The following is a 144,179-nucleotide window of genomic DNA, read 5'->3' as shown; positions in this document are numbered from 1 at the left end:
CATGTGACAAATAAAGTTTGTCTTGATTTGATATACAGTCCATGTCACCTGTTTCCTCCCCTTCATCTACACTGATTGAAGTGGATTTAACAAGTGACATCAATAAAGGATCATAGCTCTCACCTGAATTCACCTGGTAAGTCTATGTCATGGAAAGAGTTCCTCATGTTTTGTACACTCAGTGTAACGTAACATACTAATTTGAGTGTCCCGGATTTACGTTTACTAAATTACATCTAGTCTATGAGACCAGGCTGAAGAGAAATCGAAGTCAATAAACTCAAGAACATGTTATTATTATCTTATAAAACATTAGAAGAAAATATAAATATAACTTACGTCACCCATGTGCCAATGAGAGACACCAAGGAGAGGGAGATGGGGAGTAGACTCCAGAGGACCATGTCTTGGTAGTTTAGTGAGAGCAGCAGCAGAAGTACAGTAGTGATGACCTGGGTCCAGACACGGTCTGTCTTTCTGGCACTTTGAAGATTTCTGCCTTTAGATTCCCCCACAGCAGAGTCAGTCACCCATAAACCTGACGCCTCATCGTAACTGTAGAATCGCAATAAGTATGTCCTGTTACCAAACTAGATCATTCAAGTATATCCAGCAGATTGACGTAGTACCAGTTTGTCTGTGTACCTTCCACCACCCAGGCAACATTCCTGCCATTTGAGAGCAGCAGAGGAAACTAAAGTTCTAACCAATATTGCCACTCCTTTTGGAAGGGAGTACCACCTTGTCCTGTCAGAGGACAGACTTGAGGAAACATGGGGTGGGCCCTCTCGACGCTATCTCCCTGTTTGTTTTAAATTACATAGCACACACTGTAGACTGCATAGCGGTCAAACTCTAGTTCCCCAGGGGCAGTGTGGAACTCTAGCCAACTATACGTTTCTTAGATTCATTTACTGAACTGTAAACTATAACTTTCAGATTATCTTAAAAATATGTGTTATTAAAGTTGTCCAGAAATCAAACGTTATGCTAAATAAATTATGAGATTGACTGCAGCTTTGTAGTAAATGGGCTGTCGAAGTTCTGCATTGAATGCATGTCTTGTCATTCCTGTGTTTAACATCTTGTTGCAAATTCCGGAAACTATAGTGGCAAATTTGACAAAATGCATACCAAATGTAGAGATTATTATTTATGTAGTTTATCACACATATTCCCACTTCAGTGATCATTTACATTAAATACCTATATTTTGCTTTAGTACCAGCAACAAAATCCCAATACATTACATGCAAGAATTCTGATTTATGTTTATCATTGCATAGTCTGCAGAACCAACAGTTAATTAATCTCAATAGTAGCTGGCTGTTCAGATGCCAATATTCGTACTTTATATAAATGTATCTAGCTAGCTATATAGGTTGAATTTATGTTTATTTATTGTAATGACTATGAATATTTACTTAGTAAACGTACGATTAATGAACAGTGGAGCAATTGGAATCAATTTTAAACAGGATATGTCAAGCCAGCTGTCTGGAGTCCTCATTTTCAAAACAAATAAAATCATGGCGGCCCGCTTAAAATCGAGTTTTCTACAGTTGATTCGGTCACGAAATACAGCACATTTTAGGTTTGAGTTTAAACATTTTCTATGAAATTCAGAGTTCTACTTGGGTATACCAACTTAATGAAAGTCTTGCTGTGATTTCAGCTCAGTAGCTAAACCCTAACTGCCACATCGTCGATGTCAAACCAGGTCCTAGCCTAATCCCATCCTCATGTTGCGCAGGTGAAATTTCCCTAAATGTATTAATGATAAAGTTCAGCCAACAATCACGATGGGCCAAGAAGTATAACAATAACTCTGTTTGCCTGGGTCTTCTTCGGTTATGTAGCTAACAAACCCGTCATCAGCAACTTGATTGAGTGACGTAGCTAACGACGTTAGCTAGGTAACTAAAAATCATTCCGTTTTGTTCTGCAGTCTGGTCATTGAGGCATTCCCTAGCCTAGTCACTGCACAACCATAGGTAGCTAACGTTAGCTGCTTTGTTGTTTCTTTGCTTTTTGAGTCTCAAGTTAATGTTTCAAGACCATCGGACATTCATCCAACAGATTTGATTTGTAAGGATAAACCCACTCTGTTGAATGAATGTCCGACCATCTAAATACATGACCTGACATAACTGTATGTTAAAGGTTTACAATTAAAACGAGAAACCAGTTCCACACACAATACACATTGGCCAGAACTTCCGAAAACGTCTGCCTCTGACAGTACCCACACAGTTCGCAGGTGAGAAACCTTCCTTTCTGATCGCATTTACTAACTAGAATAACCACATTCAAAGGCTACAGTTGTCATGTTTTCTGTAGTATATACAGAGTAGGCCTACAAGTGGAACTACATGTAACTGCCAAAATAAAGGAAACACTTGCGTACATTTTGGATGCAAAGTATATTGAAAGCAGGTGCTTCCACACAGGTGTGGTTCCGGAGTTCTTCGTGTGAATTTCTGGCAGACTAGACGCTGTGTTGCATATTTCTGCCTTTCTCACGTCTGAGTGCAGATTGCACATTTTGGTCCCCCCCCAAAAAAGTGGGAGGGGAAACTCTTAAATTGCACCACCATCTAACCCCTTTTCTCAAAACTCCTTGTAGATCTTCTGCACTACAATCTCTCACCCAAATATTTTTCTGCCGATGCGACTACCACATCTATGTTCTGTGATTTGCAGTCCATCAGTGCAGTGCAGTTGATCACCTTTGCTATAATCACAAGATATCCAACCTTACTGAAAAACTCATCCTCTCTGGGTCTTTCTTCAGACCTACTCACTGGGGAACTCCCAGTTGATTATCTCACCTTTGGGCTGTCCTCTAGTCTCTTCACTGCCTCATAGGAAATTTTCTGCCCCACTCAACCGGTCTCTCTCTCACAGGGCACTTCGGATCTCCAACTGCATGGGCGCCCCCGCAGTTGACACAGTGCTTTTTGTAACCCAACTTTACACTCCCGTTGACTATGCCCTTCTGCACATTTCTCACATTGTGGGATCTCCTTTCTACACACTGCTGCAACATGTCTGAATCCTTGACACCTAAAGCACCGTAGCGTGTTTGGAACATAGGCCCTCACAGAATAGCAAATATAACCTAACCTTCTCAGGTAGAAACTCTGTTAAAGTTCAACAAGACAGACAGGATATTCTCAGTTGCATTGCCACTGGGTCTACATCTTACCAAAAGGTGGGTGTCACAAACACCAGGGATATTCTTTTTCATTTGATCCACCTCAACGCTACCCACCAGTCACCCTTTTGAGCACGACACAGGTTGAGCCACGAGATGTGTGATGCACTGCGCCCGCTGCCTCTGGGCAGAGGATACAGAACAAATCTCAACAATTCCACTTCTCTAAACTTTCAAAGATGTAACCGCTCGCAGCTTGTCCTTTACCGTGCCTGAATCAATGTACGGTTTGGCCAAAAAGCAGGAATCCCCTTTTTCCTTAAATCTCACTCCAACCGGTCCAAAATCATTTGTGACAGGACTCCCATGGCAAACACTGGAAGTGTCTACCACACCTGTAGCTGCAGGTACTTCATCCTGGTCTGGCTTGACTTCAGAGCACTCACTACTGCTGACTGATGTTCTCAAGAGCACAAGTAGATTTATAGGTAATTTTACTTGGTTTGTATTCAGGAGAAGAAAATGATTGGACAAAGGTTTGTACTCAGGAGACGTAGGTATGTACTTGCCTTTTTTATGCTTTTGTGTCCGCACCCTGGTTCCCGAGTTAATTAAGAAATTAACATCCCATCATGCTTAGGGTCATGTATAACAATGCCCAGTTACCCATCATTTTGGTTACCATGGCTAGAAGAAGAGATCTCAGTGCCTTTGAAAGAAGGGTCTCAATGTTGCATAGTGGGATAAAAGGGTGTGTGTGTGTCTGTCACCAGATCTCAACCAAATTGAACAGTTTCTGGAGCGGCGCCTGAGAAAGCGTTTTCTACCACCACCATCAACAAAACACCAAATGAGGGAATTTCTCGTGGAAGAATGGTGTCACATGCCTCCAATAGAATTCCAGACACTTGTCGAGGCCTGTGGTGGCCCAACTCCCTATTAAGACACTTTATGTTGATGTTTCCTTTATTTTGGCAGTTACCTGTAGCTATATGCTCAAATGATTGTGGTTACAGTTGTATTGATAGCAATATAGATTTATTGATGTATAATGTTTTGAGAGTCTGGGATAACAAATGATGGGAATAGGATCGGTTGACTATCTCTTATTTTAAATGTATTTATTCTATGCTGTGTAATACCAGGTTGTTTTTTTACTGTAGGGATTACTGTTGTTTTCTGGTTTTGTCTATATTGTGTTTATTCCATCGGGATCACGTTGGAAACAAGTGGAATTGCTTTAATGTGTTATTCCCTGGGTTGTACTCAGTGCATCTTTCCCATATTGGAAATATGAACAATGAGCAGTAACCATGACAAAACCAGACAGTGTGAATAAACTTGTTCTCTAAACATCAGCTTGTTTGCTTTTCAGAGTGTGGGAGAACCAGTGACATTTGTACATGAACTGCTGTAGGAGAACTCGAACCGAAGATAATCATTTGTGCTCTAGGAACATATTTCTTAAGAGGTTTACTTTACTGATTAACCTAAGTTACAGTTCTGTGCATACCTCAAGTAAAAAATCTATTGCAACGTGCAATGTGCTTCTCCACTGTTTGTTGACCCCCCTTGGTTTTCACAGAAACCTGTTTGAAATGGAAGGAGTGGAAAGTGTGTTCTATGGCCCTGACTTCATCACAGTGACCAAGGTACCCAATAAATACACTAAAGTTTAAACCCTCATTTACCAACCCTATCCATTTGCTCTGTCACAAATACAATTTAACTTACATTTTCTGATTCAATTCATGGGCCATGTCCAAATTTTCAACATTCTCCCAAAATGTGCACTTGCACAATCCTTGTCATTGATTTGAAAAAGTTGATAAAGATGAGCAAAAATGACAGTATAAAATAAATAATTAAAATATTGTCTGTTGTATGCAAAAAAATGGGATATTATTTTGTACTGATACAACTGCTCAGAGAAAGAGAAAACAATAATAATTGAAGGATCTTTGATTATTCCTCCATATAGAATTTTTCAAGATCCTTGATATCATTCATCTGCACTTATGGACTGCTCTCTTCAATTCAAACCACAGGTTTTCACTAGGCTTGCCATTGCAAACTGTTGATTTTGTGGTCAATTAAAACATTTTGTGGATTTTGATGTGCTTGGGGTTATTATTTTGCTGGAAGATCCACTTTTAGGCCAAGTTTCAGCCTAATGGTAGCAGCAACCAGGTTTTTGGCTCAAATGTCCTGGTACTGGGTAAAGTTCATGATGCCGTTGACCTTAAGGGCCCCAGGGGCTTCCCGAGTGACACAGTGGTCTAAGGCACTGCATCGCAGTTGAGAACGGGAGTCCCATAGGGCAGCGCACAATTGGCCCAGCATCAGTTTATTTTTAATTTAACCTTTATTTAACTAAGTTAAACTCAGTTAAGAACAAATTCTTACTTACAATGACGGGTTACCCCGGCCAAACCCTCCCCTAACCCGGACGATGCTGGGCCAATTGTGTGCCACCCTATGGGACTCCGATCACGGACGGTTGTGATACACTGAGATGCAGTGCCTTAGACCGCTGCGCCACTCAGTGTTTCCTCCGACACATTGGTGCAGCTGGCTTCCGGGTTAAGTGGGCTGGTGTTAAGAAGCGTGGTTTGGCGGGTCATGTTTCTGAGGGCGCATGACTCAACCTCTCCCGAGCCCATTGGGGAGTTGCAGCGATAAGACAAGATCGTAGTCATGAAATTGGGGATAAAAATATATATATATTTATATACTAAATAAAAAAACAAAAGGCCCCAGGACTAGTGGAAGAAAATAACCCCATAACATCAAAGATCCACCACCATATGCATCTTTCTTTCGACGCAAAACCCTCAACTGGTGTGCGTAGCCAGGGAGCTCTATTTTCATGTCATCCAACCAATGTAAATGCCTGGAGTTTGCTAAACGGCATTGGCACTTGGATTGGAACTGGTGCTTTGGTCAGATGACATGAAATTAGAGCTATTTGGCCATGCACACCAGTGGTGGATTTGGTGTTGAAAGAAAGATGCATATGCAATAGAAAAAAACATACCTAACCTAAAATATGGTGGTGGATCTTTAATGTTATCGGGCTATTTTCCTTCCACTGGTCCTGGGGCCCTTGTTAAAGGTAGATTCAGCAACTATAACATAGAAGAAGAACGTAAACAGCATAGTGGGTCATGCTGTCAACAGCGTGAAGTGAACCCATGCACATGCGCAGATACTGTCTGTGACTGTGAGAGCGAAGTCTTGCATCTTGCTCATCTCAATATCTGCAGTGCTGCTTCGCTGTCGACCTTTAAGGTTAACCGCATCATGAACTTTACCCAGGACATTTTAAACAGAAACATTGTTGCCTCTGCCAGGAGCCTGAAACGTGACCGGAAGTGAATCTGTAGTGTTTTCGGTCATAATCATTACAGAGCATGCACTTTTAACCCCACCCCTCAGCTACTCTCAGCCCATTCCACCTATCTCTGTAGACCACCCTCAGGCAGATTGTTTGGGCACTGAAGTTGTTCCACAAACAAATTATAGAAATTATGTTGATATGAAATAAAGACTAGTGATGTCATCTTCAAGGACAGCTCGGTACAAATTCTCCCATCCCCTCCCCCCTCTTAAACCTCTCTTCTTCATCCCCTCCATTCTTCTCTCCCTCCTAGTTTTTAATAACAATTGTAATATTACCTGTTATGTTGTTCAGTGACAAATAAACTCAACAAATAAACCTCCCGTTTCACACAGACCCACAGTGATGGAGGATGGCGGTGATATAATCTTTAAGGGCTTTGAGAATGGCACGGTAAAGCTGAAGCCGGTTGGCTCGTGCACCGACTGCCCCAGCTCCACTGTCACCCTGAAGAATGGCATCCAGAACATGCTGCAGTTATATATCCCGGAGGTGGATGACGTGGAACAGGTGAGAGGCAGAGAGGAGGAAAGTGAGAAGGAGGGAGAAACCCATAGAGAGGCAGAATGAGGATAAAGTGAGGGAGGAGGGGAACAGTAGTAAGCTTTTATGTCTGTTATAGCTGTTCCTTTTGTTTTGTTTCTCTAGGTGGAAGATGAAGTGGATCATGTCAACGCAAACGTTTTCACCGAGTTGGAACGCAAGTTTGGAGACATAAAACTGTCGGCCCCCATGCCTATAGATAAACAGCCTGTTGTATCGATGTCATGCAAACCAGGTAGACACGGCATGATGAGAGAATAATATTCAGCATTGCAATTTCAAAATAGCTAGAAGTGTTCTGTGCGCTGTTGTCTATTAGTGTGGCGAGAAAATTACTGTTATTGATTCTACATAAATATTTTCAGTGCACAGTAATTGGCCGTAATTTTGTAGGACTAACCTTGCTTCTGAATAAAAAAAATGTAGTTCACCGCACTGAAGAACTGGAAGTTGTCATCCCACTAATCTAGCAAAAACAAGGATTACAAAATGGAAGTATATGCTCTAAAAGGAATTCTCCGATATCATAGCGGTCTGCAAACAATCGCTTGTGCTGGAATATATGATCAATCATGATCTGACCAATTCAGTATTACCATTAAAATAAATCCAAATAAATACCTTAACTTCTATCACACCCTTCCCCTCCCCCCAACCCCCCTGATCTATATCATGCTGAAACACTCCACCCTTAGGATTGTTCAGCATGTCAACAACCATTTCAACATTAACATCTCATACCCCCAATATCTCTTTTGCGGTCTGGACAAGAACCTTCAACCTGGCATTTCTGCTTTCCACAACCTGAGTCGTATTGATAACCTTACCAATAAAAGCTATGAAGTCAACTTCATTATCAGTGTCCTTTGACAGTGCACATTCATGAGCGCAAGATTTCTGAACAGGTGTCCAAACCATGCCAGGACCAGCAGAAACACCAGCCGGGTTATTCCTACAATGCGGTGCTATTTGGACCTCAAATCTTTTGGAAAAATGTTTGTATATTGTAGTGTGACAGGTTAAAGGAAATATTCATAGCCTGTTATACATTAAAAAGTATTAGTAAGTTCATAGTATGTGAGGATCTTAAAACATCTAAGGTTAAAAAGATGCATTCAGTATTAGTTGATAGAGATTGATAACATTCATATAATTGTGTTAAAGTTCAAATCTGTCAAAGGGTACGAATTGTGAGAGTAATGTGTAAACGTTATATTGATTACTTTATGTTGTAGTGCCTAAAAGTGTTAATCTGTGATCTACGAAATGTTCTTAATCTATGAGCCGGAGATCGATTGCTCTGGTCTCCACCCATATTCCTGGGGAAAATCAAGGTCTGTTAAATTGAGAATACAACACCGTATCACTGTCGTGATTATTTCTCCCCTGTTTTCAGAGGCGTAACATTTTTGGAGGCTCCGCTGAGATTGCTGATCAGATGTCCAGTTTCCACACCCTGGTCGCTGAATTCCGAGCCAGCTAAATCTCCACATAACAACTCAGGCAGGCTGCAGTGAGGAAAGTGTTGCTGTTCGAGGGAAGTTGGAAGTTAATGGTTAAGTACGTGTCAACTGAGGCCATTGATCGACCATCAGAGACAGTAAGGACCATCTAATTCAGAGTCAACTCCTGCACAGTAAAAGTTCCTCCTGTTCTGTCAACATGACAAGCGCCTTGGAAGAACTACAGGAAGAGGTAGTAGGAGAATTACACACCCTGACTAAAGACAAATTACTAGAGATATGTGATTTCCTTGAAATATCAGGCGAACAGAGAAGAGATGTTAAAGACAAATCCCGCATAGCATTAATGACTCGCATTATGATGTTCCTTGAAAGAGAGGAAGTCACAGAGTTAGAAGATGGCGGCATGTCGGAATTGTTGCTACTTAGAGACGAAATGACAGATGATCAGTGGCATAGATAACAAAACAGGGCAAATTGACCATGATATTGAACCAGCCGGAACACATCACAGAATAGAGGAACTGAGAACTGTAACCCCACAACAAGGGGTGGGAACTGAGCAGATTACTGCAGCCAAAGCCAGTGATTCTCTGTGTCAGCCCCAACACCATGCCAATCTTTAGGGGAGCGTGCCACTCTCACCCAATGCACAGCCCAGCTCATACTGGCGCAAAGAGTTTAAAATTTCTGGTCAGATAGGTGAACTGGGCCAGAAAGAAAAACTGATTTTTTCCAGCCTTGCCCATCAGATTGAAAAGGGACTTAACAGAGGATATTTCCTGAGGTAGAAATAGTAGACGCAGTAGTCAGGGCTATTTCTCCAGGCTCACAGCTACGCAGCTACTTGGAAGGTAAACTCCAGCTAACTCTTCCCACACTTAGATGTATCCTGCGTTCCCACTTCCAAGAGAAGAGTGCAACAGAGCTTTACAAACAGCTAGCTTCAGAAGCACAGCATAGCAAGGAGACCCCTCAAAGCTTCCTGATGCGCGTTTTAGATTTGAGGCAAAAAGTACTGTTTGCATCCCAGGAGTCAGAATCAGGGCTTAAGTATGACCCTGCTCTAGTCCAGAGCATGTGTTTTCACACAGTCCTTACGGGTCTCCAGAGTGACAGTATCAGGATAGACATGCAGCCTCTCCTGCTAGAGCGCGAAACATCAGATGAGGTTTTGCTAGAGAAGCTTAACATTGCTTGTGCTAATGAGATAGAAAGAAGAAACAAAAAGTGGTTTAATGCCCCACAGCCTGCTACAACTGTAAGTGTAGTCCAGTTAGAAGATACGCCATCTGCAAAGTGTCCTGTGAAGGAAGCCAAAGCTAAGATACCCGCAGGACTGTTAACAGAGTTAGCTGAACTTAAGACAGGTGTAGCTTCTCTAAACGGTCTCAGTGCAGAGATTGCTCAGATTAAGGAGACATTACAGCAGCCTATGTTTCAGTCACCGCCTTGTGCCTATGCCCCACCCCCAGTTAGGAGGCCAGATAGGGACCCCCAGCAGCAGTATTACAGCAACTACAGTCGGTCCCAAGCACCTGACCCTGTGCAGCATCACTATGCATCTAACCGGTATACCAACCACTCTGCTCAAGCTCCAAGGAGGTGTTTTGTCTGCCTGCAGGCCAGAACAAATGCACGCTGCACACACTGCTTCTGATGTGGGAGTGGAGAACATTTTCAAGCTGGATGTAAAATCCGGGGAGCCAGACCATCAAAGGGAGGCCCCTTTAAACGGAAACGGGTTACCGCTGAGGGACGAGTGTTAACCGTAGCTACCAAAAAGTCCCAGAAATGTGCAAATTGTGCCAGAGAAGAGTCATTTGAGAACCTGAAACAATGTTCATCATGTAAAGAGACACTGTACTGTTCCAAAGTATGTCAAAACCAACATTGGACTAAACATAAGGAAAAATGCACTCACCTGAACATTGACTCTACCAGTGAAAGGTTTTCCTGCACAGAGGAAAATGCCCACTCCTTACCATCCCTAGCTCAAGGTTGCCACCCCCGTAAGGTCACCTCGCTAGTCGGCCGACAGTGCCTTATTGAGTGTCACCTGAATCGCCACCACCTCCAAGCTCTATGGGACACAGGATCTCAGGTATCGGTCATTGATGAACGATGGAAAGAGGAATCTCTCCCAAACGCAAGGCTGAGAGATGTTTCAGAAATCCTGGACTCACCTGATGATCTAAGGTTGACTGCAGCAAATGGGACTGAAATGCCATACCTGGGATGGATTGAAACAACTTTTCGGCTAGCCTCTGAAACTGACCAAACAAAGGAACTGATCATCCCAGTGCTGGTAATGAAAGGCTGTCACCTATCTCATCCCATCATAGGTTTCAATGTTATCGAGCACATCCTGACAATGACCGAAAAGACTAAACGATACAGTACAGTAAAAACAGCTTTCCCAAGCCTCAATAGAAACAAGGTGAGCGCTTTTATACATGCTGTTAGCGCAGAACAGACAGATGAATACGCAGTGAAAACCAAGAAAGAGAAGGTTGCTGTACCAAAACACAGTAGCATTCAGATTGAGTGCCGTGTAGCTTCCCAACCTTTCAAAGATGACATGACAATGCTTTTCCAGCCAGACCTGAACCTGCAGTGGCCAGACGACCTTGAGTTCTTTGACACACTAGTCAGAGTCAGGAAAGGTGTTATCCTGCTTGATGTCTCTAACCCCACTGACCACGACATTGCCCTGCTAGGACGCACAATAATCGGTACAGTACAAACCATTATGACTGTGTTACCTGCCCAAGTCTTTGAAAAAACTGTCACCTCAGCCACAGTGAATCACACCAGCGTTCGAACCCCATGTACTGCTACTGAACAGTGGGATCCACCAGTAGTTTTAACTCACCTAACCGAAGAGCAGAGAGAGGTTGTTAGGCAAATGCTTAGAGAAGAGTGTCACTCCTTCTCCAGATCAGACAATGACATTGGCTGCATTGAACGATTGAAAATGACTATTTCTCTAAAGGACTCTGAACCAGTAAAGCGCACATACATGTCAGTGCCCAGGCCACTGTATCAGGAGATGAAGGGTTACATTTATGACCTCATAGTCCAGGGCTGGGTTAGGAAGGCAAACTCTTCATATTCCTCACCTGTCGTGTGCGTTCGTAAGAAGGACGGGACCCTCCGGTTGTGTATAGATTACAGAGATCTGAACAGAAAGACACATCCCGACCGCCAGCCCATCCCTCGGGTCCAAGACATCATGGACAGTTTAGGTGGTAATTCCTGGTTCTCCCTCTTAGATCAGGGGAAAGCGTATCACCAGGGGTTCATCTCTGAAGAAAGCAGACCACTGACAGCATTTGTAACCCCATGGGGACTCTATGAGTGGATACGTATGCCATTCGGCCTCATGAACGCTCCTGCAGCTTTTCAGCGATGTATGGAGGAGTGTTTGGAAGGGCTCCGGGATAACATCTGCATTCCTTATCTGGACGACACGCTAGTTTTCAGTAAAACATTCAACAGCCATGTGAATGATGTGCGAAAAGTTTTGCAGCGTCTCAGAGAGTATGGCATTAAACTCAAACCAAGTAAGTGTGATCTCTTTAAACCCCAGGTCCGTTATTTGGGCAGAATAGTGTCTGCAGAGGGCAGCCGAGTTGACCCAGCCGATTTTGAAGCAGTAAGAGCATTGAAAGAAATCAGACCAGAGACTGTGGGCCAGCTCAGAAAAATGCTTGGTTTACTCACTTACTACAGACAGTACATCAAAGACTTTTCTAGGAGTGCCAGCTGCCTGTATGACCTCCTGAAAGCAGATTCAGAGAAATCACCTGACCACCCACGGAAAACAAAAACAAAGAAAGTAAGTCATGTGGTGCCCTCAAACAAGCCAATCCTGTGGACTGACCAGCATCAACAGGCACTTGAACAGCTGATTGAGTGTTTGCTTCACCCACCAGTTTTAGGTTTCCCTGATTTCACTCAGCCATTTGTTGTACACACTGATGCGTCACACCAAGGCTTGGGAGCAGTTCTTTATCAAAAGCAAGAAGGGAAGCTTAGGGTCATTGCTTATGGCTCTCGAACTTTAACAGCAGCTGAGAAGAACTATCACTACCACTCGAGCAAGCTAGAATTTCTAGCTCTAAAATGGGCAATCACTGATAAGTTCCATGACTATTTGTACTATGCTCCGACCTTCACTGTATACAGCGATAACAACCCGCTCTGCTACATTCTGTTGACTGCAAAACTGAACGCAACCACTTCCAGGTGGGTTGCAGACTTGGCTGATTTCCACTTTACAATAAAGTACAGGCCAGGCAGAGAGAACGGTGATGCAGATGCTTTGTCAAGGATGCCACTGGATGTAGAGTCACTGATGAGAGAATGTTCTGAGGAGCTTCCACCAGACACCATCGCCGCCACGATACAAGCAGTTGAGGTACAGAAAGAGGCTGTTGTACCTTGGCCATTTTCAGCTGCATCTATGTCAGTATCAGCTGAAGGTGAGACAACCACTGCAACAACCAGCTCGATCCCAAAAGATGGGATAAGAGAAGCACAAGAATCTGATCCAGTCATCCGTCCTGTGCTCAATTTCAAACTGTCTGGTTCCAAACCGCCAGTTAAAGAGCAAAAGAAATTCAGTCCAAAGACAAAATGCCTATTCAGAGAATGGGACAAATTGACAATAGACAGTGATGGCATTTTGTACAGAATCACTACAGCCCGCAAGCAGTTAGTTCTACCAGAGCAGTACAAAGGTAAAGTGATGGAAGAGTTGCACAATAACATGGGACACCAAGGTACTGACCGCACTGTATCACTAGTACGTGACCGCTTCTTCTGGCCATATATGCAATCTGACATCGAGCACTATGTGACTAAAACTTGTAGCTGTGTCAAGCAGAAAAGGCCAGCCCATGCAACAAGAGCTCCTCTGACAAACATTGTGACCACACAGCCATTTGAACTGGTATGTATAGACTTCCTTCATCTCGACAGATGCAAAGGGGGATATGAGTACATCCTCGTGATTGTTGATCATTTTACACGTTTCACTCAAGCCTACGCCACCACATCAAAGTCAGGTAAAACTGCTGCAAATCTCATCTTCAATGACTTTGCCCTGAAGTTTGGGTTCCCGTCCCGCATCCACCATGACCAAGGGGGAGAATTTGAAAATCAGTTGTTCCATCAGTTAAAGAAACTCAGTGGCATGGCAGTGTCCAGGACAACACCCTATCACCCGATGGGAAACGGTAAAGCGGAACGCATGAACAGAACATTGTTGCAAATGTTAAAGACACTAACTGAGACACAAAAGTCAAATTGGAAGGAGTCTCTGAACAAACTGGTTTATGCCTATAACTGCACCCGTTGCGAAGTGACTGGCTATTCACCATTTTATCTTCTGTTTGGGAGATCACCAAGGCTTCCAGTTGATATGCTCTTTGGATTGTGCACAGAGGCATGTTCCAGTAACCAGCGAGAATACGTGGAGAACTGGAAACGAGGGATGGAAGAAGCATACGCCATTGCAAATGAAAATGCTCAGAAAGCCGCTGAAAGAAGTAAGAAGTACTATGACACTAAAGTTAGGAGTTCAGTGCTATCCAGGTCTGTACCCAAACAATTTGAACTTCTACTTTTAAAAATCCACCTCTCTAAAAACAAGTCTCTCACCGTTGCCGCCTGCTATAGACCACCCTCTGCTCCCAGCTGTGCTCTGGACACCATATGTGAACTGATTGCCCCCCATCTATCTTCAGAGCTCGTGCTGCTAGGCGACCTAAACTGGAACATGCTTAACACCCCAGCCATCCTACAATCTAAACTTGATGCCCTCAATCTCACACAAATTATCAATGAACCTACCAGGTACCCCCCCAAAGCCTTAAACACGGGCACCCTCATAGATATCATCCTAACCAACTTCCCCTCTAAATACACCTCTGCTGTCTTCAACCAAGATCTCAGCGATCACTGCCTCATTGCCTGCATCCGTAATGGGTCAGCGGTCAAACGACCTCCACTCATCACTGTAAAACGCTCCCTGAAACACTTCAGCGAGCAGGCCTTTCTAATCGACCTGGCCGGGGTGTCCTGGAAGGATATTGATCTCATCCCGTCAGTAGAGGATGCCTGGATATTTTTTTAAATGCCTTCCTAACAATGTTAAATAAACATGCCCCATTCAAGAAAATTAGAACCAGGAACAGATATAGCCCTTGGTTCTCCCAGACCTGACTGCCCTTAACCAACACAAAAACATCCTATGGCGTTCTGCATTAGCATCGAACAGTCCCGTGATATGCAGCTGTTCAGGGAAGCTAGAAACCGTTATACACAGGCAGTTAGAAAAGCCAAGGCTAGCTTTTTCAAGCAGAAATTTGCTTCCTGCAACACTAACTCTAAAAAGTTCTGGGACACTGTAAAGTCCATGGAGAATAAGAACACCTCCTCCCAGCTGCCCACTGCACTGAAGATAGGAAACACTGTCACCACTGATAAATCCACCATAATTGAGAATTTCAATAAGCATTTTTCTACGGCTGGCCATGCTTTCCACCTGGCAACTCCTACCCCGGTCAACAGCACTGCACCCCCAACAGCAACTCGCCCAAGCCTTCCCCATTTCTCCTTCTCCCAAATCCATTCAGCTGAAGTTCTGAAAGAGCTGAAAAATCTGGACCCCTACAAATCAGCCGGGCTAGACAATCTGGACCCTTTCTTTCTAAAATTATCTGCCGAAATTGTTGCCACCCCTATTACTAGCCTGTTCAACCTCTCTTTCGTGTCATCTGAGATTCCCAAAGATTGGAAAGCAGCTGCGGTCATCCCCCTCTTCAAAGGGGGGACACTCTTGACCCAAACTGCTACAGACCTATATCTATCCTACCATGCCTTTCTAAGGTCTTGAAAGCCAAGTCAACAAACAGATTACCGACCATTTCGAATCTCACCATACCTTCTCTGCTATGCAATCTGGTTTCAGAGCTGGTCATGGGTGCACCTCAGCCACGCTCAAGGTCCTAAACGATATCTTAACCGCCATCGATAAGAAACATTACTGTGCAGCCGTATTCATTGATCTGGCCAAGGCTTTCGACTCTGTCAACCACCACATCCTCATCGGCAGACTCGACAGCCTTGGTTTCTCAAATGATTGCCTCGCCTGGTTCACCAACTACTTCTCTGATAGAGTTCAGTGTGTCAAATCGGAGGGTCTGCTGTCCGGACCTCTGGCAGTCTCTATGGGGGTGCCACAGGGTTCAATTCTTGGACCGACTCTCTTCTCTGTATACATCAATGAGGTCGCTCTTGCTGCTGGTGAGTCTCTGATCCACCTCTATGCAGACGACACCATTCTGTATACTTCCGGCCCTTCTTTGGACACTGTGTTAACAACCCTCCAGGCAAGCTTCAATGCCATACAACTCTCCTTCCGTGGCCTCCAATTGCTCTTAAATACAAGTAAAACTAAATGCATGCTCTTCAACCGATCGCTACCTGCACCTACCCGCCTGTCCAACATCACTACTCTGGACGGCTCTGACTTAGAATACGTGGACAACTACAAATACTTAGGTGTCTGGTTAGACTGTAAACTCTCCTTCCAGACCCATATCAAACATCTCCAATCCAAAGTTAAATCTAGAATTGGCTTCCTATTTCGCAACAAAGCATCCTTCACTCATGCTGCCAAACATACCCTTGTAAAATTGACCATCCTACCAATCCTCGACTTTGGCGATGTCATTTACAAAATAGCCTCCAATACCCTACTCAACAAATTGGATGCAGTCTATCACAGTGCTATCCGTTTTGTCACCAAAGCCCCATATACTACCCACCATTGCGACCTGTACGCTCTCGTTGGCTGGCCCTCGCTTCATACTCGTCGCCAAACCCACTGGCTCCATGTCATCTACAAGACCCTGCTAGGTAAAGTCCCCCTTATCTCAGCTCGCTGGTCACCATAGCATCTCCCACCTGTAGCACACACTCCAGCAGGTATATCTCTCTAGTCACCCCCAAAACCAATTCTTTCTTTGGCCGCCTCTCCTTCCAGTTCTCTGCTGCCAATGACTGGAACGAACTACAAAAATCTCTTAAATTGGAAACACTTATCTCCCTCACTAGCTTTAAGCACCAACTGTCAGAGCATCTTACAGATTACTGCACCTGTACATAGCCCACCTATAATTTAGCCCAAACAACTACCTCTTTCCCAACTGTATTTAATTTATTTATTTATTTTGCTCCTTTGCACCCCATTATTTTTATTTCTACTTTGCACATTCTTCCATTGCAATACTACCATTCCAGTGTTTTACTTGCTATATTGTATTTACTTTGCCACCATGGCCTTTTTTGCCTTTACATCCCTTCTCACCTAATTTGCTCACATTGTATATAGACTTGTTTTTTTTATTTTTTTATTTTTTACTGTTTTATTGACTGTATGTTTGTTTTACTCCATGTGTAACTCTGTGTCGTTGTATGTGTCGAACTGCTTTGCTTTATCTTGGCCAGGTCGCAATTGTAAATGAGAACTTGTTCTCAACTTGCTTACCTGGTTAAATAAAGGTGAAATAAAATAAATAAAAATAAATAAAAGTGCTACAGCCTGGCGAGCGAGTTCTGATTGAAAACCTGACACCAAGAGGAGGACCAGGAAAACTCCGTAACTATTGGGAAGATACAATTCACACAGTGGTGAGACAAATGGGTTCAGACCTGCCAATTTATGAATTGAGACCAGAAAAGGGTAGGGGACGCTCCAGGGTCCTGCACAGAAATCTGCTCATGTCCTGTGACCACTTACCTTTTGAGACACAACCAGAAATGACCAAAGTGGACAAAAGTCAGAAAACGAGGAGACACCAGCCTGCATCACAGACTCTAGATTCCGATGAAGACAGTGGGGATGAATATGACCTTCATCATGAGCCGCTACAGGTTCCCACATCTCCTACAGTACCTGAGGAGAGGAATGCTGAACCAGCGAGAGAGTGGGAACACAGGCCCCCAACAGTGAAACGGACAGTTGCAGTGCCAGTCCCTGATACGCTACCAGCACAGCCTCTTGTTGAAAAGCGGCTGGAGGAGACAACAAGTTAAAGACCTGCCTGCTGAGGAGAGTAACTTGCCTGCTGAAAATTTGCCTGATGATCATCCACCAAGTGCCTTTCCTTCATATACTGATGCTGCTGAACCTGAGGAACCAGCCTACCAGCTGCCACAAAGAGAGAGACACCCTCCAAGACGTATCACCTATGATCAGCTTGGTATCCCTTCCTGCTACAGTATACAGCCACAGCCACAGTTGTTCCCTGTCTACTCTGCACCAGGACTGGTTCCATGGCTGCCATCACTACAGCAATGTTACTTTCAGCCACCTTACATGTATGGGCTTCAGCAAACATGAGGCTACAGAGTTGACATGTTTGACCATGGACTACTGTCTGATTTCACAGACTGTCAAAAGAGACAATTTGCAGACTATGCATATAGATCATTAAAATTGATGGACTGTTGATCAATAGTATGAGAAAATACTGTTTATGTTATATAGCTGGTCAACAGATATGGACTGTGAATATAACTTGTTAGTTATATTTGAACTGTGACCCGTGACTTCTGCTCAAGTACTACCTTACAGAAGAGGATTTTCTAGGTCCAGTGCATACGGACTGTTGAAGAAGACAATGTTGGTAATGTTGGGACAACATTTATTTTGTCGGGGAGAGTGTGACAGGTTAAAGGAAATATTCAAAGCCTGTTATACATTAAAAAGTATTAGTAAGTTCATAGTATGTGAGGATCTTAAAACATCTAAGGTTAAAAAGATGCATTCAGTATTAGTTGATAGAGATTGATAACATTCATATAATTGTGTTAAAGTTCAAATCTGTCAAAGGGTACGAATTGTGAGAGTAATGTGTAAACGTTATATTGATTACTTTATTTTGTAGTGCCTAAAAGTGTTAATCTGTGATCTACGAAATGTTCTTAATCTATGAGCCGGAGATCGATTGCTCTGGTCTCCACCCATATTCCTGGGGAAAATCTCGGTCTTTTCTCATTGAACTATACGTTAAATTGAGAATACAACACCGTATCACTGTCGTGATTATTTCTCCCCTGTTTTCAGGGGCGTAACAGTAGCAGGTTCAAGGGTGTGGGGTTTCCATCTCACCAAGTTCAATAACCAAACACACACAAGGAGCACAACTAGAATGCAAATGGGGAGTTTATTTGGGAGTTTTGCACACTGGGGAAAGGGGGAATTCACCAACCATTTCACAGTCCACAATCCGTTTCTCCAGGGGTAATCATAAAACTCAGGTCCTCGGCCAAACCGGTTCGGTACACAGTGGGGTAACCACACAGCCATTTCACTCGCTTCCCTCTCCATTCTCTGCCGCATTCTCTTTTATCCCCAAGCATTCCCTGGCTTAATGACCCACAGGCTCGCCTCGTTGGGGCAGGAAGTCCATATAAGGCTCGGGGGGTGGAGCCTCCCTTCAATTACCACGCCCCTCACCTCTCCCTGCCACAAATGTATGTGTTCTCTCAGAAAAAGGACATGTTTGACTTTCAGAAAAACATATTGATCAAGCTCAGGCACGTAAACATTGGGGTGCATTTTCCAATTTTTCCAAATCCTAACAAGGTGAAACCTAACAGGGTGGAAAGATTGAGCTATCGTATAATTTTTTCTCTATATAATTTAGCCTAACAGTGTAATTTATGAGTGGAACATACAGACTAACAACATGAAACATGGACAAATAAATAAACTTAGTGTTTATTTATTTAGCTTCACACTTCTTCTTTTTTTACCCATAAGAAATGATGACACTTCCTGAATATTGTAGGAAGGGGTTGATTTCTTAAATAGAGAATTACAACAAACTAACAAGGTGGAAAGTGGTATCGGGGACACACAGAAAATCTTAAATAAAATAATAATAAATACAATAATCATGAAGAAAAAAAATATTGATACTTTAAAATAATTAAGAAAAATGTTAAACGTTATTATTTTAAGACTTGATAACACCTTGATAACACCTTGGGACATGGCAAAAACTCTTACACCCACTGACAAAAAGTGTTTAAAATGCATTAAATTCCCTTTCAAGATCCATATTTGGTGTAAAGGACACCTGAGATTATATTTAAAGCCTTTTGCAATCCACATTTTACACTAAATAAGAACTTCTATTTTCTGGGGAGAGAAAAGGCACCGCTAGGCCTCCTGAGTGGTGCAGCGGTCTAAGGCACTGCATCACAGTCCTTGAGGCGTCACTACAGACCCAGGTTCGATCCCGGGCTGTGTCCCAGTAGGCCGTGACTGGGAGACTCATGATGCGGAAAAAAGCCTCGTGGACCTAGACTTGGCGCTCCGGTACTGCTCGCCGTGTGGTAGCAGAGAGAACAGTCTATGAATAGGGTGGCTGGAATCTTGGACAATTTTCAGGGCCTTCCTATGATACTACCTGGCATAGAGGTCCTAGATGGCAGGAAGCTTGGCCCCAGTGATGTACTGGGCCGTTCGCACTACCCTCTGTAGTGCCTTGCGGTCGGAGGCTGAGCAGTTGCCATACCAGGCAGTGATGCAACCAGCCAGGATGCACTCGATGGTGCAGCTGTAGAACCTTTTGAGGATCTGAGTACCCATGCCAAATCTTTTCAGTCTCCTGAGGGAGAATAGGCTTCGTCATGCCCGCTTCATGACTGTCATGTTAGTTTGTTGGTGATGTGGACACCAAGGAACTTGAAGCTCTCGACCCGCTCCACTTCAGCCCCGTTGATGTTAATGGGGGCCCGTTCTGCCCTCCTTTTCCTGTAGTCCACAATCAGCTCCTTTGTCTTGCTCACATTGAGGGAGAGGTTGTTGTCCTGGCACCACACGACCAGGTATCTGAACTCCTGCCTATAGGCTGTCTCATTGTTGTCGGGGATCAGGCTTACCACTGTTCTGTCATCGGAAACAGGGAGAGGGAGAGGTTGAAAATGTCAGTGAAGACACTTGCTAGTTGGTCAGCGCATTCTCGCTGTACACGTCCTGGTAATCCGTCTGGCCCTGCGGCCGTGTGAATGTTGACCTGTCTAAAGGTCTTACTTACATCGTCTGAGGAGAGTGTGATCACACAGTCTTCCTGTACAGCTGGTGCTCTCATGCATGTTTTCAGTGTTATTTGCCTCGAAGTGAGCATAGAAGTACTTTAGCTTGTCCGGTAGACCCGTGTCACTGGGCAGCTCTCGGCTGTGCTTACCTTTGTAGTCTGTAATGGTTTGCAGGCCCTGTCATATCCAATGAGCGTCACAGCCGGTGTAGTACGGGATCTTAGTCCTGTATTGATGCTTTGCCTGTTTGATGGTTCGTCGGAGGGCATGGCGGGATTTCTTAAAGCTTCTGGGTTAGAGTCCCGCTCCTTGAAAGCGGCAGCTCTAGCCTTTAACTCAGTGCAGATGCTGCCTGTAATCCATGGTTTTTGGTTGGGGTATGTACGTACGGTCACTGTGGGGACGATATCATCGATGCACTTATTGATGAAGCCAATGACAGATGTGGTGTACTCCTCAATGCCATTGGAGGAATCCCGGAACATGTTCCAGTCTGTGCTAGCAAACAGTCCTGTAGCTTAGCATCTGCTTCATCTGACCACTTTTTTATTGATCTAGTCACTGGTGCTTCCTGCTTTAATTTTTGCTTGTAATTTGCCAAATGGAGGGTGAGGGAGAGCTTTGTATGCATCTCTGTGTGTGGAGTATAGGTGGTCGAGAGTTCTTTTCCCTCTGGTTGCACATTTAACATGTTAGAAATTCGGAAGAATTTGGGAAATTAGGAAGTTAAATCAGTTTTACCTAAGTTTCCCTGCGTTAAAGTCCCCGGCTACTAGGAGAGCCGCCTCTGGGTGAGCATTTTCTTGTTTGCTTATAGTGGAATACAGCTCATTCAATTATATGTTGGTGCCAGCCTCTGACTGTGGTGGTATGTAAACAGCTACAAAGCATATAGACAAAATCTCTCTCGGTAGGTAAGGGTTCTGCAGCTTATCATGAGAAACTCTACCTCAGGCGAGCAATGGCTCGAGACTTCCTTCGATATCGTGCACCAGCTGTTGTTTACAAAAATACATAGACCGCCAGCCCTGGGGTCAGGGCCTGTTCCCCGAGGGAGTCGTAGATCTTCCGCCTCGGGCTCGTCAGAGTCGTGAAAGAAGAAAAAGGATTCTGCTAGTCCGTGGTGAGTAATCGCAGTCCTGATGTCTAGAAGTTATTTTCGGTCATAAGAGACGGTAGCGGCAACATTATGTACAAAAATTGTAAAACAAATAAGTTACAAACAACGCAGATAAACAAACAAAAAAACACAAATCGGTTGGGGGCGCGTAAAACGTCTGCCTTCTGTTCCTGCGCCATTTTAATATTTTTTGTTTTCCCAAACGAGGAAAAAAATACAAATAAATCTACTCTTAATTATGAACATATAATTTACACATCCACTATCAAAGGAAAAACAGAAAGAAAGGATTAACACCCCTTTTTTATGCGTACATTATTTACAAAAGTGTACAGTCCCTAAAAATGAAACACTGAGGTATAGACTGGGCCTTGACAGACCAACCCCAATGCCCGCTGGGATACGGAGGTCAGAGGTCAGGCGATGATAACATGGCCGTTGCCCTCGCCAGTTTAGTCTGTTAGAGTGAGAATTGACAGAGGCCATTGCGTGAGTCTCTTTCTTCGCATTCCCACACTGACTTACAGTATCAGGCAGTGGTTGTTCTTGGAGACGGCGACACAGGAGAAGGATGGGGGCTGGTGTGTCCGGGTGCACAGGGCAAGCGTTTTAGTTCCAACCTTATAGCATTAGCTAGATGAGATGCTGGTGCTTTAACAGGCTAGCATATGGTACTGGTTGAGATTAGAATAATCTGCTGAAGCATTTAGGTTGGGTGGAAAAGGAGAGTGACAATGGTTACTAGGAACATGAGCACCAAGGTGGTGATGGTGAGGAGATGGTCAGCATCTATTTTTTCCCACCTCTATACTTCCAAGCTGCATGCCTTGTTACATGTAATACATATTCCTGTGAATTCCTATCATTATTCCACAGTGTAGATATAGTGTTAAGTTGCACGTAGAGCAATATAACACTGGTGCCCTACTGCCTCATGGCTTTTAAAGTGACAGTGAGGGATACTGACAGAACACACACAAGATGCACCTAGAAGGTCATGAACCCACACAGAGGAGAACTGAAGCTGCACGGGTACTAATGAAAATGGCTCTCTGACATGTTTTTATTTTACTAGGCAAGTCAGTTAAGAACAAATTCTTATTTTCAATGACGGCCTAGGAACAGTGGGTTAACTGCCTTGTTCAGGGGCAGAACGACAGATTTTTACCTTATCGGCTCGGGGATTCGATCTTGTCCAACTAGTCCAACGCTCTAACCACTAGGCTACCTGCCACCTCTTACACAGCCTGGATGTCCTTTGGGTGGTGGACCATTCTTGATACAGACGGGAAACTTTTGAGCGTGAAAACTCCAGCAGCGTTGCAGTTCTTGATACTCTCAAACCCATGTGCCTGGCACCAACTACCATACCCCATTCAAAGGCACTTGAATATTTTGTTTTGCCCATTCACCCTCTGAATGACACAAATACACAATCCATGTCTTAAATGTCTCAACACTTAAAAATCCTTTAACCTGTCTTCCCCCCCTTCATCTCCACTGGTTGAAGTGGTAGTGACATCAATAACAGATCATACCTTTCACCTGGTCAGTCTATGTCATGGAAAGAGCAGATGTTTTGTACACTGAAATATTTTCCATATAATTATAATGTATTTATTATTTCTCACACAGTATTTAATATTTTCTCCAAGTTTAACAGAGCAGCAATGATACTTCAAGCTTTCCCCCAGTGTGTGTCACACTTATTGCTCGTCTTTGGACTATTTAGCCATTGGTCGAAGATGAGCCTTGTTACCGGTAATAACTCCCTACATGTATCATGAGTCATGACCGTAAAATACACTACACCTGTACATAGACCTGACCCCATTTCAGTAGTTAGAAAGAATTCACACCCCTCGACCTTTTCCACATTTTGTTGTATTACAGCCTGAATTTAAAATGAATTAAATATAGATTGTGTCACTGGACTACACAAAATACCCCAGAATGTCAAAGTGGAATTATGTTTTTAGAAAATGTTACACCCCTTTGTTATAGCAATAAGTTCAGGAGTAAAAATGTGCTTAACAAGTCACATAATAAGTTATATAATGTTACTTACCCTACACTATTCATCTCATATGCATATGTATATACTGTACTCTAGATCATCGACTGCATTCTTATGTCACTAGCCACTTTAACTATGCCACTTTGTTTACTTTGTCTACATACTCATCTCATATGTATATACTGTACTCGATACCATCTACTGTATGCTGCTCTGTACCATCACTCATTCATATATCCTTATGTACATATTCCTTATCCCCTTACACTGTGTATAAGACAGTAGTTTTGGAATTGTTAGTTAGATTACTTGTTGGTTATCACTGCATTGTCGGAACTAGAAGCACAAGCATTTCGCTACACTCGCATTAACATCTGCTAACCATGTGTATGTGACAAATAAAATTTGATTTGATTTGATTTGATAAGTTACATGGACTTACTGTGTGCAATAGTGTTTAACATGACATTTGAATGACTACCTCATCTCTGTACCCCACACATACAAGTATCTGTAAGGTCTCTCAGTCAAGCAGTGAATTTCAAACAAACATTCAACCACTAAGACCAGGGAGGTTTTCAAATGTCTCACAAAGAAGGGCACCTATTGGTAGATGGGTAAAAAAAACAGACAATAAATATCCCTTTGAGCATGGTAAATTATTATTTACACTTTGGTGTCTACAAAGTGATGCAGGCATCCTTCCTAACTTAGTTACGGAGAGGAAGGAAACCGCATAGTCATTTCACCATGAAGCCAATGGTGACTTTAAAGCAGTTATATAATTTAATGGCAGTGATAGGACATAACTGAGGATGGATCAACATTGTAGTTAATCCACAATAATAACATAAATGACAGAGTGAAAAGAAGGAAGCTTGTACAGAATAAAGATTCCAAAACATGCACTAAAGTGCAAAAAATGTCCTGAATACAAAGTGTTATGTTTGGGCCCAACACAACACATCACTGAGTACCACTCTTCATACATTGAAAAATATACAGTGGGGCAAAAAAGTATTTAGTCAGTGCAAGTTCTCCTACTTAAAAAGATGAGAGGCCTGTAATTTTCATCATAGGCTCACTTCAACTATGACAGGCAAAACGAGAAAAAGAATCCAGAAAATCACATTGTAGGATTTTTAATAAATACTTATTTTCCACCATAATATGAAAATAAATTCATAAAAAATCCTACAATGTGATTTTCTGGATTTTTTTTCTAATTTTGTCTGTCATAGTTGAAGTGTATCTATGATGAAAATTACAGGCCTCTCATCTTTTTAAGTGGGAGAACTTGCACAATTAATGGCTGACTAAATACTTTTTTGCCCCACTGTATATAAACAAAACATGTAAAGTGTTGGTCCCATATTTCATGAGTTTAAATAAAAGATGGCAAATGAATGGAAAACGCTGCACACTGCTGCTCATGCTCCCAGGTGATATTTATTTATAACAACGTTTCGACCCTTAGGTCTTCATCAGGCATAAAAGATCCCAGATATTTCCCCTGCACACAAAAAAACATATTTCTCTAAAATTTTGGGCAAAAATGTATTTACATCCCTGTTAGTGAGCCAAGAGAATCCATCCACCTGAATAGGTGTGGCATATAAAGAAGCTGATTAAACAGCATGATCATTACACAGGTGCACTTTGTGCTGGGGACAATAAAAGGCCACTAAAATGTTCAGTTGTGTCACATATCACAATGAGGGAGCGTGCAATTGGCATGCTGACTTCAGGGATGTCCACCAGAGCTGTAGCCAGAGAATGTAATGTTAATTTATCAACCATAAGCTGCCTCCAATGTCGTTTTAGAGAATTTGGCAGTACGTCCAACCAGCCTCACAAACACCGACCACGCGTAACCACGCCAGCCCAGGACCTCCACATCCGGCCACGTGGACAGCTGCACAAACTGCCGGAAGCTGTCTCAGGGAAGCTCAGCTGCGTGCTCATCTTCCTCACCGGGGTCTTTACCTGACTGCAGGTTGGTGTCGTAACCGACTTCAGTGGACTAATGCTCACCTTCGATGGCCACTGGCACGGGGGAGAAGTGTGCTCTTCACGAATGAGTCCCGGTTTCAACTGTACTGGGCAGATGGCTTTGTGTGGGTCAGCAGTTTGCTTATGTCAGCGTTGTGAACAGAGTGCCTTATGGTGGAGGTGGGGTTATGGTATTGGCAGGCATAAGCTAGGGACAACGAACACGATTGATTTATTATCAATTTCAATTTGAATGGACAGAGACACTGTGACGAGATCCTGAGGCCCATTGTCGTGCCATTCATCCACCACCATCACCTCATGTTTCAGCATGATAGGGCACGGCCCTTCGTCGCAAGGATCTGTACACAATTCCCAGAAGCTGAAAATGTGCCAGTTCTTCCATGACCTGCATACTCACCAGACATGTCACCTATTGAGCATATTTGGGATGCTCTGGATCGACATGTACGACAGCGTGTTCCAGTTACCGCCAATATCCAGTAACTTTGCACAGCCATTGAAGAGCAGTGGGACAACATTCTACAGGCCATAATCAACAGCCTGATCAACTCTATGCAAAGGAGATTTCGCGCTGCATGAGGCAAATGGTGAACACACCAGATACTGACTGGTTTTCTGGTCCACACCCCTACTTTAAAAAAATAAGTTATCTGTAATCAACAGATGCATATCTGTATTCCCAGTAATGTGAAATCCATAAATTAGGGTCTAATTAATTTATTTGAATTGACTGATTTCCTTATATGAACTGTAACTCAGTAAATCGGCAGACTCATCGTTAGACTCATCGGCAGACTCACTCATTGTAACCTCATCGGCAGACTCGATAGCCTTGGTTTCTCAAATTATTGCCTTGCCTGGTTCACCAACTACTTATCTGATAGAGTTCAGTGTGTCAAATCGGAGGGCCTGTTGTACGGGCCTCTGGCAGTCTTTATGGGGGTGCCACAGGGTTCAATTCTTCGGCCGACTCTCTTCTCTGTATACATCAATGATGTCGCTCTTGCTGCTGGTGAGTCTCTGATCCACCTCTACGCAGACGACACCATTCTGTATACTTCTAGCCCTTCTTTGGACACTGTGTTAACAACCCTCCACACAAGCTTCAATGCCATACAACTCTCATTCCGTGGCCTCCAACTGCTCTTAAATACAAGTAAAACTAAATGCATGCTCTTCAACCGATCGCTGCCTGCACCTGCCTTCCCGTCCAGCATCACTACTCTGGACGGTTCTGACTTAGAATATGTGGACAACTACAAATACCTAGGTGTCTGGTTAGACTGTAAACTCTCCTTTCAGACTCACATCAAACATCTCTAATCCAAAGTTAAATCTAGAATTGGCTTCCTATTTTGCAACAAAGCATCCTTCACTCATGCTGCCAAACATACCCTCGTAAAACTGACCATCCTACCGATCCTCGACTTCGGCGATGTCATTTACAAAATATCCTCCAATACCCTACTCAATAAATTGGATGCAGTCTATCACAGTGCCATCCGTTTTGTCACCAAAGCCCCATATACTACCCACCCACCACTGCGACCTGTATGCTCTCATTGGCTGGCCCTCGCTTCATACTCGTCGCCAAGCCATCTACAAGACCCTGCTAGGTAAAGTCACCATAGCAGCACCCGCCTGTAGCACGCTCTCCAGCAGGTATATCTCTGGTCACCCCCAAAACCAATTCTTCCTTTGGCCGCCTCTCCTTCCAGTTCTCTGCTGCCAATGACTGGAAGGAACTACACAAATCTCTGAAACTGGAAACTGGAAACACTAGCTTTAAGCACCAGATGACTGCACCTGTACATAGCCCATCTATAATTTAGCCCAAACAACTACCTTCTTATTTTCAATGACGGCCTAGGAACAGTGGGTCAACTGCCGACAGATTTGTACCTTGTCAGCTCGGGGATTTGAACTTGCAACCTTTCGGTTACTAGTCCAACGCTCTAACCACTAGGCTACCCTGCCGCCCCGTCTAACAATAATCAACAACCAACTTGACAGATTATGAATAGTTTTTTAAAAGAATGTGGAAATATTGTACAATCCAGATGTGCAAAGATGTTAGACATACCCAGAAAGAGTCACGGCTGTAATCACTGCCAAAAGTGACATTTGTTGGCTTGGGGTGTGAATGCTTATGTAAATGAGATATTTCTGTATTTAATTCTCAATAAATTTGCAAACATTTCTACAAACGTTTTCACCTGGTCATTATTTTTTTTATTTTACCTTTATTTAACTACGCAAGTCAGTTAAGAACAAATTCTTATTTTCAATGATGGCCTAGGAACAGTGGGTTAACTGCCTGTGGGGTATTTGTGTAGATGGTCGAGAATTTAAAAAATGTTTTTATCAAATTTGAATTCAGGCCGTAACACAGCAAAATATGGAATAAATCAAGGGATATGAATACTTTCTGAAGATTACACAGATTGCCTGACCGACCTTGTTATTTTGTCGTCAAAGAAAAGTATGTAGCGCGCGTGCGCGCCCCCTGATCTACGCATGCGCGGCGACAGTGTTTGATCCATCTCCGCTGGCGAATGAACAGAGGACAGAGGTAAAGGCATGAGGCCAATATTTTTTCCTCTATCTGTTAATGTAATAAACATTTTGGATGCTCCCTTACTGCATAATGCAATTATTGTCGCAAAATTAGAATGCCCATCAACCTTTCTATCCATCGGTCTTTTATAGAGCTGCGTCGTGTGTTACCTTGCTTAGGCCTCGTTATAGCTAACGTTAGCTACGTTTTACTAGTCGTCTTTGCTTTGATAACAAAACCCACGAGTCATCATCAAAGCTAGCTATTATCATAGCAAACTAGGTAGCTATCTAGCTATTTATCTCCGTTTGCAAGGTAACCCAGCAAATGTTGTTAGTTAGCCTATGTCTATTTATAGTTAAAGGCTAACCAGGTAGATGATATCTGTAATTGTCTAGCATGTGCATTAGCTAGATGGCCTGTAAAACTCTCGGTAGTTTTGAGCACGGTACAGGTACCCACCAAAAATGTTTGTTAAGAAAATAGAAAGTAAAAATCATTTGAAAGCTACAGCTTTTGCCTTTTGTAAGACCCCCCTCTCCATCCACATTACATTGTATGCATCCTCCTCCACATGCACCGTTGATTTCTCACCCATTTACAATAGGAAACGTGAATGATGAAAATATGTTTTCTCACCTCGATAACTTGAAAGACCTGATTGCTAGGGTCATTTTAATATGTCAAGCTTGGAAATCCATTCAGCCTTTTTAGCACAGTGACTCAACTGATTTTACTGCATGGTCGGAACTAGAAGCACATGACATGCATTTCGCTACATTTGCTAACCATGTGTATGTGACAAATAAAATTTGATTTGATTTTAAAGTGGCCAAGAGACATCATGTGATCTACTGCTGTCTAGTGGACAAACTGGGAATCTGTTGTATCTCAGGCTCTGTAGTAAACACATTGTTTCCCACCTTTCTAACAGTACTAAGCTTGTGTTTGTCAGACTTAGTTCTGAAGTATAGAATATTATGCGTAGTTTAGAAAATGCCACCAGAGGGCATCAGAGTTGAAGAGGCTAACTAAATATTATGCCACATTCATTAATTTAAATTTTTCTAATTCTAAGGCTTTCTAATTATTAACAAAAGGTCTCATACAGAAGACGAGTTCGTCCAATGACTCTTATGTGTAATGTAATAAAACTGAGAGTCATGATCAAGGGATAGCTAGCTGGCCAACTAAGCGACATTTTCCAGCAGTGAACGTTTTGCTAACCTGCCCATTAATTATATTGTTGCTAGTCTCACTATCCCGCCTAGTAGAGGCAGCTGTCAAGGGGCCCAACATTGTTGTTGTTTTAGCCAAGGTGGTAACTTAACGATATATTAGCCAAGCTAACGTTAGCTGATATGATTTAGCTATCTAGGTATTGTATTAGCTGTAAGTAAATCTGTAACAATTTCCTCCTGTATTGTTTGTTTTTGTTGCTAGCTGCCTGTGTTTGTGGTCAATGAAAGCAAGGTCAATGTCAAATGAAGAATCCTTATACAAATAGGCCCGTTTCCGGTTGTTGTTTTGACAGGATATAAACCTAAATCAGTTCCGTCAATACACTTAAGTTCGAGCCGTGACTCATGGCCCAGTTTGGGGGACAGAAGAACCCACCATGGGCGGCTCAGTTCACTGCCACGGGGGTGTCCCAGCCCAGCCACTCAGGACAGTCCCTGGACCTCAACAGCCTACACTGTGAGTATGACATTTTTTCTGGATGACTGCCTTTCCTTCTATAATCTGTACTCATCTGTGGGATACAATTAATGTGAGGTTGAGGCAGGGTTTCAGATAGGAAAATGTGACGCCGGACATTTGACCGGCAGTATTTTAATTTACAAGATATTTGCGATCAGGGTGTCCATCCAGAAGACTGACAGAAATCACATTTAGATTATGGTAATTCATATTCACCCCCTAGAGTCTATATTAATTAACACAAAACATTTCCCATCAAAATCCATCAGTTTTTTTGGCATGGGCTGCGTCTCAACCCACAGCATCTGCCGATGTCGCCCTTCCGCATCTGCGGTGAAGGTGGCAGAGCTAGAGCAGTGTTTGTCAGATTATGAGACATTCCGAAAATTGGTCTTCTCACGAAAACGTCTATAACGTCAGAACGGTTTGACCTACAAACTAAAGATGACTCCCACGAACACAATGGTGTTCTCCGTTTTGCTCTACGACCCCCAGAAACGTCACAGGACTTGTCTGAAGTCGATACAGCCAATGTGCCAACTTCTGTCAGTAGTGTCCGAACAGTTTGGGCTACACACTAGTATGCCCCCTCTAAGGAAAGGTGAGTCTCTCACGAACAGGTTGGTTGTTTTGCTCTAGGACACCCACAAGCCTCACAAGACTTGTCTGAAAGTAGCCCGGTACCAGCTTAAAAAATTTATGGAAGTACAGTATATATGGAGATAGTTTTGTGCCTAAAATAGGGGGTTAAAAACATGTCAATCTTTCATAACTTCATTTTTTGAATTATTTTGTTTTACTCTATATTTATCCATGTTTAACAGCATGCTTTATTCAATGTGTTTCTATGGGATAATAGCAGTAAGGTAAATGCTGTTTCATCAAATTTTAAATATATATATATACCTTAAGGGGTCCTAATATTCTATGTCACGTAGTCATACCAAGGATTTTTTAAATTGTACCTTTATTTAACTAGGCAAGTCAGTTAAGAACAAATTCTTATTTTCAATGACGGCCTAGGAACTGTGGGTTAACTGCCTGTTCAGGGGCAGAACGACAGATTTGTACCTTGTTAGCTCGGGGATTTAAACTTGCAACCTTCCGGTTACTAGTCCAACGCTCTAACCACTAGGCTACCCTGAATTCCATATGTTCTCTTAGTAGACCGAACCCCCAGCTTAGACACTTAAGGATTAATAGAGCATGAATGTTGAGGACGATGTGCGGTCTTTCCTACGAAATTCTCATGTGCACTTTTAAGATGTTAGGCTAGTAAATGTGGACAGTTATTCTATGTCAATCTACTATCCCCCATAGTAAAAAAGTTGACACATTTTTTGGGTCAGCTGGTGGAGAAAGAAATGGCCTATTCCAGACTTTGGGACAGTTGTGGGACGATGGATTTCAAATTCATACAACCAACTAGGCTACATTAAAGAAATTAAAATAAAAAATGGAAAGGGGGATACCTCGTCAGTTGTACAACTGAATGCATTCAACTAAAATGTGTCTTCCGCATTTAACCCAACCTCTCTAAATCAGAGAGGTGTGGGGGGCTGCCTTAATTGACATCCACATCTAAGCAATGAGTGATGCAATAGATCAGAACGTTTATCTTAAAATGTATAATGTTCTTAACATTATAAGCGCAACAATGTGCACAAGGCATTAGACTACACACTAATGTTCGTTCCATAATGCAATTAGCAGGAAAACACCATTATCAAAAGGACACCGCTCGTGCAAGTGGTTTCATGTGACAGAGAAAATAATTTGGCTACTGGACAATGAACTAAAGTTGTCTAGGCTACACATTTTGAAGCTGGTAAGACATGCCTGATGATATGTATTAAAATGTTCAGGTTTCAAACAATTAAGTTTATGTTTTCAAAATGATACTGCCTCCAGCTCATTGCAAAGTGGTGTGTGATGCGCTGATGAAGCCTGACTTCTGTTGCCTGTGTTTGCTGTTTGAGATGCTGTAGCAGCAGCTTTTGCTGCTGACTGATTTTCTGTTCAAAGGCTCTGTATATGTTTGCTGTAGGCCTACGCGTGTGATAAATAAGATGCATAAAGAATATACTGTGCACCAATTTAATTCCACTAAATTATGCAAATGTACCGATAGACCGATAAGCATGACCACTCACATGTATTTACATTGACTGGTATTTCCATCAATAAATAGGCCAAAAAGCATTATTTCGCAAATTGGCTGGGGCCAATTTTATTTATCGTTTTTTCTATTATTATTTTTTGGGACAAAGGCTTGCTATTACCGGATAACGGTAACCCTGGGTTGAAGGAAACTGAATCTCACTGATCTCTTTGGCAAAGTTTGTGATGGAGCGGGTTCAGATTAGTCCGCTGGATATAAGTACTATACTTTTTTCTTTCTCTCTCCCGTCATTTGTTTTCTGTTTCTCGTTCTGCCGGCTATCACTCCATTCTTCTCACTTGCCATACATCCTAACACCACTCTTTATGCATTCTTCTATTCCCACACCCATCTCTCCCCTGCAGCTCTAGGTGTGCAGCAGCCATCTCTCCTGGGTGCGTCTCCCTCTATGTACTCCCAGCAATCGGCCCTGTCTGCAGCCTCCCTCAACTCCCAGTCGTCCGCCTCCAACTACCAGCTATCCCAACAGACTGCAGCCCTGCAGCAGCAAGCCGCAGCTGCCGCCGCTGCAGCACTGCAACAGGTGAGCTACGCTAGGGTCAGCTGGGCAGTGTTCTGCTAGGCACAATGCAGCTAAATATTCTTTAACAGAATATGATAATATTTGTGACTCACCACCTGGATTCGGTCTTATGTAACAAAATGTGAAATTGTGTTTTTTTTTTACATTGGATAAAAGTAGAGACTCAGAGCGGATAAAAGTAGAGACTCAGAGCTACAAAATGGTTTATTATACACTGCATTTGAGGAACAATGGGAAAGTAATTCTGCTTTGAAAGTTGATGAACTTGTAAACTCACTTTTGAGAAAATCACCTTTGAATGTTTTGGTATCTAGCTCTTCTTTGTCTACACCCATTCAGCATCGTTCACACCCTCTTAAGCTTTAGCCCCACCCATCTTGTTTCGCTCTTGGAGTGCACACTTGACGCACTGGCCGATGATTTGTTTACCTCTGGATAACATGAAAACAGCCTAACCAGCTCTGCTGGCAACAATTTAATTACGCTTTTTTGCAGACGTTTACTGACACCGGCCATATTCAGCAGGTGTTGTACACAAGCCACGTAATGTTAGCAAATGAGCCAGCCAGCTAACGTTAGCTAGTTAAACAACAATGAACAAAGTGCCAACAATGTCACAGTGCTAAGAGCTAACCAACCAGGTTCAATATTAGCTAGATAACATTAGGCTCTAACTAGAAAAGCAAACGGTACTGGGAAACAAAGAATAACGTTAGCTAGGGAGCATTATTTTGGTCAGACAAACTGGTTTGGGAACCACCGAGGTACAGAGATTGGCAAGTGGCCAAACCTCACAAGACTTGAAGGAGCTGTGATGTTGGAAAACCTGTTCTCATGTTCTGATTTGTGGGTGATCAACTGATGAACACCCCCACACCATGAGACAGATCAGTGTGAACAACATATTCTTTAGATTCTGAGTGAAAGTCTGTTTTTCTCATCGCTGTGGTTGAGTATGAAGTCACTAACTGTTTAGTAAATGGTCTTCCCTTCAAAGCAACATCAAGTCATTTTAACTTTTTCTTTCTGTCTCATCTCACTTATTGTTTTAGTCTCAAATCAACTCGGCCTTGCAGCAGTATCAGCAGCAACAACAACAACAACAACAACAACAGCAGCAGCAGCAACAACAACAACAGCAACAACAGCAGCAGCAGCAGCAACAACAACAGCCTCCTCCTCAGCAGCCGCCTCCTCAGCAGCTCTACAATGTACCCCATCAGGTGAGACACATGGCCATTACACCAAGTGAAATACCCTGTTCTAGGTTGAATAGGATGAAGTTTCACTTAGAAGCTATTGACCTTATGTGTTTTGAGTTTTGCCCCTGATGTTAGTTCATATGACGATCAATCTGGAATTCGTAATGTCTTCAATTTCTCCTGATGAGCACATATCTTTCCTTATTAGTTATACAAAATATTCTGTGGTTATAAAGGCTTTGAGAATGCCACTGGGTCTTATCTGGAGTAGTGCTCTGTTGTTGGGGGTTTGATGCATGTTTTTGCTGCTTGGTTTGTAAACGAATTAGAGCTTGTCAGCAAAACTGTCGAACTGGGCAGAGTTCCAGAACTTTAACCCACTTTAAGAACACAGTGTTCTAACCCAGAGCAGCTAGTTCATATCACGTCAGTTAGACCTCTCACTCACTTAGTCACAGGCTTTCATTGGCAAATGGGTTTCACTTAGATAAAAGAAAATGGCATCAGTGTTTGTCAAATCAGATTTTTTAGAGGCTAGACTCTGCAGCATAGTTTTCCCTCTTGTTCTCTTTGACCTATGTAGTAGTTGTCTTATACTACATTCCACAGGAGGTTGGTGGCACCTTAATTGGGAAGGACAGGCTTGTGGTAATGACTGGAGCGGAATCAGTGGAATGATATCAAATACAGTTGAATTCGGAAGTTTACATACACCAAATACATTAACTCAGTTTTCACAATTCCTGACATTTAATCCTAGTAAAAATGTCCTGTCTTAGGTCAGTTAGGTTCACCACTTTATTTTAAGAGTGTGAAATGTCAGAATAATAGTAGAGTGATTTATTTAAGCTTTTATTTTTTTCATCACATTCCCAGTGGGTCAGAAGTTTACATACACTCAATTAGTATTTGGTAGCACTGCCTTAAACAATTTAAACTTGGGTCAAACACTTTGGGTAGCCTTCCACAGGCTTCCCGTAATAAGTTGGGTGAATTTTGGCCCATTCCTCCTGACAGAGCTGGTGTAACTGAATCAGGTTTGTATGCCTCCTTGCTCGCACATGCTTTTTCAGTTCTGCCCACAAATGTTCTATAGGGTTGAGGTCAGGGCTTTGTGATGGCCACCCCAATACCTTGACTTTGTTGTCCTTAAGCCATTTTGCCACAACTTTGGAAGTATGCTTGGGGTCATTGTCCATTTGGAAGACCCATTTGCGACCAAGCTTTAACTTCCTGACTGATGTCTTGAGATTTTGCTTCAATATATCCATATTATTTTCCTACCTCATGGTGCCATCTATTTTGTAAAGTGCACCAGTCCCTCCTGCAGCAGAGCACCCACACAACATGATGCTGCCACCCCCGTGCTTCACGGTTGGGATGGTGTCCTTCGGCTTGCAAGCCTCCCTATTTTTCCTCCTAACATAACTATAGTCATTATGGCCAAACAGTTCTATTTTTGTTTCATCAGATCAGAGGACATTTCTCCAAAAAGTACAATATTTGTCCCCATGTGCAGTTGCAAACCGAAGTCTGGCTTTTTTATGGCAGTTTTGGAGCAGTGACTTCTTCCTTGCTGAGCGGCCTTTCAGGTTATGTCAATTATAGGACTCGTTTTACTGTGAATATAGATACTTTTGTACCTGTTTCCTCCAGCATCTTCACAAGGTCCTTTGCTGCTGTTCTGGGATTGATTTGCACTTTACACACCAAAGTACATTAATCTCTAGGAGACAGAACGCGTCTCCTTTCTGAGCGGTGTGACGGCTGTGTGGTCCCGTGGTGTTTGTACTTGCGTACTATTGTTTGTACAGATTAACGTGGTACCTTCAGGCATTTGGAAATTGATCCAAAGGATGAACCAGACTTGTGGAGGTCTACAATTATTTTTCTGAGGTCTTGGCTGATTTCTTTTGATTTTCCCATGATGTCAAGCAAAGAGCCACTGAGTTTGAAGGTAGGCCTTGAAATACATCCACAGGTACACCTCCAATTGACTCAAATAATGTAAATTAGCCTATCAGAAGCTTCTAAAGTCATGACATAATTTTCTGGAATTTTCCAAGCTGTTTAAAGGCACAGTCAACTTAGTGTATGTAAACTTCTGACCCACTGGATACAGTGAATTATAAGTGAAATAATCTGTCTGTAAACAATTGTTAGAAAAATGACTTGTGTCAGGACATCTACTTTGTGCATAACTGACTTGCCAAAACTATAGCTTGTTAACAAGACATTTGTGGAGTGGTTGAAAAACGAGTTTTAATGACTCCAACCTAAGCGTATGTAAACTTCCTACTTCAACTGTACATCAGACATGGTTTCCAGGTGTTCGATGCCATTCCGTTTGCATCGTTCCAGACATCATTATGAGCCGTCCTCCCCTCTGCAGCCTCCTGTGCTGCATTCGCCAAGTTTTTTTTTTTTTTGTGCAAATTATTGATGTTCAACACATCTTTAAAAAATACCTCACTAAAGCTGGTCACTTGATATGTGTCAATCAAACAATGTAATGTTTATTCAATGAAAGACTTATTGCAATTTCTGCATTTGTGTGTGTACCCCGTCTCTTCAGCAACATCAACAACATACAGACTCATACGGGGTAAATTATTGATGTGCAACTCACACAGACAACTCTGAATCGCCTTGATTTGAAAAAGGCTATACTCATGTATCAATCAACAAATGTATTATTTACTCAATGAAATACTTATTGCAATTTCTGCGTGTGTGTATCCCGTCTCTTCAGCAACATCAACAACATACAGACTCATACGGGGTAAATTATTGATGTTTGCAACTCGCACAGACAACTTTGAATCGCCTTGATTTGAGAAAAGCCATACTCATGATATCTATCAATCAACAAATGTATAGTTGACCCAATGAAAGACTTATTGCCATTTCTGCGTGTTTGTGTACCCCGTCTCTTTAGCAACATCAACAGCATACAGACTTATACGGGGTAAGCAGCGGCGGCTCGCAGTCGCAGCACAGTCAAATCATTCAAATCACAAGGCACTTCATGCTTGGTGCTGGGGTGTGGAATGTACTCTATTCTATATACGCACAGTAGTAACTGTTCTCTTTCTCTCTATCTATCTATCATTCTCTCCACAGCTCCCCCAGCCCCAGCAAGCACTGCTTTCACAGGTAGGCTATTTAGGAACAAACTTGTCTCTCTTGTAAATTTAATGCACCTTTCAGAAAAAGTATTGCCACTTAAGTCATCTTATCTTGAGTATAATTATTTGGTCAAATATAATAGGCTTAAAAAATATGCCATTTTGTCATGAAAATTGGGGAAAGAATTGTGACGGCATCATTAATAGTCTAACATGACCGTGTCTCTTTTTCTGCCATCGGCGCGGATGTTGAAAGAACTGGAGTGGTGAAAACAAATTCCCGGTAGGCATACCCACCTTATCACTTTTCAGTTTTAAAATCCAGGTTAAATGTTTTAACCTTCTTCATAGCCAAATACAATAACAGGACGTGTATGGCCACAATGAGTGTAATAATCAACACCTTGTAATAAATGAAGAGAACAGCTAAGGGACATTTGATTAAATTAAATCACAAATAACATGATAGGCTCGATATACAGTAGACACTTCAAACAGTTCCATTATTAGATACACAGATTTAGAATTTAGTGGGACTTCATACAATTGATCCATTTAGGACTTATACAGAAGGTTTGTGAACATAGCTTTTTACACAAAAAGACAAATAACTTGTTTAAGATTATTTATCATTGAAAAATGTTGCATAACAAAATCATTTATTTGATAAATACAGGCATTTGACAGAGTATTCTCAAACAAAAGTTGAAGTTGTCCCTGGACACTGACCTATAACTTTCCTCCTCCCCAGCCCCCCGTGGCTCTCCCCACCAGCCTCTCTCTGTCCAACCCCCAGCAGACAGCCCAGATCACCGTGTCCTACCCCACGCCTCGCTCCAGCCACCAGCAGCAGAGCCAGCAGCAGAGCCAGCCCCAGAAACAGCGCGTCTTCACCGGCGTTGTCAACAAGCTGCATGACACATTCGGCTTTGTGGATGAGGACGTCTTCTTTCAGCTCAGGTGAGTGTTCAGACTCTTGACCAAGTCCTCTCAGATCTCCACAAGTGCATGGAGTTTAGGAGTCCGTTTAGGATCGGGCCATAGAAGACATCGGACCAATTGTCTTTTTTTCCATGGGTTTTCTATATTTTGCTGATCGCATTCCTAATTTATGTACCTTTTATTCTAAAGCAGTAATGTTTTGTTGGATTTCAAGTGTGAAGTCTCCGTATATTGCAGTTTTTAAAGCAATTTCAAGTGTGTAAATAATGGGTGATGTTTCCACAGTGCGGTGAAGGGGAAGACCCCCCAGGTGGGTGACAGGGTCCTAGTAGAGGCCGTGTACAACCCCAACATGCCTTTCAAATGGAACGCCCAGCGCATTCAGACCTTACCTCAGCTGGCCAACCAATCGGTGAGCCTCACCTAGCCCCTACACACACCTGGGACACATTCAGTAGACGGTCCTGAAGTAAAATAACTGCTTGTTTGTAGGTGACCAAATACTTATTTTCCACCATAATTTGCAAATAAATTCATAAAAAATCCTACAATGTGATTTTCTGGATTTTTTCCCTCATTTTGTCTGTCATCGTTGAAGTGTACCTATGATGAAAATTACAGGCCTCTCTCATCTTTTGAAGTGGGAGAACTTGTACAATTGGTGGCTGACTAAATACTTTTTTGCCCCGCTGTATATATATATTTTTAAATGTAACTGTCGTTCTGATCGAGGCATAAGCCAGTGACACCTTCCACCTCAATTTGAATGCTTCCAGGGTTTGAATCCAATCTGATCACTGGTTCGCTCTTCCTGTTTGCCCTGCTTGACTCCCTCTCTGATTTAAATGTAATGTAAGCCTACATGTAGCCTACTTGTAGCCTTCAAGCAGTATAGATGGAGCCATTGCCATATTCACCCTCCGATCTCAGTGCAGAGGTGAAGTTTGGGAGTGATCAGATTGGAACCCAGCCCTGTGTGTGTCTGTTATTAACCACTCTGATCTCCACCCCTCCTCTCCTAGCTTCAACAGCAGCCCCAGTCCTTACCTCCAGTTCCCCCACAGCTGAGCAGCTTCTATGCTGACCAGGGGATGCAGCAGCGCTACTCAGACATGCACTCCGTCGGCATGGACAACAGACAAAATGTAACCCTCCCCTTCCTCACCCTGCCCACCCCACTTCCACACACACCTCTATGGCCCTCTTATTATCTTTCTTTTTTCTTTATATATATTCCCGCTTCTTTCACACAATCTGTGCTTCTCCCTCCTCTCTTCTATTCTCTTCTATTCTCTCTCCTCAACTTTCTGTCTTCTCTCTCTTTTCCTTCTTCACGCTGAGCATTTATTTGTGTTTCAGACCCAGATGGTTTCCTGATCTATAAAAGCACATAAAATTCATTGAATACATTTTATCTCTGAGAAATTTGCAATTTTGAAGGTGCAATCCATAAGATTTAGGCTAACCATGCGAGTCCCATTGATGGTAATGTTTTTTGTGTTTTTCCCTTATATTTTTACAGACATTAAAGAAATTAAATCAACAAATACTAGGATTTCTAGGATATCGTTCAGAACACACTTTTTCTTCACTTCTCTAACCCTTCTTCAATGTTATGATTATCACCTTTTCACCTCACAAACAGGTTAGGAACTACTATCAAAACTGTAAAGTTCTCCATACATCAAACAGAAAGTCATACACCTATCATTCCAGGGTTTTGCAGAGTTTTATAACTTCACCTTTTTTCCGTTTTTTTCCCGTGGAACCTGTCCTGTCTTTGCAGATAATGCAGACCGAATATATGCTACTTTGGCAGTAGTTTTCTCGTTTGTTGACAGAAGTTAGTCACTGTACCTGATTGAAACAACTGCACCTGCCAAAAAAACATTTTGGGTGAAAGAAATGGACGCCTTCCAAACCTCACTCCTCTAGTTCTGTTTTGCTTTAGCACATGGTTACCTGTTGGCAGCGACACAAACCTTCCAAACCTCACTCCTCTAGTTCTGTTTTGCTTTAGCACATGGTTACCTGTTGGCAGCAAACCTTCCACAAACCTTCCAAACCTCACTCCTCTAGTTCTGTTTTGCTTTAGCACATGGTTACCTGTTGGCAGCGACACAAACCTTCCAAACCTCACTCCTCTAGTTCTGTTTTGCTTTAGCACATGGTTACCTGTTGGCAGCGACACAAACCTTCCAAACCTCACTCCTCTAGTTCTGTTTTGCTTTAGCACATGGTTACCTGTTGGCAGCGACACAAACCTTCCAAACCTCACTCCTCTAGTTCTGTTTTGCTTTAGCACATGGTTACCTGTTGGCAGCGACACAAACCTTCCAAACCTCACTCCTCTAGTTCTGTTTTGCTTTAGCACATGGTTACCTGTTGGCAGCGACACAAACCTTCCAAACCTCACTCCTCTAGTTCTGTTTTGCTTTAGCACATGGTTACCTGTTGGCAGCGACACAAACCTTCCAAACCTCACTCCTCTAGTTCTGTTTTGCTTTAGCACATGGTTACCTGTTGGCAGCGACACAAACCTAATTCGGTGTATGTCCTCTTTGCATAATGATATTCATGAAGCACATTTCTTTAACTTACGCTCATATATGGGACAAGAAATCAAAATAAATGACTTACTCTGATAAGATACCTCATGGGACAGCCCTGGGGTAATGCTAACCTCTCTTCTCCCATACCCCACCCCAGAGCCAGCCTCCAGGCCCTAATATGATGAAGCCGGGTCCCAACATGCTCCAGTCTCTGCCTCCCCCCACCAATTTCAATGTACAGGCCCAGGGTCCCCCTCCTCCCCTGCTCCAGGCACAGCTCTCTGCTGCCTCCTTGGCCCCGCTCCTCCATAACCCCCCTCCGCCCCTGCTATCACAGCCACCACCCAAAGGTAGGGGGCACTATGATGTCCATTTGTCTTTTTCTGATGCTTTTAGATTTAGTTGCGACTTTTGCAGAAAATAAATAAATTATTTGATTTGTAATATATCTGTCTGTGTTTATGTATTTGTCTGTCTGTGTCTCTTTCTCTAGATGTGTTCTCAGGTGGTCTGCTTCAGCCCCCAGTGAGGATGATGCCTCAGCCCGTCCGGCGTCTGGACCCCTCCCCCCGCTTCCCCAACCGTATCGACCGCCCTGAACTCATCCTCAGGACCAAGGATGAACGCAGTCGTGAAAGAGACCGTGAGCGCAGGAGGTCCAGAGAGCGCTCTCCCATACGTAAACGCTCCAGAGACCGTTCTCCGAGACGTGATCGCTCCCCTCGCCGCCCTCGCAGGGTGGTGCCTCGCTACACCGTCCAGTTCTCCAAGTTCAGCCTGGACGGGTGGGTCAACCAATCATTATAATGATTGGTCAGTTTCAGATTTTCATTGCTACTATATCTGGGTGTAATCTTGAAAACCCGACCATTGGCAACACAGTGACTAGGGTCTGATTTAAATGATGGACTCGTGGCATAGAGGAACTACACCACTGCCTACATCACTAGTTTATCCTATTGAATAAAATGCTAAATAGTAGCTAGCAAGATGGAGATCACAGAGGTCATCTTTAAAGAGTGCATTTCACAAGTGGCTAGTTTGCATCAACTACCTTAACTAAAACCACTGAAAGGGTTTTTCCTGCACACTTTGGTTTTCAATTGTGATGTTTTGGCTTGTCTTCCTTTTAATTTTGGGGGAGAGTCCCCTGAATTTGTTTTTTCCCCTTCATAGACAGTGACGTAGTTTCTCTTTGCCAAAAGAGTCAATTGAAACCAGAGGGCTATACTAGGAAGGAAGCTAGATCTACTCAGGGTTTTCTAAAGCTAGCCAGCTTCAGTTAGCTTCACATTCCAGCACAGGCTTCCTCCTTACAAAAGTTTTACTGTGCTTGAAGTTTCAAATGCATTCTGTCATTATTAAATGTGTAATGTGATAGGTATTTTAACATTACTATTTTTTTAACTCATAAAAAATGAACACTTCCTCAAATGAAGGGGAGGATGCCACAATCTTTGCAAAAGGGAGGAAATCTGATTTAATTTGTCCTCAACTCGGTGCTCAGATACTTCATTCAGGATAAATGGAGTTAGCCCTGAGTTAGTCTGCCTCGGAGCAGGTTAGTTTTGAAGCGTTCGTTGCCATAGAAATGAACCTGGCTAAAAGGTGAGCCACTTTCGTGGCACTGGTTATCCCGAGTTGAACTCGAGATTGACCAAAGTTAACTGGGTACCTCCTCAAACCTGATTCGTAGTGTAGGGCTCTGACCCTCATCACTGTGTTGCCTAGGGTCGGGTTTTTGTCACTACTCAGGGGTGCAATTGACTGTAGAACTGTGTGTGTGTAGGGGCCTCCCGCATTGGTCAAGTGCTAGAGGCATCTCTACAGATTCGAATACGATCCTGGGCTGTGTCACATCCGGCCGTGACCGGGAGACCCATGACGCAGCTCATAATTGGCCCAGCATCGTTAGGGGAGGGTTTGGCCGGCAGGGATGTCCTTGTCCCTTCTCGTTCTGGCGACTGCTGTGGTGGGCCGGGCGCATGCATGCTGACATGGTCACCAGTAGTACGGTGTTTCCTCCAACATATTGGTGCGGCTGGCTTCCGGGTTAAGCAACCAGTGTGTTGAGAAGCAGTGCATTTTGGCAGGATCATGTTTCGGAGGACACATGGCTCGTGATATTCACCTCTCCCGGATCCGTACTGGAGTTGCAGCGATGGGACAAGACTGTAGCTACCAATTTGGATGTCACGAAATTTGGGAGAAAAGGGGGTAAAAAAATAAGAAGTGTGTGTGTAGTGGAGGACTAGGTGAACTGTATATATTCCCGGGTTTCGGTACCAATTCGGAGCCTCTCGGCGCCTTTCTTACAGTTACTGCTCCTCGTGTGTCCCTGTTGTTTCTGATTGTTATAAAGAAGTGCATGTGAGGAGGTAAATTGAGGTTGTATTAAAGATGTTTTGTAATTGATAAAACAAAGCTATGTGGCTGCATTGAAGCAGGTTCTAGGTGCTTTGCTAGAACTGTTTGTAGTGACTACATTTGGTAGAACTGTACTATTTTCTCTCCCCTCCAGTTCTAACTGTGACATGATGGAGCTGAGGAGACGCTATCAGAGCCTGTACATCCCAAGTGACTTCTTTGATGCTGTGTTCACCTGGGTGGATGGCTTCCCCCTTCAACGGCCCTTCCAGTTCGGCAACTACTGTAACTTCCACATCATGCACAAGGAGGTGGACTCTCTGGTCAAGAACACTGCGGTGCTGGACCCTCCTGATGCCAACCACACATACAGTGCTAAGGTAAGGTATACACACAGACAGGTTGCATGCGCATGTACATACACCTGTACAGCGCAATGTTGTGATGCATACACTACTAATACCACATACAGCGCTAAGGTATTCCACACACACCCTCACCTGTCCTGTCTGTTGTAATGCATTGAATAGGTGATGTTGCTGGCCAACCCCAGTCTAGAAGAGCTCTACCATAAGTCCTGTGCTCTGGCTGAGGACCCTCAAGAACTCAGAGACTCCTTCCAGCACCCCGCCCGCCTCATCAAGGTCAGTTAGGTGTCAACCAATCAGGTGTTTTTCCCTAGCCTGGTGTACAGTATGTCTAAGTTATAGAGTAGCATGGCTTAGGCTTGTTTTTGACCTCTTGTCTCTCTCTGTCGCTCAGTTCCTGGTGGGGATGCGGGGTAAGGACGAGGCCATGGCCATCGGGGGCCACTGGTCCCCCTCCCTGGATGGAGCGGAGCCTGAGAAGGACCCGGCCGTGCTCATAAAGACAGCCATACGCTGTTGTAAGGCCCTCACAGGCATAGACCTGAGTCTCTGCACTCAGTGGTAAGTTCCGCTCTTTTCTCAACCTCCTTTCTCTCATTTCTATTGCTGTCTTTTCTCTGTCTATAACTAGGCCTGTGGTAGTATTATAAAAATTGGAAAGGCGACAATCCATGATGCATGGTTTTGTTAACTCCCAACGATTAATATATAGCTTTTTTTGTTGTTGGTTTTTGGACATTAACGACTGATTCTGTCATTTGATTTGCCTCTTAATTATTTTTTGTTTTCAAATGTCTTTGGCTACCATATGACGCCGTCCTGCTTCTATCTATCTTTGTATATCTATGTTGTGGATGAATGAATGCATTGATTTTTGTGGCTCGAAGCGCAGTCTCCCGGACCAGAAGACACCACCATTACTTTTCGTGTTTTAAATGTTTTCTTTTCATTCTGTTAAATATCTTACATATTTAACTTCTTGCTTTCACTGTCCTGTCCTCTGATTCTGTGTCTTCTCTCACAAACTCTCCCGTCCGCGAGGTCATAAGCTACACAAACACAGAAATTCTGAGCTTTGATTGACTGAAGGCAAGGGTTGAGACGGGTTTGGGGTGTTACCAGGCTTGATGTTTTGTCAAAACAAAAAATGTCCGCTGTTTTCCCTGAAAACCAATGGACAACCAATGGAGAGCTGCAGACTGGGTTCCATGCTAATGTTGTGTGTTGGGGGGGATGCAGTAACAAGTTCAAAAGTCATTGGGGGGGTAATGTAGCCTAGGCTAGCCCTAGCCCTGTTTTTGAGAGTTGTGTCCCTGACCCCAATGTTTCTTTCCAATGCGCCTTCTTCCTTTGCGACAGGTATCGTTTTGCAGAGATTCGCTATCATCGCCCTGAGGAGACTCACAAGGGGCGGACAGTGCCCGCACATGTGGAGACAGTGGTTTTGTTTCTTCCGGATGTTTGGCATTGTCTTCCTACCCGCTCAGAGTGGGAGGGGCTGTCGCGGGGACTTCGGGAGCAGCTGGCTGAGAAGCTGTCCGCGGAGCGGAAGGAGGCTGACGGAGAACAGGCACTGAACCGCTAATCCCTCTTCTCATTTCCCCTGCTTCTCACAGGAAGAACACAGCCACAGGATATTCACTAGACATAACCACCCCAGATACACACAGTACATTATGTTATACAAATCTAAACACACACAGGGCAAACCAGATATCACCATCATCGCAGGCAGGATATTGAACTACCTGGTCCCCTTTAGGTTCAGTTCCTCTCACTGGTCCCCCCTTCTCCTACCGTCCTGCTACCTGGTACTACCCCCACTGTCCCCTCCCTACACCCCCACCTGCCCTCACACTCAGCAGACGGAGACTAGGTCTTAACTGAATGACAATGCCGCGACTGGCCAATCAGCTTCCAGCTTAATAAATGACTCATAATTGGGTACTAAACTTGATATAGCCTAATTTTAATTGGCTTTATTTGCTTGTGCCAAAATCACAATGAATAAAAAATTAACCCTGCTTGCAATTTTGGCTGCTTGTATGAGGGGAGGATAAAATTACATTATTTGATTATTTGCTTGGGACCGCTGAGGATTCCAAAAGAATGCTGGAACCTGCAGAGCCAGTTGCATTGGCATGTGTTTGTTCTAGATTTTGTTTTAGATTTTTTTTTAATATTTTTTTTTCTTCAGTTCAATATCTGCTGAACTTGAAAAGAGAGAAAAAACCCTTCCCTAAGTTCTTTCTGTTCCTGTTTTGATTGGACTGTATCTAGAACTTAGTTTGTTCCAGGGCAGTTGTTTGGACAGATGCTTTTCTATGATCTTCTAGAACCTAAACAGAACCTAAAGAATGCAGAATCCTGAACTATCCAAATCAGAATCTCTGCCAGACTGGGATGGCTAGCTAGGGAACCCACATACAGACAGTTGGCATACACACCGAGTTTGGCAACACAAGCTTTGAGTTGAACCTGATGTACCTACCACTACACAGATACAGACCACACCCCCTTTGGAACCCACTGTCATTGATTTACCTTTTTGTGTTCCACAGAACGTGATTGATTGGCCGCTGGGGATGGGGGGCGGGTTATTGGTTTTCCGTGATAAAGGTTTTATATTAAAGAGATAGAGGGCGTCCCTGTGTTACCTACTACCCACCCTGCTGTAGCAGAGGACTACTTTATCATCCCAGAGCAACTCACTAGGACCAGAGAAACTATCAGACACATGATGTGAAGGATCACCTTTTGTTTTTTCACTATTTAAAACGACAGGAGAACGACTGTTTTAATGGTTTTCTGTCCCTCTTTCCTTTTCTTTCTCTATTTCTCTATCTCGTTTGGACATTTCTTTCTCAAAGGAGGAAGAGGAGAAGGATGAAGAAGATTCGAAGGAGGTGACCACCCCGACACACTGGACTAAGCTTGATCCGAAATCAATGAAGGTAGTGTTCGATAGTTGATAGTTGAATAGCCTATACTTGAGAAATGACTGAATATTACTCAGTACAAAGTAGGTTACTTCGACTTTTAAAGCCACTTAGCAGATATACTTTTATTTAGAGTACAGTGAGTGCATAGCCTACATTTGTAGTATGTGTATGTGATGCAGGATTTGAACCCACAACCTTAGCATTGTTAGCGAGTCAGGATAATGTTCTTCTGACATGCTATTAGCTGTTTTGGTTCAGGTGGTTCCCCACATCTATACCTGGCATCATCTGGAACTGTGCAACTTAACAACAATCCTAACCAAAAAATAGCAGGGGGTGAAATGGTCCGGGATAGGGGAGGATTCAGGGTCCCCCTGGATCATTTTATTTAGAAGGACGGAGAAGCTCAGTTCTGGCTTTTTAAAGGACCTACTAGAAAATTATACTGAAAGAATCTAAAATATAATTTCCACCTGCAGAAATGAGCCCAATAACATAATTGGTCAAATTATTTAAACATATTGACCCTTCAGGGGTTGCAGAAAAGGAAAGATAAAACGTAGATCTAAAATACTTCTCGGCTTCAGTCAGTGTTCGCTCCAAATCAGAATGTAAAATTACTAATTTTGTGCTTCAGTCGCACTTCTCAATTCAGATGAAATATCTTTGCTCTTTGCACTCTGACTGCTGTGTGGGCTACTTTTCTCCGGTGCTTTCCTTCTGTGTAGTTTTTCTCCGGTAGCAAGATTGACTTCAAGCGAAACATTCGGAAATGTAGCTGGGTACATTCTTTTTATGATAAACATTAGAAATATGATGGCCATACATCGTTTCTGCAAAACAAATACCTTGCTTTTTCATTGTAAGCTAATTTACTTGTGTGGCTGCTAGCCAAATAGCGTTGCGCTCCTGTTGTCTTCTGATAAACGATGTTCTGCCGAATGTGTTGCACTAATGTATTTTGTGTGAAGAAAAACTATAGTCGCACGGCCCTTATCACTCCATTGAAGCAAAACACCGCTGTTGACTTTCAATATAACACTCAGGTTAAATGGTTATGAAAATGCAGGTTTCTGAAAGCTAATACGACCCCTGGACCAGGCATAACGTTATAGCCAATTGATACAAATCATCATATCATTATGCCAGGTAACGTTAGGTTAAGTTTATTTAGCCGTTGACATTTAATTTGGAAAGTTTTATGGGAAAGCCATTTAGAAATGGTGTAGGCCATCATATAAATAAGAATTTGTTCTTAAACTGACTTGCCTAGTTAAATAAAGGTAATAAAAAAAACTAAGTGGTAGACACGGGCATTCCCATGCCGTTACGTCTTCAGAAAGTTGCAAGAAATACACATCACTGATACATTCTTTACTATTCTCTACATGTAGGCTTTGGATTGAACGAATCTGCGTGCACCTTTTTCTCTAGGGCACTCGGGAAAGAATTGCACAGTTAAACCTAGCACTACAATTGTTCTCTGGGTGATTTATTTCGATTTTTGTGGGGGTTGCACTGGTGCTCCCAAAATAAAATGTCAGGACACAGCAAAATATCTAGGCTCGACCAAAATTGTCACATTTTAGAGCCCTGATCACAAGTCATGTCAATGCATTCTTGTCGGTAGCACCTCAGCAGGGCTGGTAGTTTACTTGTGCACTTATATTTTGTTATGTATTGTGTGTCTCATTCCAGCATTCCTGTATTGATGTGTAGTAAAGTGGTACAAAAAAATGATATAATCCATTTGTTCAGCACAAAATACATTTAAAAAAAATAAACAATCCGTGGGAGCTTCCTATTTTGAATCACATTGTATATCCAGTCCATCCTAAATGTGTAACAAAATAGTTATAAATGATGAACTGACCACTTCTCCTGTAGGTGAATGACCTGCGCAAAGAGCTAGAGTCACGCTCCCTGAGCTCTAAGGGGTTAAAGTCCCAGCTGATCGCACGCCTCACCAAGCAGTTGAAAGTGGAGGAGCAGGTAGAGGAGGCCAAGGAGCCTGAGAAACCAGAGAGCCAGGTCCCTGAGGAGGAGGAGCCTCAACACATGGAGGAAGACAGAGAGGTACAGTACATGAGGCTAGGGTACTTACGACTAAGACACTTACTGCTAGGACACTTACTGCTAGGACACTTCTGCTAGGACACTTGTGTCTACTGTACTAACACCAAAGCTGGACAGAGGTATGCTTTTAGTGCATTCAGCTACAATTAGCACGATGACAAACATCACCAGGGATGGCTTACTTGAATGGGTCCACTGATTTCTTGTTTCTGATTATCCCATCTCTTCATCCCATTTCTCTCTGGACTGTCTGTCCATCAGGAGGAAGAGAGGAAGAAGCAGGAGGAGTTGGAGCGCCAGCGCAGAGAGAAGCGCTACGTCCTGCCAGACGAGCCCACTATCATAGTTCACCCCAACTGGGCGGCCAAGAACGGCAAGTTTGACTGCAGCGTCATGTCTCTGAGCGTGCTACTGGACTACAGGGTGGAGGACAACAAGGAACACTCCTTCGAGGTGAGACAACAGTCACACACACAAACACTCACACTTTCAGAGGACATTCAGGACACACACACAAAGTCTCAGGACACTCAGTGAACACGAGCACAGACACACGTATTCGCAGCAGCTGCACTGAGTATTGGTATCATACACTGAATTTTACACCCCTTCATGAAAATGACATTGAGTCACTGGCTGTGGCTTGCTATATAAAGCAGGCATTGAGGCATTCATACACTGAATTTTACACCCCTTCATGAAAATGACATTGAGTCACTGGCTGTGGCTTGCTATATAAAGCAGGCATTGAGGCATTCAGTTACTGTTTGATTGGTTAGAATGGACAAAACGAGTGACCTAGTCACACCATTTCAGTATCTCAGAAACTGTCTGCCTCCTGGGATTTCCCGCACGACATTGTCTCGGGTTTAAAGAGAATGGTACTACAAACAAAAAACATCCAGTCAGCGATACTGTTCCCTCTAAGCTGCGTTCATGCGCAGGTGCACAGCTCCCCTCGGACTGCCGCACAGAAGAAATATCAGCCTCCCCAGAGATGCACGAGATTGAACTTCACTCAACTTTCTAGAGTTTTTGGCACCAATCCAGTATATAAATAAATATGTGCTGTATACAAACAGTGTAACTAAAATACAAAGTACAGAGTGTGTGTTTGAGTTAGAGGTCGACCGATTATGATTTTTCAACGCTGATACCGATTATTGGAGGACCAAAAAAGCCGATACCGATTAATCGGTCGATTTATTATAATAATAATAGTAATTAAAATAAATTTAAAATTTTTTTGTAATAATGACAATTACAACAATTCTGAATGAACACTTATTTGAACTTAATACAATACATCAATCAAATCAATTTAGCCTCAAATAAATAATGAAACATGTTCAATTTCGTTTAAATAATACAAAAACACTGTGTTGAAGAAGAAAGTAAAAGTGCCATGTAATAAAGCTAAAGTTTAAGTTCCTTGCTCAGAACATGAGAACACATGAAAGCTGGTGGTTCCTTTTAACATGAGTCTTCAATATTCCCAGGTAAGAAGTTTTAGGGTGTAGTTAATATAGGAATTATAGGACTATTTCTCTCTCTACCATTTGTATTTCCTTTACCTTTGACTATTGGATGTTCTTATAGGCACTTTAGTATTGCCAGTGTAACAGTATAGCTTCTGTCCCTCTCCTTGCCCCTACCCGGGCTCGAACCAGGAACACATCGACAACAGCCACCCTCGAAGCATCGTTACCCATCGCTCCACAAAAGCCGCAGCCCTGGCAGAGCAAGGGGAACAACTACTCCAAGTCTCAGAGCGAGTGACGTCACCGATTGAAACGCTATTAGCGCGCTAGCTAACTAGCTAGCCATTTCACATCGGTTACACCAGCCTAATCTCGGGAGTTGATAGGCTTGAAGTCATAAACAGCTCAATGCTTGAAGCATTGCGAAGAGCTGCTGGCAAATGCACTTAAGTTCTGTTTGAATGAATGCTTACGAGCCTGCTGCTGCATACCATCGCTTAGTCAGACTGCTATATCAAATATCAAATTATAGACTTAATTATAACATAATAACACACAGAAATACGAGCCTTGGGTCTTTAATATGGTCAAATCCGGAAACTATCATTTCAAAAACAAAACTTTTATTCTTTCAGTGAAATACGGAACAGTTCCGTATATTATCAAACGGGTAAGTTTAAATATTCCTGTTACATTGTACAACCTTCAATGTTATGTCATAATTATGTACAATTCTGGCAAATTAATTACGGTCTTTGTTAGGAATAAATGGACTTCACACAGTTCGCAACGAGCCAGGCGGCCCAAACTGCTGCATATACCCTGACTGCTTGCACGGAACGCAAGAGAAGTGATACAATTTCCCTAATTATAAGAAATTCATGTTAGCAGGCAATATTAACTAAATATGCAGGTTTAAAAAGATATACTTGTGTATTGATTTTAAAGAAAGGCATTGATGTTTATGGTTAGATTTGGTGCAACGACTAAAATCATCACCCGTTTGGCGAAGTAGGCTGTGATTCGATGAGAAATTAACAGGCACCGCATCGATTATATGCAACGCAGGACACGCTAGATAAACTAGTAATATCATCAACCATGTGTAGTTAACTAGTGATTGTAAGACAGGTGGATGGACTGGTAACCGGAAGGTTGCAAAAACATATCCCGAGCTGACAAGGTAAAAATCTGTCGTTTCTGCCCCTGAACAAGGCAGTTAACCCACCGTCATTGAAAATAAGAATGTTTTCTTAACTGACTTGCCTAGTTAAATTAAGGTGTAAAAAAAAAAAAAAATCTGATTTCTGATTGTTATGAAAACTTGAAATCGGCCTTAATTAATCGGCCATTCCGATTCATCGGTCGACCTCTAATTTGAGTATTAGGTTTGTGTGTGTGTGCATCACCTGATATATGGCTAGGGATGGCTGTTCAACTGATGGCATGGTAATCAAAGCTGTTTTTTAGTCTCGGTCTTGGTACTGATGCACCTGTACTGTCTCCGTCTGCCAGAAGGTAGCCCAGTGACGTCCTTAATAAGATTTGCATCAAAAGGTATCGTGTCTCTGTCTCCTCTTCTCTCCAGGTTTCTCTGTTTGCGGAGCTGTTTAACGAGATGCTACAGAGAGACTTTGGCTACAGGATTTTCAAGGCCCTGGCCTCTGTGCCTTGCAAGGATGACAAGAAAGACAAGAAGGATAAAGCCAAGAAGGAGGCAGAAAAGAAGGAGGCAGAGAAGAAATCAGATGTGAAGAAAGTGAAAGAGGAGGAGAACGGAGAGCCAGTGACAAAGAAGGCAAAAGAGGAGGAACCGGAGAAGAAGGTAGGTGGTTCATAGCGCTCGAGAGGGAATTGTATTTATATTGAGAAAAAGTAGGTGGGAGGTTCATGGCTCGAGAGTGAATTGTATTTACAGTGCTTTCAGAATGTATTCATACCCCTTCCTTGACTTATTCCCCATTTTATTGTTACAGCCTGAATTCGTTAAATTGTTCCTCACCCATCTATCTACACACAATACCCCATAATGACAAAGTGAAAACATGTTTTTAGAAATGTTTGATTACAGCTGTGTCTTTCTGGGTAAGTCTCTTAAGAGCTTTCCACACCTGGATTGTGCAACCATTTTCAGGTCTTGCCATAGATTTTCAAGCAGATTTAAGTCAAAACTGTAACTCAGCCACACGGGCACATTCACAGTCTTCTTGGTAAGCAAATCCAGTGTAGATTTGGCCTTGTTAATATCCCAGTGTCTGGTGGGAAGCAGACTGAACCAGGTTTTCCTCTAGGATGTTCCTTGTGCTTGGCTCCATTCTGGTTCTTTTGTATCATGAAAAACTCCCCAGTCCTTAACGATTACAAGCATACCCATAACATGATGCAGCCACCACTATGCTTGAAAATATGGGGCGTGGTACTCGGTAATGTGTTGTATTGGATTTACCCCAACCATAAGATATTTTATTCAGGAAAAAAAAAATTGGCTTTGCCACAGTTTCTGTACAGGCTTCCTTTTTTTCACTTGATCCATCCTCAGTTTTCTCTTATCACAGCCATTAAACTCTGTAACTGTTTTAAAGTCACCAATGGCCTCATGGTGAAATCCCTGAGAGGTTTCCTTCCTTTCCGGCAACTGAGTTAGGAAAGATGCCTGTATCTTTGTAGTGACTGGCTGTATTGATACACCATCCAAAGTGTAATTCATAACTTCACCGTGCTCAAAGAGATATTCCATGTCTTCTTTTTTTTAAATGACCAATAAGGTGCCCTTATTTGCGAGGCATTGGAAAACCTCCCTGGTCTTTGATTAAATCTGTGTTTGAAATTCACTGCTCGACTGAGAGACCTTAAAGATAATTTAAAGTGTGGGTTACAGAGATGGGGTTAGTTATTAATAAAATCATGTTAAAAACTAATTGCACACAGTGAGTCCATGCAACTTATTATGTGGTTTGTTTAGTACATTTGAACTCCTGAACTTATTTAGGTGTGCCATAACAAAGGGGTTGAATATGTATGGACTCGACATTTGAGCTCAAGACATTTGTATTTTTTTATTTTGAAAAACATAATTCCACTTTGACATTATGGGGTATTTTGTGTAGACCAGGGACACCATTTTTAATCAGGCTGTAACACAACAAATTGTGGAAAAAGTCGATGGGTGGTGTGAATATTTTCTGAAGGCACTGTACTTACAAAGTTTGCTCCATGATGTAAAGGAAGTGCTCGGTTTTTCAAACAGCCTGCTAGTTCTAAGTTGTGCCTGTGCCATGTATTTTCCAAACCCAGGAGGAGGGTGAGAAGGAGGAGGAGAAAGTTCTGAAGGAGGATTCTATAGATGCGGAAGAGAAGGAGGAGGAGGATGAGAGCAGCAACACTAATGCTGAGGAGTACGACCCTCTGGAGGCCGAAGATGCTGATGACGATGACGAAGATGGTACATACAATGCAATGCCCCTGTCCTGATTCATTATGGGCTTGTGTCCAGGACACAAATTAGCACTAGTTCTGGACTAAAAAGCATGCTGAAGAGGATCTCTATAACAAACCCTAGAAGTGTTAAGAAATTATTCCCTGTACGTTTCACACAATTTCACCAGTACAAATCTGACTGACGGACTTCTGGCGATTCTTTCTCAGATAAAGACGATGAGGACTCTAACGGCAGGGACAGGAGAGACGACCGCAGCAGCAGAGACGACAGGAAGTCCAAAGAACGGTCCTCTAAAGACAAGGAGAAGAAGCAGATGGTGACCTACAACAAGGACCTGCTTATGGCCTTTGTCTACTTTGACCAGAGCCACTGTGGCTACCTGCTGGAGAAAGACCTAGAGGACATCATGTACACACTGGGGTTACATCTGTCTAGAGCCCAGGTATATATACACACACACACTGGGGTTACATCTGTCTAGAGCCCAGGTATATACACACACACACACACACACACACACACTGGGGTTACATCTGTCTAGAGCCCAGGTATATACACACACTGGGGTTACATCTGTCTAGAGCCCAGGTATATACACACACACTGGGGTTACATCTGTCTAGAGCCCAGGTATATACACACACACACACTGGGGTTACATCTGTCTAGAGCCCAGGTATATACACACACACACACACACTGGGGTTACATCTGTCTAGAGCCCAGGTATATACACACACATACACACTGGGGTTACATCTGTCTAGAGCCCAGGTATATACACACACATACACACTGGGGTTACATCTGTCTAGAGCCCAGGTATATACACACACACACACACACTGGGGTTACATCTGTCTAGAGCCCAGGTATATACACACACACACACACACTGGGGTTACATCTGTCTAGAGCCCAGGTATATACACACACACACACACACTGGGGTTACATCTGTCTAGAGCCCAGGTATATACACACACACACACACACTGGGGTTACATCTGTCTAGAGCCTAGGTATATATACACACACACACTCTGGGGTTACATCTGTCCTGAGCCTAGGTATATACACACACACATACACTGGGGCTTGAGCTCAAGGTTACACACGCCTGCCCTGCTATTTTTATATTCGTCACAATATATGTGATTGTTAATTTGTTCTTTTCATAATGTTGATTAATTTGCAGGTAAAGAAGTTGTTAAACAAGCCGGTGGTGAGAGAGTCGTGTTACTACCGTAAACTGACGGACGCAGCTAAAGATGAGTCTGCTCCTTCCTTCAGTGAACCCCTGCTAGACAACCTGCTAGGTGAGGGAAGGAGACCTGACACTGGAATGGGTTATTCATTTTCTCTTTTTGGCTTGTCTCAAAGCATTTTTTTAAGCTTCACTAAGGTGGATCGGAATGATCCATTCCTTCACCAATGCTTTCTGTGAATATCCAACATCCTAGTTAGAACTGACATAGTGTGGTTTATTTTTGAGTCTGACACGCTCTCTCTCTCTCCCTCCCTCTGCCTTTCCTCCTCGATCACCACCTCTCTCCTCCCTCCTCAGGTAACCGTGCCTTGCTGCCCATGCTTGTGTCTCGTGGCCAGGCAGCGCCAGTGGAGTCTAGTGAGTCTGGAGGCGGCAGCAGTCTAATAGTGTATAATGGAGCCATGGTGGACGTGGGCAGCATCATGCAGAAACTGGACAAGAGTGAGAAGGCCAGGGAGGAGATTGAGCAGAAACTCATGGTGCAGGACTCCAAGATGGGTAAGAGACAAGTCACCTCAACAGATTTACTCAGGCCACTACGAGCTCCCTCTACTTACTATCCGTGGCATCATTCTGTGCCTCGCTCCAAGGGAGCCACTACTTATCTTTTCTGATCATTGTTAAACTCAGACTGGCTTTTTTAGGTCTTCAAAGGTCTTTTAAGCTCAGATGGCTTTGACGCAATGTTATCTTAATTCTACGGCCTGATGGCATTATAATTGACCCTTGTGGGAGGAAAGAAATATTCTATGTATTTATAATACCTGCAATTGGTGAATGAACTTCAACCGGAAAAAAGTCTAATTTAATAGAATTTATTCCTGAGTGTCTAAACCTGTATGTGTGCGTTGTTGTGTTCCAGCCGAGGACACCAAGCAAATCCTCCAGCTGGTATCAGCTAACCGAGCCCTGTCTAAAGATCTGGAGGAGGTGAAGGGAACTCTGGGCCAGACGGAGAACAACTTCAGAGCTACGGTGGAAGAGAAGACTGTCTACCACGACCAGCTCAGCAAGACACTCAACAACCTGGGCAACACCATTAAGGAACTTCAGGGAGTCCTCAAGAAGGTAGAATTGATTTATTGGTAGACATGAGTAGGTTTTAAATTGTGATATTCATGGATTTCCATTAGGTCTGGAAGAAAGCACCTTACAATTGCTGGTGGATTGAGTTAGTTGTTAATGGGAGATTTGCATGAAACTTTAAGTTATGTTTAATAATCAGCCCAAACCAACTGTGATAAGAAAGAAATGCACTTGTCGTACAACTGTCAAAGTTTCACTATTGCCCCTTTCAGACAAATGGAAAGTGGCGCCTTGAAAGCGCCTCGGCTACGGCATGTTTGTTTGTCTGAAAAGGTGCGCAATGACTTTTTAAATGCCGCCACGAAACCTTCTCTGGAGATAGTTAAGAAGCGCCACTGAACAGGCTTGTCTCTAATGGCTGCTTCTATAGCGGGACTAACGTCCATCTCTAGGCAAACAGATCTGTCAATCAAATGACCTCGAGCTGCCTGGCGCAGCCTGCCTGCACACAGACTCCTCCCTCCTAAAAAAAGTACTTTGAATTTTGTTAAATACAATGGCTTACCAATACATTTAGTCTAAAGAAAACACATCTATCTACCTTGCTATAAAGAAACGGCAGAAAAGCAACACAACAACCCAGCAATCAGCAACGTTTATTGTTGTCAGGGAAACAATACCGAGCAGAATTCTACTGGCTGAAAAGGTACAGACACTTCTGATGCGGCACTTAAAAAAAAAATGTCTGAAAGGTTATCAATTGCTGCGTTACTGTAGTGGCGTCCTATGTATGAAAAGGGTATATGTTACATAATGCATTCATAAGCAGTACAGCTATAACGTGACACATACGCCTAAAATACTGTTCATAAAGAGCTCATTAGTTTGCAGAATACCGCCAAACATTGTTCTATATTTGTATGTTGAAATTAACTGAAGAATTCCTGTCTTGTTTCTCCAGGAGGTTCCTTCAGAAGCCGCAGCTGACCAAAAATCCCAAACAACTAATGGTTCAGACGAATGAAAGAATGAGTTGTGCAATCGGACACACTTCTTACAAATCCTGTACAGATGCACTAAAAACCAGTTTCATTTGTGTCTATAGTAGTTGTTTTCTCTCTCATGGCCATACATAGATTGGCATTGTGTGGTTGAATCCCAAAGGGCACCCTATTCCCTATATGGTGCACTACTTTTGAACAGGACACATTGGGCTCTGGTCAAAAGTAGTGCACTATGTAGGGAATAGGGTGGCATTTGGGACATAAGCGTTCACTTAATTAGTTCTAATGTTTTTGAGTGACTTCACTGTTTCCACCTGAAAATAAAATGTTAATTTCATTGGTTTGAAATCAGTTAGTTTGATTCTCGGGTTATTATGATGCGTTCTAATTGTGAAACTATTAATAACCATTTTGTTCAAAATTGTGTTCATTTCATTGAGAAGTGCTTCTTTGCTTACGGTATACATTTTTCATTTTTGTAGCTGCCTCAATTGCTCATGATAATTTAAATGTTTTGTTTTAGTCTGCATTGGTTTACTCGTTCATAGCCCTACCCAAATAGTAACACAACATTGATGCCAGTATGTGTGAGTAGTACCTTATATCAGATCATTCTAATTAGCAATAATGGTGTTATTTATGTTCAAGTGAATTCATAAAAAAATATATATTTAAAATAAATAAACAATGACATTTAGAGGGGAGGGATGAGGACCTTGAAGAAGATGTGTTTTTGATGAGTCAACAGAATGACTATAACATGTTCCTCCTCTTCTCCCTGACAGCTGATCAATAAAGTAATTGATCATTTTGTATTTCCTCATCCTACTAATCTATGTAACTGACTAGACTGGCTGCCACTGTCTTGAGACATGGGTTGTATTCATTAGGGAACACTAACAAAGTAACGGATTCTTATTGGACACGTTCAGATAGTACCTCCCCATTTTGGCCAGTTTGCTTCCGTTTAGTCCCCAATGAATACGACAGTAGTATTGCATGCATCTCCTTATGAGAAACCTCAGTCTCTTGAGGCCTCTTCCAGTAGCAAGCTTGTTTGATCCCAGGAGTTGTGAGACCATGGTAGTCAGTCAGTCATTTGTGTGGTCTATGTTACATCTATCCAGGGTGGGATTGTTTAGCATTGAGTTGTTTGTTTATTGAAAGTGAAGTAAATGCAAAGCCAAACCATAAGCTGAATGTCTCAACTAACATCAAAGGAACTGGAGCCCTAGGTCTCATCCTGCCTTTTGACCACAGATAGAATGGTTGTGATTCTAGACTAAAACAACATGAGAATACTACTGGAGTTCTGTTGTAGAATTATGGATGTTCTGGGGTTGTTGTAAAACTGTGTGAGGAGTTATGATTCTGTCCCTCAATGGTTGGCCACCAGGTGTGATGGTGTATGTATGCATTTCTGGATGAGAGCCTAACTTGAGACATGAGCCCAAAGCATATAATTTTTCTATTGAAAATGTACTGTATGGCTGTCCTGTGCAGAATTAAAGGAGTCCATTTTAACATTTTGTCTTATCTTTTTTGTCCTGTATTTTAGTTGTTTTGTATGTAAAATAAAATGTGTACAGTATATTTTGGTTAACATTGATTTTCAAATGCTTATTGCAATGAAAGATATGGAAAATGCTTATTGGAGAGCAATTTATTCCAAATATTCTTATGTGTAAAAGTCTGTGTTACTGGAAGTAGAATTTAGAAAGATGTAATAGAATGACAACCACCATTGTATGTTCTTTTAATGGTTTCAACACATCTGACTTCTGCATTGTTTTGGTGTGTTCCTCCTGGTGATGTATTGTTGCTAGTCAGTTTTGGTCCCTGGCAGCTTCACACCACTCCCATCACACAAACAATGTTGTAGTGGTAAGAAAATTGGTGGTGGTGGTGGTGGAAAAACTAAACGCTCACTATACTGCAATGCAGTTTTCTGGAAAAAAAATGGGTAAACTATGTTTACCCTCCACTGAGTGCGCACACACACACGCACATACGGAATAATAATGGATGTGATGGGAAGGAAAGTCTTCTTTCCTTCCACATTCCAAAACATAACTCAAAGACAAATGATTGTATGTTCCCTAAAGGTGATAAAACAAAACATTAATGTCTCTGTGTATTGAATTGATTCTCGTTCACATTATGTGCCTCTTACTCTCTATGAATGTGGGTGAGTTTGCTTCAGAGAAAATGAACTAGAGGTGACATTAAAGAGGGTACAGATCAAAGGTTGTGGCCAGAAGTCAGCTCACTGGGAAGCTAGTGTGACATTTCTAAACTTCTCTGTCTACCTTTCACAAAAGGTCACCTCAAACTCCTCAGGTATTTTACATTTCAGGGGTCAATGGTTCACTTTCATCTCATATTTACGCATTCAGAAAACCTTTTCAGATGGTCAATATTTCAAAAAAGTATCTTTGTACTGTAAAAGCTCATTGTATAAGGGATTTTACCCGGTGTTTCCCTATTGGTGGTGTTATGATATGGGGAGGGGGGGGGGTAGTGTTATGACATAGACAAACACACTACCATGATGCACTTACACACTCCATCCCCAGGTGGCAGCAGCAACCGGGTCTAGCCGCTGAGCCAGGCCTTTATTGACACACAGGTGGTGATCTTCATTCAGTGTCCCAGCGGGCATAGCCGTGAGGCTGCTGGTTTTGTTTGGTGGCCGTGAGGCCTTTTGTTGTTTTTTCCCCTTTATTTTGGGCATGCCGGTGTATTTTATTTATATATAAATATATATTTAAGTTTTGTTACCATCTGAACAAATAATAAACTGTTTGTACTGGCTGACCAAGAGGTCAAGAAGCAGCCAACCCTGGACCTAAGGTAAGATGGCTGTCTCCTGTAAACATATTTTCAACACATGCTTACATCCCACATTTATGCACACATCAAATCAGGTTACAGACCATGCAAGTTAACCAACAAACTTTATACATTGTTTGCTAGGCATAAGACTCCTAGACCTAACGAGTGCAGCAAAATCAGCAGGTTAGTAACATAGTTTTGTAACAGTGGGAAGGGATCACAGGTAGTAGGTTGCAGCTGACTCCTTTTGAGTCACAGAACAAGACTGAATCATGGCTAGAAATAGTTGTATTTCTTACATGGTGGGTCACAAGAAGAAAGACCAGTTTGTATGAACTTCTGACTTTACATTTTGTTGACATTTAGTCAACAGCTCTCTATATGTCATTTCCTGAGGAACACTCAGGGGAACTGCAGTATGACTATCCTAAATCCTTAGTTCGTCTGTCTGTGTGTTGTGAAATCAGACCCCTGCCAGAGAGATTGATGCAGGTAACCTCACTCCCAGACTGAGACAGGGCCTTTGTGGCGGCCTCCCCTCTCTCCTCTTTAACCCAGTGAATAAAATGGTCTCTCACACACACACACACACAAATCTAGACAGGGTTGGTGTTTTTAGGGTGGGGTCAGGTTGTGTTTATAAAGGGAGAGTTTTGGAAAGTAACTGATCAAGTTGCAATTCTTTCTCCCTTGATCTGGTTATGGTGTTACGCTGGTTCCATTAATGGTTGGATATAGTCAGAACGTGCTTTTAAAAAGTTAGACCTCTTACTTGCAGGTGTTGATCGCTGATCTGCTTATCATTACCCTCTCTGTCTCCTCTGTTCAGCTCAGTCTGCGTTCCTATAGATGTGTATAGTAACTATCTATAGGGGTTGATGGCCATCCTCTTGTAGTGTAGCTGTGTAGAGTTGTATGGTCTGATGGCAGTCCATTGTCCTGTGGCAGTGGGGCCATTCTCTCCTCATTCTCTCATGTGTCTGTCTGGGAGTCAAACACGTCCCCTGTGTCTGCTTTTCTTAACTCGCCCCAACTTCCTGTCTGTTTGCTTTGGGTTGTTGTCTTGATTTCCTGCAAGTGCCAGTAGTTATGATATGTGGGTTAGGGAAGTAATCTTGCCGAGTCAGAAACTTGTCTTAAATCTACGAGATTAGGAGGAACAAAATTGGTTTGGTGTGCCTCAGAAGATTGCTTTTAAACAGCCCTACCCTGTATAGTTCAATTTCACACCATATGTACAGTATATTTTCACATAGAATTTGGAGCATGTTTCCTCTAGTCTAGTGGGAACTAAGGTAACGCACTGTTGTGGAATCTCTCTCTCTCTCACCCTCTTCCTCTGTCCACCTCTCCATCACCCTCTCTCTACTTGAATTTCAACAGAAGTCTGTCCACCGTATTCAGGCAACCTGCCCAGTGCTGTTTGATACTTTAGTTAATTGATACATGAGTGGTCCTATTGATTTTATCCTCCTTGTCCTCTCCTGGGCCTATCCACAGCCCCCTGTGTACACACACACGGGCCCTTATGTAGGGTGTTCAGGCCCTTTTTGTCCGATCTGGGACCCCTGGATTGCTGGTAGGCGGGGTTACAGTGGGAGAAAGTTTCTCAGCTGTTTTTGACAACATTGTCTCTAGGGGTATACAGTGGCTTGAGAAAGCATTCACCCCCCTTGGCATTTTTCCTATTTTGTTGCCTTACAACCTGGAATTAAAATTGATTTTTTTGGGGGGTTTGTATCATTTGAGTACAGTGCCTTCCTCGATTTCGGCGATGTCATCTACAAAATGGCTTCCAACACTCTACTCAGCAAACTGGATGCAGTCTATCATAGTGCCATCCGTTTTGTCACCAAAGCACCTTATACCACCCACCACTGCGACTTGTATGCTCTAGTCGGCTGGCCCTCGCTACATATTCGTCGCCAGACCCACTGGCTCCAGGTCATCTACAAGTCCATGCTAGGTAAAGCTCCGCCTTATCTCAGTTCACTGGTCACGATGGCAACACCCATCCGTAGCACACGCTCCAGCAGGTGTATACTGATCATCCCTAAAGCCAACACCTCATTTGGCCGCCTTTCGTTCCAGTACTCTGCTGCCTGTGACTGGAACGAACTGCAAAAATCGCTGAAGTTGGAGACTTTTATCTCCCTCACCAACTTCAAACATCAGCTATCCGAGCAGCTAACCGATCGCTGCAGCTGTACATAGTCTATTGGTAAATAGCCCACCCATTTTCACCTACCTCATTCCCATACTGTTTTTATACTGTTTTTTTAAAAAAATTTATTTACTTTTCTGCTCTTTTGCACACCAATATCTCTACCTGTACATGACCATCTGATCATTTATCACCCCAGTGTTAATCTGCAAAATTGTATTATTCGCCTACGTCCTCATGCCTTTTGCACACATTGTATATAGACTGCCCATTTTTTTTCTACTGTGTTATTGACTTGTTAATTGTTTATTCCATGTGTAACTCTGTGTTGTCTGTTCACACTGCTATGCTTTATCTTGGCCAGGTCGCAGTTGCAAATGAGAACTTGTTCTCAACTAGCCTACCTGGTTAAATAAAGGTGAAATAAAAATAAAATAAAATAAATTTAATTTACACAACATGCCTACCACTTTGAAGATGTAAAATATTTTTTCTGAAACAAACAAGAAATAAGAGAAAAAAAACTGAAATTGAGCGTGCATAACTATTAGCTTGTGGAAGGCTACCCAAAATGTTTGACCCAAGTTAAACAGTTTAAAGGCAATGCTACCGAATACTAATTGAGTGTATGTAAACTTCTGACCCACTGGGAATGTGATGAAAGAAATAAAAGCTGAATAAAGCATTCTTTCTACTATTATTCTGACATTTCACATTCTTAAAATAAAGTTGTGATCCTAACTGACTCAATACAGGGACATTTTACTCGGATTAAATGTCAGGAATTGTGAACTGAATTTAAATGTATTTGGCTAATGTGCATATAAACTTCCGACTTCAACTGTATATACTGAGATCATGTGACACTTAAATAAAGTCCACCTGTGTGCAATCTAACAAATGATGTGAGTTCTGAAGGTAATTGGTTGCACTAGATCGTATTTAGGGGCTTCTTAGCAAAGGGGGTGAATACATAAGCAAGCACCACTTTTCCAATTTTTATAATTTTTTTCATTTCACTTCACCAATTTGGACTATTCTGTGTATGTCCATTGCATGAAACCCAAATAAAAATCCAATTAAATTACAGGTTGTAATGCAACAAAATAGGAAAAACACCAAGGGGGATGAATACTTTTGCAAGGCACTGTACCCAACTAACAAACTGTATATACAGGAGTGGCTTTATTTTGTGTGTGCGTGCATCCATCTACTTAACCCATTGTAATTTACAATATAATTGACTAAAGTAAAACTGTAAAGTTATTGACCCTTTCCAAAACATAAATATAGGCAGTCAGGTAGCAACATGTCGTCTCATCCACAACTCTCTGCATGTTATAATCTCCTTGCAAAAAAATTGAAAGGATATTCAAAAAGTCAAACTCCACACACTAATATCACATTTAATAGCATGTTTCAGATTTCACAGACAATATGCACATAAATCTTGGCATTCATCTACGCTTGGCGTTTACAAAAAATGGGTTAAAAGCCCATTTTAGCTTAATTGCCCTCCTGTAAGCTGCCCTGAAGGAAAGCGTGTCACTCAATAGGATAATCATATACAGTTGGAGCCAGCGGTTACCGGTACCAGCCTGCAATTTGAAAAAACAAACATCTCCATTGTGAAATTACATAGTTGGCTTTGTCGTGGTGGTGCATGCGGGTCAACACATCCAGCAAGCAACATTTATGAGAACAAAAGCAGAAAAATATACAGCCCTCCACATTTCCGTTCGTACCAGTTGTTACAATGAGTCATTCACAAATGAACCCCCCCAGTCCAGGAAGTCACAGTGAGGTATTTCCTGCATGCTTCAAGTCACCTTGGTGCAGGGGTCACTAGGAACAGTGGGAGGGTTCTCTTCTTTGCCAGTGTGTGTGCATGCGTGTGTCCGGATGTGTGTGTATTTGTCCCCTAATGAACTGCATGTTTGATGTCGCTCTGCCACAGCAGTTCAGGCTTTGGTTGTTCAGTTCAAAGCTCTGGGCATTTAGACCTGGGCTGTAATGTAGTTAAGCTTCTGCATTAGGCCCTATGTTAACTTGGTGACAGGTGATGGAGAACAGATCTGCACAGGGCTGAATCACAACTCATGTTTGTGTAGTTAGCCAATCACTCCAAAGTCTTCATGTTTCAGTCATACTGAGAAGGATGGGAGGGATGTAGATTTGTAAAACATTTCCTATAAGTATACATTGGCAGAAGAACCACATGTGAATGTTACCATATGCACTGTGATTCCACATCATGCCCGGTTATGCTTTGTCACTAATTCAAATAGTCAGTGTATCATTCAAACCCTCTCGACTAGAGTGTAGCACAAGTACACAGAATTCCAGATGGCCACGTGATAACAATGGATGTTGTGAAATCACATTTTATTGTCTACACCACCTGACTCAATGCACTTGTGGTGTGAGCTCCACATTGGTGGTTTCTGTCCGCGTTGGATGGTTTCAGTGCACAGTGGTGTTGATGGCGATGAGAGAAAGGAAGCCCACCCATCTCACACAGGTTCGAAGTGCAGCTGTGAACACCTCCCATAAGACTGTGAGCTGTGTGCGTAGGAGTCGGAAGGTGCTATGGACCTTCTTTGTGTGAATGACTAAGCAGATTGTTGAGTTGACAACTGGCTGTTCTCTGAGAGAATGCCTGGCTACTGCTTCCTGCTCAGTATGGACCTTCCTGAACGTTCCTTTCCCACGTACAGTACCAGTCAAAAGTTTGGACACACATACTCATTCAAGGGTTTTTCTTAATTTTTTACTATTTTCTACATTGTAGAATAATAGTGAAGAGATCAAAAATATGAAATAACACATACGGGAATCATGTAGTAACCAAAAAAGGTGTTAAACAAATCTAAATATATTTTATATTTGAGATTCTTCAAAGTAGCCACCCTTTGCCTTGATAACAGCTTTGCACATTCATGGAATTCTCTCAACCAGCTTCATGAGGTAGTCATGAAAAAATAAAAAAAATAAAGAAAAACCATGGAATGCGCACATACACACGCACAGCACACACACATCCCTCAACACACATCATGGATCTATGAAAATAAAAATGCACGACTTCTTATTGAGTTTAGGCTGATTTCTCATTGAGATTGATTTGCTCAATGGGCCATATATCCCCATGTATTTTCTTTGATGTGTAAAAACCACCCTGGAAAATCTAAAAGCAGGGAGCACTTTCACATAATGCTCTGAGAGTTAAGTGCTGTTTTGGAAACATTCTCCTGCCATCCACAAGTTATTAAAACAAGACGACCCAATTTAGGATCTGACTTCAGCAATCAAGTTTTACGACTGAGCCGGCTCTCAGTACCTTAGTCGGTGGCTGTCTGCACCCTGTGTGTGTGTGTCTGCATGCATGTTGATTTATCCACTAAAGCACCCGGGCATTCGCTTGTTTCTGTCTTATAAACATCAATACACACTATTAGGCTTGAACAGGAACCAGGTCCAGGCTGCTTTGATGTTAATAGCAGAGGGAGTGGGCTGGGGGAGTAGCCTGTCATAATAAAATATGAATTAGAGAGTGCCTGAGTTGGCAACTTGGCGTTGGGAGACATATCATCTCTCCTCTCAGGCTGATACATCATACAAAAACCCAAACACTATGAAATATGGAAAACAATATTCTAATTGAAGAAGCCTGGTGAAAATGTGAAGGCTTAAATGAAACAACCTTGGTATAAAGTGAACGTGAAATACTTTTCTATACTATTTGAGGGGCAATTCAACATGTAAATGTACAGTTGAAGTCGGAAGTTTACATACACTTAGTTTGGAGTCATTAAAACTCGTTTTTCAACCACTCCACAAATTTCTTGTTAACAAACTATAGTTTTGGCAAGTTGGTTAGGACATCTACTTTGTGCATGACACAAGTAATTTTTCCAACAATTGTTTACAGACAGATTATTTAACTTCTAATTCACTGTATAACAATTCCAGTGGGTCAGAAGTTTACATACACTAAGTTGACTGTGCCTTTAAACAGCTTGGAAAATTCCAGAACATTATGTCATGGCTTTAGAAGCTTCTGATAGGCTAATTGACATCATTTGAGTCAATTGGAGGTGTACCTGTGGATGTATATCAAGGCCTACCTTCAAACTCAGTGCCTCTTTGCTTGACATCATGGGATAATCAAAAGAAATCAGCCAAGACCTCAGGGAAAAAAATGTCTGGTTCATCCTTGGGAGCAATTTCCAAACACCTGAAGGTACCACGTTCATCTGTACAAACAATAGTACACATGTATGAACACCATGGGACCACACAGCCGTCATACTGCTCAGGAAGGAGACGCGTTCTGTCTCCTAGAGATTAACGTACTTTGGTGCAAAAAGTGCAAATCAATCCCAGAACAACAGCAAAGACCCTTATGAAGATGCTGGAGGAAACAGGTACAAAATTATCTACAGTAGTGGCCAAAGGTTTTGAGAATGACACAAATATTAATTTTCAAAGTCTGTTGCCTCAGTTTGTATGATGGCAATTTGCATATACTCCAGAATGTTATGAAGAGTGATTGAATGAATTGCAATTAATTGCAAAGTCCCTCTTTGCCATGTGAATGAACTGAATCCCCCAAAAACATTTCCACTGCATTTCAGCCCTGCCACAAAAGGACCAGCTGACATCATGTCAGTGATTCTCTCGTTAACACAGGTGTGAGTGTTGACGAGGACAAGGCTGGAGATCACTCTGTCATGCTGATTGAGTTCGAATAACAGACTCGAAGCTTCAAAAGAAGGGTGGTGCTTGGAATCATTGTTCTTCCTCTGTCAACCATGGTTACCTGCAAGGAAACACGTGCCGTCGTCATTGCTTTGCATAAAAAGGGCTTCACAGGCAAGGATATTGCTGCCAGTAAGATTGCACCTAAATCAACCATTTATCGGAACATTAAGAACTTCAAGGAGAGCGGTTCAATTGTTGTGAAGAAGGCTTCAGGGCGCCCAAGAAAGTCCAGCAAGTGCCAGGACAGTGTCCAAAAGTTGATTCAGCTGCAGGATCGGGACACCAAATCAAATCAAATGTATTTATATAGCCCTTCGTACATCAGCTGTTATCTAAAAGTGCTGTACAGAAACCCATCCTAAAACCCCAAACAGCAAGCAATGCAGGTGTAGAAGCACGGTGGCTAGGAAAAACTCCCTAGAAAGGCCAAAACCTAGGAAGAAACCTAGAGAGGAACCAGGCTATGTGGGGTGGCCAGTCCTCTTCTGGCTGTGCCGGGTGGAGATTATAACAGAACATGGCCAAGATGTTCAAATGTTCATAAATGACCAGCATGGTCAAATAATAATAATCACAGGCAGAACAGTTGAAACTGGAGCAGCAGCACAGCCAGGTGGACTGGGGACAGCAAGGAGTCATCATGTCAGGTAGTCTCAGGTCCTCCGAGAGAGAGAGAAAGAAAGAGAGAAAGAGAGAATTAGAGAGAGCATACTTAAATTCACACAGGACACCGGATAGGACAAGTACTCCAGATATAACAAACTGACCCTAGCCACCCGACACATAAACTACTGCAGCATAAATACTGGAGGCTGAGACAGGGGTCAGGAGTCAGGGGTCAGGAGACACCACCAGTACAGAGCTTGCTCAGGAATGGCAGCAGGCAAGTGTGAGTGCATCTGCAAGCACAGTGAGGCAAAGACTTTTGGAGGATGGCCTGGTGTCAAGAAGGGCAGCAAAGAAGCCACTTCTCTCCAGGAAAAACATCAGGGACAGACTGATATTCTGCAAAAGGTAAAGGGATTGCTGAGGACTGGGGTAAAGTCATTTTCTCTGATGAATCCCCTTTCCGATTGTTTTGGGCATCCGGAAATAAGCTTGTTCGGAGAAGGCAAGGTGAGCGCTGCCATCAGTCCTGTGTCATGCCAACAGTAAAGCATCCTGAGACCATTCATGTGTGGGGTTGCTTCTCAGCCAAGGGAGTGGGCTTACTCACAATTTTGCCTAAGAAAACAGCCATGAATAAAGAATGGTACCAACACATCCTCAGCGAGCAACTTCTCCCAACCATCCAGGAACAGTTTGGTGACGAACAATGCCTTTTCCAGCACGAATGAGCACCTTGCCATAAGTTAAACGTGATAACTAAGTGGCTTGGGGAACAAAACATCGATATTTTGGGTCCATGGCCAAGAAACTCCCCAGACCTTAATCCCATTGAAAACTTGTGGTCAAACCTCAAGAGGTGGGTGGACAAACAAAAACACTAGCATTGATTATGCAAGAATGGGCTGCCATCAGTCAGGATGTGGCCCAGGAGTTAATTGAAAGCATGCCAGGGCAGATTGCAGAGGTCTTGAAAAAGAAGGGTCAACAGTGCAAATAGACTCTTTGCATCAACTTCATGTAATTGTCAATAAAAGCCTTTGACACATGAAATGCTTGTAATTATACTTAAGTTTTCCATAGTAACATTTTTATTTCACCTTTATTTAACCAGGTAGGCTAGTTGAGAACAAGTTCTCATTTGCAACTGCGACCTGGCCAAGATAAAGCATAGCAGTGTGAACAGTGTGAACAATCATTAAACAATCTGACAAAAATATCTAAAGACACTGAAGCAGCAAACTTTGTGGAAATTAATATTTGTGTCATTCTCAAAACTTTTGGCCCTGTATATCCACAGTAAAACGAGTCCTATATCGACATGAAAGACCACTCAGAAAGGAAGAAGCCACTGCTCCAAAACCGCCATAAATCGGCCAGACTATGGTTTGCAACTGCACATGGGGACAAATATCGTACTTTTTGGAGAAATGTCCTCTGGTCTGATGAAACAAAAATAATACTGTTTGGCCATAATGACCATCGTTATGTTTGGAGGAAAAAGGGGGACGCTCGTAAGCCAAAGAACACCACCCAACTGTGAAGCACGGGGGTGGCAGCATCATGTTGTGTAGGTGCTCTGATGCAGGAGGGACTGGTGCACTTCACAAAATAGATGGCATCATGAGGTAGGAAAATTACGTGGATATATTGAAGCAACATCTCAAGACATCAGTCAGGAAGTTAAAGCTTGGTCGCAAATGGACAATGACCCCAAGTATACTTCCAAATTTGTGGCAAAATGGCTTAAGGACAACAAATTCAAGGTATTGGAGTGGCCATCACAAAGCCCTGACCTCAATCCCACAGAACATTTGTGGGCAGAACTGAAAAAGCATTTGTGGGCAGAACTGAAAAAGCATGTGTGAGCAAGGAGGCCTACAAACCTGACTCAGTTACACCAGCTCTGTCAGGAGGAAGGGGCCAAAATTCACCCAACTTATTGTGGGAAGCTTGTGGAAGGCTACCCAAAATGTTTGACCCAAGTTAAACAATTTAAAAGGCAATGCTACCAAATACTAATTGAGTGTATGTAAACTTCTGAACCACTGGAATGTGATGAAAGAAATAAAAAGCTGAAATAAATCACTCTCTACTATTATTCTGACATTTCACATTTTTAAAATAAAGTGGTGATCCTAACTGACCTAAGACAGAGAATTTTTACTAGGATTAAATGTCAGGAATTGTGAAAAACTGAGTTTAAATGTAGTTGGCTAAGGTGTATGTAAACTTCCGACTTTCAACTGTACATATGAATCCATTCAATCATGTTTGATTTCTGCCTTACGGTGACTTTCTTTCTTACATTAAACAATAAACTGTCAACATTATTGATCCCCCACCAGCCTCCCAGTATTGCTTCCACGTTGTAAAGACGATGAATTACAGGTCATTTTATCCACAGGCAGTCAGTCTCAACATGTACACTAACGTTCAAATGTTTGTGGTCACTTAGAAATGTCCTTGTTTTTGAAAGAAAAACACATTTTCTGTCCATTAAAATAACATCAAATTGATCAGAAATACAGTGTAGACATTGTTAATGTTGTTAACAACTATTGTAGCTGGAAACGGCAGATTTTTTATGGAATATCTACATTGGCGTAAAAAGGCCCATTTTCAGCAACCATCACTTCTGTGTTCCAATGGCACGTTATATTAGCTAATCCAAATTTATAATTTTAAAAGGCTAATTGATTATTATAAAACCCTTTTCCAATTATGTTTGCACAGCTGAAAACTGTTGTTCTTATTCAAGAAGCAATAAAACTGGCCTTCTTTAAACTAGTTGAGTATGTGGAGCATCAGCATTTGTGGGTTTGATTACAGGCTCAAAATTGCCAGAAACAAATAACTTTCTTCTGAAACTCATCAGTCTATTATTTTTCTGAGAAATGAAGGCAATTCCATGTGAGAAATTACCAAGAAACTGAAGATCTCGTACAATGCTGTGTACTACTCCCTTCAAAGAACAGAGCAAACTGTCTCTAACCAGAACAAGAAGAGGAGTGGGAGGCCCCGGTGCACAACTGAGCAAGAGGACAAGTACATTTAGAGTGTCTAGTTTGAGAAACAAACATCAACAGTGAAGAGGCAACTATGGGATACTGGTCTTCTAGGCAGAGTTGCAAAGAAAAAGCCATATCTCAGACTGGCCATTAAAAAGAAAAGATTAAGATGGGCAAAAGAACACAGAGACTGGATAGGGGAACTCTGCCTAGAAGTACCAGCATCCCGGAGTCGTCTCTTCACTGTTGATGTTGAGACTGGTGTTTTGCGGATACTATTTAATGAAGCTGCCAGTTGAGAACTTAAAAAAAAAAAATGTTTTACCTTTATTTAACCAGGTAGGCAAGTTGAGAACAAGTTCTCATTATCTTGGCGACCTGGCCAAGATAAAGCAAAGCAGTTCGACAGATACAACGTCACAGAGTTACACATGGAGTAAAACAAACATACAGTCAATAATACAGTATAAACAAGTATATATACAATGTGAGCAAATGAGGTGAGAAGGGAGGTAAAGGCAAAAAAGGCCATGGTGGCAAAGTAAATACAATATAGCAAGTAAAACACTGGAATGGTAGTTTTGCAATGGAAGAATGTGACTTGAGAGGAGTCTGTGCCAATCAGTTGGCATAACCAAAGATTTTCTGCTCAAAATGTCAGAAACCGTCTCAGGGAAGCTTATCTGCGTGCTCGTCGTCCTCACCAGGGTCTTAATCTGACTGCTGTTTGACGTTTATAACCGACTTCAGTGGGCAAATGCTCACCTTCGATGGCCACTGGCACTGGAGAAGTGGGCCCTCCACGGATGAATCCCGGTTTCAACTGTATCGGGCATATGGCAAGTGGTTCAGTGACGTCAAAGTTGTGACCAGAGTACAACATGGTGGCAGTGAGGTTATGGTATGGGCTATGGTATAAGCTATGGATAGCGAACACAATTGTATTTTATTACTTTGAATGCACAGCGATACCGTGACGAGATCCTGAGGATCATTGTCGTGCCATGTTTCAGCATGATAATGCTGCATGTCGCAAGGATCTGTACACAATTACTGGAAGCTGAAAATGTCTCAGTTTATCCTCACCAGACATGTCACCCATTGAGCATGTGTGGGATGCTCTGGATCGACATGTATGACAGTGTGTTCCAGTTCCTGACAATATCCAGCAACTATGCACAGCCATTGAAGGGGAGTGGGACAACATTCCACAGGCCACAATCAACAGCCTGAACCAAACTATGTGAAATATATGTGTCGCGCTGCATGAGGCAAATGGTGGTTACACCTGATACGGACTGGTTTTCTGATCCACTTCCTTTTTTTCAGGTATCTGTGACCGTCAGATGCATATCTGTATTCCCAGTCGTGTGATATTCATTAGGTCTTAATTTATAGATTTATTTAAATTTACTGATTTCCTTATATGAACTGTAACTCAGTAAAATCTTAGAAATTGTTGCATGTTGCTGGTTTTTTTCTTCTTTGGTGTACATAGATGTATTAAAGACATTATGAATCTCTGTTCTGACTGGTTAAGAATGGAAAGACCGAGTATAGGGCCAGGAGTCTTTCCTGACCATGGGAGCTGACCAGGAAAAACTCAAGCCCCTCAGACAGACATATCCAGATATCTATATACAGCAGTATTGGAAGGCAGGAGAATTAATTGCTCACACCAGACATTCTAATGATCACCCTGACCTCATTTGGCCTGACCCCTTCTCTTCTATGGCTGATTCCAACTCTACTGCCCCTGACAAGGGCTGGGTCACTATGGTAACATCCTGATTCCTGAGACAACCCAAACAGCTTGGAGAGATTTGGAATAAAGGATTCCAATCAACAATAGGCTGACAGTAGACTCCCCATTTCCAATGTAGTGCACTACTTTACTCTGGACTAAAGTAGTGTAGTAGGCTATGGCCAAAATGAATGCACTGGGTACCATTTTGGCTTGGCTCACACTTGAGTGTCTCAGTATGGCTATGGTTTTGTGGGAGGGTGTTCCATATGTGTTGAGTCCTACAGTGGTTTTAGAATGAATCATGCTATTCTTGGCCAGGGAGGAATAGGGAATTCGGGAAAGTATTTCTGGGGTTTAGTCCGAATCTGTCCCAAAGCCAGAGCTGCTGTAGTAGTAACCGATGTATTGGCATGCAGGGGGAAATTCAGTCGTCTTGTTTAAACATTCACTTCATTGATATATCTGATTGGAAACATACAGTATAATAAAATCAGGGATATCTGACATACACAAACCTAAAGAGACATCTGATACTGCCTCAGGTGAAATTGTTTCAAAGCTACACGTGTGCACACACGCACGCAAGCACGCACGCGCATGCAGACAAAATTAAATCATGGGAGAGGAGTGCAGAATTTCATATAATTATAGTAACTTGCTGAAGTATGCGTTGTGGTAATCAGTTCCACCAGTAGACTAAACATCTAGGGGCAAAGGCCCCTCACATTCTAAATACTAGTCTGGAGGGGCTCCCAACTACCATTGTTACCTTCCCACAAAGTTACCCACAGTCTGCCAACTACAGTGCCTTCAGAAAGTATTCACACCCCTTGACTTTTTCCACATGTTGTTACAGCCGGAATTTAAAATTGATTAAATTGAGATTGTGTCACTAGCCAACAAACAATACCCCATAATGTCAAAGTTGAATTTTGTTTTTGAAATGTTTACAAATACATTTAAAATGAAAAGCTGAAATGTCTTGAGTCAATAAGTATTCAATCCTTTTGTTATGGCAAGCTTAAATAAGTTCAGGAGTAAAAATGTGCTTAACAAGTGTCATAATAAATTGCGTGGACTCACACTGTGTGCAATAATAGTGTTTAACATGACTACCTCATCTCTGTACCCCACACATACAGATAATTGTAAGGTCCCCCAGTCGAGCAGTGAAGTGAATTTCAAACAGATTCAACCACAAAGACCAGGGAGGTTCTCCAATACCTCGCAAAAAAGGGCATTCTGTTTGCAATAAGGCACTAAAGTAAAACTGCTAAAAAAAAATGTACTGTTTGAACAGTCGCTGAGATTATATTTGGTTATTAATGCAAAATACGCTACTTTGATGAATAGCCTCTATAGCGTAGATCAGATCAAGGAACCAAGCGACCACACTGCCCCCAAGGCTGCAGAAGGAATGATATGGAGTGTCTATATTTTCAGGTAATAAAGAAGTTGTCAAATGCTGGATACTAGGTGAACAACAGACAGTAAATTAAAGCGTTAGCAAAAGTAGGCATTAGTTTTCTGGTATAGGCCACCAAAAAATATATCTCTGCCAACCCCATATGCCTTTGCCTTGTAACTGCACTCCTCTCCCCTCCCCTCACATCCCCTTCCTCCTCCGCGGGTAAAACACAGCACATAATTCACCAAGTGTAGCTTGGGTGATGTATCCTTTTCATGTACAGAGGAAACACAATATCCTGTTCCAGCACTGAGCTTAATACCACCGCTAGTCAGGGTGGCCCCTTTACTTCTACAGGGCTCTGAGTGCCCCTGAAACTATAGACAGACCTTAGGGGCTCTCTAAGACTGATATTATATCTGTCTATCTGTGGCTCTGACTGGGCCTGCTTAAAGTTGGAGCCTGGCCTAAGCCTGGTCTAATGGGGGTGTCTGTAGTAAAAGCATTTGGGAGGGAATGGTTCTCATTGTAGCTACAGTATCTATATAGGGCAGTGGTTACCAAACTTTTATTAGAGCCACGGAGTTAGTTTTTCTTGTAACCTGTGGCATTGCATGTACGTTCCATGTAGCAAAACTAAAGAACTATGGCACCATTTTGCAAAAATGTTCTTATCGGAATCAAATTATTTGTCTGTTGGAAGCAAGTAACCCCGAGCAGCACAGTCTAGTGAGTTTATTCTTATGTAGAGGACCTAGCCTTTAACAAAAGTTGCTTTCAAGCCTGGCTCTGAGCTATCCCATGTTCTTTCTGATGTAGCAACCATTTATAAGAAAAACCTTGAACAGGAACCAAGTGTTTTACAAGGAAGCATTGGAGCTGGTCTGTTGCCAAACCTTACCCTGCGCTACTGATGTATTCTGAACAAACAAGATCTGTGTTATGTGTTCTGTGAGCAAGGGCATTTGTACATATCTCTTCTTGCATAAAGTCTTGCATTCATGATATTATTATGGAGCCTACACAATTAAATGACTAAGAACTGTTGAATATTATTGACTTCAGAAAAACCCCTTGGTAGGCCCAATTTCAATGTCATCCAGAATATGATTTTGATACCAGCTCTTATTAGACATTAATGTGCTATTGTGTAACATGTGTTAAATAATTACATTGTAAGAAGTGTATTATAGGCAACATGGCAAGTGTATTTGGGTTTAGAGTGCTCTCTTGTATAAGGACAGCCTTAGACTACATAATATGCGCATTATTATTATGCCAATGCGTAAAAGCCATAGACAGTATATAGGTAAAAATCGAGATTCGCACCTGTCTGTCAAGTTCCAGTTGAATTGCACTTCAATAGCCAACCTAAGACTACTTTTATTGGCCCTGTCACAACTAGCTGATCCCTCCGCCTCCTCTGCCAGATTCACCACTGGTTACCTTGGAAGCAGGAGAAACTACCACAGTCTGCGCTCCGCTCAGATCACTTGGCACAGCTCCGACGGACACTGTCGGAATGTTTTACAAATTCTAGCGTTCCAAGGGTATTTAGGGTGGGAAATACGTGCTTCGTTGTGTGATGATGTCTGTAGCATGATATTTCTCCTAGAATCGAGCGAATCGGCGATAACAAAAATGTCACAACAACAGCGGATCGTCCAACTGTCGACCGCCTCGCTCGCGCTGGTCTTCTGCAAGGAAGAGGAGAGCTCGATAATCACCGGTGGAGGGAAATACAACGTGAACAGTGCGAGTGGTCAGGAGATTTTTACGGATTTCAAAGCGCAAAATCTGCGCAGTTTTTGGAACAAAAGACTTGTGAAAGCGGTAGCTGAAGTTTATTTCCACGGATGGATGGAGAATTTGGTCCTGTTCGTCCATGGGAATGCCAACAACCTGGAGGTGTTGAGGGAAGCTTGGATGCGCAGAGCGCTGAGGTCACCTAAAGGGTTTGTCATCAAAGCAGTGGGTATGTGCCGGAATTATTATTCTACCATTACTATTTATACTTTGATTATTTTTAGATTACATATGAGAACATGTATGTGCAACAAAATATATATGAATGCCATTGCCATCATGGCGCACAATAAATGATGATTTTCTTCCATAAGAAAATGATCTAACCCCATTGATAAGTATTGACTTGAGTCCCCACTCTCCAGAATTTATATAGGGACTCTTTGGGAAATACTTTGTTTACACAGCACTCAGCCTCGAGAGAGAAAATGTAGGCTAATGAAAATAAAAGCCTGAGCAACTGTCAATGGGCGAGTGATCAACAGGCGGTATTCTGCCTTCTCCCTACAGTTTCAGCGATTAGTTTCTCCCACGACTGGCTCATGTGAACTACAATCCCGAAGCTGTGTTTTAATGTTTCGAAACGTCAATAATCATCGCTTGCGATACGCCTTTCGAAGCATACAGTATGTGGCACTTTCATCAACGAGAAAGAATGAATCCTTAAAATATTTTGTATTTATTTAACTAGACAGGTCAGTTAATTAAGAACACATTCTTATTTACAATGATGGCCTACCAAAAGGCAAAAAGCCTCCTGCGGGGACGGGGCTGGGAATAAAAATAATAAAATAAAAATATAGGACAACACACAATCACGACAAGAGAAACACCACAATAAAGAGAGAACTAAGACAACAACATAGTATGGCAGCAAGACATAACACAACATGGCACAAACAACAGAACAAAGGGCAATAAGGTAAAGACAACAATACATCACGCAAAATACACTTACTGTAGCAGTTTTGCACAGTTCCATACAGCTATGGCTCCATTTGACCAAACGACACTTCTCGAGTTAGCATACACACAGGTGGTTGGCGCAAGCTAATTATACCGCTTTCATAATGGTAGTCGAACTCGTGTTTTTTTGTGTGAAAATTATTTCTGCCTGATATGAAAGATATGTTCCTTATGTTTAAAAAACTGTACAGCAAGCGTTGCGTGTTCATGTTTACAGCAAGCGTCAGGGCTCTTAATTTTTTTCCCCAGGAAGTAGATGCATTCATCAATAGGCGCTAAAGAAAAAAATCAATAGGCGCTAACTACCTTTAGTTGGGTACCCTCATTGCTGCATGAAGTTTGGGGGCGGGGATACTGCGATTTGTTTCCGGACTGGGGGATGCATAAAAAATTTGGCCGCCCTGCAGATATATATATTGGTTTCTAATACAGGACTAATAAAGGCCCAGTGTGACTTTTAAAAAACTAAATGTATTTGACTGTTTAACATTATTTGTACATGACTGATAATTATCTGTACAAAACAGTTAATCTGATAATACTTGTGGAATATAAAAATACTTGCATGATATATGCTTTCCAGTTTCTTAAAATACTTTGCAAATGGAACTTATTTTTATGTGAAAACTGAAATGGTCTGTTCATTCCTTTTTCGTATTGGTCCCCGGTGGGAATTGAACCCACAACCAGGGCTGGTCCTTGCTGTTCTGCCTCCTTAAACGAGACTAAAAAATGCTGCCCCGCAAAACAAAAATATCCCCAGTAAGCAAAATGATGTTGAAAAGACGTGTAAAAAACATATTTTCCAGACGTTGAAGTTAGGTTAAATTTTGGTTCTGAATGAAAGTTGAAAATACTTATTTTTCGGATGTTGATACCCAACTTAATCAGGAGTTATCGTGAGCCTATTTGCAATGTGTTTCCACAGTGGGAACATGACAGCACATGTTTTGTTGTTGATTAGGCACCATTTAGGTTAGGCTATTTGATGTGTCCATCTCATTACATTGTCATACATTTTATCTCCAGCCTGTAGGCTACAGAAAAGGCCACATACTCTTTCTACCATGTCCTATATCTGCTACATGATTTATGTTGGATGATCTTTTTGACGGAACGTTGCTGGAGCACCACAGCGATGCGTCTCTCCATCAGCACCCTGAAGAGGCATGCTGAGAATGGACAATATTTTGCACTTCCTTTGACAAAGTGGGCACTGCTTATCACAGGGCGGAATCTACGCTCACCTAAAAAGCCCTTATGCCACTGATTGAGAAATTGTCATTGTTTTGGGACAGAATTGTGTGAGGTTTTATGTGTTGTTGTTGGAGGTGTGTCTTGGTCAGTTTAGCTCAGAAAATGCCGCCCTCGTCAATCTGCCACCATAGGCGGACGCCTAATGAGTGGGCCGGGCGTGCCCACAACCGTAACATTGCAAGCGCCATGCTCTACCAACTGAGTCACATCACCACAAACCACTTGATGTCTCAATTACTGTATTGTGTATTGTTTTTCTACATGGTAATGGAAAGTCTGCAGGTACAAACCTAGATGACCAGCCTTTGTACAATATAGTAATTAAGTGGTTTGTAATGATAGGACATTAATACTTCACAAAAAGTGGTTGTTTTCCATGTTATTTGATCAAGAAAAACATTTAATTTGATGTGGATGTTTTGTGTCTTTGCCCATGACTTTGCACCTATGTCATTTTTTTGGCCTCCACTACAAATGTCTATATTGGTCCGCTAATACTAGTATAGGCCCAGTGCACTACTTTTGTGGAAAAATATTGATAAAAAAAACAAAAGTGTTTATATATATTTTTTATTCTTATTTTTTTAGGGGGTGCTGCAGCACCCTCAGCACCCCTACTTCTGTACAGCCTTAATTAAATAGGCTTCTCTCTCTCTTATTACTTTCAGAAAGCTATATTTTTAAAAATAATTTTCAGCTAGCTATATTGTGCATGGTGTTTTGAACATCCATATATGTATGACATGATCTCATGGGTTGTATAGTAAGTGTAAATCACACCTCTGTGTGGATTTTGGACCCAATTATGGTATGATCAGGTTATAGGACAGAAATAGAGAGAAATATCCCTGTCATACATACCATGACGAAAATCTGCCAACTTTACCATGTCAACTTTTTGCTGCCTTTTTCTGTACATCTTAATGGTATTGCCAGTAACAACGCCTGTACTTTTATTTTGGCCAACTGAGGCATGAATGTGCTAATATGTTTAAACGTCCTGCCAATGCCTCAGTATAAAACTTCCCCTTTCACCAGCTTTGGCACGCATTAAATAAATGAACATTCTGTTGTTGTCTGACATTAAACTTGTCCTTATCACTCTCAAAGCTTAAAGGAAATGCTTAAAATGTATGTAGTTCTGTCCTTGTGCTGTTCTAGTCTATTGTCACTGAAATTCTATGGCACCTAGCCCGGGAACGCACACTTAGAGGTCTTCACGGATCCACCTGTACCCGAATATCTGGGACCTGAGTAGGTCCAGATGCAGAATTCTAATTAATGTCATGAGTCGGATCTGATCTGATATGATTGTCACGCTTCTCTGTATGTGTAATTTTAACTGACTTGTCCGGAAGGACCCATACAGATCCAAACGTGACTGCTAACAGTAGAGATGGAGAGAGAGAAATTGTCATTTATGTTGCTGCTCTTTGCTTTTCACAGTGTTGTTGTTGTCATCCAATCATAAGTCATCAAAGAGGAATTTAATTTTTAAATAATTTAATCTTTATTTAACTAGGAAAGTCAGTTAAGAACATATGACGGCCAAACCCGGACGACGCTGGGCCAAATGTGCGCCTCCCTATGGGACTCCCAATCACGGCCGGATGTGATTCAGCCTGAATTCGAACCAGGGACTGTAGTATCGCCTCTTGCACTGAGATGCGCCACGTGGGAGCAGTTGTTACAGTCATAGAGCCTTCATATGGGGCAAAAGTTAGGAAATATCTAATCAATGGAAGATGAAATTAAAATGATGGAATTAAAAGTTAAAGAAGAATGAAAGCTCTTGGTCGCTGTAGCCTAACAAGTAGGTTGCTACTTTATATTCTGAGTTGTTGTTTGTAGCTGTAGGCCTAGCTAGCTAGCTTAACTAGCTTCTCCCTGTTTGATGCGCTCAAGACAGGTAGCTACTACGTATTCATATTGGATGATAAATAACCTAGCTATGGCAGCTATTAGTCTACTATGGCGTGAGTCGGGTTGGTTAGTTGCTGTCTATCCCTCCCTGCTCCCCATGTCACTTGCTCACACTCACAGTGGTCTACACACACAGCGCAGCCCCTGCTAAAGTGTCACCTCTCTCTACCTCTTCTCCCATCACGCTTTATCAGCTCCGGTTAATAAAGTAGCTTAAAAATGTACTTTCTGCTGCTTCCCTCACTTGGATCGGACCAGTCTGAATCCGATCAGGTATATATGGAACGGGTCTAGTTGTCCTTGGATCCGGTCTCTATATATTTTGTATACATTTATGCATATTGGGTCCATATGGGACCCGCAATGGCCTCTAATGCACACTGCCATTTCATATTTTTTTCCTGACTTAACAGGTAAATATTTAAAGGCCCTTATTTAGCTAAGAAAATGATGGGTTAATATGCATGCAACTACAAATTGCTAGTAGGCTATCTGTCTAGAGCCAAAATAACTGGTGGGTGTTTGATAGGAGAGAAAGCGTGCGATAGTGTGATCACATTGGCTGGTGATGATACATTACTGCAACATTGGGCTTACTATTTAGCCAACACATGATGGGTTGATATGAATTTGCTTCTTTAGCTACACATAGCCTCTCTTTTCCAGATGAGCCCATATGCAGTTTTGCATGCCGCTCTGCTATTCCTCTTCTCCCGGAGTTGCAAAACCATATGAGTCCAGGGAGATATCTGGGGTGAGATATTTTCAAGACACACATCTGATGCGTGTGCACCCGCTTACATATTTGTCTAATATTCTAACTCTGGAAAGGGTATGTGTCAACATGCTGACATATCTAAGCCTTTATAATTAGGCAGATCCATATATTTTCAGAAATGTATCATATCTGTAGTCATCACCTAATCATTTATGTATCCGTATTTATTTATTTTTTCATAATTTCAATAGATATCCTTACATGATATGTAATTTTCATCCTCATATGTCTGATAGAAAATGGGATAAATTCGACTCATGAAATGCCCAGCGGACAAATAATTTTACCTGTTCAGGTGCCGAAAATCATTGTGCTTCTTCACATGAAGTTGACATATCTGAGCATACATTTGCACCATATTCAGTAGAGGCTATACAAAGCACGGAAAGGCAAACATCGTCATATTTAATCCAAGTTGCTATTTCTAAAGCACATCTTGTTTAAAAGATTCTACACTGCATTGTTTAAAAAATGCAGTGTAGAAAATCCAGAGCTCCAATCACAACACGTTTTCGACAAAGATCTTTACTAAAAAAAAATTCTTTGCTAAAAAATGTTATTTATTTAACAGAAAATAAATGTTGCACACCCTTAATACCCCTGCCTACCCTGTTTGTTATGGACAATGATGCGATGGGTGCAGATTGAGTCGTCGGCGGAGGTCCCTCGTAGTCCAGACAACTTTTCAATCAGTGTCGATAAAGGGGAGAAGACAGATTAAAAAAGGATTTGTAAGACTTGAGACATGTATTGTGTATGTGTGCCCTTCAGAGGGTAAAACTATTCAAGTGCCTTTGAATGGGGTATGGTAGTAGGTGCCAGGCGCACCGGTTTATGTCAAGAACTGCAACACTGCTGTGTATCAAGAATGGTCCACCACCCAAAGGACATCCAGCCAACTTGACACAACTGTGGGAAGCATTAGAATAAACATGGGACAGCATCGCTGTGGAACACTTTCAACACCTTGTAGTCCATGCCCCGACGCATAGCGACTGTTCTGAAGGTGTTTCTAATGTTTTGTACACTTAGTGTATGTGCACACGTTTTCCAAACCACACTCCAACATTTACTGTAGGCTGCCACACGTGATCGCAGTATCCTGAAAAGGCACTTGAACAGCTGGGGCAACCTCAAGGGCTCGTCTCAGGATCCTCCATCTTGCAGCAAGGATCCCAAAGCAGTTCTCTGAAATTCTTCTGGCTATTGAATGGTGATAGTTGTAGATCTTCTTGTCGCCATTAAAGCCAGAAGAATCTTTGAATAAAATAAGCTTTTCTATTAGTATTGAACAGGAACATGAAGGCTGCCAAATGTGTACTGTAACATCTGTGCAGCCAATGCTTTGGACATAGGCCCCCGTCCACTTACTGGGATGCCAGATCACATTTATGTGAGGCATATAATTACAATGTCCATGCAATAATTTTCACATATGTACAGTCACATGTATTAAGCGTATCTTACCTGGATATGGTCGCATTAAATTTACCATCAGAGGGAATGCCTCATCTTCCACGAAAACATAGGCTCTGTGTTTGGGTCCCCGGCAAGCTCTCTGACCTTGGTAGTGGCAGATGGCCTGTAATGAGTTGGGAGCCCAACTTGCTTCTGGAAAAGATTCCCGCATCTCCCTCTCGGCTATGCATTCACGTCGACCATGGTGAAGCCCATTTTTTGCCACAGAGGGATAAGCAACAAAATCCTCCTTCAGGACATGCCAGATTGCGTGGCACACTTCTGTGTGCTGCCACTGGCAAAAAAAAACATGTCAAAGACAGCCTTCCTGAAGCAATGACGGTCAAGCTGTGAGTTCACTCGTGCTAGAGGTTAGGGGGAAGTCGCTGATGCAAGTCCTCAAATCTGGCATCCGACATCCGAAAGTATTGAAAATGTCTTTCCTCATCATTGCTTCACATGGGTTGAACAACAGACGTGTATTCTCCAGCTCGTGTATTCTCTTCATTGGACCAACTCACCATTTTGTCAGCAATTTTTTATTCTCCTGAGTAGTTCAATCTATTGCCATTCATAGAGAGACATGTTTGCTTCATCTTCTGTGGCTAAAAAGTAGCGTTGTAAAGCATAGACCAGACTAGCCTGACATGTAGCCAGCTAGCTACTATTTATAAACAGGCATGTAACACTGGATCCGGAAGTTCAAATGCTGTCACTAGCTAGAGTTAAAAATAAAAATAAATAATGAAAGAGTGCCTCGACCCTCTTGCTTGGTAAGCTCCGCTGCCTCCCCAAACCCCCTAGTGAATATACATTCCACAAGGCGGACTTCCTCACTGGATGGAACGCAACGGAAAGAGTCTGCTGCCCCCAAAAACATCTCCTCCCACATGCACGCAAGCATGTAGATCAATGGAGTGGAGCTTGTAACCGCCTTTTAATAAGCTTCAACTCACAACAAACTCCCACATACACACTCACCACATGGGGGACAAGGATATTGTTATGCACACCCTAAAAACACGAACACATGGGCGTGCATAAATGCATAGTGACACACAGGCAGACTGACAGACACACGTGCACACAAACACACACACACACACCCTTCTCTTCCTTCTGATCAGACTGATTCTACTCGATAGTGTTTTGTTTGGAAATTAGTCCCTGCAGGTTGGTTTACTGCCTTTTCACTACAAGGCGGTCAGCAGTGAATCAGTCCTCCATTGGCTGCCAACCAGAGCCACCCTAACAACCCCAGTCCTTCAGGATTAATGTCCTTTCATTTTATGGCCAGCGAGGGACTATATAAGCCTGATGCCTTTATAGCAGATACCGAGAAAGACCTTGACATTGACTTCAACACGCTCCAACTTGGAAATGGCCCTTCTGACCTTTTCCAGGTTAAAATTTGTTATGGAGTTTTTAACCAGACAATTTCCTACGTTTTGAATGTGACTAGAATGCAATTTTCCTAACTGAGAGGGCTGTTCTCTTTCTATTCACTGGAGGAAATCGGGTGGTAGGATTTGTAATGACGTTACCAGCTAACCAAACTATTTGATTAGCCTATTTTAGGCATTTCTTAAGACACTGCGCAAAAACCCTAGCAAGAACCCTATTTGAATATGGCCTAACCCTTGTTTAACACAAAGTCCCATCTCTTTTCTAATTGAGAGCTCGAGATGACAGTAAACCTCAGTGCAGTGGTGGGTTTAGATAATCTACTGGTAGTAACATAACTCTTATTATAACTTTTTGGAGAAGTTTAGCCCAGAGAGAGCGACAGAGAGAGGGAAAGGTGAGAATCGATCACCACAGCTCTGTCATTTATAAGGCGGGGTTAGTTTCCTCATTCGGTCTGTCTGATTATCACTGTGTCAGTGCTAATGGGGAGAGAAGACTGATGGTGTACTGGTGCCACCACTGTTTGGATGAGGGGAGAGAGGAGGAGAATGAGGGGAGAGAGGAGGACGATGAGGGGAGAGGGGAGGACGATGAACGGAATGGGTGAGGAGATGAAGGGGTTTGGGTGACTGATTGAGGAGTTGGGGTGTTTGGAGGGGATGAGTGGAGGGAGACAGTGGGTGGTGAGGGTGAAGGATTGATGTGTTAAGGGAATGAGGAAACAGGGATGGGGTGAGCTGGAGAATGAACAGGCTCTGTTTTGTCTTTCTGGGAATGGACCCCCCCTGGTACTGGAGTTGACCTCCTACGCTGGAGTAACACTCATCTCTCTCTGTCTCGCTCTTTCTCTCTCATAGCCTCAGGCTAGCCTCAAGGCTTATGAAATCATGAACAGATTTTTCTATACAAAGAGTAGAAACTGTAGAGGGTTTTATTGGAATGATTGAATGATTGGACAGCTATGTTTGTCAGAAAAACAGAGCAAGTGATCTCACTGAGCTCTGCGAAAAGAGCTTTCTGAGTTCAACTGAGAGAGCAGAAGAGTGGTTAGAACTGGCGTTAGACTCATAAACCTATCCCTTCACATATGTCATGGAAGAAAGACCTTTCCATATGTAGCATTGTGAGTAATTGGACCAGAGTTTGGGTTGGACCAGAGTTTGGTTTGGTTTTGGTTTGGGAGTGCCCAGGGATTTGACTTTTCTGTTGTCTCATCCTGTCTATCTGACATAATGGGTAGAAATGTACCATGTTCACCATTCATTTTATTGTTAAATGATGACACTACTGTAGACTTATCTGTCAAATAGCGACATATTTGGCTGGTTGAATTAACAGCAGCCACATTTTTTTTGGACTGTAGCCTCACATTGGCAGGCTCCTCATTCTTTAAGCAGACAGCAGTGGCTGCTATCATTCATGGACATAATAAACATGGAAATATCTGTAGGACGCATGCATGGGGCGAGTGAAATAAACAGATTTACTCTTTCATCAATGTATGACTCTGTAAAAAGACTGCTATTGAGAACCACTAATCTAACTTTGGGTTGGGCAAGTCTTGTGGTGGAGGGTGGGATGGGAACTGTTTGGTCTTGACACTTGTTTTTTCTGTCCATACGTATCTGTTTTGTGTAACTTGTAAAAAAAAAAAAAACATTTGATCACAGAAGCCATCCGGTTCCTGAACAATTGTGGTAAAGTAAAGCATGAGGTTGGAAGGAAGGTCTTTTGAGAGAATGGTGACACCATACAAATAGATGTCCTAGGCTATACTGTTATTCTACTATGGGGGAGGGGCACTCTCATCAGTCTTGTTATGTCCTAATACTAATAGCCTTGTCATGGAAGAACCTAGTTGTTGTTCAACTCTTTTCCTCAGGTGAAATAAGAGGCTTCCCTCATCCATCACAATGACTGTTAGCTGCCTCTGCATTATTGAGAAGGCTAATATGCGTCCCAAATGGAACTCTATTCCCTATAGTGCACTACTTTTGTTCTTGGCCCACACGGCTCCCGTCAAAAGTAGTGCATAATGTAGGGAATAGGGTGTCATTTAGGACGGCACCTCACTCTGAATATAGTTCCTGGTACGAGGCTACAGCCAGGCGGAGGGATATGCACGTAAGACATTAATGTTGAGTCGCCCTGTGGTGTAATGAGGTATCCTGTGTCCTCCGACACAATTTAACCCTCATCCTCCACTGTCAAGGGCAACAAGAGACTATGTCGTCACTGTCAGTGTCGTGGTATTGAATTTGAATGTGGAGCTTCCAATTGGGTTATTCAATCCAATGTAACTCTTCTCGACATCGTCGTTGTAAATGATATTGTGTTCTCAATTTATTTACCTTATAAAATGCAAATAGATGAAGAAGAAAAAACTTAATTGGAGAAGTATTGGGTTAGGCCTATACATTGAGTTGATGAGAGGATGTAGAATTATAGGACACATGCAACACAAATGTATGCATTGCTTCCAACTCATTTCTGCAATGCTTCCCTCTTGAATCAATCATTATCTGAACACAGAGAACTTCTGTTTGTCCTTTTTCTTCACATCTTGGAGATGAAAGTGCTTGTATACTTTAAGACATAGGGAGTCTGATTTCATTGGTTTGTTTGGTCCGAGACTCGGAGCCGTACTAATGGTCGTAACTCTACCAGATGTCCTCTTATTAGCCATGACATCCCCTCGACTTACTGGGGTTAAACTGCCCACCCTGTGTGTGTTTGTGCATATGTGTGTGATTGCCACGTGGCTTGGGCACCCTGTCGTGATCATGCAGCTAAGGTCAAAGGTGGCAACTTCTGGGCTAACTGGGGTCGTAGTTAAGGCAACCGGCTCATATAAGCACAGCGTCTCCAGGTGTTCCATCCTCAGACTGTGTGTGTGCACGGGCGTTCGTGCTATGTTTCTAGGTATTCCTCCTAAACAGAAAAAGCCCTGTTTGTGCGTGCGTGCGTGCATGCTGTGTTTCTAGGTGTTCCTCATATACAGATAAAGCCCAGTTGAACCACCATGTACCTGTAAAAGAAGTAGAATGCACACACACTCTCTCCCTGTAGAAGAACACACACAGTACAGAGGTAGTGTTTCTGAGTGGAGATGAGGATGATTACAAGTGGTCGGACTCTGCATTCAACAGGGCCAGTCAGGCGTAGCTTGGCTTGACAAACGTTTAAGCACACTGAATGGTGAAATGTGTTGGATTTGAATAATGAAGTAGCACAAACCATTTTCCTCCAAGAGTTGTCAGAATAGGCCTAGCTATTCCCTGTTGTCCATTGATTCAGCCAGACTGGCTGGGCCAGTGGCGTTTTTACAAAGAAAAAAGGCCTTTTTATGAAGCTCCATCTTTCATGCTACCAGTCCAGTGTGACCTGATGCTGTTAGACATGGGTCTCGCTCTCACTCTCTGTGTGTCCTGGTCATGGACCCCACAGTGTGAGAAATGGAAAAAGGAGAAAGTATGTGTGTATGTGGTGACTTGATAGCTATTTCCTCAGTTGCTTTATTATTAGTCCAGAGAGGAAAAGACAACCTCACCCTCCATTCTCTAATATGACCCCTCGGTGTCCCTGATCATTTGTTAGCTACATCCTCTTCCCATTCAGCAGGAAACTCTCCCTAGGTGAGAATCATACAGACTGGGTCATTTATTGACCTGTAGAGTTTACCCACAACACTGGATCACAGCCAACAATTACACACAGATCTTGCACCCCTCAGCTTATTCACACTGGTGTGTGTGTGTGCATGGTTTGTGGGTGTGTGTGTGTGCATGGTTTGTGGGTGTGTGTGTGTGTCGACTGCTTTTATTGGATTTGAACCTTATTCTCTCACTGCTGGTCAGAGGTAGAAGTAACCAGGTGATGTAGTATTCTAGTATTTCTGTTATTATTGAAGCTTCAGCTTCCTGAGGGGACGTTGACTTAGCTTCATATAACACTGATAACACATGCTCGGAGATAGAAACACGGCCTGGTATTATTATTATATTATGGATGAAGATAAGAATGAATTGAAACATACGTTTTTTGTCTTTGGTTCAGTTTGTTGGCGCATCAGACGTCTCTCCGCTAGACCTACTGCACATACTCTGGTTAGACTAGAGAGGAAATGGCTTTCATCTGGCCTCAATGACCCACGCACCACCATCACTCTTGATTAGAGGGGGTGGGAGTACTATAAACCATTCCTCTCTCCCAGGGGTAAGGGTAGGAGTGTGTGTGTGCATGCGTTTATATGTGTGTCTGCATGCCTGTGTGTATGTATGTATGTGCATGCTCGTGAATGTGTGTTCGAGGCTTCGAGCGTGTGTGTGCACCCGTTTGTGTGTGTGCACACGTCGGTGTCCGTGTGTATGTGTACCATCACTCAATCTCATGGGGGTTAAGGCTCCTTGGGTGGAGTGTGCTGGAAACACCCGGAACTTCTAAACTTCCCAGGAAAGGGAAGCTTGTGAAACTGAAGTCTTCTGCATTCCTCTGGGCTTGGTGGTCACTAGACAGCCAGGATAGAGGACAGAAGCACTGTGCTTTCTAACCATAACATGCCATTTTAATGACTAGGTCTAAACCATGCTCCGTCCCTTTATAATATCACATAATAGCTTAGAAACGAATGCCAACCTTCCTCCCACTGTTTAATAAAAACAAACATTGGAATGTAGTTAACATGTTTATCTGCTACCTGCCTCCATGGTCAATGTATCACAGTGATGAGGGATCTAAAAGTTGTCTGAGCATCGGGTTACAGTGAGCACTTTGGGAACCGGGCCAAATAGGGGCTTATTCTCTGTTACATTATTACCTTTCTTCAGTCTAACACCTGGTTACTCTGTCTGGTTCCAAGGAACATTACAGGGTTCATTGTTTGTGGAATGAAGTGTCAGGATTCAGGTCACTATTGGCCCATTTCCTAAAACTCCATATGCGGGGAGGAATAAGCGTTCTGTCTAGAGCAGGAGGAGGAGTCTAGGAGGAGGCCTAAACATCATCCAGGTCCAGGAAACCATCCCTTAGTGTGTTGATGACTGACGAGAAGGAGGTCAGCATCTTCACAGCTCTTATCCTGAAGACATGTCATAATGTTGTGTCACAGAATTAGTGACACAGACTCTTCCCCCTCTGACAATGAGGCTGCAGGACAGTAAACTTGTGTAGTCTACTCAGACTGGCCTGTGCTCTAGGGTATTACATGCGATGAAATGTTACAATGTAGCCTATCAACATTGCTCTCTTTTCACGCTGCTCCAATGTAATACATGTACAAATCTAACAACAGAAGACTCATCTGGGTCTGCATCCCCGCTCGCAATCACGCCTACATTATGTATATTTTTAAACCGACAGAGGAATAGACGCACATGAAGAGCAGACGGAGAAAAGCAGGTCAGTGAAAGGCGCTGCACGGTCATTCTGGAGCTATACGGAGCCCTCCGCATTGTTACAACATTTTGGAGACATCGATGCAGTACGGAGCTCTGTAATTTGGCTTCTGCATGGCTCACGAGGCTCCGCGAATGGGTTACACCATCCATACGGCGCCTCCGACCACATTTTCGGATCAAATATAAATTGGCTTTGAGGGCTGGTAGGGGATGAAGTGGATATTATTGGCTCTGCCCATAGAAGAGACCAGTGGCTGTTACTTAAATTTGACTGAATTTATAAACACAACTGACTTTATAAACATGTTATAGCAGGCGCCAGCAGGTTCTTTAGATCGGTAGGGCTGAAAAAGTCGGTAGTATCATATGAAACTGTACTATGGTATTCTAAAATGTTGGTGTCATAGGTATCGTGGTGTTTTGGTACTGTGATATTGCTGTGGTACCGATATACCGTTAAACACTACACTGACTGTTCTTTTTAATGCCGAAAAGCACCTCTGGCATCTCTATACAACAGTGTGTCTGTTTGTATGAAGTCAGATGTCTGGGTCTTTGCTCAACAAATGTGGTTAGATGTTTTCTTCACAGACTCATAACTCATATCTTTGAGACATCAGAACATACACTATATATTAAAAAGTATGGGGATCCCATACTCAGTGAAGAGCTCAGTGACTTTCAACGTGGCACTGTCATAGGATGCCACCTTTCCAACAAGTCAATTCGTGAAATTTCTCCCCTGCTAGAGCCGCCCAGGTCAACTGTAAGTGCTGTTATCGTGAAGTGGAAACATCTAGGAGCAACAACGGCTAAGCTGGGAAGTGGTACGCCACACAAGCTCACAGAACGGGACCGAGGAGTGCTGAAGCGCGTAAAAATCATCTGTCCTCGGTTGCAACACTCACTACCGAGTTCCAAACTGCCTCTGGAAAAAACGTCAGCACAAGAACTGTTCGGGAGCTTCACGAAATGGGTTTCCATGGCAGAGCAGTCGCACACACGCCTAAGATCACTTTGCGCAATGTCAAGCATCGGCTGGAGTGGTGTAAATCTCGCCGCCATTGGACTCTGGAGCAGTGGAAATGCGTTCTCTGGAGTGATGAATCACACTTCACCATCTGGTAGTCCGACGGACTAATCTGAGTTTGGCGGATGCCAAGAGAATGCTACCTGCCCCAATTCATAGTGCAGAGTTTGTTGGAGGAGGAATAATGGTCTGGGGCTGTTTTCCATGGAAAGGGTTAGGCCCCTTAGTTCCAGTGAAGGGAAATCTTAACGCTACAACATACAAAAAATATTCTAGACATCCTGTGCTTCCAACAGTTTGTGGAAGGCCCTTTTCCCGTTTCAGTATGACAATGGCCCAATACACAAAGCGAGGTCCCTACAGAAATGGTTTGTCGAGATCGGTGTGGAAGAACTTGACTGGCCTGCACAGAGCCCTGACCTCAACTCCATCAAACACCTTTGGGATGAATTGGAACGCCGACTGTGAGCCAGGTCTAATCAACCAACATTAGTCCCCGAACTCACTAATGTTCTTCAAATCAAATGTTATTTGTCACACGCGCTGAATACAACACTGAAATGCTTACTTACGAGCCCCTAACCAAAAATGCAGTTGAATAAAATACAGATAAGAATAAGAGATAAAAGTAACAAGTAATTAAAGAGCAGCAGTAAAATAACAACTGCGAGACTATATACAGGGGGTACTGATACAGAGTCAATGTGTGGGGGCACCGGTTCTTGTGGCTGAATGGAAGCAAGTCCCCACAGCAATGTTCCAACATCTTGTGGAAAGCCTTCCCAGAAGAGTGGAGACTCTTATAGCAGCAAAGGTGGGACCAACTCCATAATAATGACCATGATTTTGGAATGTGATGTTTCGACGAGCAGGTGTCCACATCATTTTGGTAGTGTAAATGTAATAATGTATTGGTTTTGAGACTTTGTCAGTGCAAGGCATTTTGTTTTGATGGATAGATTTTTTTCATCCTTTTGATATCTGACGTAAACTCAGAGTGTGTGGCACAGTTCTGTATGTGTTTCTATGGTGATGGAACTCCTAACAAAGTGTGCCTCTGTTCCCAGTCAGAGCTTGAAACAATGACCTAATAACTTTTGGCAAAAGTTAAAAATGTTTGTTTTAATTCTGAAAGGGCTGTAGAGTAAGAACCGGGCGTCCATAAACAGTCTGCTTTCTCGTCTTTTATTCTGGCTTATTCACTATTTGCTCAGATAGCTAACGCCGTCCGCGTGTGTCTCTGTCAGTTTTACAAATAGGCTATGCCCAAGCTCCTACTGTCTGTCTGTTGGTGTTGTCCTTGACAGCAAGGCCTTCTCAGGATTACATTCAGGTCGCTTTCTCCTTCCACAGCGCCCATGTATCCTGTTTTAATGACCTTTCACCTTTCCCCACTGTGGTAAACGTCCATCTGATCTCACTGTGTAGTCTGTGTCTTTTTTATGTAACAGAGGTAGTGAGCTGGTGATAGGTTACAATCATGAAGAAAGGCAACAACCCACTACCTGAGTGTTGACTGAAAGTCAACTGTCACTCCCAAACTGAAAACTATAGCAGTTTCCTTGTGGCTGTTAGTTTTGAATCGCAGAGCGCTGACAAACAAGGTTCAATAACAGTCAAATACACTTCCAACTCCAGTTCAATCAGCTCAGTCAAACCAGTCAAAAGTTTGGATACACCTACTCATTCAAGGGTTTTTCTTTATTTTTGTTGACTATTTTCTACATTGTAGAATAATAGTGAAGACATCAAGCCTATGAAATAACACATATGGAATCATGTAGTAACCAAAAAAGTGCTTCTTGAGGTAGTCACCTGGAATGCTTTTCCAACAGTCCTGAAGGAGTTCCCACATATGCTGAGCACTTATTGGCTTTTTTTCCTTCACTCTGCAGTCCAACTCATCCCAAACCATCTCAATTGGGTTAAGGTCAGGTGATTGTGGAGGCCGGGTCATCTGATGCAGCACTCCATCACTCTCCGTCTTGGTCAAATAGCCCTTACACAGCCTGGAGGTGTGTTTTGGGTCATTGTCCTGTTGAAAAACAAATGATACCATCCCATCTGGTTTGCGCTTAGTGGGAGTGTATCGCTGCAGAATGCTGTGGTAGCCATGATGGTTAAGTGTGCCTTGAATTCTAAATAAATCACTGACAGTGTCACCAGCAAAGCCCTATCACACCTCCTCCTCCATGCTTCCCGGTGGGAGCCATCCGTTCACCGACTCTGCGTCTCACAAAGACACGGCGGTTGGAACCAAAAATCTCAAATTTGGACTCCAGACCAAAGGACAAATTTCCACCAGTCTAATGTCAATTGCTTGTGTTTCTTGGCCCAATTAAGTCTCTTCTTATTGGTGTCCTTTAGTAATGGTTTCTTTGCAGCAATTTGACCATGAAGGCCTGATTCACGGAGTCTCCTCTGAACAGTTGAAGCATTTATTTGGGCTGCAAACTGACGTGCAGTTAATTGCCCATTTCTGAAGCTGGTAACTCTAATGAACTTATCCTCTGCAGCAGAGGTAACTCTGGGTCTTCCTTTCCTGTGGCAGCCCTCATGAGAGCCAGTTTCATCATAGCGCTAGATGGTTTTTGCAACTGCACTTGAAGAAACTTTCAAAGTTCTTGAAATTGTCCAGATTGACTGACCTCCATGTCTTAAAGTAATGATGGGCTGTGGTTTCTCTTTGCTTATTTGAGCTGTTCTTGCAATAATATGGACTTGGTCTTTTACCAAATAGGGCTATCTTCTGTATACCACCCCTACCTTGTCACAACACATCGGATTGGCTCAAATGCATTAAGAAGGAAAGAAATTCCACAAATTAACTTTTAAGAAGGCACACCTGTTAATTGAAATGCATTCCAGGTGACTACCCCATGAAGCTGGTTGAGAGAATGCCAAGCGTGTGCAAAGCTGTCATGGAAGGCAAAGGGTGACTACTTTGAAGAATATAAAATATATTCTGATTTGTTTAACACTTTTTTTGGTTACTACATGATTCCATATGTGTTATTTCATAGTTTTGATGTCTTCACTATTATTCTACAATGTAGAAAATAGTACAAATCAAGAAAAAGGAGTAGGTGTGTCCAACCTTTTGACTGGTAGTGTATGTGTGGTGAATATTCGTTCTCTTTTGTGTTTTCCTGTCCTGCCCCTGAAAACCTTCATCCAATATGAATAGACCTTCACACAGCTTTACTTAACCCATGATTAGATATTCTATGGCCTGTTTCCTCATACTTCAGCTTGTAGTAATCATATCACTTTGCCAGCACAGCCATTTCCTCAAGCTGTGATTACTATGAGGGTTCAGTCATAACATTGCCCTTTGCTCCCACTTAAGTCTTCTACTTTATGTTTAAACACTGATGCCCTGAGATAGTAAAGTTTCTACTAAAATAATTATATTAAGCCCATAGGGAGGGGTGGGAAGGAGGGGAAGGCTGAGTTTACTGCTGGAAGTCAATGGAGCTGTTAAGTCATCACAAAGTGTTCATGGACTGATTGTTGCCTTTTTATGTCTCAGTAATGTGGATATAATTTGGTTGGAATCATTCACTTCTGTATTGGCCATTGTCCTTGTCATATATGAAAATTCCAGAAATGATTCCGACTGTTTCAGTCCTTAAGAAAACCTTTTTTTTTCTTAAAAAAATAATAAAATGAAACACTACATTCATCAACATGATTTGAAAACAGGGTAAATGAAGCAGTATGGTGGATGATGTCTACTGGGATTTTACTTTCATTTATCCAGCTCTTTCACATCAATAAGGAGAGGAAGTCACTCAGATTCTTGAGATATGCCCTTTGGTGTCTGAGATAAGAAGAACCCAAGGGCAGACCCCAGAGAGAGTCAGGCTGAGATGGGATGACATTGACTGGGATGGAGTATAGAAGTTAATGGCTCCAGTGATTTGAATGCATGTGTTGCTGGCTCCACATCTGTGCTGGTCTCGTAAAGGACTCTTTTCAGTGTCTTTATGGGTCTGTTTTTACTGTTGCTGGCTCCACATCTGTGTCCTCCATGACGGCCACCGACACTCTGCTCGTAAAGACACCACACACACACACACACACCACACACACACACACACACACACACACACACACACACACACACACGAGGGTGTGGCAGGGAGCCCTGTAAGCCCAGCAAGGACAAAAAGGCAAAGAAGAGTGTCTGGGAGGATGTGGTAATAAAAATTCACAACAGGCATCCTTCACCATTTATCACTGTGTGTGTCTGTGGGGTGTGGGGTGTGTGTGAAAGAGAGAGGGGTTGTAACAACGGTGACATTGTAGAGACATTGGTAAGATTTATGTCGATTTTTATTCAGTCAACATTCATCTGATGATTCACTGAAGCCAGTGGTTAAGTGTCTCTGTGAGTGGGAGGGAGAGTCCTTCTAGTGGTTTAAATCAGTCTCCAGGTTCACTGTGACAGGGAGGGAGAGTCCTTCTAGTGGTTTAAATCAGTCTCCAGGTTCACTGTGACAGGGAGGGAGAGTCCTTCTAGTGGTTTAAATCAGTCTCCAGGTTCACTGTGACAGGGAGGGAGAGTCCTTCTAGTGGTTTAAATCAGTCTCCAGGTTCACTGTGACAGGGAGGGAGAGTCCTTCTAGTGGTTTAAATCAGTCTCCAGGTTCACTGTGACAGGGAGGGAGAGTCCTACTAGTGGTTTAAATCAGTCTCCAGGTTCACTGTGACAGGGAGGGAGAGTCCTTCTAGTGGTTTAAATCAGTCTCCAGGTTCACTGTGACAGGGAGGGAGAGTCCTTCTAGTGGTTTAAATCAGTCTCCAGGTTCACTGTGACAGGGAGGGAGAGTCCTTCTAGTGGTTTAAATCAGTCTCCAGGTTCACTGTGACAGGGAGGGAGAGTCCTTCTAGTGGTTTAAATCAGTCTCCAGGTTCACTGTGACAGGGAGGGAGAGTCCTACTAGTGGTTTAAATCAGTCTCCAGGTTCACTGTGACAGGGAGGGAGAGTCCTTCTAGTGGTTTAAATCAGTCTCCAGGTTCACTGTGACAGGGAGGAGAGTCCTTCTAGTGGTTTAAATCAGTCTCCAGGTTCACTGTGACAGGGAGGAGAGTCCTACTAGTGGTTTAAATCAGTCTCCAGGTTCACTGTGACAGGGAGTCCTACTAGGGAGAGTCCTTCTAGTGGTTTAAATCAGTCTCCAGGTTCACTGTGACAGGGAGGGAGAGTCCTACTAGTGGTTTAAATCAGTCTCCAGGTTCACTGTGACAGGGAGGGAGAGTCCTACTAGTGGTTTAAATCAGTCTCCAGGTTCACTGTGACAGGGAGGGAGAGTCCTACTAGTGGTTTAAATCAGTCTCCAGGTTCACTGTGACAGGGAGGGAGAGTCCTTCTAGTGGTTTAAATCAGTCTCCAGGTTCACTGTGACAGGGAGGGAGAGTCCTACTAGTGGTTTAAATCAGTCTCCAGGTTCACTGTGACAGGGAGGGAGAGTCCTACTAGTGGTTTAAATCAGTCTTCAGGTTCACTGTGACAGGGAGGGAGAGTCCTTCTAGTGGTTTAAATCAGTCTCCAGGTTCACTGTGACAGGGAGGGAGAGTCCTACTAGTGGTTTAAATCAGTCTTCAGGTTCACTGTGACAGGGAGGGAGAGTCCTTCTAGTGGTTTAAATCAGTCTCCAGGTTCACTGTGACAGGGAGGGAGAGTCCTACTAGTGGTTTAAATCAGTCTCCAGGTTCACTGACAGGGAGGGAGAGTTCTATTAGTGGTTTAAATCAGTCTCCAGGTTCACTGACAGGGAGGGAGAGTCCTTCTAGTGGTTTAAATCAGTCTCCAGGTTCACTGTGACAGGGAGGGAGTAATGCAGTAATAACCAACGAGTAATCTACCCTAACAATTCCCCAACTACTACCGTATACACACAAGTGTAAAGGGATAAAGAATATGTACATAAAGATATGTGAATGAGTGATGGTACAGAACGGCATAGGCAAGATGCAGTAGATGGTATATTGTACAGTATACATATGAGATGAGTAATGTAGGGTATATAAACATAAAGTGGCATAGTTTAAAGTGGCTAGTGATACATGTATTACATAAAGATGGCAAGATGCAGTAGATGATATAGAGTTGATATAGCATTGTTTAAAGTGGCTAGTGATACATTTTGTACATCAATTTCCATTATTAAAGTGGCTGGAGTTGAGTCAGTATGTTGGCAGCAGCCACTCAATGTTAGTGGTGGCTGTTTAACAGTCTGATGGCCTTGAGATAGAAGCTGTTTTTCAGTCTCTCGGTCGCTGCTTTGATGCACCGGTACTGACCTCGCCTTCTGGATGATAGCGGGGTGAACAGGTAATGGCTCGGGTGGTTGTTGTCCTTGATGATCTTTATGGCCTTCCTGTGACATCGGGTGGTGTAGGTGTCCTGGAGGGCAGGTAGTTTGCCCCCGGTGATGCGTTGTGCAGACCTCACTACCCTCTGGAGAGCCTTACCGTTATTGGCGGAGCAGTTGCCGTACCAGGCGGTGATACAGCCCGACAGGATGCTCTCGATTGTGCATCAGTAGAAGTTTGTGAGTGCTTTTGGTGACAAGCCAAATTTCTTCAGCCTCCTGAGGTTGAAGAGGCGCTGCTGCGCCTTCTTCACAATGCTGTCTGTGTGGGTGGACCAATTCAGTTTGTCCGTGATGTGTACGCCGAGGAACTTAAAACCTACTACCCTCTCCACTACTGTCCCGTCGATGTGGATAGGGGGGTGCTCCCTCTGCTGTTTCCTGAAGTCCACAATCATCATCTTTGTTTTGTTGAGTGTGGGGTTATTTTCCTGACACCACACTCTGAGGGCCCTCACCTCCTTCCTGTAGGCCGTCTCGTCGTTGTTGGTAATCAAGCCTACCACTGTAGTGTCGTCCGCAAACTTAATGATTGAGTTGGAGGCGTGCATGGCCACGCAGTCGTGGGTGAACAGGGAGTACAGGAGAGGGCTCAGAACGCACCCTTGTGGGGCTCCAGTGTTGAGGATCAGCGGGGTGGAGATGTTGTTACCTACCCTCACCACCTGGGGGCAGCCCGTCAGAAAGTTCAGTACCCAGTTGCACAGGGCGGGTTCGAGACCCAGGGTCTCGAGCTTGATGACTAGTTTGGAGGGTACTATGGTGTTAAATGCTGAGCTGTAGTCGATGAACAGCATTCTCACATAGGTATTCCTCTTGTCCAGATGGGTTAGTGCAGTGTGGTTGCGATTGCGTCGTCTGTGGACCTTTTGGGGCGGTAAACAAATTGGAGTGGGTCTAGGGTGTCAGGAAGGATGGAGGTGATATGGTCCTTGACTAGTCTCTCAAAGCACTTCATGATGACGGAAGTGAGTGCTACGGGGCGGTAGTCGTTTAGCTCAGTTACCATAGCTTTCTTTTGGAACAGGAACAATGGTGGCCCTCTTGAAGCATGTGGGAACAGCAGACTGGGATAATGATTGATTGAATATGTCCGTAAACACACCAGCCAGCTGGTCTGCGCATGCTCTGAGGACGTGGCTGGGGATGCCGTCTGGGCCTGCAGCCTTGCGAGGGTTAACACGTTTAAATGTTTTACTCACTTCGGCTGCAGTGAAGGAGAGCCCGCAGGTTTTGGTAGCGGGCCGTGTCAGTGGCACTGTATTGTCCTCAAAGCGAGCAAAAAAGTTATTTAGTCTGTCTGGGAGCAAGACATCCTGGTCCGTGACGGGGCTGGTTTTCTTTTTGTAATCCGTGATTGACTGTAGACCCTGCCACATACCTCTTGTGTCTGAGCCGTTGAATTGCGTCTCTACTTTGTCTCTATACTGACACTTAGCTTGTTTGATTGCCTTGTGGAGGAAATAGCTACACTGTTTGTATTCGGTCATGTTTCCGGTCACCCTGCCTTGGTTAAAAGCAGTGGTTCGCGTTTTCAGTTTTGCGCGAATGCTGCCATCAATCCACGGTTTTTGGTTTGGGAATGTTTTAATCGTTGCTGTGGGTATAACATCGCCGATGCACTTTCTAATGAACTCGCTCACCGAATCAGCGTATTCGTCAATGTTGTTTTTGGACGCAATGCGGAACATATCCCAATCCACGTGATCGAAGCAGTCTTGAAGCGTGGAATCAGATTGGTCGGACCAGCGTTGAGCTTCTTGTTTTAGTCTCTGTCTGTAGGCTGGAAGCAACCAAATGGAGTCGTGGTCAGCTTTTCCAAAAGGAGGGCGGGGGAGGGCCTTATATGCGCCGCAGAAGTTAGAATAACCATGTTCCAGGGTTTTACCAGCCCTGGTAGCACAATCGATATGCTGAAATCAGTCTTTAGGTTCACTATGACAGGGAGGGAGAGTCCTATTAGTGGTTTAAATCAGTCTCCAGGTTCACTGTGACAGGGAGGGAGAGTCCTATTAGTGGTTTAAATCAGTCTCCAGGTTCACTGTGACAGGGAGGGGGAGTCATATTAGTGGTTTAAATCAGTCTCCAGGTTCACTGTGACAGGGAGGGAGAGTCCTATTAGTGGTTTAAATCAGTCTCCAGGTTCACTGTGACAGGGAGGGAGAGTCATATTAGTGGTTTAAATCAGTCTCCAGGTTCACTGTGACAGGGAGGGAGAGTCCTACTAGTGGTTTAAATCAGTCTTTAGGTTCACTGTGACAGGGAAGGAGAGTCCTACTAGTGGTTTAAATCAGTCTCCAGGTTCACTGTGACAGGGAGGGAGAGTCCTATTAGTGATTTAAATCAGTCTCCAGGTTCACTGTGACAGGGAGGTAAAGTCCTTCTAGTGATTTAAATCAGTCTTTAGATTCACTGTGACAGGGAGCAACTCTGTCTGCACCCCAAATGGCACCCTATTCCGTATGTAGTGCAGGACTTTTGAACAGGGCCCTTAGAGCTCTGGTCAAAATGCTTATTGGAAAAGATTAGAGACAAGATAAAGAGTCTACACTTACAGACATGGCCTGGGTAGAAGTGTGTATGTGTGTTCAGTGCATGCGTGAATGCATGTACTCGGTGTATTCAGTGTGTATCACAAAGTCCACAGAGTGAAGGATCATGGTGGATTTAGCCTAAGTTTCCATTAGATCTAGAATGTGATAGTATAGTGGTATGCAGGGGGGAGCATGAACATGGTCTTGTCAACCATTCTGGGAAACTGCATCATAGTTGACTATTTTTTTTCTTATAGGGAGTAGTGTTCAGTCATTACCTTGGTTTTGAGGCTTTTCCAACTGGAACGGTGGTAGTAGTAGCCTAGTCTCTCCCTACTAGGACTTGGTATACTTATTAGATACCGTATACTGCTCCTGTAATCAGTTTATCATAAAATGTCGGCACAAGGCATAATATTTGCAGATTTTAAATACAAATCAGCCAGATCCTGTTCAGTCTCGGTGAGATATTATGGGACTTGATGGGTGTGGGTCTGTGTGGGCTTGGCAGTAGAGTACTATAGGGATAAATCTCTGTCTATGCAGAGGACGATCAATGCCGAACCAGAGGGAACTGTGTCTGAGTCTTGCGTCTCCTGCCTCAGTAGCTGGTCAGAATGTCTCTGAGGTTAGATGGCACAGGCACACGTTGTTCCACTGATGAGGTACTAGGTAGACGGAAACCTAAAGAACAGCTGTATAGGGCTGTTATTTCATGCGTACGGAATGAGGACCACATCATTAGGATTTGGAGATTAGAAAGGGACAAGAAGGACTGCGTGTGTGTGCACCTGCATGCATGTGTGTGTGCGTGCGTGTCTTTGTGTGTGTGTGTGAGAGAGTGATATCAATAGACCATCCAATGATTAGAATATGAAGTCCACACAGGCAACAGGGCTGACTCCAGACCTGCCAGTATGTCCCTTATTGGTAGTGTAGTAGGTACTACTGACTAACCCAGTGTTATCTCTCCTGTTGTGTAGGCTGTCAGAAGGGGCCTGGCTGTAAGATATGTTTTTAGACCTTTAGGCTGTAATGTAATCACATGCCTAATCTAATGGGACTCATGCGGCTGACCCGGTGGGGCTAAAGCAGCAGCATTTGAATAGAATACATGTGGCATTTATCAGCCTCGTGATAGGAGAGAGAGAGGCTAGATGGTCTTGTCTGTCAATTTCTTTCAAAATCACAGGAGTATCATTTCAATAAACCTAGCTTGTTTATGTGAAATTTTCAGATTTTTCTTTCCATGTTTACTCTAGTATGGCAAACTATTTGACGTATGAGAGTAAATATAGCCTAGATGAGATGATTGTGGACATTGCTTTTTTTGATTAGTGGTTGGCCGATTAATCGGCATGGCTGATTTAATTAGGGCCAATTTTTAAGTTTTCCTAACAATCGGTAATCTGCCTTTTTGGGCGCGGATTATGGCCTATCACATTGCAATCCACGAGGAGACTGCGTGGCAGGCTGAACACCTGTTACGCGAGTGCAGCAAGGAGCCAAGGTAAGTTGCTAGCTAGCATTAAACGTATCTTATAAAAAAATTATCAATCAATCTTAACATAATCACTAGTTAACTACACATGGTTGATGATATTCCTAGGTTAACTAGCTTGTCCTGTGTTGCATATAATCAATGCGTTGCCTGTTAATTTATCATCGAATCACAGCCTTCTTCAATTTCGTCAAGCGGGTGATGATTTAACAAAAGCGCATTCGTGAAAAAAAGCACAATCGTTGCACAAATGTACCTAACCATAAACATCAATGCCTTTCTTAAAATCATTACACAGTATTTTTTTTAAACCTGCATATTTAGTGAAAAGAAATGCATGTTAGCAGGCAATATTAACTGGAGAAATTGTGTCACTTCTCTTGCGTTCAGTGCAAGCAGAGTCAGGGTATATGTAGCAGTTTGGGCCGCCTGGCTCGTTGCGAACTGTGTGAAGACCATTTCTTCCTAACAAAGACCGTAATTAATTTGCCAGAATTGTACATAATTATGAAATAATATTGAAGGTTGTGCAATGTAATATAAATATTTAGACTTAGGGTTGCCACCCGTTCTATAAAATACAGAACGGTTCCTTATTTCACTGAAAGAATCAGTTTTGTTTTCGAAATGATAGTTTCCGAATTTGACCATATAAATGACCAAAGGCTCGTATTTCTGTGTGTTTATTATATTATAATTAAGTCTATGATTTGATAGAGCAGTCTGACTGAGCGGTGGTAGGCAGCAGCAGGCTCATAAGCATGCATTCCAACAGCACATTACTGCGTTTGCCAGCAGCTCTTAGCAATGCTTGAGCACAGCGCTGTTTATGACTTCAAGCCTACCAACTCCTGAGATTAGGCTGGCAATACTAAAGTGCCTCTAAGAACGTCCAATAGTCAAAGGTATATGAAAAACATATGGTATAGAGAGAAATAGTTGACGCGTCATAATGCCTATAAAAATGACAACTTAAAACTTCTTAACTGGGAATATTGAAGACTCATGTTCAAAGGAACCACCAGCTTTCATATGTTCTCATGTTCTGAGCAAGGAACTTAAACGTTAGCTTTTTTGCATGGCACATATTGCACTTTTACTTTCTTTTCCAACACTGTTTTTGCATTATTTAAACCAAATTGAACATGTTTCATTACTTATTTGAGATGAAATATATGTTATTTATGTATTATATTAAGTTAAAATAAGTGTTCATTGTTCATTCAGTATTGTTGTAATTGTCATTATTACACACACAAATATATTATATATATATATATATATACAGTGGGGGAAAGAGGAAGTAAAGTACTTTAAGAATATGTTTTTGTTTCAGTCTCCCCCATTTCCACTAACCGAAGCTAATTGTATGGATTGTTTTCCTATTAATAATGTAAAATTAACATCTGTACAGAAAGACTCATGTGAAGGCCAAATTACAGAGGAGAAACTTCTTTATGCATTTAAAGCCTTTAAGTCCGGGAAAACTCCAGGGCTGGATGGCACACCAGTGGAAGTATACCAAACTTTTTTTTATACAGTGGGGCAAAAAAGTATTTAGTCAGCCATCAATTGTGCAAGTTCTCCCACTTAAAAATATATATTTTGTTTTACCTTTATTTAACCAGGCAAGTCAGTTAAGAACAAATTCTTATTTTCAATGACGGCCTAGGAACAGTGGGTTAACTGCCTGTTCAGGGGCAGAACGACAGATTTGAACCTTGTCGGCTCGGGGTTTGAACTTGCAACCTTCCGGTTACTCGTCCAGCGCTCTAACCACTAGGCTACCCTGAGAGAGGCATGTAATTTTCACCATCTAGGTACACTTCAACTATGACAGACAAAATTAGAAAGAAAATCCAGAAAATCACATTGTAGGATTTTTTATGAATTTATTTGCAAATTATGGTGGAAAATAAGTATTTGGTCAATAACAAAAGTTTATCTCATTACTTTGTTATATACCCTTTGTTGGCAATGACAGAGGTCAAACGTTTTCTGTAAGTCATCACAAGGTTTTCACACACTGTTGCTGGTATTTTGGCCCATTCCTCCATGCAGATCTCCTCTAGAGCAGTGATGTTTGGGGCTGTTGCTGGGCAACATGGACTTTCACCTCCCTCCAAAGATTTTCTATGGGGTTGAGATCTGGAGACTGGCTAGGCCACTCCAGGACCTTGAAATGCTTCTTACGAAGCCACTCCTTCGTTACCCGGGCGGTGTGTTTGGGATCATTGTCATGCTGAAAGACCCAGCCACGTTTCATCTTCAATGCCCTTGCTGATGGAAGGAGGTTTTCACTCAAAATCTCACGATACATGGCCCCATTCATTCTTTCCTTTACACGGATCAGTCTTACTGGTCCTTTTGCAGAAAAACAGCCCCAAAGCATGATGTTTCCACCCCCATGCTTCACAGTAGGTATGGTGTTCTTTGGATGCAACTTAGCAGTCCTCCAAACAAGACGAGTTGAGTTTTTACCAAAAAGTTATATTTTGTTTCATCTGACCATATGACATTCTCCCAATCTTCTTCTGGATCATCCAAATGCTCTCTAGCAAACTTCAGACGGGCCTGGACATGTACTGGCTTAAGCAGGGGGACACGTCTGGCACTGCAGGATTTGAGTCCCTGGCGGCGTAGTGTGTTACTGATGTAGGCTTTGTTACTTTGGTCCCAGCTCTCTGCAGGTCATTCACTAGGTCCCCCCGTGTGGTTCTGGGATTTTTGCTCACCGTTCTTGTGATCATTTTGACCCCACGGGGTGAGATCTTGCGTGGAGCCCCAGATCGAGGGAGATTATCAGTGGTCTTGTATGTTTTCCATTGCCTAATAATTGCTCCCACAGTTTCTTCAAACCAAGCTGCTTACCTATTGCAGATTCAGTCTTCCCAGCCTAGTGCAGGTCTACAATTTTGTTTCTGGTGTCCTTTGACAGCTCTTTGGTCTTGGCCATAGTGGAGTTTGGAGTGTGACTGTTTGAGGTTGTGGACAGGTGTCACTTAATACAGGTAACGAGTGGAGCACAGAGGAGCCTCTTAAAGAAGAAGTTACAGGTCTGTGAAAGCCAGAAATCTTGCTTGTTTGTAGGTGACCAAATACTTATTTTCCACCATAATTTGCAAATAAATTCATTAAAAATCCTACAATGTGATCTCATATTTTTAAGTGGGAGAACTTGCACAATTGGTGTCTGACTAAATACTGTCTGATTAATCGGTATCGGCGTTGAAAAGTCATGTTCTGTCCACCTCTCGTGGAAACAAAACACGAAGCGGATTTGACTTCTTCAGGAAAGCAGCCCTAATTTTGGAAACAAACATCATTATATTGTCATCCAGAGTCACATTAATTTATTTTTAAGCTACAACACACAATATTTTACATACAGCAGGTTTTTAACATGTTGCGACGAGCAATCCGGGATCGTAATTATAGTCTCAAGCTCATTACCATAACGCAACGTTAACTATTCATGAAAATCGCAAATGAAATGAAATAAATATATTGGCTCTCAAGCTTAGCCTTTTGTTAACAACACTGTCATCTCAGATTTTCAAAATATGCTTTTCAACCATAGCAAAACAAGCATTTGTGTAAGAGTATTGATAGTTAGCATAGCATTAAGCCTAGCATTCAGCAGGCAACATTTTCACAAAAACAAGAAAAGCATTCAAATAAAATAATTTACCTTTGAAGAACTTCGGATGTTTTCAATGAGGAGACTCTCAGTTAGATAGAAAATGTTCAGTTTTTCCAAAAATATTATTTGTGTAGGAGAAATCGCTCCGTTTTGTTCATCACGTTTGGCTGAGAAAACCCCAAAAAAATTCAGTCATCAAAACGCCGAACTTTTTTCCAAATTAACTCCATAATATCGACAGAAACATGGCAAACGTTGTTTCGAATCAATCCTCAAGGTGTTTTTCACATATCTATTCGATGATAAGTCATTCGTGGCAGTTTGGTTTCTCCTCTGAATCACATGGGAAAATACATGCAGCTGGAGATTACGCACCAATTTCGACGGAGGACACCAGGCGGACACCTGGTAAATGTAGTCTCTTATGGTCAATCTTCCAATGATATGCCTACAAATACGTCACTGCCCAATGCTGCAGACACCTTGGGAAACGACAGAAAGTGTAGGCTCGTTCTGAATACACCAAGTCACTTGGCTCTGCGACACACAATTAATCTTCTCCATTCACAGCCATATAAGGAGACATTGGAACACAGCGCCTCAAAAATCTGTCTCACTTCCTGTTTGAAGTTTCATCTTGGTTTCTGATCAGGCGCCTGTAGCATTAGTTCTGTGGACAGCGGAGTCAATCACCACCTTCCGGAGACACCTGAAACCCCACCTCTTTAAGGAACACAGACAATATCTTTGCAGTTTTGGAAACGTCAGAGTGTTTTCTTTCCAAAGCTGTCAATTATATGCATAGTCGAGCATCTTTTCGTGACAAAATATCTTGTTTAAAATGGGAACGTTTTTTTATCCATAAATTAAAAGAGCGCCCCCTATATCCAAGAAGTTAAAGGACCAAAGAGTTAGGTCTGCTTCGTGTTAACATTGTTGCCATGGAAAAAGTATTGTGATACTTAGCTTATTCTAAGTCTAGAATTCTAATATCCCTGTTGCTTCTACCTCCTGTTCTACCCACTATAACACCGTTTCTCCTCCTCGTGGCACAGTGTGTCATTGCCATGGTACCCAGAGGGGTATTGATGTGGCGTTTGACAAAGGGTTTAATGTCCGTGTTCAGGTGTCTGGTTCCTCATACAGACGTCCTTGCAATCGAGGTAAGATGGATGCTGGCTGTCTGAGTGAGACCAGTCTGAGGGTCATCTGCCTTCATAATCTCTCTCTTTCTTATATATTCCCCTGGATAGAATTGGGCTACAGCACTGATCTCTATTACTGAGGGGTGGTCACACCTTCTAATGTTAGACTGAATAATGACATTAATCCACCATAGGCAGGTCCAGTCTGCTACTGTGCTGTGTAGGCAGCTTGTGGAGCTTCCCTTTCTATGTGCATTACAACACCTGCCAAGAGGTCTGGACCTTTGTGGTGCAGAACGCAGTGCACTTGCCCTGTTACCTGGTTACTGGTTCCAAGCCCTGTTCAAGACGATTTGCCACACTTACATCTTAGAAAAACAACGTTTTAGTGTTCTTCCTTCCCCATTATCAATGTTTCCGGTCATTTCCATCTAAAATGACCAATGAGCACCAACATGTGAAGTTCATAGTAGAATGTTAAATTTGGTGTCAAATGAAAGCTAAGAGTTTTTTTTATTTGTATAATTAAGGCATATATACATATATATAAGGCATATAAGGCAATACATTTTTCAACTATTTTCCATTAAAAAAATTAGGAATAAGCAAAGGATTGAATTTCTGGTCAAACAGATGGAAAAACCTGCCAACTAATTTCAACACATACTGTATATTTAGTTTAGGATTTTTTAAATAATTATATATTTTTTAAATAACTTTTTACCCCATTTTCGTGATATCCAATTGGGTAGTTACAGTCTTGTCCCATCGCTGCAACTCCCGTACGGACTCGGTGAGGCCAAGGTCAAGAGCCATGCGTCATCCAAAACATGACCCTGCTTCATGACACACTGCTTCCTTAACCCGGAAGTCAGCCGCACCAATGTGTCGGAGGAAACACCGTACAACTGGTGACCGAAGTCAGTGTGCATGCGTGTGGCCCGCAACAAAGAGTCGCTAGAGCGCAATGGGACAAGAACATCCCAGCCGGCCAAACCCTCCCCTAACCCGGACGACGCTGGGGCAAGTGTGCGCAGCCTCATGGGTCTCCCGGTCGTGGTCGGCAGCGACACAGCCTGGGATTGAACCCCGGTCTGTAGTGACGCTTATAGCACTGCGATGAAATGCCTTAGACTGCTGCGCCACTCGAGAGGTCCCAGGATAACTTTTTCTATCCCTCATGTGAACAAAGGAAAATAAAAGTCACAAGAAAAGGTAGACCTCAATTTTGTTTCTAAATTATTAAGTGATTAAAACCTAATTCTGTTACCAAATCAGTAACAGAATTTCAGAAAAATAGGTAACTGAAATGACTTGTTTTAAGGACATTACATCAAAGTTGGAATAGCCTGTAGTGTGGTTTTCCACTTTAATTTTGAGTGTGACTCCAAATCCAGACCTCCATGGGTTGATACATTTGATTTCCATTGAAAATTTTTGTGTGATTTTGTTGTGAGCACATTCAACTATGTAAAGAAAAAAGTATTTAATAAGAATATTTCATTCATTCAGATCTAGGATGTGTTATTTTAGTGTTCCCTTTATTTTTTTGAGCAGTGTATATATTTTTTCAAAGTCATGGTGTCATGTCATGTGTTTTTTTCTGTCTAAATGGTTAAAAGTTTTGCATAAAGTTGTATGGTCTGTTAAACTTTTAAATCAATGGTTTTTGTTTAGCATACATTTAAGTGAAAAATCTGAGTCTCGGTGTAATTCTGTTACCATGGAAATGCCCTTCCTCCATCTCCCCCACAAGACTGTGTCAAGGCATCCACATGTTTTTTATTCAAAACAGTTCGTACATACACTATATATACACACAACAGTATGTGGACACCCCAACAAATTAGTGGATTTGGCTATTTCAGCCACAACCGTTGCTGGCGGGTGTATAAAATTGAGCACACGCAATCTCCTTAGACAAATGTGCAGTAAAATGGGCTTACTGAAGAGCTCAGTGACTTTCAACTTGGCACCGTAATTGGATGCCACCTTTCAGTTTGTCAAATTTCTGCCCTGCTAGAGCTGCCCCAGTAAATTCTTAGTGCTGTTAATTGTGAAGTGGAAACGTCTAGGAGCAACAATGGCTCAGCCGTGAAGTGATGGGCCACACAAGCACACAGAACGGGACCGCCGAGTGCTGAAGTGCATCTGTCCTCGGTTGCAACACTCACTACGAGTTCCAAACTGCTTCTGGAAGCAACGTCAGCACAAGAACTGTTCGTCGGGAGTTTTATGAAATGGGTCTCCATGGCCGAGCAGCCGCACACAAGACTAAAATCATAATGCTCAATGCCAAGCGTGAGGTGGAGTGGTGTAAAGCTTGCTGCTATTGGACTCTGGAGCAGTGGAAACACATTCTCTAGAGTGATGAATCACGCTTCACCATCTGGCAGTCCGACGGATGAATCTGTGTTTGGCAGATGACGCTACCTGCCCCAATGCATAGTGCCAACTGTAAAGTTTGGTGGGGGAGGAATAATGGTCTGGGGCTGTTTTTCATTGTTTGCCCTAGGCCCCTTAGTTCCAGTGAAGGGAAATCTTTAACACTACAGCATACAATGGCATTCTAGACAATTATGTGCTTCCAACTTTATGGCAACAGTTTGGGGAAGTCCTAATCACCCAACGTCAGTGCCAGACCTCACTAATGCCTGTGGCTGAATGGAAGCAAGTCCCTGCAGCAATGTTCCAACATCTAGTAGAAAGCCTTCCCAGAAGGCTGTTATGGCAGCAAAGGGGGGACCAACTCCATATTAATGACCATGATTTTGGAATGAGATGTTCAAAGAGCAGGTGTCCACATACTTTTGGTCATGTAGTGTATATTATGACAACATTTTGTGAAATGTTTGTTCGTTTTAGTCTTTGGCAAGGGTTTTTTCGGCTGTTTGTGCGTACAAACTTTTTTTCCAGGCAAGCCGAAGTTTGGGAGCCGAAGTTTACTACCTTCTGTTAGTGATCAGTCAACAGTAAGGATTATTCAATGAAGTTTGTTGGCGTTCAACCAGAGACAACTCGTTTTCATGCTGATTTTTTCACACGAAAAATACTGCACCAAATAGTTAGATGTAAAATTGCGGGACTAAGATCTCCTCGGCAAAAACTTTAATTAATTACATATTTCTTGAGTTAGCTTAGATTAATTTGGACTATTTTGAGGAAGTGTATACTGGCTACGGCGTCTCAATATGGACAAACAGTACTATTGTCGATTTTTCTTTTTTTCTCTTGTTTTTCAGGCGAAGGTCTTTTAAGGAAGTATGCGAGCACAATCGTTTGGTTCGTCTAGCCGGGTTCAGCTAGGCACCAGCCAAACTGAAGCATGCGGAAGCCCTAAGTCCCAGCCATTAGCTGTTGCTAGCCAGCCTGGAAGCTATTGCTCTAGGAAGTGAGCACAATAGAGCTAATACCTAATGGAAGGAACACTCAGTGAGACATCAGATCTAAGGATTAGACTGAGCTTTAGCAGCCTGTTGTCAGTGGTGAGGATGTATGTGGGTTAGGGGTTGAAGGCATATTTTTGTCTGGCTATGGCCACTATCCCTCAGTCCCCACCCTTAGAACAGGATCAGGATGTTTAAGAAGTAAGAACAGACCTCTCCCACTAGTGGGCTGTGGATAAGTGGCTGCTGTGGCTTAACACTGACTGATAAAGGACCTTGTTGTTGTCAGCTTAATTCCTCTACTTAGCTGTATACTGTATTTCATCAGACAAAAGCTCAGCAAAATGAATAAGATAAAATGTCATGTTATATCAGTTACACAACTCACGTTGGGCGTGTTTGTGTGTTTCAGGATTTATGAGCATTTTAACTTCTTTGCTGTGTTTGCAAACCCTTTGTAGGCTCATCCAGAGATATGTATATAATGACAAGATGCTCATGTCTCCAGCCTAATAATGTGAGTCGTTGTTTCAACAGCGGAAGGCAGGCTTAGGTCCAAAATAAGCCCATAGAAACGCATTGGGCTTATATTGGACTTTGGGCTTATATCGCTCCTTCCCCTCTGGCTCCTCAGACTGCCTCGGGTGTGCATGTATGTGTGCGTGCACACCATGCATGTATGCCATACATGATTAACCCTACCATGGCAGCCATCTGATTAGTGGTTTATTTTCGCTGCCTCCGACATAAGTGGTTCAAGTGTGTGAGGGAGGTGAATGTTTACTCTGCAGGGAGCGGTGTGTGTGCCAGACACAGTTTTAGCTGAGTGGTCTAAGGAGTGGTGGGAGAAACTCACACACACACACACCACAGGGTTTAACCACAGACATGTTTCTTACATTTTCTTACATGAAAACATGCAGCCTACTTGAAATATCTCACAAGAATTTGTCGATACAGCATGTGTTGTCGATGAATGAAAACCAATATCCCAGGTCTTTATGAGGTAGTGGTCACTGCCATGTGTCTGTCTGTGGTTGTGCCCGTGTCTGTGTTTGGGGTTGGTTACAACTCTCTAAGAAGAAGAGTAAACCTATACTATCTGTAAAACTCAGGCTTGTTGGTAGGTTAATCATTTAACACCTCAGGGTGGGAAAGCACTAAAGTGGCCATCCCAGATTGTGAGTTAACTATAGCTTACATTATAATAGGTTAAGTATTAAGAACTGTTGTAGTAGTCACTAGGCAGTGTGTACATATAACCAGTCGAGCAAGCAAAATAAAACACAACTTCAAACTGTGAACTTGAATCAAGATGTAACTAAATCGCCTCAAAGTCCATTGTTTGCCCATAAACCCAGTCCTGTTAAAACTTCTTAGGGCTGCAATCCCGTTAACAGGATTGATATGACAACATCCAGAGAAAGTGCAGGGCGCCAAATTCAAAACAACAGAAATCTCATAATTAAAATTCCTCAAACATACATGTATCTTATACCGTTTTAAAGGTAATCTTGTTGTTAATCCCACCACATTATCCGATTTCAAATGGGCTTTACAGCGAAAGCACCACAAACGATTATGTTAGGTCACCACCAACTCACAGAGAAATTCAGCCATTTTTCCAGCCAAAGAGAGGAGTCACAAAAAGCACAAATAGAGATCAAATGAATCACTAACCTTTGATGATCTTCATCAGATGACACTTATAGGACTTCATGTTACACAATACATGTATGTTCATATAAAAAAATCTCAGTATACATTGGCGCATTACGTTCACTAGTTCCAAAAACATCTGGTGATATTGCAGAGAGCCATATCATTTTACAGAAATAATAATATTATAAATGTCGACAAATACAATTGTTAGACATGGAATATAGATATACCTCTCCTTAATGCAACCGTTGTGTCAGATTTTTTAAAAACTTTACGGAAAAAGCAAACCATGCAATAATCTGAGACGGAGCTCAGAAAAAAACATTTTTTTTATCCGCCATGTTGGAGTCAACAGAAATCAGAAATAACATTATAAATATTCCCTTACCTTTGATGATCTTCATCAAAATGCAGTTGAACTCAGGGATAGCATTTTTATGTCTCTGCATCCAGTATAAAAGAAGTTAGATGTACTTTTGTGAGCCAGTGCTAACTAGTGTTAGCACAATGACTGGAGGTCTATGGTATCTACCAGCATGCTAGATGATACCATAGACTTCCAGTCATTGTGCTAACACTAGTTAGCATTTGCGCAAGCTCTAGTTAGCAACTTCTTTCATACTGCACACAGACATAAAAATGCTATCCACGAGTTTGTCTGACGTAGACAAAAGGGCTTCATTGCCAAAAGACCCAAACCACCCACACCATAGACTATTTTCTCTGCTGCCACAGGGAAAGAGGTACTGGTGCATCAAGTCTGACATCAACAAGCTACAAGCTGTCTCTATGCACATTCACAGAGCCCTACACACTCCAACACACACACAAACACATAATATGCATATACAGTACCAGTCAAAAGTTTGGACACCTACTCATTCCAAGGTTTTTCTTTATTTTTACTATTTTCTACATTGTAGAGTACTAGTGAAGACATCAAAACTATGAAATAATACATACGGAATCATGTAGTAACCAAGAAACAAAATATATTTTATATTTGAAATTCTTTGAAGTAGCCACCCTTTACCTTGATGACAGCTTTGCACACTATTGGCATTCTCTCAAGCAGCTTCATGAGGTAGTCACCTGGAATGCATTTCAATTAACAGGTGTGCCTTGTTCATTTGTGGAATTTCTTTCCTTCTTAATGCGTTTGAACCAATCAGTTGTGTTGTGACAAGGGTGGGATGATATACAGAAGATAGCCCTATTTGGTAAAAGACCAAGTCCATGTTATGGCAAGAACAGCTCAAATAAGCAAAGAGAAATGAATCCTTCACTACTTTAAAACATGAAGGTCAGTCAATCCAGAAAATGTCAAGAACTTTGAAAGTTTCGTCAAGTTCAGTTGCAAAAACCACCAGGCTCTGTGATGAAACTGGCTCTCATGAGGACCGCCACAGGAAAGGAAGACCCTGAGTTACCTCTGCTGCAGATGACAAGTTAATTGCCAGCATCAGAAATTGCAGCCCAAATAAATGCTTCACATTCAAGTAACAGACACATCTCAACATCAACTGTTCAGTTTAAACTGAGTGAATCAGGCCTTCATGGTCAAATTTCTGCAAAGAAACCATTACTAAAGGACACCAATAAGAATACGAGACTTGCTTGGGCCAAGAAACACAAGCAATGGACATAAGACCAGTGGAAATCTGTCCTTTGAGATGATGAGTCCAAATTTGAGATTTTTGGTTCCACCACTGTGTCTTTGTGAGACGCGGAGTAGGTGAACGCATGAATCATGGAAGAGGAGGTGTGATGGTGTGGGGGTGCTTTGCTGGTGACACCGTCCTTGATTTATTTAGAATTCCAGGCACACTTAACCTGCATGGCTACCACAGCATTCTGCAGAGATACACCATCCCATCTGGTTTACGCTTAGTGGAACTATCATTTGTTTTTCAACAGGACAATGACCCAAAACACACCTCCAGGCTGTGTAAGGGCTATTTGACCAAGAAGGAGAGTGATGGTGTGCTGCATCAGATGACCTGGCCTCCACAATCACCCAACTTCAACCCAATTGAGATGGTTTGGGATGAGTTGGACTGCAGAGAGAAGGAAACGCAGCCAACACATGCTGAGCATATGTGGCAACTCCTTCAATACTGTTGGAAAAACATTCCAGGTGAAGCTGGTTGAGAGAATGCTAAGAGTGTGCAAAGCTGTCATCAAGGCTGTAAGATGCCTCACTAGGACGAGGTGGGTGCAAGAGTCAGGAGCAGGAGAGCACTGAAGTCCAAATAGAAAATACTTATTTGGAAGTCCCAAAACACAACAAAATTGGTCGGGAAACAAACCCAACGAAGGCGCCCAACAAAACAGGAATACGAAGTGACAACAGGAGGAAAAATAATCTACTCCTAAATAAATCACAACGGCTCAAACGACCGTGAGAATAGCCTGTGGCGCAACCTAGCACACGCACCAAACAAACACAGAAATAATCCCGCACAAAATACCAGCAGACAACAAGGTTAATAAACCCACAGAAATTAACTCAATAGAACATAGGTAAGAAAGAAAAATAAATAAGAAATAAGAAACAGACAGAACCAAACGAAAAAGAAAAATGGATCGGTGGTGGCTAGTAAGCCGGCGACGACGACCGACGAGCACCTCCCGAACAGGGAGAGGAGAAACCCTCGGTGGAAGTCGTGATTTGTTTAACACTTTTTTGGTTACTTCGTGATTCCATATGTGTTATTTCATAGCTGTGATGTCTTCACTATTATTCTACAGAGTAGAAAATAGTAAAAATAAAAACCCTTGAATGAGTAGGTTTGCCCAAACTTTTGACTGGTACTGTACATTTATACTGACCCACCACACCCGCACACCCACTCACATGCAAGCTGCCGCTACTCTGTTAAATGCATATCCATATAAATATTTATATTGGAACTGACTTTTTAAATATTTCCTGTATGTAGTGTTGTGGCAATTCTTACAAATGTTGTGGAAATTACCACCAGGGACACTCGAAGTCAATCTTGAATGAATCATCCTTTATTATCAGCGCGCTGGAGAGGTTCCAACCAACTCAATGCACCAAGTACACATGTCAATCAGGAGCTCCACCTGGGGTAGTCCCGTTAGTTATCTTATATACAGACAAGTTATATTTGCATGATTTAGCTTATTCATCATTCATAATGAATTAACGTTTGCTTTATTCATGTTACCGACCAATATCTCACGAGGCTTCTTCTCTCTAAGCTGAGACCTTGAAACTGAGATCTTTCGTTCTCAAAACAAGGTCTGGGTGTACTGCCAAATTGCAGATACTGATAAGTGAGGATTCGTTCAATCAGTCACTTGCACGAACATAGAAATTGGTTATTAGAACCGCACCTGAATAGATAACACAAAACTGAGTTATTAGAAAAGTACAAGTATAAAATATCCATCACAGTAGTATGCGTACTTACTTACGTTATTGTGTATTTCATATTTCCTATGAGACATTAAAACTTGAAACTATCCCTTTAAGGGGGTGAGATCTTTATGGTTTTGTTATCTCCCCCTCTCTCTCTCCACATCTGTTTCCCTGTCGCTTTTCTCTCTCCCGCTCTGTCCCCCCCACGTACCATCACGGTCTCTCCTCCCCCTGTCTGTGCATCTTCAGTTAGTAAAGAAACAGACACTGAAGCAATACTATAAAAAACCTGTAGTCCTGAGGGAGTTCAGTCCTTCTAGTCTAGGCTGGTATGGCAGGTAATTGACTGTTTTACTGTATGTGAGGAACTCTACTGCAGTTTCTTGTCTTTGGTCCTGAGATGAATCCGTCTTAAAATGTCTGCTATGTTTTGAAATGAGTTTGTTTTATGATTTCAAAGGCCTGTGGTTTCTCTCTGAGATGGCTTCCAGATCTTAGAATCATGTCATTGGAACGCTGTCAGTCAGCCCTCGGGTTGGTTGGGTGGGTTTGATGTGTGTGTGTGTGTAGTGTGCACTCCACGGGAGGTTGGTGACAGCTTAATTGGGGAGAACGGGCTCTTGGTAATGGCTGGAGTGGAATTAGTGGAATGGTATCAAACATTTCATTTCCTCCGTTCCAGCCATTATTATGAGCTGTCCTCCCCTCAGCAGTCTCCACTGGTGTTCACTTGTGCATGCGAGAGAGAGAGAGACAGACAGAGAGACAGAGACAGACATTTTAGGTACAGTCTGAGCTTTGTACGGATTGAAGTGTCTGTAAAATGCTCTCTCTTTCTCCCTCCATCCATTCCTCCCTCCCTCTCGTTCTCTCTTTTAAACATACATTTAGTTTATGTATTTTTCTTGGATCACAAGAAAATTCCCAAAAGTGTGTGGCCGGGTTATAGCAGCTGAAGACACAGTATGATATAGAGGTGATATGTGATAGCCTGGCAGGCAGAACTTGTGGTCACTTCTGTGGGGGTAATGACATTCCGTGGTCGCTCCCAGCATATATGGAATACCGCAATCCATCCCAGTATTAATGGAATTCCAATGGAAGTCAGGCCTGGTCTACATTACTCACTGGACCACCCGCATTCAGAAATCTCATCTTGGGCGTGACAGGATTATTTTTACTGGAAAAAGGATCTAGACCACAAAGTAAAAGTTGCAACCATGACAGAATTAAGTTATTTTCATTGGCAAAAACAGTTGTTGAAGACCAACAGTGGTCATAACATTGCTACTACATGAAAACTCAACATTAACAGACGTGGGTGTGACACAGATGTTTGTGTGTTTCACCAGTCTAAGTAGTGTGTGTGTGTGTGTGTGTGTGTGTGTGTGTGTGTGTGTGTGTGTTTTTTTTCCAGGTGACCTGTCCCCAGTGCAGATGTCTCCAGTGCCCCAGTCTCAGTTCATCCCTCTAGCCGAGGTCCTATGCTGTGTCATCTCTGACATGAACTCCTCCAACATCACCGTCAACCAGGATGCCCTCATCAGTCACATGACCAAGGCTCACCAAGGTAACATATACAGATGTATGGGGAGAGCTTCAGGGCATGTCCTTACATACAGGCAGCCTAGTGGTTAGAGCGTTGGGACACTAACCGAAAGGTTGCTGGATTGAATCCCAGAGCTGACAAGGTAAAAAATCTGTCGTTCTGCCCCTGAACAAGGCAATTAACACACTGTTTTCTGGTAGGTCGTCATTGTAAATAAGAATTTGTTCTTAACTGACTTGCCTAGTTAAAATAAAGGTTAAATCAAAATAAATAAGTTAAAACATACAGTACATTCAACCACAGGTGCTCCTAAAAAAGGGGAATTGTAGTTGGGAAAAAAGGGGAGAATGATATTTAGTGTATTAAGTCTAACGCTTAGTCTCAACTGGCAGTTTTCAGCCTGGCTGTAGATTAGTCTGCAGATATACAGTAACTTTTGAGGGATTTAAAGGAGATAAACTGTATTAACTAATATGACTGAACTTCTCTCTCTCTCTCTCCTTGCCAGGGATGACCATCCCTACTCAAGACATCCTGTACAACGCTCTGGGCTCGTTGATCAAAGAGAGGAAGATCTACCACACAGGAGAGGGCTACTTCATTGTCACTCCTCAGACCTACTTCATCACCAACAGCCTGGTGAGAGAGAAGAGCTGGTGGACCTCAGGGTCTGGAGACAATGAGTTGCCCTCCCCTCCCCCCATCACCTACCTGCTCAGTAATGACACTCTGGAGAGCCACCCACAGTCCCCCCTGGTGACCCACTGCAAGTCCTGCAGCTGCTTTGCTCCTGCCCAGAACGTGACCAATGCTGCTACTACGGCCACTATAGCTGCCATGGTTCCTCCATCTGTCCCAGACCAGCACTCGGTTTCTGTTTCTATTAGCGAGTGCACAGGGAAGAGCCTGAAGTGGCCTCGAGACCATAAGCCTCAAGTCCAGCACCAGTCGACCTCGACGGCCGCAGACTACCAGATTAGTGAGGTCAGCAAGACCACTATGGCTACCACCACTGCCACTAGCCGTAAGGACAAAGACAAAGATGGCAAGGAGAAACTAGGGAGGAGGTTTGGCCTTAGCCTCTTCAGGAGGAACGGAGGGAAGAAGGAGAAAGTGAAGAAAGAATATGCCTTATTCTCAGGTCAGTTCCCTCCGGAGGAGTGGCCAGTGAGGGACGAGGAGGATCTGAACAATCTGCCCAGAGACTTGGAGCATGCTATCATCAGACGCATCAACCCTGAGCTGACTGTTGACAACCTGACACGCCACACTGTACTAATGAAGAAACTGGAGGAGAGAGGAGGGGAGAGGGGATGGAAATGGAAAGACGAGGGGAAAGAGGGGTGGAAAGGGACAGAGGGTTGCACAAGGGGGACAGGGTTGACGGAGGGGACAAGGGTGTGGACAAGGGCATGTCCACTGAGATCCTAAACTGCTCCAAGCCCAGACACCACCAGTCCTCCCGAGCCAGACTAGGAGCAGGGGCTGGGGGCAGGAGATCTACCTCCAAGGCCTCTCGCACTAAGAGAAGGGCCCATTCCTCCAGAGAGAAACGGAGAGACCGGCTGAAGACTAAGGCCCCAGTGTGTGTGGATGTGGACCCAGACGGGGAGGACCTGGTCCCCTCTTGCCTCAGACCAAAGGTCCCTATTGATGAATTAGACAGAGAGGAGCCAGGAGCGGTGGAGGGGAAAAGCCTCTATAAGAAACGCATTGACAACCCCTTTGATGGTCAACCACCTGGGAAAGATACAGCCACAACCCAGACTGTGGCACCTACTATGACCCACAAAGAACAGAGGAGGAGAGAGGGAAAGGAAGCGAAGGAGGGGAAAGAGGGAAAGACTTCAGGAGGAGGGAGGAGAGAACCAGCGGGACACCGCTCCAAATCCTGGGACCCGCACAAAGCAAAAGCAACCGCTGCTGACACACAGTATGCTGGGAAGTCTCATACAGCCGAGGACAGGTCATGTGACCGTCTCCACGAGAGGGTGTTCACCACCGAACCCCTCCTCCTGCCCCTCTCTGACACCAAACCACCCAGTGAATTACCGTTGGACTACAGCTCGGCTTACCCACAGAGCAGCACACTAAGGATGGACGACAAGGTTAGATATCAGAGGGAGGGAAAGAACAGAGGGAGGAAGAGCAGGGAGGGAGGGAAGGAGAAGGAGAAGGAGGGAAAGCATAGACCGACACAGCAAGTAGAATATGGCAGTACAACAAACCATAGACACCCAGCAGTAACAATCCAAACCCTGGACTCTGATGCCAACCTCCCTAGTACCCACCCCTATGACTCAGTCCCTGCCCACCCGTACGACCAGGCCATGCCTTGGCCAAAGCCTGCTGTGCATCGCAGGCACTCCTTCAAACACACAGACACACAGGGAGACCTAACCCACAGGCCTGACCTGCTCTCCTCACACCAACAGGCCTGCAGTACCACCCCCAAACAACATGGGCAGGTACACAGCATTGGTATCAGTAGAGCCCACAGGAGTCCAGGGCATGGGCAAAGGGCAAGTGATGGGTTAGCAGTGGAGAGTAATGGCTTTATGATAGAGAGTGATGAGTTTATAGAAGATGATCACAGGTTTTACCAGAGAGCAGAGGAAGAAGATGAGGACGCCTGTAGTTCTCTGTATCTGAGTGAGGAGGGAGTCATTGACAACAGAGAGGTCTATCAAACACACCTGTCTCATTATCGTGACTCTCAATCCCTCTACCACGATCCTAAGACCATATACCAAGACACTATCACCCACTACCACAACCAACCTCACTCCCCTTACCACGAGCCCCAACCCCACTGTCCCAACCCCCATTCCCTCCAAGGAGACTGGAATAGCACTTTTCCAGGGGAACACTCTTCCACTATCCACCAAGACCCCCCTCTGTCCCCCCACATCCCCCAAAGAGAGGAAGAGGAGAGGTGGTTCAGGGTGAGCGGCTCTACCCATAACCACCGCAGCCACACGTCCCCAGGAATCCACAGTGATCCCATCCCCAGACGAAGAGCTCCAATCCCGGGGGAGCGAAGACAGGACGCCAGCCTCTCCCTGGAAGCTCCAGAGGGTTTAGAGCCACCTGAGGCGGCAGACAGCAGCATCTTTGACTACTGCCAGACCAGTGAGGTGGACTCGGATGCTGAGACCCTCCATAAATCAGCAGACGAGGGGGACAGGGAGTCATCTCACTGGGGGTGTGGAGTAGAGGAGGAGGAGGAAAAGGGCGGCTTTGAGACCCTGGGGGACAGAGGAGGCCCTCAGACCTCAAGTGCCAGTCTGGGCATGCCCAGTGGAGCTGGACGGGGAGAGATAATGGGGGAGGCGGGGGAGAGTCAGAGCAACACAGGAGACAGCGGGATAGACTCGCCACGGTGAGTTTATTTCTTTGTATTAAAATGTTGACTTTTTTTCGTCACTTTTTTTTAATGGATTGCAGTTATACCACTTTTCACAAAGGGTCTCATTATATTTTGTGGCGTGATTCTGACAATTTGGCACCAGCTAGATATTATTAAATGACCATGATATTCATCAGTATTAGTCTATTTTAAAGGACTATGCCCCAGGAATGGCCTTCATTTGTAGTGCTATCTCAGTGGAACTCCTCTAGGCAGCAGTACCTACCCTCCTCACATCCTCTCCTGTGTGAGGTCCCAGTCAACCAGAAAACATAACAGAGGCACTTGGCCCTTATATCCCCTGTTTATTTGTCTTCTCGCCTGCGGCCTCGACCTCTATCTCCAGCTGTAACCCTAGCCTCTCTCTTTGGCTGAGGTAGAGGCCATAGAGCCTATAGTGCTGGCCCAGGGAGGGTGGAGGAATGTGGAGATGCAGAAAATAAGCTAAGGCTGGGAGTAGTTAGATCACCCATGGCCCTGGTCGGTGGTGTGCCTTCTCTCTCTTCCCTTTTCATGTCAATGGAGATGAAGCTGAACAAACACCCCATAGCCAATTACACCAGGCAGTATTTAGACAGAGGGGAATGATTATAGTGATTAATGTAATTACTTTGGAATGGGTACACCCTCATGTTTAAAACAAAGAAAGGGGAAAAGGTCAAAAGTTTTTCCATTAACTTTATAAGTACTTGGCTTTTCCCCTTTTGTGGTGAAGAGCAGAGTTGTTTTCACTTGGATTTCACAGTATAGTTAGTGTGTGTGACTAACCGTGTATTGCATATTGTATTTCTATCCAACTGATATGGTTAATCTCCCCAATCCCCACAGGACCAGTTTGTGTTCATGTGCACACAAGTGTCCATCCATGCATGTACACCCTGTTCTTCTATGTTTCTCCCTACAGGACCCGTGTTTGTCTGGCAACTAACAACACAGGGATTCTGGAGAGTCTAAATAGGCAAGGTTTCCTACAGAACCTGGAGAAACTGCACTCCAAGAGCTCAGCCATGCGACCACAGAGCTCTCTGCTACAGCTCACACCCGTCATGAACGTATGAGACCATAGGCCCCCTGATGCAGCTCCGTGCGAGGGATCATGAGTTCCCCAATGCAGCTCTGTGTGAGGGACTATGATCTCCCTGATGCAGCTCTGTGTTAGGGCCCATGAGTCCTTTGATGCAGCTCCCTCTTTTCTACCACCAAAAAGCATGGGAAGTAGGAACACTGTGCTATCAGATATGGGGTTCACAGCCCCAGTCTTTATGGACTTACAGCATCTATTTGTTTCACTGCTGTCATAAATCTGCTGTGAACCTCTAACCTTTCCTCATTGTCTAGCCTGGTTATATATCCTGTCCTCCAGGGCTACAGTCTATAGCAGCAATTTATGGGTGCTCAAACTCCAGACCTACCCCAATGGAGGTCTTTGTACAGATGTATAGTCTACTTTTCCCATTCTGTATATAACATTTAACAGGAATATCCTGAGAGACTTATTCGGCTAATGACTGGTGAATCGGCTATGTTAAATGCATGATCAATCGATTGGTGGGATTGAAGTAACAGGTTGTACTCTGAGTTGCTATTGTTTTTCACTACATTCAACTTGGCCCAAAATGATGACAAAATAACTCAGTACTGGATCTTTAACCTGTATCTTCATTTTCACACCTCTTTCCTTGTCGCCATGTGTAACACAAATAAATCTTTATGCACCACAAGCCACCTCCTCGCTGAATGTGTGGATCATATCTTTTATCATACAAATTATTTTTTAAAGAAATTGGATGACACATGTACACTCACAAGAAAATAAGGTGACTCTACTACTACCTAACCTTTCACCTGAAATGACTAGATTTACAAGAGGAATTCCAGTGAAAGGCAAAAAAGTTCATTCACATCACTCAGGAAAGACTTTTAAAAAACCTGAACCTGGCAAACAGCTGATAAGCTAAGCATTGGGTGTTGGTGGAGGCTCCAGTGAAGAGGTGTACATGGAAGAGAAACCCCAACCATGTCACTCCGTCTCTGGGGGAGCTAGCGTTAGGAGGGTGGAATGGGTGGAGGAATGGGAGGTGGTTTAGTGTTGTGTGAAGGCTAGAGGGCTGTGTTAATATTACCACCACACCACCAGTCATGAGTCATGACCACAGTCAAATTCCATGTGACTGTTGAGTCATGGTAATTTCTTGTTAAGCACTGTGGACATGCTTTGGTAGTACAGGTTCTAATGGCCTGGTTCTACGGGGTCTATTGTCCCTCTAACCACTCTGACATCAATGTAAATGCGATCGAAAATCACATCAAACACATCAAAACAGTATCATACTTTTAAAACTCACCTCACTGGTGATCAATTTGAAAAAAGAAGTTCAACAGCCGGTTGAAACTAAGTGTAAAACATGGTCATTGTAAATGTTGTTTCAAAGACTAACAATGAAATGGACAGCTTTCTAAGGTGATGATTAATTAAAAACGCCCATATACATATTAGAACTTATGCATATGCTTTTGAGCCCAAGCCCGAGAAAAAAAAACGGAATTAAAATGATGATTGTGCCGTTATACAATACATAGCCTACCGCATATTATGCATGACAGAAAAACATAAAACAAAACCGATTTAAGATGTCTTTAGTACATAATTGGTCTAGGCTATACTTCAAAATTAAACAAATTCAAGTAATCGCCTTTGAGTGTGGACTGTATTATTATGCATACTGGATGGACTGGTTACCGTATGCTACGGTCCAAATGTTATATCCACGAGCGATTTTGAATAGCCTTGTGATAGGGAATTTTTATATTTGTATAATTAATTGGGTGGCACACCTTTAACTATAGCCTACATCATTTCTCACCACAATACGTTTCCCATCTCTCCTTTATTCCTTTCTGGAGCGCACAGAAGGGCTGTCAACAGTTTATTGAAATATGTTTAGTTGTGAAACCATGTTCCCGAACAGATTTCACTCGGTTTCCCAATATGGCAATATGTCACTTTTTGGTCGAACCGACCAAATCCACATAGCAATGTGAGTTCTAGATCTATCATTCGACTTGAAATCATGTTTAATAAGCGGTAGATACTGCACTCTAACTGCAAAATTAATGCAGTAAAAAAACAGTGTTATTTTGGATGCAGTATTTGCAGCACACTGCAGTTATACTGCACTCTGACTGCAATCTTTTTTCCTAAGGGTTTGGTTATGGAAAATATATTTCACAGAGGTTTAGCTGGTTCAATGATTATCTACACTATACTATCTTATTTTGTCACTTAAATTGAAATTAGGTGTACTATTAGAGTTTGGTAACCAGGAAATGGTGGAGCGATTTCTGCATAGTGCAACTTTAAGCACTGGGTAGCTGCAGGAACAGGTTTGGTGAGAACATGGCATACAGAGTTTGGGCGGAATATCACCTGTCGCGCAGCGAGAGAATGCTCATCAAACAGTGGTTGATGCGTGGAGTGAAATAAGTGTTATAGTATTTATTTCTCAGCTGCTCATATTACGCACATGCTCAGCTATACAACCGAAGACGTATCATTGAACAAGACCGGTGGGAAAGTGCACAGCCTCCATTCACGATTTGCTATTTGCGTGCATACAGATAACATGATTTTTTTTCCCCTGCTCTTGTTCCTGCCCACTTGATAATGGCTCATTCTAAATCTAAACAAATTGTACATATTAGTAAAGACAAGATTAATTGAGAATAGTCTGATGGGTGACAATATGATCAATTGATGAGAGAACAGCTGTGCTGCTTGAGGCAAGGAACAGTGCAAGCTTTTTTTCTACTTTCTCAAATTAGGAATAGCCGATAATAGCATCATGCAGGTCATATATGTGTTGATTTCTAAGACATTCTAAGGTTTGTATTATTCACAAATTAAGTTGCCAAATAACTCTAAATCTATCATATAGGGAGGACCTGCTTCAAAGACAATTCATATGCTCACCCACTCCGTAATGGGAAAAATATCCTTAGTATTTTATTCAGTTTAGTTCAAAATATTCTTCCTACTATAAAATCCTATAATATAAAACAATGGCATGACTTATAAGCATATGTTTCAGCTAAACAAACAAGCCTACAGTCTATGGCATGGAACATAGCCAGATAACATACAGTAGGCCAACCATTCTGTTCTTAAATATATTTTCTTCATATCAGGTTTCTTTAGACCAGACTAAAATAAATAATGGATTTATATTGTATATTCAATTGATTTATTATTCAATTGATTTATTATACTTATTTAAATATAGATTTAGCAAAAGCGCACATCAGGGGCTTGTATGCAGCTTGTATGCGTGGAGGCCTGGAGATACTAAGGTAACTGAACTAAATGACTATCACCCCGTAGCACTCACTTCCATCATCATGTGGTGCTTTGAGAGACTAGTCAACGACCATATCACCTCCACCCTACCTGACACCCTAGACCCACTCCAATTTGCTTACCGCCCCAATAGGTCCACAGACGACGCAATCACACTGCACACTGCCCTATCCCATCTGAACAAGAGGAATACCTATGTGAGAATGCTGTTCATCGACTACAGCTCAGCATTCAACACCATAGTACCCTCCAAACTCGTCATCAAGCTCGAGACCCTGGGTCTCGACCCCGCCCTGTGCAACTGGGTCCTGGACTTCCTGACGGGCCGCCCCCAGGTGGTGAGGGTAGGTAACAACATCTCCACCCCGCTGAACACTGGGGCCCCATAAGGTTGCGTTCTCAGCTCTCTCCTGTTCTCCGTCTTCACCCACGACTGCGAGGCCATGCACGCCTCCAACTCAATCATCAAGTTTGCAGACTACAGTGGTAGGCTTGATTACCAACAACGACGAGACGGCCTACATGGAGGAGGTGAGGGCCCTCGGAGTGTGGTGTCAGGAAAATAACCTCACACTCAATGTCAACAAAACAAAGGAGATGATCGTGGACTTCAGGAAACAGCAGAGGGAGCACCCCCCTATCCACATCGACGGGACAGTAGTGGAGAGGGTAGAAAGTTTTAAGTTCCTCGGCGTACACATCACGGACAAACTGAAATGGTCCACCCACACAGACAGCGTGGTGAAGAAGGCGCAACAGCGCCTCTTCAACATCAGGAGACTGAAGAAATTTGGCTTGTCACCAAAAACACTCACAAACTTTTACAGATACACAATCGAGAGCATCCTGTCGGGCTGTATCACCGCCTGGTACGGCAACTGCTCCACCAATAACGGTAAGGCTCTCCAGAGGGTAGTGAGGTCTGCACAACGCATCACCGGGGGCAAACTACCTGCCCTCTAGGACACCTACACCACCCGATGTCACAGGAAGGCCAAAAAGATCATCAAGGACAACAACCACCCGAACCACTGCCTGTTCACCCCGCTATCATCCAGAAGGCGAGGTCAGTACAGGTGCATCAAAGCAGTGCCATCAGACTGTTAAACAGCCATCACTAACATTGAGTGGCTGCTGCCAACATACTGACTCACTCCAGCCACTTTAATAATGTAAAAATTGATGTAATAAATGTATCACTAGCCACTTTAAACAATGCCACTTCATATAATTTTTTACATACCCTACATTACTCATCGCATATGTATATACTGTACTCTATACCATCAACTGCATCGTGCCATCTTGATGTGATACATGTATCACTAGCCACTTTAAACAATGCCACTTTCACATGTTTACATACCCTACATTACTCATCTTATATGTATATACTCTACTCTATCATCTACTGCATCTTTATGTAATACATGTATCACTAGCCACTTTGTTTACATACCCTGCATTACTCATCCCATATGTATATACTGTACTCGATACCATCTACTGCATCTTGCCTATGCCGTTCTATACCATCACTCATTCATATATTTTTTTATGTACATATCCTTATTCATTCCTTTACACTTGTGTGTATAAGGTAGTTGTTGTGAAATTGTTAGGTTAGATTACTCCTTGGATATTACTGCATTGTCGGAACTAGAAGCACAAACATTTCGCTACACTCGCATTAACATCTGCTAACCATGTGTATGTGACAAATCAAATTTGATTTGATACTAAATGTGTTTATGTTAATTAGCCTAACCTTGTGACCGGCAGTATTTTGCATAACAATAACCGGCTGACAAAATGTCATGCTGCCACATTTTCCCGCATTCGGGGGAATGCATTCGAGGTAAATGCTGCATATGTCAGCCCAATCAGAAATTACCTTCACATTTTAAGGTGGATCTTCTGTGATACAGATTGAATCCAGCTCTTAAAGTATCTGCCCTGTGTTCCAGATTTCAATGAAATATTTACCAAAAATGTATAACAACATGGATTTAATAGAAAAAAAGCAGGTTTTCTGTGCCCCTTGGCCTGTGGGGAAATAACAGTGGTTTGAGCAAATACAGCTCAGCCAATGAGACGTGCATACACTTGGTTATTCAAATTAGCTACAAACTCCAAACTTGCCTTTCTGAAATTATATTTGTGTACTGATTTGCTCATACCAGATGCCTTTTATCAAAATATTTGACGCTCAAGCAGTAAGACATCCTGCAGCCTCATTAGCGTGCTTGTGACTCCTGCCTGTTTGAGTTGAGGACTTACAGGATGTTTGATTTGTTTTATATTAGATTACTTTGTGGTTTTACTAACAGTGCTTTTTGAAAAAGCCCCAAATTATTTTTTTTGTAGACTGGCAAGGTGTTGAAAGTGGGACATACACAGCTGGTGGAAGATAGAGTTCATTCAGTAGTTAAGTAACTTTTCTGATTCGTACTTCTTCTTGTCCATCAAATAAGTTGAAAACCGGCATATGGTAAGTTAATTCCCTCGGAAACACGTATACATTGTAATATATATCTTATATGACCACGTTTTCATGAATTAGACGATGCAAAGTTTTAGGCCATTCTTAGCCTACAAAACGAGACAACAGTAAGTACCACTTTCTAATGCCTGTAGTCAGTATAGATGGATTCAGGATAGTATAGATGGATTCAGGATTTGGAAACATGATGGAACTACTAGAGCATTTAACTACAACAGAAATACTACAACAGAAATAAATGCAGAATGATTATTTTACAAGCGTGAGTCATTTCTGTCCATTGCTTTGTTATTTTTGTTGTTAGCTAGCTACTAGCTAGTCATGAATGCTAGTAACAAATTTCAAGCATTTTTAAAAACGTTTTTTTCTTTCTTCAAAAACAAGTTTCAGATGGTTGAGTATTTGCTCTAATTTATACTTTGGCCACAACTACAAGGGACGAGTTCAGAACATTTGGAAATGAGAAAACAGAATATGAGCTTTAAAAAATTAGATTTTCACTGGAGTGTTACTTTACGTAAGGCTGCCCCCAAGTGGACTCAAATGTAGGCATGTGTCTGAAAAATCAAGACCAAATGAGCTGATGCTTACAGTAGTCTGTGGGGAGGAGGCGAAAACATTATCACTTAAACAATTCATAAATTCTCACATCAAATAGTTGTAAGTGGTAGTTTTCAAATGGCCCACTATTGTATTTTTATGGCATCCCAAACTGAGTCAATATGTAAATGGGAAGTCTGTGGGTGTCATTTCAAAGTGTTATATTTATATATCAAAATGACAGAATCAGGAATCAGACAAGAAACTGTTGATGCGATGTTGACAGTCAACCTTTATTTGTCCATATGTTCCACTCAGAGATCTGGGGGAAAGGTGGGGCTGGCTGGGGCCTCTACAGAAAGCAGAGCCCTATATGGATCGATGACATTGTAACTAAATGTATTTTCCTTAATTAAGCTTCAATAAGAAAACCTACATTGAGGCCAATCAACAAAGACAGGAGAGAAAATTAAATGAAAATGATGTGTGTAAACACATGGTAATATACATAGAAGACTGAAAGTAATGACATCTTAAAATGTTGGAGTAAGTTAGTATGAATAACAAAAAAAACAATAACAAAAGAGTCGACAGCTCAGCATACATTTCTACATAGCATGCAATAAGGCACCTATCTAACACAAGGAATAAGCCTATGCTATGGTTTGAAGCATAAATGTTTTTCAAAAGGGGGAAAAGAAAATGCTCAAAATATCATTCCCTCCCATAACAGTATATGTATTTTATCCTTTGAAAATGACCCAAACCATAAAAAAAAGTTTATTTTTTTATAGATTTTTTTTTACACAGAACAGTAAATAGAGCTCAATCCCATGGAATTTGCACAAAAAAAATAAACTGGAAGTCCAAAATTAAGTGTCAGTAAAAGCAACCTAGTCCTGTAGTCGTATAGATTAGTATACACAATAAATCTATTCAGAATAGAAGTTCTCATCTGAGTGAAGACCTATGAAGCTAACTATAATTCTATACACTGATAATCGAATGAGTCTCCAAAGCAAAAAATGACTCGAACGCCTGAGTCCAGTCCATCTGTAATAACAATGATGTACATTTGGTACGGGAACACAGAAATCATTAGGGACTCAATGAAAAAGGACACAAGTCAACTTCAAATAAAGCTACCGGGTGGTTTTATTTTTTTTTAAGCGATGCATCTTGTCCACTTATCATCACGACTTAATTGCATCCCACACTACAATTGTCGAGGCAGTATTGCTCTCCAGTCTGTTCAGCTGTATGACCACGTCACTAGGTACATTCCCATCCACTTTACCTGATACACATGGAGCTGCGTCACACTGGATGGAGCCCCAGATCCGAGATTTGACTGTATGTACATAAGAGAGCAGTAGCAACATTTCCTGGTAGCTCTGTAACACCTAAAACAAAAACAATGAATAAAATGAAAACGGATGGGGGGGGAGACTATGGGGATGTTACTAATTTTATATAAATAAAAGTCCTATTTCTGGAACAAAACTGCACACTAGCCACCTATACAGATATATAAAAGGATAAATCAACAATTATTTACATGGATTTCTTATTTTTCACGAGTTTACAGGTGAGGTGGTAAGATGGGGCCAAAAAATAGCAAAATGGCTAATTTATGCCATCAAGATAGTATGACTTGATAGCATGTTGCATCAGTAGCCAAGTGTGGGAGACTGACCTCAAATGTTAGATCTTGAAAAGCACTCCATATAGTCATATACAGTGAGACGCCCCCATACGGGTCAGTTAGTTACATCATGACTTGAATTCTCAGAGTAAAGCGTGTAAGTGGTCACACTAAGATAAGGGGGTATTATGTATGAATTAAATAACTACATTGGTCAGATAACATTTTTATCATGTAGATCAGGGTTTCCAAAACTGTTTTGCTGCCCCCCCAGGTGCACGTTTTGGTTTTTGCCCCAGCACTACAGCCAATTCAAATAACAAAGTCATCATCAGGCTTTGATTATTTGAATCAGATGTGTAGTGCTAGGGCAAAAACCAAAACGGTCCAGAGCCAAGTTCAGGAAAACCTGATCTAGATTATCAAATCAGATTTGATCTCTTTAAAACAATCAATCAAAAAGAGGGTCTCCAGAGCAAACGTTTAAGCACAATCACAAATGAGAATTGCAGGCTCATTCAAAATGTCTATCAGACAATTTATTGAAAACAAACTAATCTCAAAGGTCCAAGGAACTTGTCAACAGCTCCTCTGTAAAGGGTTATAATAAGTCCTTTTAAGTTCAGGCAAGAACTTTTATTTATGATTTCTTCCTCCTCTTGAAAAGGGATATTTTTGTTGTGTCATTGTCCATTTGTTTTGACTGCTCCACAAAGACAAACTCCTTGCTCCTGACCTCTACACTGTTTACTGTGAGAGCTGGCCTGGTTTTATTCGCAGTAGTCGTGTCATGTCTGGAGCTTGGGACCGATTGGTAGAACAGAAACATCACAGGGGTGGGTGTCAGCCAGGGCTGTGTGTACGAGACTATGTTTGCGTGTGTGTACTAGAAGCTCACTGGTCTATGTGGATCCTATGATGCCTGGAGAGTGAGGATGAATGGTTGAAGCCTTTACCACACTGGGAGCACCTGTATGGCTTTTCGCTGGCCAGGATGCGCTGTTTGAGGATGGTGGTGTGGGGGAATCCCTTTGTCGAGGGCACAGCGCTGTACTGTTGCTGCACTACCACCTGTTGCTGCACCTGCACCTGCTTCTCCTCCTGGTGAACACGCTGGTGCCTGGACAGGGAAGAGGAGTGGTTGAACCTCTTCCCACAGTGGCCACAGGTGTAGCTTTTCCCCTCCGAGTGCACTCTTTGGTGGCGGGATAGGGAGGAGGAATGATTGAAGCCCTTGTCGCAGTGGTTGCAGCTGTACGGTTTGTCCCCCGCGCCTCTGCCTCCCCCCTGGTGCAGCCTTGCCTGTTGCTTCATAGTGGACCCGTAGGAGAAGGCCTTGCCCTGGGGAGGAGAGGAGTAGATGCGGGCCTCCAGGTGGACCTTGTGGTGCCGGGAGAGCGAAGAGGAGTGGTTAAAGCTCTTGTCACACTGGGAGCAGGAGTAGGGTTTCCCACCAGAGTGGACCTGCTGGTGCTTCTTGAGGTGGCGCTTGCGGACAAAGCTCTTCCTGCACTGGTTGCACTTGTAGGGCTTCTCCCCTGAGTGGATCCGCTGGTGCTCCCGCAGGGTGGAGGCAGCGGCAAAGCACTTCCCACACTGCGTGCAGCGGTGGGGCTTGTCCCCTGCATGGGTCCTCTGGTGCTGCTTCAGGTTGGAGGACGTGGTGAAGCCCTTTCCGCACTGGGAACAGGTGAAGGGCTTCTCCCTGGCGTGGAGCTCCTGGTGCTTCTTGAGGTGGCGCCGGCGGATGAAGCTCTTTCTGCACTGGGTGCACTTATATGGCTTGTCCTCCGAGTGCATCTTCATATGCTCCCGCAGGGTGATGGCTGCCGCAAAGCTCTTGCCGCACTCAGAGCAACGGTGGGGCTTCTCTGGGCTGTGGATCATCTGGTGAGACTTGAGGTTGAACGTGTCGATCACCCCCTTGCCCACCATCTCCACGCCTGTGGTGGCGTACGCTTTCTCTTTCATATGGATCTTCATGTGCTGCTTGAGGCTAGACTCCACAGCGAAGCTCTCGCCGCAGTGCACACAGATGTAAGGGTTGGTGGCCTTGTGGATCTCGAAGTGCAGGTGCAGGTCGGCCATGCTGCCGAAGATCTCGCCGCACTCGTTGCACTGCAGGCCGTGGGCCTCGTGGATCACCACACCATTCTCTGACTCTACCGTCAGCTCGCCGCCCACGTGGTCCGACTCCACCTTGACCATATGCTCCGTCTCAGTTTTTAACAGCACCTCTCCCAGCAGTGCCTCCCCCTTGCCCTCACCCCCCATGGTGAAGCACTGGATCTCGCCATGGTGGTCCATCTTGGTAACATAGTCATGGTCCGTCTCTGTGACCATGGCATCCACACAGGCCACCGCGGTGAGCCCCTCGATCTTGGCCAGGTCGGCCCCGTGGATCTCCAGTTCCAGGCCGCGTTTCTCCTCTGTCATGATCTCAGTCTCGGCTGCGTAGTGCAGGTCAACCTGGCTGTGGGCGATGACACACTCCGACCCCAGCGTGTCAAGGCCGGGTGTGTCACACTCAGTCTCTGACTCAGCCATCAGAACACACTCCAGCCCGACGACCTCCGTTTTTGTGCTGGACGAGAAGCTTAGAGGGACTTGGGGGTAAGAGAGCTCCACTTAGTATGGCGAGCACAGCGGGTTGGTAGTCGTGCTTGGATCAGCAGTCAGTCACAAAGGGCTGCCAGGGGAGAAAATACAATATACAGCTAGGATTAAATGACGTGACAATGATCATTTACATCTCAATGAAGTGTTTCCATGCTAATGAACAGTAGCACTGTGGGGCATATTCAATGCTACTGATACTAAGCACAGGACTGCTGGTGTTCCTTAAAAACCAATTATATTTGGACTACTGTATTGTTTTGCAGAGATTGGTGTGAAAAACTTGTCTATGAAGAATAATATTCGTTTTTTGTGCTATATAACCCATGAAAACACCCAACACGCCATGGAGCCATAGCTTCTGCACTATGACACTTGTTGTTATTAGCCAGCTAACTAGCCAGCCAAGACCACCAACTAGCAATTCATTTACGGCTAACTAGCCAAGTGATAGGAGGACCAAGGGCAACACACAGCACAAACTGATAAAAAAAATACTTGTATTAATTCTACAACAGAGACCACGCCACGGGTGTGTACCATCCTCTAACAATGGATATAAATGTCACCAATTTACATTAGATTTGAAACAGTTCAAATTAATCTTAATGCTTCATTAGATGGCTATAAATCGCTATCCCAAGTTGAGCTCAAGAACTGCGGCTACCTAGGCAGAATGGAAGTCATCGGTTCTTGCACAGTCATTCATTGCACAAGACATGGCACGCGGATTTTTGATAAGACAATGCACGCGGGCTTCACAGAAGCCACAAGTTATTTACACATTATTTGAAATGGCATGACAATAGTGTAAACGCAGTGTTTAGCTAGCTAGCCAACGGAAGACAACATTTACCATATTGGCTACATAGCCAACATTAGCCCGCTAGTTAGCTGGCTACGGTAGGGGGAAAACAACTTAACGACGACACAGCATTGTTAGCGGCTAATGTTTGCCAAGATAGCGCGCTAACTAGCTTAGTAGCTGACAACTAGCTGGCTTGTTTTGATCATCAAAACAAGAGTTCCCATCGAACATGCAACAAACCTTACATGCACCCAAGTCATTTTTCAATGGTTAGGAACACAATCACGAATGCGGAAATTATCCCTGAGCTTGTGCGCAGTTTTAACAGGCCATCTTGTCTTTGCCACACCACCACTTTCCAGTTAGCCAGGAATAAGCATAAGATGGCTGCCACTACGCTAAGTACCGCCCTTCACAGCGCATTTCAGAACTACAAGGGGGTTTCAAAAAGCACTGCACATTCCTTATTCAAGTAAATTGAGCTACACGAGCAGAACACTATTTTGTATACAACACAAATATGCCACACCGATGTGTAGAAGGGGTATTGTTTTCACTATAATCCGATAAATCAACCTGAAACAAAGATGGCTAACATTATCCGGGCGAGGAGTGTTCGCGTCGCTAAAAAGCCCGGGAAAGGCGACCCCATCTTATATAATCAACAATGCATAACAAAACACTTCTCAAATTCCTTAGAAATAATACAACACAGGACAAATATCTGTATAATTTACAGTTAATTGACCCATGTATTGTAAGATTGAGAACGCTCGAGCATCAAGTTACCCAAATATATACTCGAGATGAGACAGCATTGCAGGAGTATATTTCCAGCTCACATACAATATGGCCTAGCCTCGCTAGCTACCGCGCTAGCGTACTCTGGTAGCAGGCTACTTAGCCGCGACTTCACGCTAACTAGCCGGCTATCTTCCTAGCCAGCTATAACTAAGTCCGTACGGGGTCCGACTGTCATTTTCTTGGTACTATCACTGGGGTGAATCATTGACATTTCATAGTGGCATATTTTCAATTTGTGCAAAAGTAATGAATCTATAAATTAATTGAATTTAAAACATACAAAATGATCACCTGATTGTACAGCCTGTTAATACGCAACCTAAATAACACAAAACAATCAACCTCGACAGCTGATTGTGAGTTTAATTCGTGTAGGTCTGCGGGTACCCACCTTTTTGTCTTCTGGTTATGTTAACTAGCTAGGTGATGAAAAAATGTTTATGGGCTCTGCACAACCGATAGCTAGCTCCTTGCTGCCTGCGACTGTCTGCAATGTCTTCCTCTCTCTTTCTGTAGAGCTGGCGCCACTGATCTTCCTTCTGGCGCCAACAACGTTGGAGCGCATTAGCGAATGCGTTGTAGCTTGTCACTGGCATATGCAATCAAGACTGCCCCCTATAGCCCCGGAGTAATACAATGCCGACTGCCTCTACTGTAAATTTACGAAGTTGCCTTCACTACCTGTGTCCTTCTCTCTGTTCAATTTCAATTCAATGGGCTTCATTGGCATTGGGAACATATGTTTACATTGCTAAAGCAAGTGAAATTGATTTAACAAAAGTTAAATAAACAATAAAAAAGTGAACAGTAAATATTCCAAAATAATATTATGTCCATATACAGTGTTGTAACGATGTGCAAATACTTAAAGGAAAAATTGAAAAATAAATAAACATAAATATGGGTTCTATTTACGATGGTTGCCCCTTTCTTGTGTCTACAGGTCACAAATCTTGCTGCTGTGATGGCTGTGGTATTTCACCCAATGGATATGGGAGTTTATCAAAATTGGATTTGTTTTTTAATTCTTTGTGGATCTGTGTAATCTGAGGGAAATATGTGTCTCTAATATGGTCCTACATTTGGCAGGAGGTTAGGAAGTGCAGCTCAGTTTCCACCTCATTTTGTGGGCAGTGTGCACATAGCCTGTCTTCTCTTGAGAGCCAGGTCTGCCTTCGACGACCTTTCTCAATAGCAAGTCTGTACATAGTCAAAGCTTTACTTTATATTAGGTCAGTCACAGTGGTCATTTTTGATAATTAACGTGTATTGGCCTAATTCTGCTCAGCATGCATTTTTTTGGTGTTTACATTGTACACAGGGGATATTTTCAATTTGGTGTCTCAATTTGATGTTTGTCCCATTTGGTGATTTCTTGGTTGGTGAGCGGACCCCAGACCTCACAACCATAAAGGGTAATGGGTTCTAAAACTGATTCAAGCATTTTTAGCCAGATCCTAATTGGTATGTCATATTTGAAGTTCCTTTGGATAGCATAGAAGGCCCTTCTTGCTTTGTCTCTCAGATCATTCACAGCTTTGTGGAAGTTACCTGTGGCTCTGATGTTTAGGCCGATGTATGTATAGTTTTTTGTGTGCTCAAGGGCAATGGTGTCTAGGTGGAATTTGTATTTTTTGTCCTGGCAACTGGACCTTTTTTGGATCAACATTATTTTTGTCTTACTGAGATTTGCTTTCAGGGCCTCAGGTCTGACAGAATCTGTGCAGAAGATCTAGGTGCTGCTGTAGGCCGTCCTTGGTTGGGGACAGAAGCACCAGATCATCAGCAAACAGTAGATATTTGACTTCAGATTCTAGTAGAGTGAGGCCGGGTACTGCAGACTGTTATAGTGCCCTCGCCAATTCGTTGATATATATGTTGAAGAGGGTGGGGCTTAAGCTGCATTCCTGTCTCACCCCACGGCCCTGTGGAAAGAAATGTGTGTGTTTTTTGCCAATTTTAACCACACACGTGTTGTTTGTGTACATGGATTTTATAATGTCGTATGTTTTTCTCCAACACCCCTTTCCATCAATTTGTATAGCAGACCCTCATGCCAAATTGAGTCAAAACTGTTTTAAAGTCAACAAAGCATGAGAAGACTTTGCTTTTGTTTTGGTTTGTTTGTTTGTCAATTAGGCTGTGCAGGGTGAATATGTGGTCTGTCGTACAGTAATTTGGTAAAAAGCCAATTTGACATTTGCTCAGTACATTGTTTTCACTGAGGAAATGTACAAGTCTGCTGTTAATGATAATGCAGAGGATTTTCCCAAGGTTGCTGTTGACACATATCCCATGGTAGTTATTGGGGTCAAATTTGTCTCCACATTTGTAGATTGGGGTTATCAGTCCTTTGGTTCCAAATATTGGGGAAGATGCCAGAGCTGAGGATGATGTTAAAGAGTTAAGTATAGCCAATTGGAATTTGTGGTCTGTATATTTTATCATTTCATGTTGGATACCATCAACACCTTTTTGGGTTTAAGGGTTTGTATTTTGTCCTGTAGTTCATTCAATGTAATTGGAAAATCCACTGGGTTCTGGTAGTCTTAAATAGCTGATTCTAAGATTTGTAATTGATAATGGATATGTTTTTGCTATTTGTTCTTTGTTATAGACCAAAAAGATTGGTATAAGATTGGTATCTCCGTTTTGGATGGATAACTCTTCGTGTTGTTGTTTGTTTAGTGTGTTCCAACTTTCCCAAAAGTGGTTAGATTTGATGGATTCTTCAATTACATTGAGCTGATTTCTGACGTGCTTTCCTTTTTTTCACATAGTGTATTTCTGTATTGTTTTAGTGATTCACCAAAGTGAAGGCATAGACTCAGGTTTTCTTGGTCTCTATGTTTTTGGTTGGATAGGTTTCTCAATTTCTTTCTTAGGTTTTTACATTCTTCATCAAACAATTTGTCATTTTTGTTAATGTACTTAGGTTGTCTTCTTGAAATGTTTGATAGGGAAGCTGAAAGTTCAAATATACTGTTTAGGCTTTCTACTGCCATGTTTACACCTTCACTATTACAGTGAAATGTTTTGTCCAGGAAGTTGTCTAAAAGGGATTGAATTCGTTGTTGCCTAGTTGTTTTATGGTAGGTTTCTACACTACTTTCCTTCCATCTATAGCATTTCTTAATATTGTGTAGTTACTTTGGTTTTGATGCCTCATGGTTGAGTATTGCTCTGTTCAGGTAGACCGTGATTTTGCTGTGATCTGATAGGGGTGTTAGTTGTCTGACTGTGAACGCTCTGAGAGATTCTGGGTTGAGTTCAGTGGTGAAGTAATATACAGTAACTACTGCCAAGGGATGAGCTGTCGGTGTACCTACCATAGGAGTCTCCTCGAAGCCTACCATTGACTATGTACAGACCCAGCTTGTGACAGAGCTGCAGGAGTTTTGACCCATTTTTGTTGGTTGTTTTGTCGTAGTTGTGTCTAGGGGGGGCATATTTTGGAGGGAATACTGTCACCTCCAGGTAGGTGTTTGTTTCCTGTGTGCTGAGAGTGTCAGGTTCTTGTCCAGTGCTGCCATTTAGGGCACCACAGACTAGTACATGTACCTGGGCCTGGAAATGGTTGATCTCCCTCTCTAGGATGGAGAAGCTGTCTTCATTAAAGTATGGGGATTCTACTGGGGGCATATAGGTAGCATACATGAGGACATTTTTGGAGGGGTTGTCAGGAGGGCTTACAGGGGGGCTGACACAGGGGTTGGGATGCCCTGGGCTTAATTTATCTGTCCTGCTGTGATGTCGAGGCTATGGTCAGGATTTGAGGTGGACTGTTCTACTGGCTTCTCTGCAGGGGTGGCCAGCTCTCTAATGGGTTGTTCTCTGTCACACGTTATCTCTCTCGCACACACATTTTTTGGCACTTGATGTGTGTGTCTATGGTAAATCAGCTGCTAGAGCCCTCTGTCTGTAGGCGAGTCACGTCAAACAAAAAAATCAGATTTTGTGTATGTAATCTTTTTCATGAACTTTTTTTCCAATGGAAGTATTTACTATTCAGACCATCATCAACATTCTTGCCTGTAAACAACAACCAATCTGATAGATGAAATCCGATAGCTATAGGTTTGGTGTCAATGACTCCGGACGTCCCTGCATTTGCATGCATTCACTGCAGGCGTTGTCTTATAAATGGAAGCATTTGTATTACAGTGCCAGGACAATGAGGCCATTCACAGAACTGGAATATGCATGATTTCCACAATTCTCATCCTCCTGCTTGGCCTATATTATGGACTTCATATTTCTCTGGTAGTCAAACTGCTCTCGGAGAATTAAAACAGCATTCTGTAGTTAACTGAGCAAAAAGGGAGAGTGTTTGTAAATTCCCATGTGTTTATTCGAAAAAATTCAGTTGGACCACGTGAATATGTAGAGAAGAATAAGCAGTCATGCCTTTTTACAATCACATTGTCGTAAGTCAACAAATTACAAAATGGAGGTACATATGTGCAGTACTGCAGTGAGTACAGTCTGATATAAAGCACTGTATCACTGAATAATCTCTTGTATCAAAAAAGTCATTATACAATTAATTGATGTTAAATGTATAACCTAAGTAAAGGGTTAGGAACTTAAAAGACTCACTTCTCAATATCTGAGCATATGACACAGAAAATGATGACATGCAGAACCAGTTTATTGTGTCTTTGAGATGACAGCCTTCCTGTGGTGACTCCAGAATCTCATGCTGCTGATGGGGTTGTCCCTCCATTTCAGGTAAGTGTTCCTCTTCAAGTATTTGTGGAGCCCAAACATTTTCTTGGTCCTCTTCTCCACATCCTCCAGTATGATGATGATGATGGTGATGATAGGGTTGCCCTTCAGCACCAGCCAGGACTGAGCTACATCAAACTCAAAGCGACACCATGCGCTGTTGATGAAGTGGCGCGACACTTCCATGATGACCTTGCGGCTACCCATAATGTCCTCGTCTATGATGTTGGAGGTGGTAGACTTACCCACTTCAAAGTCCCGCTCGTGGATGCACAGTTGAATGGGAGCAATGGTGTAGGGGTGCCTGGAGAAGTGGGTATACTCAAATTGTACCAAATAAATCCCAAATGAATGAAAGGTGCCCTGTGTCAAAAATTACATGTGAAAATTATATGAGAAACAGTGACACACTCTGAATGATCTAATGATAAATCCCATACTGGTCTTTTACAGTCAGGTCAACCTAAGCTAATAGTAGGCCTACTGTTGAAACAGATAATAAGCTGACTGTTGTTTTTTTACATTTCAGGTTTTCATTCTCAAAGTTAAGATTTTTTAATAGAAAAACAACAACATTGGATGTTGTAAGTCCACAACAATGCTTAAACCACATCAGGAGACCACTTTTGAGATCTGGGAAAAATCGAATAATAATAATAATAATAAGGATTTTTTTTTTTCATTGATAAGGTTTTTGGGAAAACCTTTCCATCTACAAGAAGATGGTTAGGCCTATCATTAGCATCACTATATTTTTTATGTTCCTTAAATTGTTTGAAACTTGGATGTTTTACTTCATATATGAGGCATTTCTTACCTTGCTTCGAAGTAGCTTTTAGCCAAAGTCTCACCATAGAACCGTGGAGTCAATTACTTATAAAGACTTTCTTATTTGCATTCTCCTGTTCTATTGCTTTTCTTTCAACTTTCTTTCATTGTCTAGCAGCCAAAGGCATTATCCTAGTCATATTAGCAACCCATGATAGTTGTTGCATCTTTAGATCTCCCCTCTCTAAATTTCTTATGTGTATTTCCATCTCTGTCCATGAAACTGCTTGCATGTGGGGTGCACATTTTGGAACAGGTGTCATGCGTAGTGGGTGCGGAGTCAGGCGCAGGAAGCAGAGGGTAAAGAAAATGTTTTATTCCGGCGCAGGGAAAATGATCACGCCAAACACCAGGCGCAATAATAAGACCGGCCCAAAACCTGGACCCAACCACACAACCACAAACATGAACAGAGGAAAAATAAGCCCGCACAAAGAGCAGGCGGGCATTACCGGCTTAAATAGCCCAACTAAAACCTAAACACGAAACAGGTGTAACCAATAAGACAAAACCAACAGAAAAGGGAAAAGGGATCGGTGGCAGCTAGTAGACCGGTGACGACGACCGTCGAGCGCCGCCCGAACAGGAAGTGGAGCCACCTTCGGTGGGAGTCGTGACAGTACACCTCCTCCCTGACGTGCGGCTCCCGCAGCGTGCTGACACAGGCCTCGAGGGCGACCCTGAGGGCGAGGCGCAGGGCGATCTGGATGGAGGTCGATGGAAATCCCTCAACAGTGACGGATCCAAGATGTCCCCCACCGGTACCCAGCACCTCTCCTCTGGACCGTACCCCTCCCAGTCCACGAGGTACTGCAGGCCCCTCAACCGGAGTATAGAGTCCAGAACAGCACGTACTGTGTCCACCGGGGACCCCTCGATGTCCAGAGGGGGCGGAGGGACGTCCAGCACCTAACCCTCCTGCAGGGGACCAGCTACCACCGGCCAGGGGAGAGACACATGAAACGAGGGGTTAATACGATAGTAAGAAGGGAGTTGTAATCTATAACACACCTCGTTAATCCTCCTCAGGACTTTAAAAGGCCCCACACACTGCGGCCTCAGCTTCCAGCAGGGCAGGCAGAGGGGCAGGTTTTGGGTCGAGAGCCAGACCCTGTCCCCCAGTGCGAACACGGGGGCTTCACTGCGGTGGTGGTCAGCGCTCCTCTTCTGCCGTCCACCAGCTTGCTTGAGGGATTCCTGGACAGCCCTCCAGGTCTCCTTAGAGCGCTGCACCCACTCCTCCACCGCAGGAGCCTCGGTCTGACTCTGATGCCACGGTGCCAGGACCGGCTGGTAGCCCAACACGCATTGAAATGGAGTGGCGGAGTGAGTTCTGAGCCACCTCCGCCCATGGGACGTACCTCGCCCATTCTCCTGGCCGTTCCTGGCAATACGACCGCAGAAACCTACCCACCTCCTGGTTCACTCTCTCCACCTGCCCATTACTCTCGGGGTGATAACCCGAGGTCAGGCTGACCGAGACCCCCAGACGTTCCATAAACACCCTCCACACTCGGGATGTGAACTGGGGACCCCGATCAGAAACAATGTCCTCAGGCGTAGTGCCGGAAGACGTGGCTAAATAGGACCTCCGCAGTCTGTAGGGCCATAGGGAGACCGGGCAACGGGAGGAGACGGCAGGGGTTAGAAAACCAATCCACAACGACCAGGATCGTGGTGTTCCCCTGAGACGGGGGAAGACCGGTAAGAAAGTCCACCGACAGATGAGACCACGGCCGTTGTGGAACGGGGCTGTAACTTCCCTCTAGGCAGGTGCCTAAGAGCCTTACTCTGAGCGCACACTGAACAGGAAGAGACATAGAACCTCACATCCCTAACTAAGGTGGGCCACTAGTACTTCCCCCTAAGACCCCGCACTGTCCTCGCCACACCAGGATGACCCGAAGAGGGTAACGTGTGAGCCCACCAAATCAATTGATCACGGACACCAAGCGGCACGTACTTAAGACCTGTAGGACATTGTGGAGGCGCAGGTTCCAACAGTAACGCCCGCTCAATGTCCACTTCCACCTCCCATACCACCGGTGCCACCAGCCTTGAAGCTGGAAGGATGGGAGTAGGATCGATGGGCCGATCCTCTGTGTCATAGAGACGGGACAGCGGGTCGGCATTCGTGTTGAGGGAACCTGGTCTATACAAGATAGTAAACCTAAATCTGGTGAAAAACATGGCCCACCTTGCCTGATGAGGATTCAGTCTCCTCGCTGCCCTGATATACTCCAGATTACGGTGGTCAAGCCAGTGTCTCCACGCCTTCAGGGCCTTTACCACAGCTAACAACTCCCGGTCCCCCACATCATAGTTTCGCTTTGTACTCCCTCGGGGGCGCAAGACGAAGTGAGCTGGAGCCGGACGCCGCCGGAGGAGTGGGTTGAGTCGTCGGAGGAGCTGGAGGCGAGGTGGGGAGACCACTCCTCTCCCATCGGTCCTTTCTCTCCATCATCTGGTCCATCGCAGACCCAATCCAATGGAGGATGGTGGTATGATGGAGGACGTGCTCCTCCATCGATGGAAGGGGGGTGGCCGCTGCTCCTGCTGACTCCATGCCGTGGTGCGGGCTACTGTCACGCACTCTATGCGTAGTGGGTGCGGAGTCAGGCACAGGAAGCAGAGGGTAGAGAACAATGTTTTATTCCAGCGCAGGGAAAATGGTCACGCCAAACACCAGGCGCAATAATAAGACCGGCCCAAAACCTGGACCCAACCAGTCCGGAGAAAAACAAAGGAAATCACACAACCACAAACATGAACAGAGGAAAAATGAGCCCGCACAAACAGCAGGCGTTACCGGCTTAAATAGCCCAACTAAAACCTAAACACAAAACAGGTGTAACCAATAAGATAAAACCAACAGAAAATGGAAAAGGGATCGGTGGCAGCTAGTAGACCGGTGACGATGACCGCCGAGCGCCACCCGAACAGGAAGAGGAGCCACCTTCGGTGGGAGTCGTGACAACAGGATTTTCCTCAAAATTGCATTTTGGGACATTAACACCGTTCTAGGCCTACCACCGTGTGCACATTGCTGCACTGAAAATGTGAAGAAATAATAGTTTATTATCATTTTAAGCAAAACATTCTGATCTGTTACATCGCCTTATTAATTGATACCTCGTATACCTCCACTACACTGCTTTGATATGCATCCTGGGGATTAAGAAGTTATTATATGCGATGCCCACTGAAAAATTACTTCCACTACACCACTGAATAGGAGGGACTCCTTTCTCAAGGTTCTCCACTATTCCATCACACAGGCCTCATCCTTGCTGGAGTAGATCACAAAAGCATCGTAAGGGCATTCCTGCTGGCGGGAGACCTTGTAGCCTCTCAACAAAACACAGAAGTAATGCTGGTAGAACTGGAATTTGTAGGCCAATGCTGACAATACCAGAATAAAAACCACATCAAAGATGGGTACCACCAGCCTTGTAGTTAGCTACCCTTTGCCTGGTTAAGAAACACAAGCTGCTTTAAGAAATTAAAAACAATAGCAGCATTAAGTTTAATGGTTTAACAGCAGTCTAGCTATGTTTTACTATCCCTTGACTACAGAACGTTTTTGAATTTGTAGTCTCGCTCAACCCTCCCACTTTCCCCACTGCATTTCATAGCCAGGTTCTGTAGCCAACATAAACCTATGAGCCTCTTTTCCTCAGAGAAAATGGCTTGATTCTAGCCATTGCGGTTTAAGAGATATGACCCATAATACTGGTGCTACATTTTTTTCTATCATGCATTGACGGGCCGCATTTTACATTCATAAAGATTATTGCAGGCCATTCTAAAACTAAGCTACTGGTGGACCGGGCAGTTAACTACTTGCTTAGGTTTCACCTTGTTCAGTCATGTTACCTCATTAGCTAGTTATAGCAAACAACCTGGGGTGCGTTCAGCAGGACCCAACATTTTGGAATTTTCAGATAGAAATATGCTGTGTAGAACAAACATGCATCTCTTTTTATGGATAAGGAATAACGTTGGCTCTATTAGTGTAATTTCTATCTGCAACGTTCAACAACATTTTATAACTGAACGTGGACCTGGTAACATTACCAGTAACCTATATTTAAACATTTGGTGGCATAGAAAGAAAGGAAAATGGATAGCAAACCATTTACTCGACTTGTGACTCGACCATTGGTGACTCGGACTCGAACACCAGGGGACTTAGGACTCGATTCGGACTCAAGGTTAAGTGACTATACTACATCACTGGGCGAAACAGTCATTACCTCCCATTCTACTTTTGGACATCAGTGTGGCTGTGGAATTCTGATAACAAAAGTAATGACAATTACGTGACCAAGTGACAGAGGTGCAACCCATACTAAACTCAGTAAAAAAAGAAATGTCCTCTCACTGTCAACTGCGTTTATTTTCAGCAAACTTAACATGTGTAAATATTTGTATGAACATAACAAGATTCAACAACTGAGACAAAAACTGAACAAGTTCCACAGACATGTGACTAACATAAATGGAATAATGTGTCCCTGAACAGAGGGGGGTCAAAATCAAAAGTAACAGTCAGTATCTGGTGTGGCCACCAGCTGCATTAAGTACTGCAGTGCATCTCCTCCTCATGGACTGCACCAGATTTGCCAGTTCTTGCTGTGAGTTGTTACCCCACTCTTCCTCCAAGGCACCTGCAAGTTCCCGGACATTTCTGGGGGGAATGGCCCTAGCCCTCACCCTCCGATCCAACAGGTCCCAGACATGCTCAAAGGGATTGAGATCCGGCCTCTTCGCTGGCCATGGCAGAACACTGACATTGCTGTCTTGCAGGAAATCACGCACAGAACGAGCAGTATGGATGATGGCATTGTCATGCTGGAGGGTCATGTCAGGATGAGCCTGCAGGAAGGGTACCACATGAGGGAGGAGGATGTCTTCCCTGTAACACACAGCGTTGAGATTGCCTGCAATGACAACAAGCTCAGTCCGATGATGCTGTGACACACCGCCCCAGACCATGACGGACCCTGCACCTCAATCGATCCTGCTCCAGAGTACAGGCCTCGGTGTAATGCTCATTCCTTCGGCGATAAACGCGAATCCGACCATCACCCCTGGTGAAACAAAACCGCGACTTGTCAGTGAGGAGCACTTTTTGCCAGTCCGGTAATGTCTGGTGAGGACCTGCCTTACAACAGGCCTACAAGCCCTTAGTCTAGCCTCTCTCAGCCTATTGCGGATAGTCTGAGCACTGATGGAGGGATTGTGCGTTCCTGGTGTAACTCGGGCAGTTGTTGATGCCATCCTGTACCTGTCCCGCAGGTGTGATGTTCGGATGTACCAATCCTATGCAGGTGTTGTTACACGTGGTCTTCCACTGCGAGGACGATCACCTGCCCGTCCTGTCTCCCTGTAGTGCTGTCTTAGGCGTCTCATAGTTCGGACATTGCAATTTATTGCCCTGGTCACATCTGCAGTCCTCATGCCTCCTTGCAGCATGCCTAAGGCACATTTATGCAGATGAGCAGGGACCCTGGGCATCTTTCGTTTGGTGTTTTTCAGAGTCAGTAGAAAGGCCTCTTTATAGTGTCCTAAGTATTCATAACTGTGACCTCAATGCCTACCGTTTGTAAGCTGTTAGTGTCTTAATGACCGTTCCACAGGTGCATGTTCATTAATTGTTTATGGTTCATTGAACAAGCATGGGAAATCATGTTTAAACCCTTTACAATGAAGATCTGTGAAGTTATTTGGATTTTTACGAATTATCTTTGAAAGACAGGGTTCTGAAGGGGACATTTCTTTTTTTGCTGAGTTTATTTTGCCAATACTTTGCAGCACCATCTCATGATCGTGAATCTCTCTCTCTGCGCTTGTATGTGTCTGTTTGTGTTGTATGTAATGTGCAATATCTATGTAAGCTGAATTAGGAAATTACATGGCCAGATATTTGTTTCTTATATATGTTTGTCATATTTCTGTGGTTGGGAAGAGAATAGGATGTTATGCAGACAAATATGTTGGTAGGACAAGGCTATGTTTGTTTGTGCACATGGAAGTCAGTGATTTATGTTTACTATAGGTTAATGAGGCAATACAAATGTGATGTGACTAAAATGAACCGGCTTTTAGTTGACTAAAATGGCCCACTGTTTTCATTATTTTGGCAATAACTACTGTACAGTCGTGGCCAAAAGTTTTGAGAATGACACAAATATGAATTTCCACAAAGTTTGCTGCTTCAGTGTCTTTAGATATTTTTGTCAGATGTTACTAAGGAATACTGAAGTATAATTATAAGCATTTCACAAGTGTCAAAGGCTTTTATTGACAATTGCATGACGTTGATGCAAAGAGTCAATATTTGCAGTGTTGACCGTTCTTTTTCAAGACCTCTGCAAGACCTGGCATGCTTTCAATTAAATTCTGGGCCACATCCTGACTGATGGCAGCCCATTCTTGCATAATCAATGCTTGGAGTTTGCCAGAATTTGTGGGGTTTTGTTTGTCCACACGTCTCTTGAGGTTTGACCACAAATTATCAATGGGATTAAGGTCTGGGGAGTTTCCTGGCCATGGACCCAAAATATCAATGTTTTGTTCCCCGAGCCACTTAGTTATCACTTTTGCCTTATGGCAAGGTGCTCCATCATGCTGGAAAAGGTATTGTTCATCACCAAACTGTTCCTGGATGGTTGGGAGAAGTTGCTCTCGGAGGATGTGTTGGTACCATTCTTTATTCATGGCTGTGTTCTTAGGCAAAATTGTGAGTGAGCCCACTCCCTTGGCTGAGAAGCAACCCACACATGAATGGTCTCAGGATGCTTTACTGTTGGCATGACACAGGACAGATGGTAGCGCTCACCTTGTCTTCTCCGGACAAGCTTTTTTCTGGATACCCCAAACAATCGGAAAGGGGATTCATCAGAGAAATTACTTTACCCCAGTCATCAGCAGTCCAATCTCTGTACCTTTTGCAGAATATCAGTCTGTCCCTGATGTTTTTCCTGGAGAGAAGTAGCTTCTTAATCACCCACCTCAGGGCACTATGACTACCTCGTCATGCCGTACGGGTTGATGAATGCCCCATCAGTCTTCCAGGCAGTTGTAGACGAGATTTTCCGGGACCTGCATGGGCAGGGTGTAGTGGTGTATATTGATGACATTCTGATATACTCCGCTACACACGCCGAGCATGTGTCACAGGTGCGCAGGGTGCTTGGTCGACTGTTGGAGCATGACTTGTACGTCAAGGCTGAGAAATGTCTGTTCTTCCAACAGTCCGTCTCCTTCCTAGGGTACCGCATTTCTACTTCAGGGGTGGAGATGGAGAGTGACCGCATTTCAGCCGTGCGTAATTGGCCGACTCCCACCACGGTAAAGTGTAGTGGTTTCTAGGGTTTTCCAACTACTACCGGAGGTTTATCCGGGGTTTTGGTCAGGTAGCGGTTCCCATTACCTCACTGCTGAATGGGGGACCGGTGCGACTGCAGTGGTCGGCTGAGGTGGACAGGGTTTTTGGTCACCGGAAGGTTCTGTTTACCTCGGCTCCCATGCTGGCTCATCCGGATCCCTCTTTGGCGTTCATAGTGGAGGTGGATGCGTCCGAGGTTGGGATAGG

The 144,179-nt window shown here is 43.0% G+C and overlaps 6 protein-coding genes and 2 long non-coding RNA genes across 11 annotated transcripts in view; 4 read left to right on the top strand and 4 right to left on the bottom strand.

Moving 5' to 3' along the window:
- The window catches only part of LOC115113086 (transmembrane protein 150A-like), a 16,893-nt gene extending 14,378 nt beyond the window's left edge, over nucleotides 1–2,515 (bottom strand). Inside the window, exons 1-2 of the mRNA XM_029640313.2 lie at nucleotides 2,408–2,515; nucleotides 340–555 (exon numbers count right to left, since the gene is read on the bottom strand). Of these exons, the coding sequence (XP_029496173.1) occupies nucleotides 340–404 (65 nt within the window). The 5' untranslated portion in view covers nucleotides 405–555; nucleotides 2,408–2,515. The remainder of the gene's footprint in view (nucleotides 1–339; nucleotides 556–2,407) is intronic.
- On the top strand, nucleotides 1,627–4,515 carry LOC135565555 (uncharacterized). Its single transcript, XR_010461674.1, has 2 exons — nucleotides 1,627–1,994; nucleotides 2,164–4,515. It is a non-coding gene; the product is annotated as an uncharacterized LOC135565555 (long non-coding RNA).
- A 1,945-nt stretch (nucleotides 4,516–6,460) lies between these two features.
- LOC115113087 (NFU1 iron-sulfur cluster scaffold homolog, mitochondrial-like) lies at nucleotides 6,461–7,948 on the top strand. Its single transcript, XM_065012549.1, has 3 exons — nucleotides 6,461–6,531; nucleotides 6,893–7,067; nucleotides 7,206–7,948. The coding sequence occupies exons 1-3, from the start codon at nucleotides 6,461–6,463 to the stop codon at nucleotides 7,359–7,361; spliced, it is 402 nt and encodes a 133-aa protein (XP_064868621.1). The 3' UTR covers nucleotides 7,362–7,948.
- A 20,381-nt stretch (nucleotides 7,949–28,329) lies between these two features.
- Nucleotides 28,330–58,123, top strand: LOC115113085 (cell division cycle and apoptosis regulator protein 1). 2 transcript variants are annotated; one of them, XM_029640309.2, is made up of 28 exons: nucleotides 28,330–28,411; nucleotides 29,931–30,094; nucleotides 32,624–32,802; nucleotides 33,855–34,025; nucleotides 36,580–36,609; nucleotides 36,757–36,786; nucleotides 36,943–36,972; nucleotides 37,128–37,160; nucleotides 37,389–37,415; nucleotides 37,884–38,092; nucleotides 38,360–38,486; nucleotides 39,097–39,219; nucleotides 40,784–40,976; nucleotides 41,120–41,411; nucleotides 43,148–43,373; nucleotides 43,524–43,637; nucleotides 43,756–43,922; nucleotides 44,721–44,931; nucleotides 46,232–46,315; nucleotides 48,191–48,379; nucleotides 48,641–48,832; nucleotides 51,449–51,685; nucleotides 53,155–53,302; nucleotides 53,506–53,741; nucleotides 54,498–54,618; nucleotides 54,867–55,067; nucleotides 55,432–55,637; nucleotides 56,557–58,123. In XM_029640309.2, exons 2-28 carry the CDS (start codon nucleotides 29,983–29,985, stop codon nucleotides 56,617–56,619), a joined length of 3,951 nt encoding a protein of 1,316 aa, XP_029496169.2. In that variant the 5' UTR covers nucleotides 28,330–28,411; nucleotides 29,931–29,982; the 3' UTR covers nucleotides 56,620–58,123. The 2 variants fall into 2 exon arrangements, with proteins under 2 accessions (XP_029496169.2, XP_029496172.2); XM_029640312.2 differs by lacking the exons at nucleotides 36,580–36,609; nucleotides 36,757–36,786.
- A 16,452-nt stretch (nucleotides 58,124–74,575) lies between these two features.
- LOC115113084 (storkhead-box protein 1-like) lies at nucleotides 74,576–119,474 on the top strand. Its single transcript, XM_029640308.2, is given in 5 exon segments — nucleotides 74,576–75,109; nucleotides 114,213–114,365; nucleotides 114,853–115,656; nucleotides 115,659–117,726; nucleotides 118,658–119,474. Coding segments are annotated over 5 exon segments (3,555 nt in total). The 5' UTR covers nucleotides 74,576–74,733; the 3' UTR covers nucleotides 118,812–119,474.
- LOC135565554 (uncharacterized) lies at nucleotides 78,650–82,240 on the bottom strand. The gene is made up of 2 exons (XR_010461673.1): nucleotides 81,332–82,240; nucleotides 78,650–81,121 (listed from the first exon to the last, which is right to left on the bottom strand). It is a non-coding gene; the product is annotated as an uncharacterized LOC135565554 (long non-coding RNA).
- A 5,948-nt stretch (nucleotides 119,475–125,422) lies between the features above and the next one.
- LOC115113083 (zinc finger protein 883-like) lies at nucleotides 125,423–131,544 on the bottom strand. Of its 3 annotated transcripts, none has more exons than XM_029640306.2 (2): nucleotides 131,415–131,544; nucleotides 125,423–129,484 (listed from the first exon to the last, which is right to left on the bottom strand). In XM_029640306.2, exon 2 carries the CDS (start codon nucleotides 129,340–129,342, stop codon nucleotides 127,690–127,692), a length of 1,653 nt encoding a protein of 550 aa, XP_029496166.1. In that variant the 5' UTR covers nucleotides 129,343–129,484; nucleotides 131,415–131,544; the 3' UTR covers nucleotides 125,423–127,689. The 3 variants fall into 3 exon arrangements, with proteins under 3 accessions (XP_029496166.1, XP_029496167.1, XP_064868810.1); XM_029640307.2 differs by lacking the exon at nucleotides 131,415–131,544 and adding an exon at nucleotides 130,460–131,385; XM_065012738.1 differs by lacking the exon at nucleotides 131,415–131,544 and adding an exon at nucleotides 130,465–131,385.
- Nucleotides 131,545–135,673: 4,129 nt separating this feature from the next.
- On the bottom strand, nucleotides 135,674–143,622 carry LOC115113855 (toll-like receptor 4). The gene is given in 4 exon segments (XM_065012548.1): nucleotides 135,674–136,055; nucleotides 139,808–139,847; nucleotides 139,850–140,028; nucleotides 143,615–143,622. Coding segments are annotated over 4 exon segments (609 nt in total).
- Nucleotides 143,623–144,179: the final 557 nt, after the last annotated feature.

Source organism: Oncorhynchus nerka, linkage group LG28, assembly GCF_034236695.1.
Source record: "Oncorhynchus nerka isolate Pitt River linkage group LG28, Oner_Uvic_2.0, whole genome shotgun sequence".
NCBI lineage: Eukaryota > Metazoa > Chordata > Actinopteri > Salmoniformes > Salmonidae > Oncorhynchus > Oncorhynchus nerka.
Note: the sequence above shows the minus strand (reverse complement) of the source record. Positions and strands in the feature narration are given on the sequence as shown.

What these genes read in the sequence shown, in the direction of transcription:
- LOC115113087 (XM_065012549.1), top strand. Translation starts at nt 6,461, where the DNA reads ATGAACTTTACCCAGGACATTTTAAACAGAAACATTGTTGCCTCTGCC. An exon ending in AGCCTGAAACGTGACCGGAA is followed by an intron (nt 6,532 to 6,892) that starts GTGAATCTGTAG and finishes CGTTTCACACAG; the next exon opens with ACCCACAGTGATGGAGGATG. An exon ending in AGGTGGATGACGTGGAACAG is followed by an intron (nt 7,068 to 7,205) that starts GTGAGAGGCAGA and finishes TTGTTTCTCTAG; the next exon opens with GTGGAAGATGAAGTGGATCA.
- LOC115113085 (XM_029640309.2), top strand. Translation starts at nt 29,983, where the DNA reads ATGGCCCAGTTTGGGGGACAGAAGAACCCACCATGGGCGGCTCAGTTC. An exon ending in GTGGTGAAAACAAATTCCCG is followed by an intron (nt 37,416 to 37,883) that starts GTAGGCATACCC and finishes CCTCCTCCCCAG; the next exon opens with CCCCCCGTGGCTCTCCCCAC. An exon ending in ATCACAGCCACCACCCAAAG is followed by an intron (nt 40,977 to 41,119) that starts GTAGGGGGCACT and finishes CTCTTTCTCTAG; the next exon opens with ATGTGTTCTCAGGTGGTCTG.
- LOC115113083 (XM_029640306.2), bottom strand. Translation starts at nt 129,342, where the DNA reads ATGGCTGAGTCAGAGACTGAGTGTGACACACCCGGCCTTGACACGCTG.